This window comes from Bufo bufo, chromosome 4, assembly GCF_905171765.1.
Source record: "Bufo bufo chromosome 4, aBufBuf1.1, whole genome shotgun sequence".
Classification (NCBI taxonomy): Eukaryota; Metazoa; Chordata; class Amphibia; order Anura; family Bufonidae; genus Bufo; species Bufo bufo.
Genome location: NC_053392.1, coordinates 134,488,391 through 134,629,086, shown reverse-complemented (window position 1 = coordinate 134,629,086; position 140,696 = coordinate 134,488,391). Strand labels below are relative to the sequence as shown.

General features: G+C 44.0%; 1 protein-coding gene across 2 annotated transcripts; it reads right to left on the bottom strand.

Annotated features, from left to right (window-relative positions):
- Positions 1-38,976: 38,976 nt before the first annotated feature.
- Positions 38,977-139,922, bottom strand: LOC120997714 (coagulation factor VII-like). 2 transcript variants are annotated; one of them, XM_040427952.1, is made up of 9 exons: positions 139,825-139,876; positions 131,444-131,598; positions 117,880-118,034; positions 57,169-57,193; positions 56,441-56,554; positions 50,345-50,479; positions 46,983-47,380; positions 44,668-44,785; positions 38,977-40,794 (listed from the first exon to the last, which is right to left on the bottom strand). In XM_040427952.1, exons 2-9 carry the CDS (start codon positions 131,496-131,498, stop codon positions 40,217-40,219), a joined length of 1,578 nt encoding a protein of 525 aa, XP_040283886.1. In that variant the 5' UTR covers positions 131,499-131,598; positions 139,825-139,876; the 3' UTR covers positions 38,977-40,216. The 2 variants fall into 2 exon arrangements, with proteins under 2 accessions (XP_040283886.1, XP_040283885.1); XM_040427951.1 differs by having other exon boundaries at positions 38,978-40,794; positions 131,444-131,513; positions 139,825-139,922.
- Positions 139,923-140,696: the final 774 nt, after the last annotated feature.

The window sequence follows — 140,696 nt, the reverse complement described above, 5'->3', positions numbered from 1 at the left end:
CAGTACACTGCTGTATATACTATATACCTGTACACACTGCATATATTATACCCTGTACCTCACATATCAGAACACTAGGGAATATACTATATACCTGTACACACTGCATCTATTATACCTCTTTTGTGTGCCAGGGCTGTTTTGTAATCCCAATCCGGCCCTGATGGCATAAATTATAAAACCCAGCAGCAAGAATAGTTCATGGAACAAAAGGAGGGGCTATAAAAGGGGAATGGGGGCCCAATTTAGATTCCTGCTATGGAGCCCAGTGATTTTTATGTACGCCCCTGCTGACTGATTACAAGTTTGAAGACACCTGTGATGCCAATTACAGGACACGCCTTAGTTTAACATGTCCCTATGGTCAAATTATTTTCAATTGTTTCTAGGGGTGCCATCATTTTGTCCAGGCCAGATTCATTAGTTTTTTTTATTATTATTCAGTTGAATCGCAATCTAAAAGTAATGTCTGATTTTCAGTACATTTTTATTTATTACTTTTGTTAGTTTCAAGTTATTTCAGTGACCATTGTGGGTTTTTCTTTTTTTAATAGAAGGGTACAGACAATTGTGTCCTTGTATATCCACTGACTTTAATGTCTGTATTCACACATCAGTAGTTTTCCACAATCTGCAGCGACACCACAGAAACATGTAATAAATTTTGACAGGCACTGCCTCACTTGGACTTATGTGGATACATTATATATATATATTTTTTTTATAAATTCTTTATTTTCAGAATTTTTAATAGTGATACTAACAAAATGTATACTGGAGACAATGAATGAAATCTATGCAAAAGGGGTGTTACAAGTTTTCTAGGCATGACAATATTAGGTGCTACACATCGCTAACACAGTCATTCATAGAGTAGAAACCAGTCAAGATGTGGGAGGTTCCCAACCATCTGATGCATTTAAATAGGCAATTTTAGTTTCCCTATTCCACATGTCTGACTAGTATATGAATCATATGTTGCCTATACGGAGTGGAAGACATAGACAGTAATATAAAAAGAAGAAAGCATGAGAAGAGAAATTGAGCAAGGGAAAGGAGGGAGAGACAAGGGAAAGAAAGAGAGGGGGGGGGGTAGTGGTGGGGGTGTATACACCAGTTCCTAAGGCTAGTGGGTCTGTCAACAGCCTGAGAAACCTTATGATTGTTTGCTCTGATATTTATGTGATGATTTTCATCTCTGGACGTATTCTCGGTTCCACCTTAGTTCAAGGCACCTCGCTCACCCTCATTCAGTGCTCTCCAAGGTTGCCAGGTTTTTAATATTATATATATTTTTTAAAGCATATACATATAATACCAAAAAATAAAAATAATAAATTAGGAATAAAATAAAAAGTGATTCTATACGCTGACAGTTATTTCCCTGTATATATAGCTATGTATCCTAGCATATCAATGTATAGAGGAATGTTCAGATGGATGTGTCTTTTATATTGGAAACCACATAGTCAGCCAATAGAATGTGCAAAAAAGATATATAATATACGCTCCACCTAAAACCGGACCATAATTGCAATCATATATATCATGAATATCACTTTCTCGTATATTGGAGATCTCTGTATTTGTGTAATTGCTGTAGCTTGATGGTAAAATCCAAATAGAGATCTCTCAAAATAAGGGGAAGTGTATAAATTAATGTTCACAATCGCTCCAAACTCATATGACCTAATTCAGGATTCCACAGTACGTAGGTAAGTATTCCCTTTAAGCTTGGAATGGTATTTATGTTAAAAATTTGAATAAAAGCATGCATGCACAGTGCACTTGGATATTTAACTGGGTTTTGACGTCATATATAGAAAAAAAGAAGGCATCCACACATAAAATACATATTTTCAACATGCCATCTAAAAGTAAAAAGAGAATAGTGAAAATATATATACACTGCTCAAAAAAATAAAGGGAACACTTAAACAACACAATGTAACTCCAAGTCAATCACACTTCTGTGAAATCAAACTGTCCGCTTAGGAAGCAACACTGAGTGACAATCAATTTCACATGCTGTTGTGCAAATGGGATAGACAACAGGTGGAAATTATAGGCAATTAGCAAGACACCCCCAATAAAGGAGTGGTTCTGCAGGTGGTGACTACAGACCACTTCTCAGTTCCTATGCTTCCTGGCTGATGTTTTGGTCACTTTTGAATGCTGGTGGTGCTTTCACTCTAGTGGTAGCATGAGACGGAGTCTACAACCCACACAAGTGGCTCAGGTAGTGCAGCTTATCCAGCATGGCACATCAATGCGAGCTGTGGAAAGAAGGTTTGCTGTGTCTGTCAGCGTAGTGTCCAGAGCATGGAGGCGCTACCAGGAGACAGGCCAGTACATCAGGAGACGTGGAGGAGGCCGTAGGAGGGCAACAACCCAGCAGCAGGACCGCTACCTCCGCCTTTGTGCAAGGAGAAACAGGAGGAGCACTGCCAGAGCCCTGCAAAATGACCTCCAGCAGGCCACAAATGTGCATGTGTCTGCTCAAACAGACTCCATGAGGGTGATATGAGGGCCCGTTGTCCACAGGTGGGGGTTGTGCTTACAGCCCAAAACCGTGCAGGGCGTTTGGCATTTGCCAGAGAACACCAAGATTGGCAAATTCGCCACTGGCGCCCTGTGCTCTTCACAGATGAAAGCAGGTTCACACTGAGCACATGTGACAGACGTGACAGAGTCTGGAGACGCCGTGGAGAACGTTCTTCTGCCTGCAACATCCTCCAGCATGATCGGTTTGGCATTGGGTCAGTAATGGTGTGGGGTGGCATTTCTTTGGAGGACCGCACAGCCGTCCATGTGCTCGCCAGAGGTAGCCTGGCTGCCATTAGGTACTGAGATGAGATCCTCAGACCCCTTGTGAGACCATATGCTGGTGCGGTTGGCCCTGGGTTCCTCCTAATGCAAGACAATGCTAGACCTCATGTGGCTGGAGTGTGTCAGCAGTTCCTGCAAGACGAAGGCGTTGATGCTATGGACTGACCCGCCCCCGTTCCCCAGACCTGAATCCAATTGAGCACATCTGGGACATCATGTCTCGCTCTATCCACCAACGTTGCACCACAGACTGTCCAGGAGTTGGCAGATGCTTTAGTCCAGGTCTGGGAGGAGATCCTTTAGGAGACCATCCGCCACCTCATCAGGAGCATGCTCAGGCGTTGTAGGGAGGTCATACAGGCACGTGGAGGCCACACACACAACTGAGCCTCATTTTGACTTGTTTTAAGGACATTACATCAAAGTTGGATCAGCCTGTAGTGTGTTTTTCCACTTTAATTTTGAGTGTGACTCCAAATCCAGACCTCCATGGGTTGAAAAATTTGATTTCCATATTTTAATTTTTGTGTGATTTTGTTGTCAGCACATTCAACTATGTAAAGAACAAAGTATTTCAGAAGAATATTTAATTAACTCAGATCTAGGGGAACACAAAAATAACACATCCTAGATCTGAGTTAATTAAATATTCTTCTGAAATACTTTGTTCTTTACATAGTTGAATGTGCTGACAACAAAATCACACAAAAATTAAAATATGGAAATCAAATTTTTCAACCCATGGAGGTCTGGATTTGGAGTCACACTCAAAATTAAAGTGGAAAAACACACTACAGGCTGATCCAACTTTGATGTAATGTCCTTAAAAAAAGTCAAAATGAGTCTCAGTAGTGTGTGTGGCCTCCACGTGCCTGTATGACCTCCCTACAACTCCTGTGCATGCTCCTGATGAGGTGGCGGACGGTCTCCTGAGGGATCTCCTCCCAGACCTGGACTAAAGCATCTGCCAACTCCTGGACAGTCTCCGATGCAACGTGACGTTGGTGGATAGAGCGAGACATGATGTCCCAGATGTGCTCAATTGGATTCAGGTCTGGGGAACGAGCGGGCCAGTCCATAGCATCAATGCCTTCGTCTTGCAGGAACTGCTGACACATTCCAGCCACATGAGGTCTAGCATTGTTTTGCATTAGGAGGAACCCAGGGCCAACCGCACCAGCATATGTTCTCACAAGGGGTCTGAGGATCTCATCTCGGTACCTAATGGCAGTCAGGCTACCTCTGGCGAGCACATGGAGGGCTGTGCGGCCCTCCAAAGAAATGCCACCCCACACCATTACTGACCCAATGCCAAACCGGTCATCCTGGAGGATGTTGCAGGCAGCAGAACGTTCTCCACAGCGTCTCCAGACTCTGTCACGTCTGTCACATGTGCTCAGTGTGAACCTGCTTTCATCTGTGAAGAGCACAGGGCGCCAGTGGCGAATTTGCCAATCTTGGTGTTCTCTGGCAAATGCCAAACGTCCTGCACGGTGTTGGGCTGTAAGCACAACCCCCACCTGTGGACGTCGGGCCCTCATATCACCCTCATGGAGTCTGTTTCTGACCGTTTGAGCAGACACATGCACATTTGTGGCCTGCTGGAGGTCATTTTGCAGGGCTCTGGCAGTGCTCCTCCTGTTCCTCCTTGCACAAAGGCGGAGGTAGTGGTCCTGCTGCTGGGTTGTTGCCCTCCTATGGCCTCCTCCACGTCTCCTGATGTACTGGCCTGTCTCCTGGTAGCGCCTCCAAGCTCTGGACACTACCCTGACAGACACAGCAAACCTTCTTGCCACAGCTCGCATTGATGTGCCATCCTGGATAAGCTGCACTACCTGAGCCACTTGTGTGGGTTGTAGACTCCGTCTCATGCTACCACTAGAGTGAAAGCACCGCCAGCATTCAAAAGTGACCAAAACATCAGCCAGGAAGCATAGGAACTGAGAAGTGGTCTGTGATCACCACCTGCAGAACCACTCCTTTATTGGGGGTGTCTTGCTAATTGCCTATAATTTCCACCTGTTGTCTATCCCTTTTGCACAACAGCATGTGAAATTGATTGTCACTCAGTGTTGCTTCCTAAGTGGACAGTTTGATTTCACAGAAGTGTGATTGACTTGGAGTTACATTGTGTTGTTTAAGTGTTCCCTTTATTTTTTTGAGCAGTGTATATATGGAAGCTAGAAGTAGATGGATACTATAATAGTAATCTAAGGCCTCATGCACACGACCGTTGTTGTGTTCCGTTCCGCAAAATGGGGTTCCGTTGTTCCGTGATCCGTTTCCGTTTTTGTTTCCGTGTGTCTTCCTTTATTTTTAGAGGATCACCAGACATGAAGGAAAGTAAAAAAAAAGTCTAAGTCAAGTTTGCCATGCAAATGATAGGAAAAAAATGGACGCAGACGACAATCTTGTGTGCCTCCGCGTTTTTTCAGTCCCATTGACTTGAATGGGTCCGCGAACCGTTTTCCGTGAAAAAAATAGGACAGGTTATATTTTTTTGATGGACTGGAACCACGGGTCACGGACGCGGATGGCAAATGGTGCATTAGCCGAGTTTTCAACGGACCCATTGAAAGTCAATGGGTCCGCAGAAAATCACGAAAAACGGAACAACGGACACGGAATAAAACAACGGTCGTGTGAATGAGGCCTAATACAGAGTAAGATACAGCATGGATTCGAGCCATATATAGGCCTCCAATCATGATGCTTAATAAAATGCAAAAAAAAGCATCAAAACTGCATATGCAAATATTAATTTTTATGAATATTTTTATATTCTTGATATTATGTATTTTACAACTTGAATTGCATGATTGTTTTAGTATGAGCATCGGTTGTTCACGTTTTCTATATGAATTAGACATGGAGTAGGAGAGGTTCCCTGGCATGCTCAACCTGCGGCCCTCCAGCTGTTGCAAAACTACAACTCCCAGCATGCCTGAACAGCCTACAGCTATCAGCCTACAGCAGGGCATTGTGGGAGTTGTAATTTTACAACAGCTGGAGGGCCGCAGGTTGAGAATGCCTGCAAGACATAGAGGTATGATAACTGCAAGATCCTAATTCCATTCTGGGATCCACCTTGGATTTTAGGTGTATCCCAAACACACTATTTAAGGGATCATACAACATGGAGGCCCTTACCACTGAGGAAGGAACGAGTTATGGTTCCGAAACGCTTTTGGTAGAGCTGGGGACCTCCAGATTGTGATCTATACTTCGATCGGACTCTAATAATGAATATATGAGAGCGTTCTATAAGGATGGATTTGATCCACGCCGGACGGTACCTGCGATGGCTATTTGACTGACAACACCTATACAGAGCCCAGATTACGTGGGACATCAAGTCTGCAGAGCAGCTACATTGCTATTACTTGCCGCACACGTGGGACGCCGAGCCTTGCGGCCGTAGCACATAGATGGCAGACCGAATCCTAGAGCGGCGGCGCTTTCAATGAGATGGAGTAGCGGAGGTAAGTCATACCAGTGCCGGAGGCCACGTGGGACGCCACGCCGAGGCACAATACCCCGCTTCCTACATTGAGCCTCCAGAACTGTAAGTAGCAGCCTGCAATTACCTATAGTTAACGGAATGATTATATTGTCAGAGCAAAAGAGGACAAATTAACAGTTATTTGGAACTGGAGCTTTTTTCTATATATACGACATCAAAACCCAGGTAAATATCCAAGTGGACTGTGCATGCATGCTTTTATTCAAATTTTTAACATAAATACCATTCCAAACTTAAAGGGAATACTTACCTACGTACTGTGGAATCCTGAATTAGGTCATATGAGTTTGGAGCGATTGTGAACATTAATTTATACACTTCACCTATGTTGAGAGATCTCCATTTGGATTTTACCATCAAGCTACAGCGATTACACAAATAGAGAGATCTCCAACATATGAGGAAGTGATATTCATGATATATATGATTGCAATTATGGTCCGGTTTTAGGTGGAGCGTATATTATATTATATATCTTTTTTGCACATTCTATTGGCCGACTATGTGGTTTCCAATATAAAACGCACATCCATCTGAACATTCCCCTATTCATTGATATGCTAGGATACATAGCTATTTATACAGGGAAATAACTCTTTTTGTCAGCGTATAGAATCACTTTTTATTTTATTCCTAATTTATTATTTTTATTTTTTGATATTATATGTATATGCTTTAATAAAAATTACTTTTATCAACATAAGTCCAAGTGAGGGAGTGCCTGTCAAAATTTATTACATATTCTCTTTTTCGGACAGCGTGGGTCTTTTTGTTCAGTGCACTCTATCTCTTACGATTAATAGGAGAACCGCCTTTTACACTATTTATCCAGATATTATTCACCACAGAAACATGCCCTATTTTTGTCCGTGATTATGGAACCTTAATGCACCCCCGAGAATATAGTGAGAGAGGGCTTGCGGTGCGGGATGTGTGACACGGCCGGCTTTGCTCCTCCTGTGCTGCGGCAGCGCCGGGTTTTCTGGCTGTCAGCGCGCGCCCCTCCTCCCGCTAGTGGGCCTCTTCCTCCCGCCCCCACCACTTCCTCCTCCTTCTGCGGCCGGGTTAGTTGTAAACAGGCTTCCCACATGATCGGCCCTCTCCCTGCCATTGGCGGCTGCACTCAGCCGGACTCATACGCCCACCAGGCGCAGGCGGAAAATAAACACGCGCTACGTGTGTGCTCCAAGCAGCCGCTCACGTCCCCTGCCGCATGTAGCAGAGCTGAGGGTTCTGCATGGGCAGAAGAGGTTCTGCAGCAGCCGCTCACTGAGTGTGCTGCTGCAGAACTTCAGCCAGGACAAGATGTTCTGCAGCAGCTCCCTGTGCAGACTGGTTGCTTGCATTAAACTTGCAAATAACATCTGCCAGTGTGATGGACAGCTCAGCCTGACAAGATGTTCTTCAGAAGCATTATCAGTGCACTCCAAAGCTTCAGCTGCTGCAGAACCTCAACCAGGCAAGATGTTCTGCAGCAGCACAGACTGGAAGTGCCCCTCCTGAGACCATGCTCTGGATCCACCACTGATTCGTGTTTGGTGTTTTTTCATGGACCATTAGTAGGGGATGCTCTGGATATTAATTTTCAGCCTTTCAGTGTCTGTGGAATATGGGTGTCAACATGGACATGTAAAAGAGGCCTGTGTTGACAGTAGCCTAATTGCTATTGGTAGCAGTGATTGACGTTTCTGTATGCCCCATAGAAAATTAATGTAGAAAGTCCATTCTTTTTCATCATATATAGGAAGTATTGATGCCTGCATGACTGACATATACAGTCAGGTCCATAAATATTAGGACATCGACACAATTGTAAATTTTTGGGCTCTATACACCACCTCAATGGATTTGAAATGAAACGAACAAGATGTGCTTTAACTGCAGACTGTCAGCTTTAATTTGAGGGTATTTACATCCAAATCAGGTGAACGGTGTAGGAATTACAACAGTTTGCATCTGTGCCTCCCACTTGTTAAGGAACCAAAAGTAATGGGACATAATAATAATCATAAATCAAACTTTTACTTTTTAATACTTAGTTGCAAATCCTTTGCAGTCAATTACAGCCTGAAGTCTGGAACACATAGACATCACCAGACGCTGGGTTTCATCCCTGGTGATGCTCTGCCAGGCCTCTACTGCAACTGTCTTCAGTTCCTGCTTGTTCTTGGGGCATTTTCCCTGCAGTTTTGTCTTCAGCAAGTGAAATGCATGCTCAATCGGATTCAGGTCAGATGATTGACTTGGCCATTGCATAACATTCCACTTCTTTCCCTTAAAAACTCTTTGGTTGCTTTTGCAGTATGCTTTGGGTCATTGTCCATCTGCACTGTGAAGCGCCGTCCAATGAGTTCTGAAGCATTTGGCTGAATATGAGCAGATAATATTGCCCGAAACACTTCAGAATTCATCCTGCTGCTTTTGTCAGCAGTCACATCATCAATAAATACAAGAAAACCAGTTCCATTAGCAGCCATACATGCCCACGCCATGACACTACCACCACCATGCTTCACTGATGAGGTGGTATGCTTAGGATCATGAGCAGTTCCTTTCCTTCCCCACACTCTTCTCTTCCCATCACTCTGGTACAAGTTGATCTTGGTCTCATCGGTCCATAGGATGTTGTTCCAGAAATGTGAAGGCTTTTTTAGATGTCGTTTGGCAAACTCTAATCTGGCCTTCCTGTTTTTGAGGCTCACCAATGGTTTACATCTTGTGGTGAACCCTCTGTATTCACTCTGGTGAAGTCTTCTCTTGATTGTTGACTTTGACACACATACACCTACCTCCTGGAGAGTGTTCTTGATCTGGCCAACTGTTGTGAAGGGTGTTTTCTTCACCAGGGAAAGAATTCTTCGGTCATCCACCACAGCGGTTTTCCGTGGTCTTCCAAGTCTTTTGGTGTTGCTGAGCTCACCAGTGCGTTCCTTCTTTTTAAGAATGTCCCAAACAGTTGTTTTGGCCACGCCTAATGTTTTTGCTATCTCTCTGATGGGTTTGTTTTGTTTTTCAGCCTAATGATGGCTTGCTTCACTGATAGTGACAGCTCTTTGGATCTCATCTTGAGAGTTCACAGCAACAGATTCCAAATGCAAATAGCACACTTGTAAAGAACTCTGGACCTTTTATCTGCTCATTGTAATTGGGATAATGAGGGAATAACACACACCTGGCCTTGGAACAGCTGAGAAGCCACTTGTTCCATTACTTTTGGCCCCTTAACAAGTGGGAGGCACATATGCAAACCGTTGTAATTCCTACACCGTTCACCTGATTTGGATGTAAATACCCTCAAATTAAAGCTGACAGTCTGCAGTTAAAGCACATCTTGTTTGTTTCATTTCAAATCCATTGTGGTGGTGTATAGAGCCAAACATTTTACAATTGTGTCAGTGTCCCAATATTTATGGACCTGACTGTAGGTCCCCTATAGTCTCAAGGCACAATAAAACTGTTGGCATGCAAGGACTCTAGTGTGATATTTGGTGATAGATGCAACAATAAAAAGAGCAGGTAAGAGACTGACAAGTGGAATTTCTTAATGAAATATGAGACAAACTTAGTCTTGGCCACAGCTTATTTTTATTAGTCCTCCTGCACACGAACCTATGCGCCCCGTGGCCGTGCTGCGGCCCGGAGTCCCCTGCCGCTAGTGTGAAACTAGCCTTACATAGTAAAAACCACCCATAAATTACCCCATTTTAGAAATCACACCCCTTAAATTACTCAAAACTGGTTATACAAACTGTTAACCCTTTAGGTGTTCCACAAGAATTAGGCTACTTTCACATTAACGTTTTTTGCGGATCCGTCATGGATCTGCAAAAACGCTTCCGTTACCATAATACAACCACATGCATCCATCATGAACGGATCCGGTTTATTATGTCTTCTATAGCCATGACGGATCTGTCATGAACACCATTGAAAGTCAATGGGGGGCGGATACGATTTCTATGGTGTCAGAGAAAACAGATCAGTCCCCATTGACTTACATAGCGTGCCAGGATAGATCCGTCTTGCCCAGCACCACATGGCGGACAGAAAAATGCTGCAGGCAGCGTTTTGGTGTCCACCTCCAGAGCGGAATGGAGACGGAACGGAGGCAAACTGATGTCAATGTAGTTGTGTGAGAGCTTGTATTTTGCAGGACGGGCTGTATTTTTTACTGGTCCAATTTTGGGGTCTATTTGACTTTTTAAGCTCTTTTTATTCCATTTTTTTGGGAGGTGAAGTTGGCAAAAATTGCATTTGTGTCTTTTACATTTTTATGGGGTTCTCCATGTGGTATATTTGAAATGATAATGTTATTCTGTGGGTTGATACAGTTAGGGCAACACCAAATTTGTATTGTTTTTTTTAAATGTTGTACCACTTTTATATCAGAAAATCTATTTTTTTTTTTGCATCACCAAAATCTAAGACCCATAACTTTTTTATTTTTCTGTCCAAAAAGTTGTATTAGGGCTTGTTTTTTAAGGGATGGGCTGTAGTTTTTATTGGTATAAAAAACTATTGTTTTTTTTATTTTTTTTTGTACAGCGTTCACCACGTGGGATTAGTACCATGATCATTTTATAGATCAGGTCATTACGGACACGGAAATACCATTTATGTGTAGTTTGTCATTTTTTTTTTCATTTTTTTATCTCTCATAAAAGAGCGGATATGGTAAAGGTCAATTTTATTTTTAATTTACATTTTCTATTTATTTATTTTTTTATACTGATTTTTTACTTTTCTTTTTTTCTTTTTGCACTCTTTTTTTTATCAAGTCCCACTTGGATCTATACTTTGCAATGCTCTTGCATTGCAAAGTATAAGACTATCAGTTTTACACTGATAGATGGCAACACTGGACGCCTTTGCAAGGTGTACGGTTGCCATGGCAACCATCGGGCCGCTGCTATTGGAACGCAGCAGCCCGATGGTTAACAGAGGGAGCCCCCTCCCTCTGTTAACTTCTTGGATGCCGTTGATTGCTGCATCTAAGTGGTTACAGCAGAGTGTTAGCATACAGCTGACACTCACTGCTTATGGCGGCGGATCAGGAACAGAGCCGCCACCATCACATACAGCAGGGGGACCTCACAAGGGGGCACAGGTGAGGGATAGGGACACCGATGGTGGCAGGGGAAATCATGGGGGCAGACTACATGGATGGGGGCAGGCGGACACAGATGCCGACAGGGAGAGCGCATGGCCTGCAAAGTTAACGGTTAAAGGCAGGGCACACAGGGGGGGGCTTTCAGGCACAGATGGGGCCCACAGATCGGGGACACGGAGCACATACTTCCTGATTTCAGGCGCTCATCTGCAGGGTGCAGGTCAGAGCCTGAAACCGGCACTTTTACACTGCCGCAATCCGATTGGTTAGTCTGCACAGACTAACCAATCGGATCGATCGCCGGCAAGGGACCACTCTAATTGGTCTCTTGCCGGCATTACCGGACTATACACTGTCCCTGACAGCGGCAGTGCAGGGGCAGAAGCTTTAATCCAAGCGCTTTGCAGTGCTTGGATTAAAGAGCTGCCATAACGTTTATATACCTGCTATCTGCATGGGGCATGTGCAGATAGGACGTATATAGCCGTATGGCAATTGGGAAGGGGTTAAGGGAGTTTTTTACCGATGACCTGTAGGTCATCAGTATTTGATCAGTGGGGGTTCAACACCCAGGACGTCGCCTTGTGGCCTAGGCAAAGCTGGAGCGAGAGCTGCTACCTTCTCAAATAACTGATCAGTGGGGGTCCCAGGTGTCAGACCCCCACCAATCAGATACTGATTAGCTATCCAGAGGATAGGTCATCAGTAATAAAAACTGTTTGAAAAATCCTTCAAACTGGGACCAAAACTAAACCTGTATTCCATTTTCTTTAGTTTTATCTAGAGGAAACATATCAAAAACATAAAAAAATGCAAATGTCCTTTTTTTCCACTTTTAAGATTTACCACACCATTTTATAGCAAAGTGTATGCTTCGAGTCATTTGTGTAGTGATGCTAAATATATGTACTTTGCCCAGCGTACAAACAAAGGAAGCTTCCTGCATTCAGGTCGAAGTACTAAATACAGTGTTCACTTTGAGCTGCGTGTTTAGCTTTTTTTCTGATGGGGAGCTGCTCCCTTCAGCTCCCTGCCCTTTTAGGGGAGTTAGGCTGAAACTATGTTCACCTGATCTTTTTAATGGTTGTGCAGTGCAATCTGCCAGTAAAGAAAGGACTAGATTTATGCCCATCAGTTAAGATGTAGATGTAGCTTTGCAGAAGGAAGGGGTTAAGTATGACAGATACTATGAGGGGTATATATTGTAAGTGAAAAATGGAGAAATTGCCAAGAGCAATTGTGCTCTTCTGTCTCTCTGCTCACTCTCTCCTTGATCCATTACAGGCTTGTTTCCGGACCCTACATTCTGCAGAAACTGCCCTCACCAAAGTGACAAATGACCTTCTGACAGCAAAATGTAATGGTGACTACTCTCTGCTCATTCCCCTTGACCTCTATGCAGCTTTTGACACTGTAAACCACCATCTCCTACTCCAATCTATAGGCCCAAAGGACACTGCCCTATCCTTTTTTTATTCATATGTCTCTAACTGTTCTTTCAGAGTATCATTCGCTGGCTCCACTTCTCCTCTTTCTTACTGTTAGGGTTCCTCAGGGGTTCAGTCCTTAGTCTTCTCCTCTTCTTTCTCTAAACAGACCCAATTTGACAGACCATCAGCATATTTGGTTTCCAGTACCATCTCTATGCTGATGATACACAACTATACACTTCATCTCCTGACATCACCCCTGCTGTATTACAGACCAGTGACTGTCTGTCCGCTGTCTCTGACATCATGTCCTCTCTCTATCTGAAACAGAATCTTTCAAAAACGGAACTCCTTGTGTTCTCTTCATCTACTAACCTACCTAAACCTGATACCTCCCTCTCAGTGTGTGGCACTACCATAATGCCTAGGCAGCACACCCGCTGCCTTGGTATTATTTTTCACACAGATTTTTCCTTCACCCCCTAAATTCAATCTCTCGCCTACTTATGTCGCCCGCACCTCTAAAATATCTATAGAACCTGCCCCTTGCCCATTCCTGCCTTAATTACTGTAACTTACTATTAATCCCCCCCCCCCCCCCCTCACCAGACTTTACCCTCTCCAATCTATCCTTAATGCAGTAGTCAGGGTCATCTATCTAACCACTACTCTGATACCTCCACTCTGTGCTAATCATTGCACTGGTTGCCCATACAGTATAGAATACAATTTAAACTGCTCAATCTCTCCCACAAAGCTCTCCACGGTGCTGCATTCCCCTACATCTCTTCCCTCATCTCTATCTACCACCCTACCCGTGATCTATGCTCTGAACAGTGGAGGATTACAATAGGGACGTTCGGGTCGGCAGCCCCGGGCCCAGCACTGCTGGGGGGCCCAACGCTGAACCGAACGCCCACATGCTGCGGCGGGGCACGGGAGCGCATAGCTTCCTGTCCTGTCGCCGATCACCGCCATAGGCTTCAGGCCTTGAAGGCCTGAGGCCTATGCGGTAGTGAAATCCCGGCGCAGGCGTGCGTGATGACGTCATCGCGCGCCTGTGCCGGGACGCAGCACTGTGACGCGCCTGACTCATCCGGCCTTCCTCTGCGAGCAAGCGCCTGGCCCTGGACATAGGTGAGTATTTATCTTTTCATTTTTTGTTAATTTTTTTTATCTTTTATTTCATGTGCCTACTTTGGGGGGACGACGACACACAGGAGGACATTTTAGGGAAGATAAATCGAGTACATGGGGGGGGGGCTGTATGGGGCCAAATTATTATGGGAGGGAATACTATGTGGGGGCAAATTACTAGATGGGGCAGTGTGGGGGCAAATTGCTATGTGGGGGCAAATTATTATGGGAGGGAATACTATGTGGGGAGAAATTACTATGTGGGGGCAAATTATTATGAGAGGGACTACTATGTGGGGGCAAATTACTAGTTGGGGCAGTGTGGGGGCAAATTGCTATGTGGGGGCAAATTACTAGATGGGGCAGTGTGGGGGCAAATTGCTGTGTGGGGGCAAATTATTATGGGAGGGACTACTATGTGGGGGCAAATTACTATGTGGGGGCAAATTATTATGAGAGGGACTACTATGTGGGGGCAAATTACTATGTGGGGGCAAATTATTATGAGAGGGACTACTATGTGGGGGCAAATTACTAGATGGGGCAGTGTGGGGGCAAATTGCTATGTGGGGGCAGTATGGGGGCAAATTATTATGAGAGGGACTACTATGTGGGGGCAAATTACTAGATGGGGCAAATTGCTATGCGGGGGCAGTGTGGGTGCAAATTGCTATGTGGGGGCAAATTATTATGGGAGGGACTACTATGTGAGGGGGGCAAATTTCTATATGGGGGCAGTGTGGGGGAAACTATTGTGTGGGGGTAATTGCTATGTGGGGACAGTGTGGGGTAATTTCTATGTGGGGACAGTGTGGGGTAATTTCTGTGGGGACAGTGTGGGGTAATTTCTATGTGGGGACAGTGTGGGGTAATTGCTATGTGGGGACAAATTACTATATGGGGCAGTGTGGGGGCAAATTACTATGTGGGGCAGTGTGGGGAAAACTATTGTGTGGGGGCAGTGTGGGGAAATTGCTATGTGGGAACAGTGTAGGGAAATTACTATGTGGGGGCAGTGTGGTGGAAATTACTATGTGGGGGCAGTGTGGTGGAAATTACTATGTGGGGGCAGTGTGGGGAAATTACTGTGTGGGGGCAAACTACTATATGGGGGCAGTTTGGGGGAAATTACTGTGTGGAGGCAAATTACTATGGGGGGATTACTATGTGGGGGCAGTGTGGGGGAAATCACTACATGGGGGTGTTGCTATTGGGGAGGCACTGTAGGGGCAATTCTATTATTTCTGGGGACACTATACAGGGATTATTACCTGGAGCACAATAGAGGGTGTTATTATTACTGGGGGTCTCTAGGGGACATTATAGCTGCTGTGGACACTATAGGAACATTTGGGGTAATTTATCAAACTGGTGTAACGCAGAACTGGCTTAGTTGCCCATAGCAGCCAATCAGATTCCACCTTTCATATTTGACAGCTCTTTTGGAAATCCAGTTCTACTTTACACCAGTTTGATAAATTACCCCAATTATGTCTATTAGGGTCACTATTTTTTCAGCAGTATAGTTCCTGGGGCATTGGGGAGCACAACGGGCACAGTATTGGGGGTGGCAGGATGACACTGTGGGGACACCAGGATGAGGAGGTTGATGGAAAAATTGAGAAATCTAACGTGTCTGTGTTACAAACTGTAGAGACGAGATGCGGCTGAAAGAATTTGCCATGGTGGTCTTGGTCAAATGGAGGAGAAGAGGAAAGAGAAGGTCTACATGACAGGAGATGTCACTGGATGTAAAAGGTATGTGGTGCTGTATTTTCCTCCATGTCTTTTTTATTACAATTATATGTACACTGCTCAAAAAAATAAAGGGAACACAAAAATAACACATCCTAGATCTGAGTTAATTAAATATTCTTCTGAAATACTTTGTTCTTTACATAGTTGAATGTGCTGACAACAAAATCACACAAAAATTAAAAAATGGAAATCAAATTTTTCAACCCATGGAGGTCTGGATTTGGAGTCACACTCAAAATTAAATCGGAAAAATACACTACAGGCTGATCCAACTTTGATGTAATGTCCTTAAAACAAGTCAAAATGAGGCTCAGTAGTGTGTGTGGCCTCCACGTGCCTGTATGACCTCCCTACCACACCTGTGCATGCTCCTGATGAGGTGGCGGACGGTCTCCTGAGGGATCTCCTCCCAGACCTGGACTAAAGCATCTGCCAACTCCTGGACAGTCTGTGGTGCAACGTGACGTTGGTGGATAGAGCGAGACATGATGTCCCAGATGTGCTCAATTGGATTCAGGTCTGGGGAACGGGCGGGCCAGTCCATAGCATCAATACCTTCGTCTTGCAGGAACGGCTGACACACTCCAGCCACATGAGGTCTAGCATTGTCTTGCATTAGGAGGAACCCAGGGCCAACCGCACCAGCATATGGTCTCACAAGGGGTCTGAGGATCTCATCTCGGTACCTAATGGCAGTCAGGCTACCTCTGGCGAGCACATGGAGGGCTGTGCGGCCCTCCAAAGAAATGCCACCCCACACCATTACTGACCCAATGCCAAACCGGTCATGCTGGAGGATGTTGCAGGCAGCAGAACGTTCTCCACGGCGTCTCCAGACTCTGTCACGTCTGTCACATATGCTCAGTGTGAACCTGCTTTCATCTGTGAAGAGCACAGGGCGCCCGTGGCGAATTTGCCAATCTTGGTGTTCTCTGGCAAATGCCAAACGTCCTGCACGGTGTTGGGCTGTAAGCACAACCCCCACCTGTGGATGTCGGGCCCTCATATCACCCTCATTGAGTCTGGTTCTGACCGTTTGAGCAGACACATGCACATTTGGTCATTTTGCAGGGCTCTGGCAGTGCTCCTCCTGTTCCTCCTTGCACAAAGGTGGAGGTAGCGGTCCTGCTGCTGGGTGGTTGCCCTCCTACGGCCTCCTCCACGTCTCCTGATGTACTGGCCTGTCTCCTGGTAGCGCCTCCATGCTCTGGACACTACGCTGACAGACACAGCAAACCTTCTTGCCACAGCTCGCATTGATGTGCCATCCTGGATAAGCTGCACTACCTGAGCCACTTGTGTGGGTTGTAGACTCCGTCTCATGCTACCACTAGAGTGAAAGCACCGCCAGCATTCAAAAGTGACCAAAACATCAGCCAGGAAGCATAGGAACTGAGAAGTGATCTGTGGTCACCACCTGCAGAACCACTCCTTTATTGGGGGTGCCTTGCTAATTGCCTAAATTTTCCACCTGTTGTCTATCCAATTTGCACAACAGCATGTGAAATTGATTGTCACTCAGTGTTGCTTCCTTAGTGGACAGTTTGATTTCACAGAAGTGTGATTGACTTGGAGTTACATTGTGTTGTTTAAGTGTTCCCTTTATTTTTTTGAGCAGTGTATTTTAAATTTGGCGACCAAATTTTTCAGTTTAGGACCCAATTTGGGGTATTTTTTTTTAGTCTGAAGATGTCATATGGCTTAAGAAGAGACTGTGGCGCCCATGAAGCATCGCAGCCTCTTCATACAAAAAAAAAAAACTAAACTAAAATGGAGGGGGGGGGGGGCCCAAGTTGGGTAGACAGCCCCGGGCCTATCATGCACTTAATCCGCCCCTGGCTCTGAAAACAACTTACGACTGACATCCACCCTAATTGAACATCTTACTCCGGGGTTCAAGACTTTTCCCGAGCTGCACCAATTCTCTGGAATGCCCTACCCCAAGAAATTTGGTTAAATCCCAATATACACGGTTTTAGGCTCTCCCTAAACCACATCTTTTTAAGGTGTCCTATCACATCCCCTGATCTAACTCCTCTCCATATACAGGTTCTTCTCAAAAAATTAGCATATTGTGATAAAGTTCATTATTTTCTGTAATGTACTGATAAACATTAGACTTTCATATATTTTAGATTCATTACACACAACTGAAGTAGTTCAAGCCTTTTCTTGTTTTAATATTGATGATTTTGGCATACAGCTCATGAAAACCCCAAATTCCTATCTAAAAAAATTAGCATATCATGAAAAGGTTCTCTAAACGAGCTATTAACCTAATCATCTGAATCAACTAATTAACTCTAAACACCTGCAAAAGATTCCTGAGGCTTTTAAAAACTCCCAGCCTGGTTCATTACTCAAAACCGCAATCATGGGTAAGACTGTCCAGAAGGCCATCATTGACACCCTCAAGCAAGAGGGTAACATAGTAACATAGTACATAAGGCCGAAAAAAGACATTTGTCCATCCAGTTCGGCCTGTCATCCTACAAGTTGATCCAGAGGAAGGCAAAAAAACCCTGTGAGGTAGAAGCCAATTTTCCTCACTTTAGGGGAATAAAAAATTCCTTCCCGACTCCAATCAGGCAATCAGAATAACTCCCTGGATCAACGACCCCTCTCTAGTAGCTATAGCCTGTAATATTATTACACTCCAGAAATACATCCAGGCCCCTCTTGAATTCCTTTATTGTACTCACCATCACCACCTCCTCAGGCAGAGAGTTCCATAGTCTCACTGCTCTTACCGTAAAGAACCCTTTTCTATGTTTGTGTACAAACCTTCTTTCCTCCAAACGCAGAGGATGTCCCCTCGTCACAGTCACAGTCCTGGGGATAAATAGATGATGGGATAGATCTCTGTACTGCCCCCTGATATATTTATACATAGTAATTAGATCTCCCCTCAGTCGTCTTTTTTCTAACGTGAATAACCCTAATTTTGATAATCTTTCAGGATACTGTAGTTGCCCCATTCCAGTTATTACTTTAGTTGCCCTCCTCTGGACCCTCTCCAGCTCTGCTATGTCTGCCTTGTTTACAGGAGCCCAGAACTGTACACAGTACTCCATGTGTGGTCTGACCAGTGATTTGTAAAGTAGTAGGAATATGTTCTCATCACGGGCATCTATGCCCCTTTTGATGCAACCCATTATCTTATTGGCCTTGGCAGCCGCTGCCTGACACTGTTTTTTGCAGCTTAGTTTGCTGTTTATTAAAATTCCTAGATCCTTTTCCATGTCAGTGTTACCGAGTGTTTTACCATTTAGTATGTACGGGTGACTTGCATTATTCCTTCCCATGTGCATAACTTTACATTTCTCAGTGTTAAACCTCATCTGCCACTTATCTGCCCAAGCCTCCAATCTATCCAGATCCCTCTGTAGTAGTATACTGTCCTCTTCAGTGTTAATTACTTTACACAGTTTAGTGTCATCTGCGAAAATTGATATTTTACTATGCAAGCCTTCTACAAGATCATTAATAAATATATTGAAGAGAATAGGGCCCAATACTGACCCCTGAGGTACTCCACTAGTGACAGTGACCCAATCTGAGTATGTACCGTTAATAACCACCCTCTGTTTTCTATCATTGAGCCAGTTACTTACCCACTTACAGACGTTTTCTCCGAGTCCGAGCATTCTCATTTTATATACTAACCTTTTATGAGGTACAGTGTCAAATGCTTTGGAGAAGTCCAGATACACGACATCCATTGATTCGCCGCTGTCAAGTCTAGTACTTACCTCCTCATAGAAACTGATTAAATTAGTTTGACATGACCGATCCCTCACGAAGCCATGCTGATATGGCGTTATTTGCTTATTTCCCATAAGATGCTCTAACATAGCATCTCTCAGAAAACCTTCAAACAGTTTACCCACAACAGATGTTAAACTTACCGGCCTATAGTTTCCAGGCTCTGTTTTTGGACCCTTTTTGAATATTGGCACCACATTTGCCATGCGCCAATCCTGTGGGACATTCCCTGTCAGTACAGAGTCCGCAAATATCAGAAATAAGGGTCTGGCTATGACATTACTTAATTCCCTTAGGATACGGGGGTGTATGCCATCCGGTCCTGGCGATTTGTCTATTTTGATTTTTTTAAGTCGCTGTTGTACTTCTTCCTGGGTCAGACAGGACACTTTTAATGGCGAATTTATTTCAGCATTCAGCATTTCATCTGACAGTTTATTTTCCTCAGTGAATACATTGGAGAAAAAAATATTTAACAGCTTTGCTTTCTCCTCGTCGCTCTCTGCGACTCCCCCCTCATTACTCTTTAAAGGGCCGACACCTTCAGATTTATACTTTTTAACATTTATATAATTGAAGAACATTTTAGGGTTAGTTTTACTCTGTTTGGCAATTAATCTCTCGGTCTCTAGTTTGGCCGCTTTTATTTGTTTTTTACATGTTCTGTTTTTTTCCTTATAGTTTTTCAGTGCTTCCGTGCTACCCTCCTGTTTTAGGGTTTTATATGCTTTCTTTTTGTCATTTATTGCTTTCTTTACAGTTCTGTTTATCCACATTGGTTTCTTTTTGTTCCTTAACCTTTTATTCCCATACGGTATGTACCTCTCACAATGAGATTTTAGGATGTTTTTAAAGATATCCCATTTTTTGGCTGTATTTTTATTTTTGAGGACTTTGTCCCAGTTAGTTAGGCCTATGGCCTCTCTTAGTTGGCTAAATTTAGCTTTTTTGAAGTTTGGTATTTTTGTTTCTCCCTGTAGAAACGCTCTTTTGAATGATAATTGGAAGGTTATTACTTTATGGTCACTATTTCCCAGGTGTCCCCCAACCTGCACGTCTGTTGTTCTGTCAGGTCTATTGGTTAATATTAAGTCCAGTATGGCCGTCCCTCTAGTCGGGTCCTGAACCAGTTGGGAGAGATAATGGTCTTTGGTTATTGCCAAGAAAGACACAGAAAGAAATTTCTGAACGAATAGGCTGTTCCCAGAGTGCTGTATCAAGGCACCTCAGTGGGAAGTCTGTGGGAAGGAATAAGTGTGGCAGAAAACGCTGCACAACGAGAAGAGGTGACCGGACCCTGAGGAAGATTGTGGAGAAGGACCGATTCCAGACCTTGGGGGACCTGCGGAAGCAGTGGACTGAGTCTGGAGTAGAAACATCCAGAGCCACCGTGTACAGGCGTGTGCAGGAAATGGGCTACAGGTGCCGCATTCCCCAGGTCAAGCCACTTTTGAACCAGAAACAGCGGCAGAAGCGCCTGACCTGGGCTACAGAGAAGCAGCACTGGACTGTTGCTCAGTGGTCCAAAGTACTTTTTTCGGATGAAAGCTAATTTTGCATGTCATTCGGAAATCAAGGTGCCAGAGTCTGGAGGAAGACTGGGGAGAGGGAAATGCCAAAATGCCTGAAGTCCAGTACCCACAGTCGGTGATGGTCCACTGTGTTTTATCAAGGGCAGGGTCAATGCAGCTAGCTATCAGGAGATTTTGGAGCACTTCATGCTTCCATCTGCTGAAAAGCTTTATGGAGATGAAGATTTCATTTTTCAGCACGACCTGGCACCTGCTCACAGTGCCAAAACCACTGGTAAATGGTTTACTGACCATAGTATTACTGTGCTCAATTGGCTAGCCAACTCTCCTGACCTGAACCCCATAGAGAATCTGTGGGATATTGGGAAGAGAAAGTTGAGAGACGCAAGACCCAACACTCTGGATGAGCTTAAGGCCGCTATCGATGCATCCTGGGCCTCCATAACACCTCAGCAGTGCCACAGTCTGATTGCCTCCATGCCACGCCGCATTGAAGCAGTCATTTCTGCAAAAGGATTCCCGACCAAGTATTGAGTGCATAACTGAACTTAATTATTTGAAGGTTGACTTTTTTTGTATTAAAAACACTTTTCTTTTATTGGTCGGATGAAATATGATAATTTTTTTAAATAGGAATTTTGGGTTTTCATGAGCTGTATGCCCAAATCATCAATATTAAAACAAGAGAAGGCTTGAACTACTTCAGTTGTGTGTAATGAATCTAAAATATATGAAAGTCTAATGTTTATCAGTACATTACAGAAAATAATGAACTTTATCACAATATGCAATTTTTTTTTGAAGAACCTGTATAGCCCATTTATCAACATCTTTTCTGAACCTGATACTCCACCAAACTCTCCACCGCAACCATGCACCCAGAAGCACTACAGATATCGGATGGTGACTGGCTCATGCAGCTTTATATCTACCCTATTTTCCCAAGATGGCTGGACCATTGTACAAAACAAGCACTTTTACATTTTGTGTCATCCCTATCTCCTCATAGATTGTAAGCTCTTGTTAGAAGGGCTCTCATTCCTTTTGTTCTAATTATTGACTTGTCTGTTGCTATGCTATTTATGGCTGTTTGTACATGAACCCCTGAATTGTAAAGTGCTGCAGAATATGTTGGCGCTATATAAATAAAGATTATAATTATAAGATTATTATTCATTTATATTTTGAAAAGATCTGATCCCCTTTTATGTGATATAGTAGGATTATTTTACCCGCGGAGGAGTATTGCACCCAATTTAGAAGGTGGTGTGTACCCTCAGGTTGGAATGAACCAGCCCTAAATAGTCAGTTCAGGTCAGGTCAGTCTGATAACCTGAAAAATCAGCTTCCAGAGACTCTAGAGGAGATGATGACCCTAGCTGTCCGACTCGACCGACGGGTTAGAGAGAGACGACAGGAACGACAGTTCTCTTCTCAGGTAGTGGTCCAGCCTGAGGTCTGTCCTAGGAACGGATCTGAGGTCTCTTCTGAAGAACCGCCGCATATGTGGAGTTTGTTTTTACTGCAGAGATCCTGACCATTGGATTAACCAGTGTCCTAAGAAGATTTTCTCCGTCAAATCGTCCAAGGCAAGGCAACCTAAAGACCAGGTACACCCTGATATTACAAAAAGTAAGCTTTTAGTACCTATAACGATATCCTTGGGTGTTAATAAGTGGTCGGGTAAGGCCTTTATTGACTCTGGCTCGGCGGCCAGCTTTATTGATAATGAATATGCCATAAGACTGGGTATTCCAATTGTTGTTCTACCTATGCCTATTCACATCATGGCTATCGACGCCACTCCCCTGGTGGGTGGTACGGGGAGGTCGTGCACCTCAGAAATTTCCTTAACTGTGGGGGAGGGTCATTCTGAGAAATGCTCCCTGTTAGTCCTGGAGAACTTACCGGTCGAGGTGGTACTGGGGATGCCTTGTCTCCAATTACACAAGCTCACTATAGATTGGACCAGAGGGGAGTTGGTTAGATGGGGACCTAAGTGCGACTCGTGAATCTGTGGTACAGGTTGGGGTCTCAGTAGAATACGGTACATTACCCGCAGTCATTAAGGAATATTCAGATGTTTTCTCATCATCGACCCCGGAGGCTCCACCACCCCATAGACCTTATGATTGCGCCATAGAATTACTAGAGGGTGCCAGGTTTCCTAAGGGGCGTATTTATATTCTTTCTAAGCCCGAACGCAAGGCCATAGAGGATTATATTAGAGAAAGTCTCATTAGACCCTCTGTCTCTCCGATGGGGGCAGGGTTTTTCTTTGTTAACCACCTCAGCCCCTATAGCTTAAACACCCTTAATGACCAGGCCACTTTTTACACTTCTGACCTACACTACTTTCACCGTTTATTGCTCGGTCATGCAACTTACCACCCAAATGAATTTTACCTCCTTTTCTTCTCACTAATAGAGCTTTCATTTGGTGGTATTTCATTGCTGCTGACATTTTTTCTTTTTTTGTTATTAATCGAAATTTAACGATTTTTTTGCCAAAAAATGACATTTTTCACTTTCAGGTGTAAAATTTAGCAAAAAAAACGACATCCATATATAAATTTTTCTCTAAATTTATTGTTCTACATGTCTTTGATAAAAAAAAATGTTTGGGTAAAAAAAAAATGGTTTGGGTAAAAGTTATAGCGTTTACAAACTATGGTACAAAAATGTGAATTTCCGCTTTTTGAAGCAGCTCTGACTTTCTGAGCACCTGTCATGTTTCCTGAGGTTCTACAATGCCCAGACAGTACAAACACCCCACAAATGACCCCATTTCGGAAAGTAGACACCCTAAGGTATTCGCTGATGGGCATAGTGAGTTCATAGAACTTTTTATTTTTTGTCCCAAGTTAGTGGAAAATGATGATTTTTTTTTTTTTCTTACAAAGTCTCATATTCCACTAACTTGTGACAAAAAATAAAAACTTCTATGAACTCACTATGCCCATCAGCGAATACCTTGGGGTGTCTTCTTTCCAAAATGGGGTCACCTGTGTGGTAGTTATACTGCCCTGGCATTCTAGGGGCCCAAATGTGTGGTAAGTAGTTTGAAATCAAAATCTGTAAAAAAATGGCCGGTGAAATCCGAAAGGTGCTCTTTGGAATATGGGCCCCTTTGCCCACCTAGGCTGCAAAAAAGTGTCACACATCTGGTATCTCCGTACTCAGGAGAAGTTGGGCAATGTGTTTTGGGGTGTCATTTTACATATACCCATGCTGGGTGAGATAAATATCTTGGTCAAATGCCAACTTTGTATAAAAAAAATGGGAAAAGTTGTCTTTTGCCAAGATATTTCTCTCACCCAGCATGGGTATATGTAAAATGACACCCCAAAACACATTGCCCAACTTCTCCTGAGTACGGATATACCAGATGTGTGACACTTTTTTGCAGCCTAGGTGGGCAAAGGGGCCCACATTCCAAAGAGCACCTTTCGGATTTCACCGGTCATTTTTTACACATTTTGATTTCAAACTTCTTACCACACATTTGGGCCCCTAGAATGCCAGGGCAGTATAACTACCCCACAAGTGACCCCATTTTGGAAAGAAGACACCCCAAGGTATTCCGTGAGGGGCATGGCGAGTTCCTAGAATTTTTTATTTTTTGTCACAAGGTAGCGGAATATGAGACTTTGTAAGGAAAAAATAAATTAAAAAAAAATCATCATTTTCCGCTAACTTGTGACAAAAAATATAAAATTCTAGGAACTCGCCATGCCCCTCACAGAATACCTTGGGGTGTCTTCTTTCCAAAATGGGGTCACTTGTGGGGTAGTTATACTGCCCTGGCATTCTAGGGGCCCTAATGTGTGGTAAGTAGGTAAATGACCTGTGAAATCCGAAAGGTGCTCTTTGGAATGTGGGCCCCTTTGCCCACCTAGGCTGCAAAAAAGTGTCACACATGTGGTATCGCCGTATTCAGGAGAAGTTGGGCAATGTGTTTTGGGGTGTCTTTTTACATATACTCATGCTGGGTGAGAGAAATATCTCGGCAAAAGACAACTTTTCCCATTTTTTTATACAAAGTTGGCATTTGACTAAGATATTTATCTCACCCAGCATGGGTATATGTAAAATGACACCCCAAAACACATTGCCCAACTTCCCCTGAGTACGGAGATACCAGATGTGTGACACTTTTTTGCAGCCTAGATGCGCAAAGGGGCCCACATTCCTTTTATGAGGGCATTTTTAGACATTTGGATCCCAGACTTCTTCTCACGCTTTAGGGGCCCTAGAATGCCAGGGCAGTATAAATACCCCACATGTGACCCCATTTTGGAAAGAAGACACCCCAAGGTATTCAATGAGGGGCATGGCGAGTTCATAGAATTTTTTTTTTTTGGGCAGAAGTTAGCGGAAATTGATTTATTTATTTTTTCTCACAAAGTCTCCCTTTCCGCTAACTTGGGACAAAAATTTCAATCTTTCATGGACTTAATATGCCCCTCACGGAATACCTTGGGGTGTCTTCTTTCCGAAATGGGGTCACATGTGGGGTATTTATACTGCCATGGCATTCTAGGGGCCCTAAAGCGTGAGAAGAAGTCTGGAATATAAATGTCTAAAAGATTTTACGCATTTGGATTCCGTGAGGGGTATGGTGAGTTCATGTGAGATTTTATTTTTTGACACAAGTTAGTGGAATATGAGACTTTGTAAGAAAAAAAAATAATAATTCCGCTAACTTGGGCCAAAAAAAATGTCTGAATGGAGCCTTACAGGGGGGTGATCAATGACAGGGGGGTGATCAATGACAGGGGGGTGATCAGGGAGTCTATATGGGGTGATCACCTCCGTCATTGATCACTCCCCTGTAAGGCTCCATTCAGACGTCCGTATGTGTTTTGCGGATCCGATCCATCTATCAGTGGATCCGTAAAAATCATACAGACGTCTGAATGGAGCCTTACAGGGGGGTGATCAATGACAGGGGGGTGATCAGGGAGTCTATATGGGGTGATCAGTGGTTCATAAGGGGTTAATAAGTGACAGGGGGGGTGTAGTGTAGTGTAGTGGTGTTTGGTGCTACTTTACTGAGCTACCTGTGTCCTCTGGTGGTCGATCCAAACAAAAGGGACCACCAGAGGACCAGGTAGCAGGTATATTAGACGCTGTTATCATAACAGCGTCTAATATACCTGTTAGGGGTTAAAAAAATCACATCTCCAGCCTGCCAGCGAACGATCGCCGCTGGCAGGCTGGAGATCCACTTGCTTACCTTCCGATCCTGTGAGCGCGCGAGCCTGTGTGCGCGCGTTCACAGGAAATCTCGCGTCTCGCGAGATGACGCACGGATGCGTCCAGGAGGAATGAATCAACCACTTTCCGGACGCATCCGTGCGTTAGGCGGTCGGGAGGTGGTTAAGAAGAAGAATGGTGGTCTTAGACCTTGTATCGATTACCGGAAGTTAAATAAAATTACAATCCGGAATAGATATGCTCTCATATTGATTCCTGACTTGTTTAACCAGGTACTAGGGGCGGTCTGGTTTTCTAAATTTGACCTGAAAGGGGCATATAACTTAATCCGAATTAAAGAGGGAGACGAATGGAAGACAGTGTTCAATACTCCAGCTGGACACTTTGAATATCTAGTTATGCCTTTTGGACTCAGCAATGCCCCAGCTGTGTTTCAAAACTTCATGAATTATATTCTCAGGGAGTTCTTGGGTAAATTTGTTATTGTCTACCTTGACGAAATTTTGATATTTTCCCCTGATTTCGAATCTCATGTGTCTCATGTTAGACAAGTGTTGGAGGTTTTGAGGGAAAATCAGTTATCCACTAAGCAAGAGAAGTGTGTCTTTGGGGTGCAGGAGATACTATTTCTAGGTCACGTTCTGACTCCTCATGCCTTCAAAATGCATCCTAGTAAGGTGCTAGCAATTAAGAAATGGGTAAGACCATCATCCTTAAAGGCCTTACAACGTTTCCTTGGGTTTGCCAATTACTACCGTAAATTCGTAAAGAATTTTTCGGTAATTGCTAAACCATTGACCGACCTCACTAAGGCTGGGTTCACACTTGAGCGTTTTACAGCGCGTTCAAACGCGCTGTAAAACGCTCAACACATGAAAACCAATGCTTCCCTATGGCCCTGGTTCTCACTTGAGCGTTTTACAGCGCGTTTGAATGCGCTGAAAAACGCCCTACGCTCAAACAAGTTCTTGAGCTTCTTTGGGGCGTTTTGACGCGCGTTTGTGGCCATAGGACACTGCAGTCAATCACACAAACGCGCGTCAAACGCGCGTTTACTATTGCAAAAAACGCGCGTTAAACGCGCATATCAAATGCGCTCAAGTGTGAACCCAGCCTAAAGAAGGCATTCAGTAGCGCTCCCATTCTAATCCAGCCAGATCAGGAGAAACCTTTTATTGTGGAGGTGGATGCGTCCGAGGACGGGGCAGGGGCGGTCCTCTCACAAGGTCCCGCTAGTTTTACTAACCTGAGGCCTTGTGCCTTCTTTTCCAGAAATTTTCCCCCACCGAGAGAAACTATGACATAGGGAATCGTGAATTACTGGCCATTAAATGGGCGTTTGAGGAGTGGAGGCATTTTCTGGAGGGGGCAAAACATTGTGTCACTGTTGTCACTGATCATAAGAACCTAACGTTTCTTGAGTCTGCTAAGAGGTTAAATCCCCGTCAGGCCAGATGAGCATTGTTTTTTACTCGTTTCGATTTCTCCATCACTTTCAAGCCAGGAAGTAGAAACGTGAAGGCTGACGCATTGTCTCGGAGCTTCCGTGCATTTCAACCTACAGATGCACCACCTGAATCTATTCTACTAGCTAATATCTTCGTAGAAGCCTTGACCCAGAATATCATGGCTCTCATTAAGGCGGAGCAACATCTGGCTCCAGCATCCACCCCAACAGATAAGTTGTTTGTTCCCGTACAGTTTTGTTTCCAACTGCTGGGTGAGTGTCATGATTCTGCCTTTTGTGGACATCCTGGTATTGAGGGCACTAAAGAGCTGCTTGGTAGATCATATTGGTGGCCCACTCTGTCTAGGGATGTCAAGTCCTATGTGTCGGCCTGCGAGGTTTGTGCTAGGTCTAAGACCCCTAGGACTCGCCCTGCTGGTAACCTACGACCCCTACTCATTCCCAGTAGACCCTGGTCCCATATCTCAATGGACTTTATCACTGACCTGCCACCTGCGGAGGGTAAGACTGTGGTTTGGGTAGTGGTCGATAGGTTTAGCAAATTGGTTCATTTTATTCGCTTGTCTAAACTCCCGAATGCTAAAACCCTGGCGTCTATATTTGTTTAACAGATTGTTTGTTTACATGGTATTCCGAAGAATATTGTATCTGACAGGGGTGTGCAGTTTGTGTCTAAGTTTTGGAGGGCTTTCTGACAGAAATGCCAGATTTCTTTGTCTTTTTCGTCCGCCTACCACCCTGAGAGTAATGGGCAGACTGAACGCCTCAATCAGTCTTTGGAACAATTCCTTAGGTCATATGTTGCTGATGACCAGCAATTATGGGTTAAATACCTTCCGTTGGCCGAATTTGCTCTAAATAACCGTGTTAATTCTTCTGCTGGTTTCTCCCCTTTTGTAACTATGGTTTCCACCTTCGTTTTCATTCTGGGCCATCCATCTCCTCCTCTAACCCCGAGGCGGATAAGGTTTTCTCGGAACTGTGCACAGTTTGGGCTCGGGTTCAATCGAACCTAGAAAAGGCTCAAAATACTCCGAAAATCAAGGCCAATAGGAGACGTTCTAAGGGGATGAACTTTCAAGTTGGGCATAAGGTGTGGTTGTCCTCCAAGAATCTTTCGCTCAAGGTAGCTTCTAGAAAATTTGCTCCTCGTTTTATAGGACCGTACAAGATTACGGAAGTAATTAACCCGGTATCGTTTAGGTTGGAACTGCCCGAGTCCTTCCACATTCATGATGTCTTTCACAAATCTCTACTTAAAAAATATATTGAACCTGTTGTACCGCCGCAAGTCGCACCTCCGCCGCTTATTGTTAATGATTCTGTGGAATATGTGGTGTCTAAGATTGTGGATGTCAGGAAAGTGCGTAATACTTTACAGTACCTGGTGCACTGGAAGGGCTATGGACCAGAGGAGAGATCTTGGGTACCTGCTAGAGGGGTTCATGCCCGTAGACTTGTTAGAAAATTTCATTTAGAACATCCTGAGAAGCTGTCGCCTGAAGTCTTGGGTCCGGTGGCCCCGCATAAGAGGAGGGGTACTGTCACGGGACGCCGACGAGGCGCTCGCTCTCCTCTGTGCAGGAGCGAGGACGCATGCAGCGTCCTCGTCTCCTAGGTGATGGGGGGCGGGACGGACACAGCCGCGCACGTCTCCTCAGCGCGGCCGGCGTCCTCGGTTCCCCCGGCAACCTGGGTAGTCTGAGCACCGAGCTGGGCACTCAGTGCTCAGCTGTATTTAGAGGGACGGGTCATGTGATGCTGGCCACGTCACATGACCCCTGATAATCAGTATTTAATAGGCAGCCTGCTGGCCACAGGTTGCCTGTTATTTAGGTTCTTTGGCGATTCTAATTACCTGGCATACGTACCTGCTGCTGTTTTCCCTGGCGATCCTCTGCCTGCTCCTTGTGTACTGCGCTGCTCTCCTGGTATTCCGACCCTTGGCTTCCACCTGACTATTCTCTGCGGACTCCTGTGGTACTTTACGACTCCTGGAATTTATGACCCCGGCTTCTCCTGACTATTCTCTGCTTACTCCATTTGTACTTCGTTGCTCTCTTGGTTTAGACTAGGTCCATTCACGTTTGTCTGGTCTGTCCTCCCTGCACTTATTCCAAGTTAGGGATTGCCGTCCAGTTGTTCCCTGTCATTAGGACTTGCGAGGCAAGTAGGCAGGGCCAGGGGTGAGGGTGGAGCACAGTGGTCACTTCCCACCCCCCTGTCTGTGTGTGTACGCGACTGTTACAGGACGTCATGTATCTGGATAAAGGAATTTCTCTGTTTGAATTTTCCCGCGCTGGAGTATTCTAATTGTGTCCAGATGTATCCTATGAGGGTATATAAATCACACTTAGCTAAACCACATGTCACATTCTTATTGACTTATTTATATTTTTAGGTTGTACCAGTGAAACCCAGGTTTTTCACTAATAACTAGAATCTTCTGCCATTTTGGGTTGGCAGAGAGGTAGATGAAGACTCAAATACTACCATGAATCATGTTTCCTCGTTCTTTTACCCCTAGACTAAATTTTAAGATCTGTAACATCGCAGATAACATGGTTAGATCCATTGTTTAGGGATCATACAATTCTGTCATGATAGTTTTTGGGGGCTCGTCCGGGATTCCAATAGATATCTTGAGGGACGATTTCAAAGGAATGATGATATTGAGCAACTTGGAATGGATGAAATCCATAGTAAATGAGATATTTATTCTTACTATGCTTTTCTACTTGCTTAATATCATTTCCCCAGGTACTGTATTTCTGTGACTCTTTGGAACCAAATTATACCCTTGTCTGTGATGCTGTGTGCCAGTGTGTATGTGTGTCAGTGGCTGTATGTGTAATGGTTACATGCTGTAATACTGTATATGTGTTTCTATGCCTATATGTGTAATGGTTAGATGTGATTACATGCTGTGACGGTCTCAGGTAGAATATCTGTCCTCTGTGTGATTCAATCCATAGTTAGGTAATAACTTAGTGGTCACTGTATAGTATGGTAATGTATGCTGAGAAATCTTCCTGTGAGGAGGAGATCCAGGAATTTGGTCATATATGAAATAAGTGATTGTACTAACTGATTGCATAGTTTTTTTTTTAAGTAACAGGATTACTGTGCAATGTTTATGGTGTAACTGGCCTTTTGGTGAATTCTGCATTGATAAATAATACAGTGTGTACACGAGGAATAACTTTCTGGGCATTTTATAACATCTTCATAGAGTTACATTGATATGTGTAATGTGATCCTCCTATGGAGCTTCTGTTGGATAAGTAATTAGGAGAGGAGTTTAAAGAAGGACATTCCTAGCTGGTGGGACTGCAGGATTTATGCAAAGCTATGAGTGACCATTTAAATGTATTCCAGGAAAAATCTATGTCAGTTCAGGAGTGTACTAAGGAATATGTGACCACAGCAGTGCAGTGTGTGTGAAAAGGAACTTTATATGTGGATTAGGACGTTTTTGAAGTAAAATTAAGGTCAGCATATGCTATGCTAGGGATGTAAGATGGATGCAGATGTAGGTGAAAGCAAACTAATCCATAAACAGCATGTTATCACTCTTGAATGGATTAAAGGTATGTTGATTGGCATAATGGTATAAGACCTGGCTACAGGATCCCCAGATTGATTGTGAGGGAGAATGTCTGTGAGGTCAGAAAAAGGAGGTAGGAGCTCTTGAGTGTAGGTGGGCATGGTCATGGAAGCTAGAGAGGCTTCTGTAGTCTGAGACTACATTGGGAGTCTGATCAACTCTGATTGTGATGGGGTATGACCGCTGCAGAGATAGTGACAAAGGGATGCTAGGGAATGGGCTGTAGAGGGTCTAGAGAAATTGACAAGGAAGGAAAAGGAAGGCTGAGGGATATGTGGCGCTGATGGTTGTAGAATTGTTAACAGATGGAAATTGGAAAGTGAAAAGAGGGAAGAGAGCAAATCTTCAGGGCTTTGTTCTCTAGCAGGGTATGAAAATTAGACGGATGAAAGTAAGTGATATGGGTCAAGGTATGTGATAACAAGGAGTGGGTTAAGGGGTTGTCCGGGCTTTTGGGGGTGCCAGGTGTTGGTGCCAGGTGTTGGACCCCCGCCGATCTGATATTGATGACCTATCCTGAGGATAGGTCATCAATAGTAAAAGCCCAGACAACCCCTTTAACCCAGTATAATGTGACATTTATGGTTTCGATTTAATGATACTAATTAAGATGTTTATTCTCTTTCCTAGGAGATGGAGATGCTGTAAGATTTACCATTGCTTTATTGTGCACTGTGAATGAAGAATGTATGGAATGAAGGGTGTGGTGTATGGTACCTTTGTGTAGTTGAGAATTTAAAGAGTACTCTTCTAATAACTATACATTGCAATCGGATATCCTAAAAAAATTGGGTAATATAAAATGTACATGATAAAAAAAATTTTTAGCTCATTGTTGAATGTAATATTGGGCAAATAATTTTCTTTCATTTTTGAAAACAATTGTTTTGTGGGTTTTACTTTGTGTACGTTTTACAGCTAACAGCTGTATCTAATGGACGTCAGGAATGCCTGGAGGCTTCTTTGCTTTTGCTTCTTGCTTACTTTTACTTCCTCCCAAATGTTTAATTGGTTGATGACTGTTTAATTTGTAGGAATGATTAAGAAGACCCCGACAGAACGTCTGGATAAAAAATTGGTTTGGAGCTCCAATACATATTTTTTGGTGTCAAATTGGGCCCTTTGGCTGTTTTATGTTTGTATTGTGTTATGTTACATGTTGTATGTTATATATGGTTAGGACCAATGCACTGTTAACCAGCAGTAGAGAGCTGATTTAGGAAACCAGGCTACATTTTGCCAGACTCCAGGGGGTGTGGATAATTCATATAAAGGGGAGGAGAAAGGGTAGTAAGGGTAATACCTCCTCTCTACTGATATATTATCCTATAGACAGGAAGCAGCCTTCTTATTAACTCCCAAAGAACAAGATATTCAAACAACCAAGCCTTGAGATTTTTTCAGTATAGCAAAAGTCCTTCTTAACATTTAATGACCTCACATGTAGTGTGTGAAACACTTGAACAGACTCACTGTAACCATGTGTTTAATGTAAGTATCTCTCCAACTAGGAAACTTCCCTGCTCATTCTTTCCAGTTTAATTGTTAGATGTTTTACTGTGCTGAACTCTACTATAAGGCCTAGTTCACACAAACGTGTGATCCGTGGCCGTATTTCAGGCCGCAATACACAGCCACAGTTCCGTGTGCATTCCACATCACGGATGCGGACCCATTCACTTAAATGGGTCCGCAAATCCGGAATTGCGGAACGGCCGCACGGAACGGGACCCCTCGGAAGCACTACGGAGTGCTTCAGTGGGGTTGCGTACCGTACTTGTCCTATCTTTTTGCGGAACGGGCGGATCGCGGACCCCTTAAAGTGAATGGGTCCGTGATCCGATGCGGCTGACCTACGGCCGGCGATCGTGCACGGGTCACACACGTTCGTGTGAACTCGGCCTAAGAAGCAGCATTTTGAGGGAAAAACAATCTAGTAGGAGGATGAGTTACTAGAGTATTTGCATCAACACAACTTTAGGCTACATGCACACGACCATGTGCCCCCCGTGGCCTTATTGCGGCGCGCATACAGCGGGTCCGCAATACACGGGCACCGGCCGTGTGCATTCCGCATCAATGATTGCGGACCTGATCACTTGAATCACTTGAACGCTGAGCATCTCAGAGGTGATCGATGCCCTGATGCTACCCAAGGAGGTAAAGGAGGTTAAAGTACAAGTTCACACTATGCTGTTGCCTGAAGTCTGCTGTAAGAAGAGGTCTATGTGATGCAGGCCAGTAGACTTCCATTCCTTTCCAGTGAAACAGTTGAAGAAGAAAAGGAGTAGTGATGAGTTAGAATGGACTCTGGAGGGTTGGTAAGAAACTCTGCCTTCTGAGGAAACTCTATCCATTTACAGCATGGGAAAATCAAGAGAGAGAATGTGTGATTTGGTTCAGTGGTGGGTGGCTCCTGTGTTCAACAATGCTGCCACAAGGTTAGGTCAAGGCTGAATGATATGTGCCTGTAATAATGATAGAAGAACTATGGGAGTTCCAGGAAGGCATATGCCCAAGTCATCTCACCCATTTCAGAGACTGCGGATTGGCTACATTCGGTTACCAAAGGTGGGACAGTATGAATATGTCCTTGTCTTTGTTGATCTCTTTTCAGGATATTCAGAGACCTAGCCTGTAGCAAAAGCAGTAGCAAAGGCTACAGCTAAGGCTGCTTTCACACTTGCGTTTTGGGAGGATCCGTCATGGATCTGCAAAAATGGATCTGTTACAATAATACAACCACATGCATCCGTCATGAACGGATCCGTTTGTATTATCTGTAACATAGCCAAGACGGATCCGTCATGAACTCCATTGAAAGTCAATAGGAGACGGATCCGTTTTCTATTGTGCCAGATTGTGTCAGAGAAAATGGATCCGTCCCCATTGACTTACATTGTGTGCCAGGACAGATCCGTTTGGCTCAGTTTCGTCAAGCGTTTTGCTGTCCTCCCACAGAGAGGAATGGAGACTGATCGGAGGCAAACTGATGCATTCTGAGCGGATCCTTTTTCAATCAGAATGCATTAGGGCAAAACTGATCTGTTTTGGACCGATTGTGAGAGCCCATGACGGATCTCACAAACGGAAAGCCAAAACGCGAGTGTAAAAGTAGCCTAAGACGATATTGGCTGTGGTGTTGTATAGATATGGGGTTCCAAAGATGGTGAAGGGTAATAAGGAAAGTGATTTATAGTGGAGAGATATCAAAAGATCAAGGTAAAGAGGGAGAAGGGCCTTAAAACAGAATGTTTCCTAATAGTTTTGTATTCATTATGGACCACGTCTAGAAGAACGTCTCCCTGTCAACCTATAAGTGATTTTTCGGATAAGCTTCTAGGACAGGGCTATATTATCTCCAACAGGCCCAGATACTTCATTTGGATCTTAACACATTTTGTTATGGTCTGTGGCTTCTGATCCATAAGGATCAGAGACACCAAAGTGAGGTACAAGGAAGCAGGCTATACTCATAGACAGGAGACAGGCTGTACTTGTAGTCAGAAGATAGATTGTGGTTGAGGACAGAGTTTGTGGAGATCTGTAATACAGTCTAAAAGTTGGTATAAGGCAGGGAAACTAAATTATAGTTCTTTCAGAGAGGAGCAGTGTGACATCTGTACGGGAGTTCTACGAAAAACAACTAATTGCTATACATAACCAAGTGTATGATTCTTTTCCAGATCTGGATTCAGTGGCTTTACGATTCTAATATCCAGATCTGGTGATTGAGCATGTCAGACTTAGGCCTCCTGCACACGAACGTGTGCGCCCCGTGGCCGGGGCTGCGGCCCGCAAAATGCGGGCTGCAATGCACGAATACCGACCGTGGGGCAGCCGCAGCGGATCGCGGACCCATTCACTTTAATGGGTCCGCGATCCGGCCATTCCGCAAAAAAATAGGACATGTTCTATCTTTTTGAGGAACGGAAGTACGGGACGAAACCCCACGGAAGCACTCCGTAGTGCTTCCGTAGGGTTCCGTTCCGTGCTTCTGTTCCGCATCTCCGGATTTGCGGACCCATTGAATGAATGGGTCCGCATCCGTGATGCGGAATGCACACGGAACGGTTCCCGTGTATTGCGGATCCACAAATGCGGTCCACAATATGGCAGCGGGACACCTACGGCCTCTTTCACACGAGCGTAACGGATTGGCTCCGGATTAGTTCAGTGAAACTCGCACCATTTTGCAAGCAAGTTCAGTCAGTTTTGTCTGCGATTGCGTTCAGTTATTCAGTTTTTTCTGCGCGGGTGCAATGTGTTTTGATGCGTTTTTTCACGCGCGTGATAAAAAACTGAAGGTTTACAAACAACATCATCTAGCAACCATCAGTGAAAAACGCATCGCATCCACACTTGCTTGCGGATGCAATGCGTTTTTCACTGAAGCCCCATTCACTTCTATGGGGCCAGGGCTGTGTGAAAAACGCAGAATATAGAACATGCTGCGTTTTTCACACAACGCAGAACTGATGCATGAAAAAAAAACGCTCATGTACACAGACCCATTGAAATGAATAGGTCAGGATTAAGTGCGGGTGCTATGCGTTCACGTCACGCATTGCACCCGCGCGGAAAACTCGCTCATGTGAAAGGGGCCTAAGGAAATGTCTGGATCCCAGATTTGACGGTGACTTCCAAGTGCATCTAACCACTTCAAAATTAGTGAAGCTTTTGAAGGAGAACTCACCTGGAGACATACTATTATGAATACATCTGTAACTAAAGGGAAACACCATGAGAGTCTTCAGTTTCTGCATTGTGCTGCTTATTGAACTTATAAGGTTTAAAGGACAATTGGGACAATACATTTATCATATAACGACCAGGGCCAGTGCAATGATTTTTTGTCAACACAAGCGAAGCTACATTTTGGCGCCCCCACCAGAACTTGGTGGGGGTGATGTAACATGGAGGGGGGTAAATGTGACATGGAGATGGTGATGTGACATGGGGTGGGATGAGAAATGTGACATTGAAGGGGTGAAATGTGACATTGAGGGGGTGAAATGTGACATGGAGGGGGAGAAATGTGACATGGAGGGGGTGAAATGTGACATGGAGGGGGTGAAATGTGACATGGAGGGGGAGAAATGTGACATTGAGGGGGTGAAATGTGACATGGAGGGGGAGAATAGTGATATGAAGGGAGATATGTCACATTTCTCCCCCTCCAAGTCACATTTCACCCCCTCAATGTCACATTTCTCCCCCTCCATGTCACATTTCACCCCCTCATGGTCACATTTCTTCCCCTCCATGTCACATTTCACCCCCTCAAGGTCACATTTCTCTCCCTCCATGGCACATTTCCCCCCTCCCGTGTCACCCCCCCCCCCTCTATAAATATATATATAAAAAACATTATGGTCACCTGGCCCTGGTCCCGTCTGCAGCAGCTCCCCTTCTCCTCTGTGTGGTCCTGGTATCTTCTGTCTGGGCTCCCGACAAGTTTGAGGACCTTTCCCACTCAGTCAATCAGTGGCCGCAGCTGTGTCACGTGTCAGGCCAGTGATTGGCTCAGCGGGAAATCACTGGCCTGACACGTGACACAGCTGCGCCACTGATTGGCTGAGTGGAAAAGGTCCTCAAACTTGTCGGGAGTCCAGACAGAAGATACCAGGACCACACAGAGGAGAACAGCCGCAGGCCGGCGGCGCGCAAGTGATTTATAAAAAAAAAAAAAAAAGTTTCATGATTGGCTCTGCGTCCTAAGGTAGCCGCTTGGTCTGCCTTATTATAGCGCCGGGCCTGATAACGACTGTACACATGATGAATTTGATTGTTTGATATGTACAACTTGTTCAAATGTTTCCAATTTTATGTTTTATATTACTGAGGAGGAGCTAATGACACTATATTGCTGGCATTTAATACTGTACAATGTCAATAAGTGGGTAAATACCAGTTTCTGTGCCAATAGTAATAGTAGGTGGGTCAAGGCTTTTCTGGTAAGTGGTAGGGATCTGAAGAAGGTGAATCTTATGATGGCAGATTATAGAGATGAGAGACCTGGGTAATGAATTCAAATATGTGTGGAGGAATCTCAGACCCCAGAGAAGATGTGAACTGTTATAGTGGTATCACAGGCACATGGGAAATTGATGATTAGTGTATTTGTACCTGATCAGGGATATGTGTGCCAAGTTCTGCTGTCTGCTGTCATTACATAGTCATCTGACCTGATGCAATTAAAACATGACTTGGGATAGATAACTCCAAAGATGATCAGGAGGTTAACAGTAGAGTTGAGCAATCCCCAATTACCAGAGTTATTGAGACTAGAAGGCTTTTCCCCATGGGAGGAGAGGGGCATATTATTTCTGGGCCAAATTCAATCTCAAGGACTGTTCAAATCTTTTACTCAGCTTCAGGAAGAATTTGGCCTACCCAAGACGGCATTTTTTCAATTTCTCCAATTGAGGCATGCTTGTCATACACAATTTCCGAAGGGGATGGTGGTTGCCCCCCCCTCCTGTGGTGAAACAGCTACTGGAGGGCAGGTCCACAAAAGGTCTGATATCACAACTATATAAATTTATACTTGATGCCAATGCCTCCTCAACTCCCTTGGTGGTAAAAGGAAAATGGGAAGAGGATGTAGGAACATTATCTCAAGAACAATGGACTGACGTTCTGGCTTTAACAACTAGTCTTACTTACATTGAATGAATCCCAGAGGTTGTCCCAGCTATATCTAATACACAGAGTGTTTAGAACCCCAAAATTTATATTCAAAATAGGCGCACGACCAGACTCCACGTGCCCTCGCTGTGGAGAAACAGAAGCAACATTGCTTCATATGGTTTGGAACTGCCAAAAATTGAAGAGATTTTGGGAAGATATATACGTGAAATCATAACCGTTACGACCCAGATACGATTGCCTAATGATCCAAGGGTCTGTGTATTGGGTATTCTAGAATCTTCAGAAATAGACGATAAACTGTCATTGTGCATTCATAGAATGCTGTTCCAGGCGAGGGTTTTACTGGCTAAATACTGGATAAGAAGTAATCCGCCCAACAAACAGGAGTATATCAATAGGCTGAATACAGTTTTACGCCTTGAAAGGGGAGTCTATAACAAGAGAAAATGTCCCAACAAATTCCTGTCGATATGGAGGGGCTGGGTGGAGAATGGGAGTTTGGTTTCTGCGGCTCTATCAGGAGATTGTATACGAGGGCAGTTTTCCCTATTGGGCCAGATATCTTAGCACATGCTGTTAAATGGGGGACGTCGTTAGATCACTCTAATCTCTGCTCTCATTAAAATGGTTTTCCTGAGACGTAATTAATAGAGAAATAAAAGTACTACAACTGTCTCTCTGGATCAAGTAAAGGGGGGGGAGGGGTTGGTTAAATGTTAAAAGTTTTACAATAATCTAACATTAATTCTGCAATGTCCTGTATCCTTATAATAACATGTATCTGTCTTTCTATTCTGTACTATGATGCTTTCATGTTACTATGGCGACAGCCTCATTATGCTGGAAAGACCATAATGTATGGACTGACAAGATATTTGTTGATGTATACATTTTTATTTTGTTAATACCTGTATGGAAAATCAATAAAAAACTATTTTGATTAAAAAGCAGTAGAGTTGAGCGAAGCCATGAAAAATTTGATTTGGCTGCTTCACCGAATTTCACAAAGAAATTAGATTCATGTCGAATTACTTAGTCACAAAGTGCATTCCTTTGTATGTAGCGGGCACAATGACGGGGATCAGTGATTGCGCTGTCCCCCATCATTGAACCCCTCAGATGCCACGCTCATCACTGATCATGGCATCTGAGATTAAAATGACAGCCTTTCAGGGGCTAATCCAGTTAAAAAAATACTTTATCCATTTAATCAGGGAGAGGCAGTGGCAGCCATCTTAATTGAAGACACCGCGGGAAATCTCGCGCAGTGATTTGATGTTTTATAGATGGGAACCTCTTCATATAGGTAATACCGGGAAGTCATTATGACTTGGATCCAGGGGGTGCCTTTTCTAGTGAATGGTTCTGCCATGCCCTTCAGAAGGGCAAATGTAGCTGGAAGAGGTGAACCTTGAGATCCAAGATTTGGAATTATGGTAAAGTTTATAAAAATTATATAGTAGGATTATTTTTAACATAATTAAATCTAGGATATACCTAGGATGCAATAGTTGGTATTAAAGCTAGATGTATCTGGACAAAGGAATTTCTCTGTTTAGATTTTCCTGCACTGGAGTATCCTAATTGTGTCCAGATGTATACTATGAGGGTATATACATCACACTTTGCTAAACCACATGCCACATTCATATTGGCTTATTTGTATTTTTAGGTTGTATGGGTTACATCCAGGTTTTTCACTAATAAATAGTCTTCTGCCGTGTGGAGTGGGCAGAGAGGTAGAGTAAGCCTCAAATACCACCATGAATCATGTCTCTTCATTCTTTTACCCCTAGACTAAATTTTAAGATTTGCAGCATTGCATACAACATGGTTAGATCCCATGTTTAGGGATCATCCAAAAATTCTACCATGACATGTGTAAATCCAGCCTTTCAAATTTATCTACATAAATATTTCTCTCAATGCCCACTGGGCTATGAATTATGGCTTATCACTGTGGTAGCTGATTCTTTAGTCTATACTCAAAATTATGCAAGCCTTTCACACATGCTGCCGTGAATGTCATATATTGGGGTTGTAGATATCCAAAATATACGCTGTTACAGCCATGATTGTGGCACTGACAAGTCTTCCTTGACATTCCGTCAGATGCAGTCTCTCTGTCAGGTCCAACCTTTTACTCTGGATTGATGTTGTAGAAAAAAAAGTATCAGTCAATCTTATAATGTTTTAACAACTGGCTCGTCCATTCCTTCTGTTTCTATAATGGTGTCCTTTATCCATGAGATATAATTATATACTCTTGTGTACACACCATATTTTCCCTCTTGGGCACATCCTTCTCCCCAGCTCACCACACCTATCAGGTACCAGGTATTGCGGTATAGCACAGCAAATGGACCTCCGCTGTCACCTTTACAAGAGTCCTTTGTCTCAATATCGTATCCAGCGCAGAACATGTTCCCTGTTAGCACCATATCGGTAGAAGCCATGCAGGTGTCTTGACTGACAATAGGTAATCGAACCTTTAGTAGAAAGCGACTGGCACGCCCTTTAAATCGCGTCGCTCCCCAACCACTAACTTGCCCTATTTCACCCTCTTGAGTTAGTAGTCGTCCAAGTCCAGGGCTAGGCAAGCAAATTGGTCGTATGTATTCACTGAAGATAGCTGGGCTACGCAAATACAAAAGAGCAATGTCATGGTCATAATATTCCCCCAAATAGTAGGGATAGGAGAAAACTTTAAATACAGCAATCTTCTGCTCATCCTGATCCCGCAGGTATTTGTCATAATCCCCTAGAAAATAAATGGGTACATAAAAAAGCATCACATATCTGTATTTTAGAGTCCAGATTAAAAGCATCACTTTACATGGTTTATGACTCCCACAGCTGAAAGATCACTACAGAGGTGGGTGCTAAACACCCATGGGTAAGTACATCCACAGAACATGTCCAATGCTGTCTAATCTATCTAACCCTGCCATCAGGCTGTTTAAGCAATAGAGGGATTTTCTTTTTAAATATGTTAATCTGTCTATCTTATCTCCAAATCGGTTGAAAAGCTTCATGCCATACTGCATTAAAAGAAGATGACCACATCCTATTTCATTGCAGCAGCATGTCTCACTTTTCTGGAGGTGAATGTAATGTTCATGTGATTTACTTTCAATGACTCCATCTCCCTCCATTCTTGGTCTAAACTTCAGTATAGACTTGTTGCAAAGTCTGTCACCTCTTTATTGCCTTATGAAGCTAATGGACAGTGCTTACTTTCTGAGAACAAAGGATCTGGCATTTTAAAATCAAACATTCCAGATTCTGGTTGGCCCTAATGCCAGGCTGCTCACATAAAACAACAGCTGAAGTTGGATCTCTCTACAATTATCTCATATATATGGCCTGCTTGAAGGAGCCAGCACTATAATAAGCAATTGGACTTTGGATCACTGAAGAACTCCAATATCAAAATATAGGAGCCAGAATCACTTTCACTGAAAATATTTTCCATGAAAGCAATTGGACTTTGATATCAAATAAAATCTTCCAGCAAGACAAAGTTTCTTTAAAGGGGTTCTCTGGGAATTAGGGTCGATTCACATGTCTGCAACTGTTTTGCGGTCCACAAATTGCGGATCTGCAAAACACGGACACCGGCCATGTGCGTTCCATACCATGTGGCTGGCACTTTGATAGAAATGCCTTTTCTTGTCGTGGCTGCGGACAAGAATAGGACATGTTCTATTTTTTTGTGGGGCCACTGAACGGAAGTGCGGATGCGGAGAGCACACGGTGTGCTGTCAGCATCATTTGCGGCCCTATTGAAAATGAATGGGTCCACACCCGTTCAGCAAAATTTTGCGGACGTGTGAATGGAGCCTTAAGAAAACTTAAATATTACTTTATTTTAAATATATTCCCAAATACGTTTCATTAGTTATAATGGCTCATTTTGTCTAGGGAGCAATCATCAGGAGAAATAAAATGGCCGCCGTCCTATTAGTACACACAAAAGCTGTCCTAATCACACAGCAGGACAAGTTACTTCACCTCACTGAGGTAAAGCGATGCCTCATCCTCCTATCTGCTCTTCTTGTCAGGGATTATGATCCTGAATACAGATGATAAGATCTTCAGCTGAATCTCTGTAGGAATAGAGTGCATGAGGAGGACGGACAGGGCAGACTGTGGTAATGGAGACTGCTCATCAGCCACATCACAAACTCCTCTCTGTACTTTATGTCTCCTCATGAATTCCATTTCTACAGAGAATTATCTGAAGATCATATTAAACTGTATTCAGGATCATAATTCCTGGCCAGCAGAGAGGATGATAAGGCTGCATTCACACGTCCGTGGTGTGTTGCGGACCCGCAAATTGCGGGTCCGCAACACACCAGCCCGGCACCCCCATAGAAATGCCTATTCTTGTCCGCAAGCTGCGGACAAGAATAGGACATGCTCTATCTTTTTGCGGAGCTGCGGACCCAAAATCGGGGCCGCGCTCCGCAATTGCGGCTGCAGACAGCACACTGTGTGCTGTCCGCATCCATTCCGTCCCCATAGAGAATGAATGGGTCCGCACCCATTCCGCAAAATTGCGGAAAGGATGCGGACCCATTTTGCGGACGTGTGAATGGAGCCTATGGCAGCTCTTTAGCTCGGTTCTGTGTGATTAGGACAGGTTTTGTGTGGACTAATAGGACGGCAGCCTTAACATTTCTCCTAATGATTGCTCCCTAGACAAAATGACCCATTATAGCTAATGAAATGTATTTGAGGATATATTTATAATAAAATAATATTTTAGTATTTTAATTTTCTTAAGTCCCAGAGAACCCCTTTAAAGGGGTATTCTGGGACTTAGTTATTGATGACCTATCTCCACGATATCAGATCGGTGGGGGTCTGTCACCCCCATGATCAGTTGTTTTAGGCAGTAAGCTGGAGCTGAGCTTCTCTGCAGTACCCTGGGGCTGGAAACTATACAGTAGATGGATGCTTCAGTCCACTGTAAAATTTCTGGTGGCTGTCTGAAACAGTTGACTGTTGGGATGCCATGGAGGAGCGGACTTGCCATAGACTATACAGGGAAATTTCTGCCGTCCGCCATCAGCTAGGGATATTATCATCTGAGGCTCTCAGCATTAATGCATCAGGTACTTATGCACTTGACCAATGATAGTAGGTGTCCTCCTGAATTTAAATGTGTCACGTTCTCAGGATGGTTATACAGTTGAATATTGTGGCGAGGACGGCAGTATTTTGTGCAACACTGTGGTATTTGGTTCTGCTGGGGCAGTATTTGGTGCTGCACTATGGTATTGTAGGCCCCACCTACTTCTATTGTCCCTGTCTATGTATGTGTGTTGGTCCTGCCTAGTTGTGTTGCCCAGTCTTCTGTAAATATGTACACCCCTACAACATGGGGCCAATTTTATTTTTTTCCAATTCCACTTTAAGTTCCCAGTCCATCCCTCCAATCTGATATTGATGACATATCCTAGATAGATAGATTTTGAGGACCTAAGTCCCAGAAAATCGCTTCAAAGGGAACCTGTCACGTTGAACATGGTGCCTGAGCTGCAGGCAGCATGTTATAGAGCAGGAGGAGCTGAGCAGATTGATATATAGTTTAGTGGGAAAATGTCACCTATTAGTAATTGAAAGCCTTCCCTCCATGGCTGTGTATATAGAGATAGCTGTTTTCATGGTGACAGGTTCCTTTTAAGGACAATACATGTCACATCTATAGTATGTAACATTGCTAGTTTTCTAGCTTGCCTGCCTCTCTTCTCACTGTCACTTCTGAAAGATACTTATCCCTTTAATGTGTCTCAGAAATTCGGTATATGTGGTTATACATAGATCACTGCTTCCACCTTACAATGGTGTTATAACAAAATGACTACTACAGTTAAGCTATCGTGGGCAACTTTCTGTTGACTTTGGACTATTTTCCCACACTCTCCTGTGGTGAATGGTATATTCCTGTGCCCATTCTGCTCTTATTACAACCCCCTACATCAACAAGTCTGATAATAGGTATATAATTCTCAAATATTTCTAATCTAAGTGTAAGCCTACACTTAAAGGGAACATGTCACCTTAAAAATGCAGTGCAGTCTGCAGGCAGCATAGAAACATAGAATGTGTCGGCAGATAAGAACCATTTGGCCCATCTAGTCTGCCCAAGCATGTTATAGAGCAGGAGGAGCTGAGTAAATTAATATATAGTTTTATGGGAAAAGATTCAGTAAAACGTGTACTTTATTCATTTAAATCCCTGCTCATTCTGGACAAGGAGGCGGTCCTATCAGTGATTGACAGCTATCTCTGTATACACAGTCATTGCGAGAAGGCTGTCAATAACTGACAGGACCACCTCCTTGACAACAAAGCTTAGAATGAGCAGAAATTTAAATGAATGAAATCTAATTTATACTGAATCTTTTCCCATAAAACTATATATCAATCTGCTCAGCTCCTCCTGCTCTATAACCTGCTGCCTTCAGCTCAGGCACCATGTTCAACATGACAGGTTCCCTTTAAGAGCACACAACATAGTTATTGAGAGGACTCTCTATAATGATATGTAGCCATTTTTAAGAACTACCTGACTAGCAGTTTCTTCAGATATGCTACACAGTATATCATGAAGACAACTTACCAATAGTGACATGATGTGGGTCAATGTCTTCAAAGCAGTGGGCGGCAGACAGTACCCATCGTTGGCTAATCAGGCTCCCGCTGCAGAAGTCTATCCCTCGAGCAGTGCGAATCATAACCTTAAAGGGGCAACATGAAGGTAGACAGATATAAATACAAGTCCGCAATCTAGAAACACTTCACAACTCACCTATTATATACAGTATTTGCCCCCTGATGCTCTAACACCAGAGTAAAACCACTAACTATGTAAGGGTGTGGAAATGGATGTTACCCCTCCCACCCAGTTCATAAATACTGGACAAAAAGATTTTTATATAAAGGTCTGATAAAAATGTCTGCATTATTTTGTTTCCATTTATTGCATTTCAAGAATAACACAAAGCCCTGTAGGGAGCGACCTGCACATTTTGAGAGTGAGGAGGTGCTGAAGTGAGAGAACTTGTATGTATTCACAACTCACTGAAGGAGTTGTCCCCAAAAAAAACATTCTAAATTTTTTAAAACAGCACATGGATTTATTTTTTCTTATTTTTTAGGATGGTTTTGAATGTGATAATGTGATTTAGATGCAGTAAGGGGAACATTTACTATGCTATATACCGTACTTCACTTTTGTGGTGTAAAATAAAGTCACAAAATTTGTTCCATGTTGTTTTCGCAGCAAGATTTATGACTTTTTCCCCTTCATCTTTATTCATGTTAATAAAAAAATATTGCCCCAAATAGACCATAAGTTTGCAAAAATAAACAAATATCACACACAAAAGGAGAAAGAAAAATGTAATGCAAAATCAATGCTCCTAGTGGACAATGTAGTAACAGGATCTCATAGGGTAGGTAGTACTTGAATAGACTTTCCCTATCAATGACCCTATTCTTATATATGCCCTGCCTACTATGGAATGGCCACGCCGATAGGTCGCAGCTCCCACTACGTGACCACATACGTCACATCCTAGATCTTTAAATATACGCGGCACTAAGTGGCGTCAGAGGACGCCAGGACACCAGCGCCATCCTAGCAACATCGTTGGCGCGCTGCTGCTGCCTCTCATTAGTCATCCGCTCCCTTGCCCTCCTAGGAAATTCTATATAGGTGGGTAGCATTTACATTGGGAGATTAATATTGTATCTATACTGATGTTTAATTAATGTATTTTCCTTCTTGGAGGTTTAGTTTGTATTTTTCATTGTTGCAGGAGCCTCTCATATAAGGCTATGCCAATATGTGACACCCAGCTGGCGAGGCATCGTATGATTACCGCCCCTGGACACGCAAGTAGAGATCACATATGTAAATAGGAGGGGTTTGTGGTCCTATCAAGTGATGACTGTTAATACGTCTTTTTTCAACTCTAGACTTATAATATGCCCATGAGCTGATTTAGCATTTGTAGTGATTGGGAATATTTTCCACAATCTTTGTTTAGTGTCCCCTGAAGAGCCCCACAAAGGATCAGGCGAAACGCGTTGGGACAGGGAAGTGGTGATTCCACACATTGCATTATTTGAATATCATTATTATTGTGGTACTATATTCATTATTGTGGATTGCATCTTAGTCATATGGGAGTTGATACATAATCTTAACTCACTATGTGTGTTATTGTTTATTTTTTTTGGTACGTTTCTGTTGAACGGTAAAGTTTAGGCTAGCCATCAGTAGTTTGTCCTACACTCCCCGGTCAGGGCTTTCCTAGGGTCCCCAGGAGGTTCCTGATACGGGATCGCCCCTATGGGGATGGCCATTCCATTGTAGGCAGGGCATATAGAAGAATAGGGTCATTAATAGGGAAAGACTATTCAAGTACTACCTACCCTATGAGATCCTGTTACTACATTGTCCACTAGGAGCATTGATTTTGCATTACATTTTTTCTTTCTCCTTTTGTGTGTGATATTTGTTTATTTTTGCTAACTTATGGTCTATTTGGGGCAATTTTATTTGATTAACATGAATAAAGGCAAACTTTTAAGTTGTAGGATGGTTTTCTGTGAATATATTTGACTTGAAGACCATCACGAGATATACTACCCTCCGACGGGTTATAGTCGGTACTGTGAATTTTTCCCCAATTCATGCAACTTTTTAGCAGGTGATGAGAGCAGGGAGGGTATGGCATAGCAGGCCCAGGCCAGCACAGCAGGAATCAAGACTGGAAAAGTTATTGGCGATCTTTCTTGATAAATGTCCCCCTAAATGTTTTGTTATTTTCAGTCTATATTATATTTGTGTGTTTCTTACCAAACCATAAGCAATGTTTCAGTATTTTCTAAAATATTGTTAATAAATGAATCACTATGTCCACATACCTGCCAGGGGCATTGTCCCTGCTCACAGCGCATCCCGCCAACAATCCGATTATTTTCTGACTGGCCTTCACCGTACAGAATTCTCCCAATGAAGTCATCATACCAAGTCGTTCCATTCCCATCCTCACCTCCTGTAGTAATGTTCTTACTGTCTATTCCAGTAACATTATGAGAAGTGTCATTCTGTACATATCTGTCAGAGGTTTGCAACCACTCCGACACACCTCTCTGTTGCATCTCTATATTATCATTTAGACTGCTTGCAGGGGTTATGGCAGCTGTAGAATTGGAAAAGGAATTCTCATTTTCATGAAAATCCAAATTGGAACGACCAATGACTTCCTGCTGACCTAGCATTGAACGTGGTGAACTGGTTGTGAGTCCACACGGGAAACGAGCTGGAGGTGAAAAGGAAACATGGATTATTGCTAATAGATTTGTGGTATTACTAACTGAATTACAAGGCACCTTAAGGACTGTTTCACATGAGCGTGTGCAGTGTGGAAATCACATGTGTGAGCGTGATTCTCCATTCTGGACTCTGCTTTTTTTTCTCTGGAGCGCACAGCAATATACTGATGTATAATGCTATATGCCTATGCATGAACTTATTACTACACAATCATAGTGACATTGTGCTTCCACAAACCAGCAATAAAATGTGCTCCTGTGCTTATGCACATAATGGAGAGGACTCAAAGAGGACTGGTTTTCTGGGAGCACAGCGTCAAAAAGAAAGTGAGAGTGAGAGACAAAAATGACATAACCTGACTCAGTATCACTTATGCTACACATCGCTTACTCTAGTTTGCCAGGTGTTTTTGTTCCTTTAAGGGTATGGCCAACACAGTCTGGTTTCTGCAGCAGTTTTGGAAGACAAAAATAGAAATAGATCATAAAGGGAAAGAAAGTATACAGAACAGATACAACTTTTTCTCTTTTTTTTAATTCACTCCTGATTTTGTCTTCCAAAACTTCATCATGAAAGCTAACCTTGTGGTTGTAACCTTAGGCTATGTTCACAGTACCACTGTGAATCCGGTAGGCTGATCCAACGGGCTGTTCCGGCATAAATGCAGCTGTCAGTTGGACAAAAATCCACCGCATGCAGTGGTATTTGTCCGTTCAAAACCAGCATTAAAGGGGTTCTCCGGGAATTGAGAAAATGAAAATACTTAAATATTACTTGATTATAAATATATTCCCAAATATCTTTCATTAGTTATAATGGCTTGTTTTGTCTAGGGAGTAGTCATCAGGGGAAATAAAATGGCCGCCTAATAGTACACACAAAACCTGTCCTAATCACACAGGAGGACAAATTACTTCACAACACTTAGGTAAAGAGCTGCATCCTCCTCCTCTCTGCTCTACTTGACAGGGATTAGGATCCTGACTACAGATGACACAATGAATCTCTGTAGGAATGGAGTTCATGAGGAGACATGAAATACAGAGAGGTGCTGAGGATGAGGCTAATGATCAGCAGCTCTTGTATGCAGTCTCCATTACCACAGTCTGTCCTCTCTGTACTTAATGTCTCTTCATGAACTCTATTCCCACAGAGATTCAGCTGAAGATCATATTAAATTGTATGCAGGATCATAATCCCTGACAAGTAGGAGAGGTGGATGAGGCAGCTCATTACCTCATTGTTGTGAAGTAACTTGTCCTGCTGTGTGATTAGGACAGGTTTTGTGTGTACTAATAGGACGACTGCCATTTTATTTCTCCTAATGATTGCTCCCTAGACAAAATGAGCCATTAAAACTAATGAAGGGTATTTGGGAATATATTTATAATAAAGTAATATTTAAGTATTTTCATTGTTTTTAATTACCGAAGAACCCCTTTATTACCAGAAAGGCGACTGGATCACAATCGCATCCCCTTATAGTCAATGGGAATCCAGCAGTACATGGTTGTATCTGGCAATGCCGGATATGGTGAGCTCCGGTAGCCTGATCCTCAGCAGAATCAGGCTACCAGAATTCAAATGTAAGTGTGAATGGGGCCTAACCATTTGCAGATGAAATCTAAGTTTACTTAAAGTGGCCACAGATTTCTCAAAAACATCACTGGATCCATAATATGGGGATTACATTGAAAATAAGCGCAATGAACGCATCTGCCTGTTCAAAGTCCGACTGTCATGACATATACTAGGGGGGTCATTTATTAAGACTGGCATTTTAGAGGCAGGTCCTAATAACCCCTATATGTGGCGGTGGATCTGCCAAAGTTCTGAAGAGGCGCAGGCCTCTACATTAATTCGGCGCATCCTGCGCCAGTCTAAATGTAAGACAGCTTCCTAGCTTGCTTACATTTAGACTATTTTTTAAGCCTAATACACACCCACTTTTTTTAAGACCTGGCGCCGACAATTTCACCTGAAATATGCCTAATATAGGCGTATTTCAATATAATAAAAGACCCCCTAGATGTTCTAGTGCACTCACTGAACAGATTCACAAACTGGTCATTCTTGGTAAGGTGCTTTGAAGCCACATGATCCCTTTCAGTCAATTAGCCAATGAGCGTCATATTACAACCTAAGGGTCCACTGACACGTCCGCGGATCCGCAAAACACGGACAGCAGCAATGTGCGTTCCGCATTTTGCGGACCGCACATTGCTGGCACTAATAGAATATGTCTATTCTTGTCTGCAATTGCGGACAAGAATAGGACATGTTCTATTTTTTTGGGGAACGGAATTGCGGACCCGGAAGGCAGGTCCGCAATTCCGTGTCCGGGCAGCACATCGTGCTGCCCCATACAAATGAATGGGTACGCAATTCCGTTCCGCAAAATGCAGAACGAAATTGCGGACGTGTGAATGGACCCTAAGGCCTCTTGCACACGACCGTATGCCCTCCGAGATATAAGGACCATGAGCGGGCCATATGTCCCAGAGTGGCATTGATCGTGCGCACAGGAGCACACAGCATCTTAGATTACAATGATGTTGTGCACGTCGGGCCACCTGCGGAACTATTGTCCCGCACTCATATGATCATATGAGGCAGGACAATAGCCCCGCGGGCGGCCCGACGTCCACAGCATCATTGTAATCTATGATTCTGTGTCCTCCCATGTGCACGATCAATGCCACTCCGGGACATATGGCCCGCTCACGGACCGTATGTCTCGGTGGGCATACGGTCATGTGCAAGGGCCCTAACTTTGAGTTGACTGTTTCTGTCAGTAGGTCATGCAGTAGAAGTATTATGTTAAAATGACAATGTGCAGTCACAATTTAGTCATGTATGTTTAGTGCGCTTCAAAAAGGAAAAAAAAAGGTGATGGTGGATTAAGCGGTAGTCATTCTTGTACCCAAGTAAAAGAAAAGATGCAGCTTACCAAATTTGGCACATTTCTTCCCATCTTCCTCTAGGGTATACCCTTGTGCACAGGAGCAGGTTACACTAAGTGCCCGCGCTGTGTCTGTGCAGTACTGCCAGCATCCTCCATTGTTATACCAGCACTCATACCGCACTACAGTGAAAGCAATTTTTTAGTTATTCATATTTCATCAATACATTTTGTTGTATTCAGATCACATTTTAAGCATACAGTTGAGATAAACTCCCCCTTCCTTATATTAAAAATTATACTGTCATACAACTATTCATATGGATGCGGTAATATACACTCACCTAAAGAATTATTAGGAACACCTGTTCTATTTCTCATTAATGCAATTATCTAGTCAACCAATCACATGGCAGTTGCTTCAATGCATTTAGGGGGGTGGTCCTGGTCAAGACAATCTCCTGAACTCCAAACTGAATGTCAGAATGGGAAAGAAAGGTGATTTAAGCAATTCTGAGCGTGGCATGGTTGTTGGTGCCAGATGGGCCGGTCTGAGTATTTCACAATCTGCTCAGTTACTGGGATTTTCACGCACAACCATTTCTAGGGTTTACAAAGAATGGTGAGAAAAGGGAAAAACATCCAGTATGCGGCAGTCTTGTGGGCGAAAATGCCTTGTGGATGCTAGAGGTCAGAGGAGAATGGGCCGACTGATTCAAGCTGATAGAAGAGCAACGTTGACTGAAATAACCACTCGTCAGTGCTTGAAGTGGGCCGGAACGCGGCGGTACTCAGTACCGCCACTTCCAAAAATTGCCCTGGAGAGTACCAGCACCTCTCCGTGCGCCCAGTACGTGGGTTTCCGGTACCGGAGCGCAGCGGAGAGCTGGCAGTATCTCCTCCCTAATGTCGTTGGCTGGGCAGCTAGTGGAGGGGGGCGGGTCGTTGCAGAGTACGGCTCAGGCTGGCGCAGGCAGGGAGTTGACCTCACGTTAGGTGACGTCAACTCCTTCCCGCGCGCCTGTGACTGAGGAGCGATCAGTGCGGCGACCAGTGACTGGTCCTCCTTGGAGTCAGGAGTCGGACGGTGCAGCAAAGAACATCGACTTTGCTTTGGAATCCAACTTCTGAAGAGTACTGGTGAGTGACAGGCACCCCCCCTCCCCCCACACACATTAGTTCCTCTCTGTACCAGTACCCCCCCCCCCCCCCTGGCAGGGGGGTACTGGTACAGGGGGGAATTAATGGGTGGGATGAGGGGGGGGGGGGGGGGTCTGATGTGCAGGGGGGTACTGGTACAGAGAGGAACGAATGTGCGGTGGTGGGGGGGGGGGGGTACTGGTACATAGAGGAACTAATATATATGTGTCTGATGGGTGGGTCTGATGTGTAGGGGGCCCCTGCACATCAGACCCCCCCATCACACACATATATATTAGTTCCTCTATGTACCAGGACCCCCCCCCCCACCACCGCACATTCGTTCCTCTCTGTACCAGTACACCCCTGCACATCAGACCCCCTCCCCCTCATCACACACATTAGTTCCTCTCTTTACCAGTACCCCCCCCCCCCACCACCACCACACATTAGTGCCTCTCTGTACCAGTACCCCTCTGCACATCAGACCCCCCATCACACACATATATATTAGTTCCTCTATGTACCAGTACCCCCCCCCCCCCACCACCGCACATTCGTTCCTCTCTGAACCAGTACCCCCCTGCACATCAGACCCCCCCCTCATCACACACACACACACATTAATTCCTCTCTGTACCAGTACCCCCCTGGCAGGGGGGTACTGGTACAGAGAGGAATTAATGTGTGTGTGTGTGATGAGTGGGGGGGGGGTCTGATGTGCAGGGGGGTACTGGTACAGAGAGGAACGAATGTGCGGTGGTGGGGGGGGGTACTGTACTGGTACATAGAGGAACTAATATATATGTGTGTGATGGGGGGGTCTGATGTGCAGGGGGGGGGAGCACCGGCGCCTAATAGAGTACCGGCACCTCTTTTGGCCCACTTAAAGCACTGCCACTCGTTACAACCGAGGTATGCAGCAAAGCATTTGTGAAGCCACAACACGCACAACCTTGAGGCGTATGGGCTACAACAGCAGAAGACCCCACCGGGTACCACTCATCTCCACTACAAATAGGAAAAAGAGGCTACAATTTGCACGAGCTCACCAAAATTGAACTGTTGAAGACTGGAAAAATGTTGCCTGGTCTGATGAGTCTCGATTTCTGTTGAGACATTCAAATGGAAGAGTCCGAATTTGGCGTAAACAGAATGAGAACATGTATCCATCCTCTGATGGCTACTTCCAGCAGGATAATGCACCATGTCACAAAGCTCGAATCATTTCAAATTGGTTTCTTGAACATGACAATGAGTTCACTGTACTAAAATGGCCCCCACAGTCACCAGATCTCAACCCAATAGAGCATCTTTGGGATGTGGTGGAACGGGAGCTTCGTGCCCTGGATGTGCATCCCTCAAATCTCCATCAACTGCAAGATGCTATCCTATCAATATGGGCCAACATTTCTAAAGAATGCTATCAGCACCTTGTTGAATCAATGCCACGTAGAATTAAGGCAGTTCTGAAGGCAAAAGGGGGTCCAACACCGTATTAAGTATGGTGTTCCTAATAATTCTTTAGGTGAGTGTATTTTGAAAAAATATGGTCTCCCTGGATATCGTACTGTGCTGTTCCAGATTTGCACTATTATGTTCAGCTGTGATGAGTGTTAAAATCATACAAAGTCACTTAGGAATATATCGACTCTGACTATATCGCGGCCTGTATATTTAACTAGATATTAGATCAGCTGTACTGATCTTTATTGTTTGTTATATCCTGTTTCTATCTTTTGTGTATATCCCCCCTGCATGGGGTGTATTGACAGTATGTTGCCGACATTCATTGCTTTAAAATCCAATAAATATCTTATGAAACTAAAAATGATACCGTCAGACAACACTTGTATGACATACAGCTGCCAACAGTATGTCTAAAGTACATCTTTAGGAATAGGTTTGGCCCATAGAAAGCAATAGCTACATTAATTATTTTCTAACCAAGTATAATCTGCCAATATGGCCTATAAATGTGGTGTTGATAGACCATCAGCATGAAAAAAAAATGTTTATTTTCCATTATACAGGTAATTTTTTAAGGAAAAACTGAAGAATAACAATCAAGAGCTTCTTTCAACCATCAGTGAAAAACGCATTGCATCCGGATGTCTTCCGTTTTTCACATAAGCCCCATATGCAAATTAACCTGAGATGAATCCTGTCCCTGAGATGAGTCCTGTACCTGAGATGAGTCCTGTCCCTGAGATGAGTCAGGGACAGGACTCATCTCAGGTTAATTTGCATATGTATCAAATCCTTTTTTTAACACAATAAAAGCACACAGAGCTATGGGGACTGGGTATTGCGGATGTGCTAGCAGCCATCTAGCAACCCATGTCCTCAGCTCTATACCCAAAATCCTGGTGACAGGTTCCCTTTAAGAGAATATAGGAGATGCTTGCAACAAGTTGAATTAGGCTACTTTCACATCTGCGCTTTTCCTTTTCGGTATTAAGATCTGTCATAGGATCTCAATACCAGAGGAAAACGTTTCAATTTTGTCCCCATGGGACTGGGAACAAAACGGAACGTAATGCTCCAGAAAGCATTTCCTTCCATTTGGTTGCGTTCCAATGCCGGACAGAAAAACGCTGCAAGAAGCATTTTTGAATGCGTCATCGGATGAGGAGCAAGACAGATCCAGCATGAGACACAATGTAAGGGTCCATCACGTCCATTGTTTCTTTCTTGATCTGTTCCGTTTTTTGCGGAACAGATCTGGACCCATTCATTTTCAATGGGTCCTGAAAAAAAAAATCAGACATTGAGCTGTCCGTTTTTTTTCAGGACCCATTGAAAATGAATGGGTCCAGATCTGGTCCAGATCTGTTCCGCAAAAAACGGAACAGATCAGGAAAGAAACAACGGACGTGTGAATGGACCCTAAGTCAGTGCAGGATCTGTTTTCTCGGACACAAAAGAAAATGGATCCAGCGCCCATTAACTTACAATGGTTTTAGTACCGGATCCATCATGGCTATTTTAGAGATAATACAACCGGATCTGTTCCTAGCGAATGCAACCGGGTGTATTGTCCTAACGGAAGCGTTTTTGCTGATACATGATGGATCCAGCAAAAACGCAGATGTGAAAGTAGCCTTACGTTGTGTGTACTGTATGTATCATTTATCCTCACCCCTTCCAAATCTTTCAGAAAGTGAATGGAAATCAATAGCCATGCACAAAAACTAGTGGGGTACACGGGAAGTATTGGAATGGAAACAGCACGGTTATGGTGAGGTGAGCGGGGTGTTTTTTTTATAATTATTCTCAGCCTTTTTTTATTTTTTATTCATTACTTTATTTTAAATTACTGGCCAGCCCCTTTAATCCTTAGGATGACAGATGCTTTTTCGTTTTTGCATTTTCTTTTTTTCCCCCCTATCTTCCTTGAGCCATAACTTTTTTATTTTTCCATTCACATAGCTGTATAAGGGCTTATTTTTTGAGGAACAAGTTGCACTTTTTAATGCCACCATTTAATATGGCATACAATGTAGTAGGGAGCGGGTATTGTTCCCACAGTGTTCCCTTTGTGGCAAAACTGACCTGTGCCCTTCATTCTCTGGGTCAGTCCAATTACAACGATACCACACATTTATAGTTTTTTTATGTCTAAATAGTGTAAAAATAAATTGAAACTTTGAAAACAATTTTTTTTTTTTTTACATCACCATATTCTGACCCCCATAACTTTTTTATAGTTATATCTACTGAGCTATGTGTGGGCTCATTTTTGAGGGACAATCTTTAGTTTTGATTGATACCATTTTGGAGTATGTGTGTGACTTTTTGATCACATTTTATAAAGTTTTTTGGGTAAGAGAAGCGATGAAAAAGTGGCAAATTGGCCATTTTGACTCTTTTTCCGTTACGCCATTCGCCGTATTGGAAAAATATTTTTATATTTTAATAGTACAGGCATTTTTGGACGCAGTGATACTCATGATATTTATATTTTTTGTTATTTATGTATTTATTTTTTTATTTTATGGAAAGTGAGTGATTTATATATTTGTTTATATATTTTTTATGTTTTTATTTTTTTTTTAATGATTTTGAAGCTCGTATTTGAGCCTACAAAATCCATATTTTTTTTAAATTCTGAACAATCATGGGTATTTTAGTGCCATACTTTGTACAGAAATGCTCATTTCATATTTTGGCCTGCCACCTGCTGCCCATAATACGAATTGCAGATTTAATACCTTGGGTCTCTTCAGAGAGACCCAGCATATTGAATTCAATTACCGGCATCATTGGCCACAGAGGATGCTGGTTAGAAGCGCTTCCGGGTTTTTCACCCTTTAGATGCCGTGATTAGTGTTGAGCGAACTTGTGTTTTAAGTTCGGCGTCTAAAGTTCGAGTTCAGGTTATCGAAGTATCCCGTTATGGATTCTAAATTCCGTTATGGTCCATGGTAGCGGAATCCATAACGGGATACTTCGATAACCAGAACCCGAACTTAAAACACAAGTTCGCTCAACACTAGCCGTGATCACGGCATCTAAAGGCTTTAATGACCGTGATCTGCAATATTGCATTTGCAGGTCATGGTCATTAGCTGCAGGTTTGAAACAGCAGAGACCCACCGGCCATGATGCCTGCTGCACACCATGTTGCACATCGCTCCAGAGCCGTCCAGGTATGGAGTTGGTAGCAAACGGGTTTAAAAGGACCTGTCACCACTCCTGACATGTTTGCTCTTGTAAATAATTGTATTGCACATTAAATGACAATTCTGGAGAACCTTTTCTTATCATTCTATGTTATGCCATTCCTCTATTATTCCCACTGGACATTTATGGATAAAGTTATAACTGGGTGTTACTAGTTAGGGGTGTGTCTTTGCAGTGACAGACTGTGCAGGGACACACCCCTTTGAAAAGGAAAATGGTATGGCAAGTAGGCTCCTCTTTCAACTAAGTGCAATACCCTTTATTATTTAGGGGTAGTGTTTCTATCAATGCTACACAACCTGTGACTGATTTGCTCACCATTTTCACAGTGCCTTCCAGAATAGCGTGGTGGACATAGGCATGTGTAAGTATAGTGATACTGCTGGCAGATTCCCCCATTATGGCATGGATTCTCTTTACATGGACTGAGGTCTACAAAGAGATAGTCAATAACAGTAAATAGTACACATTGGTTCTGATATAAACTTATTCACATTAATGGGCTATGGTATGTAGACTCCATCACACTTAAAGAGGCACCTTGATAAAATCTGTATTTTCCAGGAGCTGTAGCACACAAGAAAAGGTAAGGTTTTATAAAAAGCTGACATATGCACTTCATTTGACTTTAGTTTTGATTTTACAGTAATTACATTAAAAAGAGAAACCGTCACAAGAGAAACTGCTCAGAATTAGGGCAGCTGAGATGGGGTACAACCACAGTAATTTAGCAAGATGTAATTTAAATTGACCATTTGGGCTCTGTAAACTAAATGTAAACTCAGATCAGAACCATAGGGTCTCATGTGCATTATCACCTATAATCATGACGTATTATTCTACTGCTGTCTCTTGTAGGATCCAGAATAATAAAAATATCAGGCCGAATGTGACGGTGCAGTTACACAGCAATGGATTCCCTGATAGGCATAGAAAAAGACAAGCTCTCCAGAATCCTGCTCACCGGTCAATGTGATCTGGCCAAAGCATCATGGGACCTGTAGTTAGCAGAGCTACTGGCTGAGTAATGATATTATTTTACTCACCTTTATAGTGAAACCAAAACTCTGTCTACAAAAGAATAGGGAAGAAAAAATGTCAGTATAACAACCATTACACTTTGTAGCACATTCTGAATAAACAAAATCATCAGCAAGACAAATTATTTCTTAGGGCTCATGCACACAAACGTATTTTGTTTCCGCAAGCAATTTGCATTTTTTGTGGGTCAGATGTGGACCCATTCACTCTAATGGATGCTGTCCGCATCCGTATGTTAGTTCTGTGGACCAGTAAAAAAATAGAACATGTCCTATTTTTGTCAGTTTTACAGACAAGGATAGGACTGTTCTATAGAGTACAGGACATTCTGCAAAATGCAGAATGCACAGGGCTGGTATCCGTGTTTGGCGGATCCGCAATTTGCATCCGGTTTCCGATAGAAACCCAGCATTTTACTGGATGAATCACAGCACGTTGCACTATTTAATATTTATCTCTTTTTTTTTTTTATCCACTACTAATGTTTTGTGCGTATTTGCCTCCAAATTATAGTCTACTGGAGTGCATAAAAAATGCAGGAAGAAAGGAATAGGTATGTAAATCCGGATTAATTACTGAATCGATACTGATGACAATACAGATGGGATATCATTTGAAATCCATGCAAATTCCGGACCCGGAATACAGACGAATTTTAAAGAGGCCAAACACAGACTTCTGTGCATGTAATCAATTCCCCCATACTTGCTCTTTGAATGTCATACGTAGGGCTATTTTTTCTAGAAAAGGAGTGAGAAGATGAGGACTTGCCCCTATAATCACCATCATTTTTGGATGCATTTTATTTAAAAAAAATACTGGAAAAAATTTAGTTTTACTTAAAAAAAAAAAAAAAAAAGCAGCAAAACTCAAAATATAATTAAACCTTCGGTGTCAAATCACACCCTTTGTTAACCCCTTAAGGACTCGGCCCTATTTCACCTTACGGACTTTTTTGCAAATACCAAATTCACAATTTTTTTTTAAAAAAATTGCAAATTTCCAAGTTTCAATTTCTCTACTTCTATAATACATAGTAATACCTCCAAAAATTATTACTTTACATTCCCCATATGTCTACTTCATGTTTGGATCCTTTTGGGAATGATATTTTATTTTTTGGGGATGTTACAAGGCTTAGAAGCAAATTTTTCAGAAATTTTTAAAAACCCAATTTTTAGGGACCAGTTCAGGTCTGAAGTCACTTTGCGAGGCTTACGTAATAGAAACCACCCAAAAATGACCCCATTCTATAAACTACACCCCTCAAGGTATTCAAAACTGATTTTACAAACGTTGTTAACCCTTTAGGTGTTCCACAAGAATTAATGGAAAATAGAGATACAATTTCATAATTTCACTTTTTTGGCAGATTTTCCATTTTAATATTTTTTTTTCCAGTTACAACAGCCAAACAAAACTCAATATTTATGGCCCTGATTCTGTAGTTTACAGAAACACCCCATATGTGGTCGTAAACTACTGTACGGGCACACGGAAGGGCACAGAAGGAAAGGAATGCCATACGGTTTTTGGAAGGCAGATTTTGCTGGACTGGTTTTTTTGACATCATGTCCCATTTGAAGCCCCCCTGATGCACCCCTAGAGTAGAGACTCCAAAAAAGTGACCCCATCTAAAAAAACTACACCCCTCAAGGTATTCAAAACAGATTTTACAAACGTTGTTAACCCTTTAGGTGTTCCACAAGAATTAATGAAAAATAGAGATACAATTTCAAAATTTCACTTTTTGGGCAGATTTTCCATTTTAATAATTTTTTTCCAGTTACAAGACAAGGGTTAACAGCCCAAACCCAAATCATATTTATGGCCCTGATTCTGTAGTTTACAGAAACACCCCATATGTGGTCGTAAACTACTGTACGGGGCACACTGCAGGGCGCAGAAGGAAAGGAATGGCCATACGGTTTTTGGAAGGCAGATTTTGCTGGACTGTTTTTTTTTGACACCAGGTCACATTTGAAGACCCTCTGATGCAACCCTAGAGTATAAAGAGACTACTCCATAAAAGTGACCCCATCTAAGAGAACTACACCCCTCAAGGTATTCAAACGATCTTACAAACGCCGTTAGCCCTTTAGGGAGTTCCACAAGAGTTATTGGCAAATGGAGATGAAATGTCAGAATTTCAATTTTTCTGGGCAAATTTTCCATTTAATTCCATTTTTCCCAGTAACAGCAAGGCTTAACAGCCAAACAAAACTCAATATTTATGGCCCTGATTCTGTAGTTTACAGAAACACCCCATATGTGTTCGTAAACAGCAGTACGGGCACACGTCAGGGCGCAGAAGAAAGGAATGCCATACGGTTTTTGGAAGGCAGATTTTGCTGGACTGTTTTTTTTGACACCATGTCCCCATTTGAACCCCCCTGATGTCACCCCTAGAGTAGAAACTACTCCCAAAAAAGTGGCCCCATTTAGAAACTACGGGATAGGGTGGCCAGTATTGTTTGGTACTAGTTAGGTTACATATGATTTTGGTTGCTCTATATCAGTGTAGGCAACCTCCGGCACTCCAGGTGTTTGTAACACTACCAAACTCCCAGCATGCATACTTCTCTGCTCTTCTCAGAACTCTCATAGAAATGATGGAGCATGCTGGGTTTGGTAGTTTCACAAGCAGCTGGAGTGCCGAAGGTTGCTGATCCCTGCTCTATATTACACTTTTTCGTGAGGCAAGGATAACAAGAAATAGCTGTTTTGCACCGTTTTTATTTTTTGTTATTTACAACAGTTCATCTGACAGGTTAGATCATGTGATTATTTTTATAGACCAGGTTGTCACGGATGCGGCGATACCTAATATGTATAATTTTTTTTATTATTTATGTAAGTTTTACACAATGATTTTCATTTTTGAAGAAACAAAAAATCATGTTTTAGTGTTTCCATAGTCTGAGAGCCATAATTTTTTCCGTTTTGGGCGATTACCTTGGGTAGGGGTATTATTTTTGTGGGATGAGATGACGTCTTATTGGCACTATTTTGGGGGTGCGTGTGACTTTTTGATCGCTTGCTACATCACTTTTTGTGATGTAAGGTGACAAAAAATGGTTTATTTAGCACAGTTTTTATTTTAAATTTTTTACGGTGTTTATCTGAGGGGTTAGGTCATGTGAAATTTTTATAGAGCCGGTCGATACGAACACGGCGATACCAAATATGTATACTTTTTTTTATTTATGTAAGTGTTACACAATAACAGCTTTTTAAAACAAAAAAAAATTATGTTTTAGTGTCTCCATATTCCTGAGCCATAGATTTTTTATTTTTTAGGCGATTGTCTCAGGTAGGGGCTCATTTTTTGCGGGATGAGGTGACGGTTAGATTGGTACTATATTGGTGGGCAAACGCCTTTTTGATCGCTTGCTGTTGTACTTTTTGTGATGTAAGGTGACAAAAAAATTGTTTATTTAGCACAGTTTTTTATTTTTTATTTGTTACGGTGTTCATCTGAGGGGTTAGGTCATGTGATATGTTTATAGAGCCGGTCGATACGGACGCGGCGATACCTAATATGTATATTCCCCCCCCCCTATTTGTTACCAATTTTTTTTTACTTTATTTGGGGAAAATAACGTTTTTGTTTATTTTTACTTGAAATTTTTAATTTTTTGGAGGGGAAACTTAATTTTTTCAACTTTTTTTTTTCACTTTATTTTTGTCCCACTTTGGGACATGAACTTTTGGGGGTCTAATCCTTTACAATGCATTCCAATACTTCTGTATTGGAATGCATTGGCTGTACGAGTAATACCTGGTGTGGATTACTCATACAGCGTCCGTCCTGTGGAGATCCAGCCCCCTGGATCTCACAGGCTCTTCACCGGAAGGCAGCGCGATGCCTCAGGAAGGCATCGCGCTGCCTTCTATGCCATCGGGTTCCCCCCCACAGGCCCCATGGGGACCCGTTGGCACCGCTCGATCACCGCTGGCCGCACCAGGTAAAAGCCCGCATACCACAGGTCTGATATTGACCTGTGGTTTGTGGCGATCGCCGACACGGGCGGGTCACGGGACCCCCCTGCGCATTTAGCCGTGGTGCCTGCTCAATGATTTGAGCAGGCACCGTGTTCCGATCATCGCCCGCCGGGCTGCGGTGATCGGAACTATAGATAACGTACCGGTACGTCATGGGTCCTTAAGGACTCGTGAACCATGCCATACCGGTACGTCATGGGTCTCTAAGGGGTTAAAGGGCATCTGTCAGTAGATTTGTGCCTATGAAACTGGCTGACCTGTTACAAGTGCTCTTGGCAGCTGAAGACATCTGTGTTGGTCCCATGTTCATATGTGCCTGCATTGCTGAGAAAAATGATATTTTAATATATACAAATAAGCCTCTAGGAGCAATTGGGGACGTTGCCATTGCTCCTAGAGGCTCTGCTCTCTCTGCAACTGCTGCTCCTTCTGTACTTTGATTGCCAGGGCCCGGCAGTGTTAAAGTCTTCTTCACACCTGGCCCTGACTTCTCTTAAAGTCAAAGTGCAGAGGGTGCAGCAATTGCAGAGAGAGAGCAGAGCCTCTAGATGTAAATGCAATGCCCCCGTTGCTCCTAGAGGTTCATTTGCATATATTAAAACATAATTTTTCTCACCAATATGAACATGGGAACACAGATGACTTCAGCTGCCAAGAGCACATGTAACAGGTCAGCCAGTTTCATAGGTACAAATCTGCTGATAGATGCCCTTAAAGCCACGACACAAAAAGACCCCCCCTTTATACCCATGTAAACTTGACCAGTATTTTCTGTTGGGAAAGGTGGTAACCATAGTTCCAATCATGCATTTCCAGACAGTTTTCCTGCCCCTATATTCCACTGGATGCTGAAGAATATGGAAAAAGTTTTTTAGTTTTTTTAACCCCTTCCCGACATCCACCATACATCTGCAGTGGATGTCGGGGTTTTAAATATGTGCCATAACCACCAGGTGCCTGCTGTCTCATACAGCAGACACCTACGGCTAATGACCGCAATCGGTGGCAATGCCAACCGTGGACATTTACCCCCTCAAATGCCATGGTCAAATGTGACCACGGCGTCTGAGAGGGCTAAAACCCAGAAGTGTGTGCTTCCGGGTAATGAACGCCTCCCCTGGGTGGAGATCGGAGAAGACGTTCATACGCAGTAATGAGCCTGAGCCTGTAAAAGGCTTGCAGGTTCATTACTTGTATATTACAGTTCAGGCCAGCAGGTGGCAGCACTAAACTGTAATACAGTGATTTCTGTATAGAATAATGGAGTAAGTTCCATTATTCTATACAAATTGCAATCTAATGATTGCAAGTTGGGGTTCAATTGGGGGCCTGACAAAAAGGAAAAAAAAAAGGGAAAAAAAGTTTTGAAAAATATAAAAATTCATCACCACCCTTTACCCAGAATAAACAATTAAAAAAATAACATCATTGGCATTGCTGTGTCTAAAAATGTCCATACTACTAAAAATAATAAAAACATCCTATACAGTGAATGATGTAACGGGAAAAAATGTAAAATGGCCGACTTGCCATTTTTTCATCACTTTGCTTTAAAAAATGTTTTATTAAAAGTGATCAAAAAGTCATACACACCTCAAAATGGTATTAGCATAAATTACAGATCGTCTTGCAAAAACTGAGCCCTCACACATCTCCATGGACATAACTAAAAAGTTATGGGGGGCAGAATAAGTAGATGACAAGAAAAAAAATTATATTTTCCAAAGTTTTTATTAATTTTTTTCAGTATTAAAACACAAGAAAAACTATACATATGTGGTATTGCCATAATCATACTGACCTGGAGAATTAAGAGCACAAGTCAGTTTTATTGCACAGTGAAAGCCGTAAAAAACAAACAAAAAAATAAAATAAAATACGTAAAACTGTGGCAGAAATTTTTGGGGAATTTCACCCCATTTAAAATTTTATTTCCGCCTCCAACTACATTGTATTCGATATTAAATGGTGGCATTAGAAAGTACACCCTTATATGGCTATGTGAATGGAAAAATTAAAAAGTTCTGGCCCTGGGACGGCAGGGAGCGAATAACGAAAACACTAAGGGTACATTCTTACGTCCGTAGAATGGGTCAGCATCTGTTCCGCAAATTGCAGAACGGGTGCGGATCCATTCATTCTCTATGGGGCAGGACTGGATGCAGACAGCACACAGTGTGCTGTCCGCATCCGCATTTCTGGAGCGCGCCCCCGATCTTCCGGTCCGCGGCTCTGGATTTTTTTTTAACATGTCCTATTCTTGTCCGCAATTGCGGACAAGAATAGGCAGTTCTATATGGGTGCCGGCCGGGTGTATTGCGGATCTGCAATACATTACGGATGTGTGAATGGACCCTTAAAACAGAAAATCGCTGCGTCAGGAAAGGTTTAAAAATGCTGCAAAACTTAAACTATGATCAAACCATTTGTGTCAAATAACACCATGTGTTAAGCCACACCACAAAAAAACACACACACCCTTTATGTCTTCATGCTTTTGTGCATCTTATCATGACCCCTCATTGCTGAGCCTCTCACATTAGTTCCCAGTTACAGCCGCCTATAACTTCAAGGGAAATCAGTATGCTTGACCTGCAAGTAAATGCAGAGTAGGCAGCAAGCCAAGAGCATTACATTTTTGGCCAGAAAGTGATTATGTGGGGAAACTACATAAAAGCATTTAAAGTAGAAGCATTACTTTGGTTTACAGTTCTATACATTTTCTTTTAACATGTTATCTAATACAAATATATACAAATATTCACATACCAACTTGGAAAACAACTTTCTTATGTATGGACAAACAAAAGATGTAAAACAACATGGTATCTATTTTGCTTATATTATATTACTTTTGTATCGATTCCTTTATATGATGTATGTTCATATTATTTTAGAAAATTAAAAAATTTAGTAAAAAGATTATTATCAAAAGCATTTTAACTGTCAGCTTAAAGGGGTTCTCTGGGAATTTGATACTGATAACCTCTCCTTAGGATAGGTCATCAATTTCAGATTGGCTTGTGTCCAACTCCTGGTACCCCTGCAGATCAGCTGTTTCAGGAAGATGTGGTGCTCAGCGGAGCTCTGGCGAGCGCTGCAGCCTCCTCGCAGTAAATTGTATAGCAGCTCAGTCCAAGTGACTGATGTACGGTGACGCCACTGGTCTAGAAAGAGGCCAAAGAGCTTACTAGAGTGCTGCAGCATCTTCTAACAACTGATACGGCGGGAGTCCCGAGAGATGGACCCCCAACGATCTTGTTTCCTGCGGCCATGTAGGGTATTTAGACACAGACAACAAACTTTATTCAGACACAAACAATATAATAAAGGTTATAAACTATCATATCTATATAGGCTACAGGTGGCAGTAAACATGTTAACATGTATAACTCCTAACAGATCTGATATTGATGGCCTATCATGAGGATATGTCATCAATATCAAAATTACGGATAACCCCTAAATATGTTGTTCTATATGTAATGGCAGCATTCACCTTCCATGACAGTAACTGACAGGCTGCGATATATGCAATGTCAGTTAGGCCCCATTCACACGTCCGCAATTTTGTTCTGCATTTTGCGGAACGGAATTGCGGACCCATTCATTTCTATGGGGCCGCACGATGTGCGACCCGGCTCCGGAAATGCGGACCCGCACTTCCGGTTCCGCATTTCCGTTCCCGAAAAAGAACATGTCTTATTCTTGTCCACAATTGCGGACAAGAATAGGCATATTCTATTAGTGCCGGCAATGTGCGGTCCTCAAAATGAGGAACGCACATTGCCGGTGTCCGTGTTGTGCGGATCCACGGATCCGTAAAACATGTTACGGACGTGTGAATGGGGCCTTACCATGAGGATAGTGAGCGTTCTGCTCATGATTACAACTGGACCCAAACTATTGGGGTCATTTATCAAACTGGTTTAAAGTAGAACTGGCTTAGTTGCCCATAGGAATCAATCAGATTCCACCTTTCATTTTCCAAAGGAGCTGTCAAAAATGAAAGGTGGAAACTAAGCCAGTTCTACTTTACACTAGCTTGATAAATGACCCCCATATGAGTCCAGTGTATTCTTTAAGCGTTGCTAGTACTAAAACATTTTACCTGTAATAGAGCTGTAATAAGCTGTCCTTACATATTGCAGGATATCAGGCCCCATGCACACAACGGTATAATCCATCCATGTGCTATCTGAATTTTCCGTGGATGGCACACTGACTGACCCATTTATTTCTATCGGGCCATGCTAATAGCTGTGTTTTTTGCATATCTATGTGGCCATTCCGCAAATTATAGAACATGTCATACATATTCTTGTCTGTATTGTGAACGAGAATAACACTTTCTATCGATGGGAGTGAGAAAAATGCGCTTTAAGCTGACACTTCCGCTTTAATTACTATATATTGGGGATTTTTGCCTTGCACCGCATACTTTTAATAATAGACAAGTTTTTTGTACTGTAATACCCCTTTAACACATTAAAGCACTGAGGTATGTCATGGCTGCCATCTGTCACGCTCAGCTGTTTCTGATATCGGAGCAGCTTGGTAACAGGGCAGGGGATCAATCACAGCAGTCCCTCATCAGATCTAACTGCAGACTGACCAATTAGTGACGTTATAGGCTTAGGTTAGGCACAGGAGAGGCAGTTCGGTTAGTGTTAGGTACCTATCTGCAGAAGCCACCTTGACGTTGGTAGATGGGCCCGACACACACATTTGATCACTTTTCATGTTTAGTAAGTATAGTACCTTTGTAATCCAAAATAATCCCTAATCCCTAGTTTTTTTTGTTTGCATGTACTGTATAACAATGTGCTGCCATACGTATTTTGTTTGCTGTCCAATTACAGTGTGATGACAGCCGTTGCCGGAGATCAGATGTCCTAATTGTCCACTGTGCCCATCACCAGCACCAGTATGTGGAAAAAAGAGCCCTACTCAGTATCTCTGTTGCCCTGTTTAACCCCTCTGCTGCACAGTACCTCCAACCACTGTTTCCTTGCGCCTAGTTTATTTCTCTGTGGCAGATTCTGATCATCTTGGAAGATTAGACTGCCACTGTATAGTATTTCACAGGCCAAGCTCCAGTAAAAGGATAATGTAACCCCATCACCACTGACTGTGTCCCTTCTGATAGACAGATAGACAAACGGACTGAAAGACAGATATAGATAGATAGATAGATAGATAGATAGATAGATAGATAGATAGATAGATAGATAGATAGATAGATAGAATCCTCTGAGACCATAATGGGCCCCAGAGGTCCATGACAATAAATAAAAATAAAAAAAACATTTGGAGCTGCCTTTGGAGCCAATAACTTGCCACTATGGTCTATTTCTTTGAAAGAAAATCTATTAGACTTCATTGGTAATATGGGGGGTTGGGCCCTGGTTATAATTTCCTCTGGTGGGCCCAAGGTACTCCAGTCCAACACAAGATACATGGAGAGATGAGATAGATATAATCAGGGGTGCACCACCAATGAGGCAAGGTGAGGCAATTGCCTCAGGCAGCACCAGGTAGGGGCAAGAGGGGGGCAGCAGAAGGGCTATGGATAATGAGCGTTTCCATTGTAGAAACACTCATCTCTACATATTCAACTGCATCGCTGTAATCAGAACAGCAATACAGTTGAATGCCACGATGGGGCACAGGAGCGATGTCTCCCTGGCCCACTTGAAGGAGAAAATGAAAAATATATAGTATAATGTCGCCTGATTATGCCAAACACTACTTTCCCAAATCTTATGTGTGTGTACATAAGGTGGCGGTAGAACTCACTTGGGTGAGTAGCTATAGATTAGACAGGATGAAGAAAGTACTGGTAATGGTAAGCAGGTGTTGGCTAAGAAGAACATAAAGCAAGCATGCATTGTCCATGCATGAATGTATCCAATGGGGTATTAGAGAGAGTTTAACCTATCCAATGAGGATAAGACATGTTTGTATGGTTTAGGATGGTTAGGTATAAGATGAGTGTAGGCCTCTCCCCCTTTGAGCATTTTCCCTTGTGCGATTAAGGCTCCATTCACACGTCCGTTATAACACTCCGTTTCCGTTCCGTTTTAAATCGGAACGTTTTTTCGGATCCATTAATTTCAATTGCCTCAGCAAAAATGCGGACACCAATCATAGTGCTGTCCGAATCACTGAATCCGTTCCGTTTTCCTATTTTCGAGTATGAGGATCCTGAAAAAAAAATGAAGCTTGTCCTACTTTCTGTCCGTTTTTCTGGTCCGTTGTCCATTCAAGTCAATGGATCCGCATAAAAACGGATGACATGCACAAAACCATCCAAATGTCATCAGTTTTTTAACTGATCAGTTGACAGGAAACTAAAAAATAAATTAAGTCCAGCCCTCAGTGCCTGTGGTGAGAGAAGTTCAGGTCATCTTCTGCTCTCCTGCAAAATGGCATATGAAGTGGACCGATTGATCACTATGATCCAGGAACGGCCCTCTCTATGGGATACCAGACAAGAGGCCTACCAAAATTGGTCGCTAAAGGACCGGTGTTGGGAGGAAATTGCCCATGAACTTTTGCCATCCTCCTGGGACTCAGGCAACTTAGCCAAGAGGGAAAAAATAAGTGAGTAAATATATTATAATATGTGTAATTTTACTTTTCCATCTGTCCTAGAGCAGTATACTGTACGTGCTTGTCATTTTTTTGTGCTAATTAGAAAATTGCAGCTTGCAGACATGTGGTTCACTGCATTTATCAGAGATTTCTTACACAGCTCCTACTACACCAAAAGCACAATAAAATGGCACCTGTTCTAGAAAATGTCCTCTGTTTTCACCACTTTTTTTTTTTTGGTACCCTAGCAACATCTATTCCTCCTCCTCTTTTTTTCCTTTGAAAAAAAACAAAAACGGAAACACGGAACGGATTTGGAAGCACTTTAGCAAAAAAACGGAAGGTTGTACTGAAAAACGGATCCGCAAAAAAAAGGAACGTTTATCTGGAAAGGTAAAAATACTGACGTGTGAATGGAGCCTAAAGCTGTTAATGCTCCCGGCTAGCCGCAATAAACCTTATTCTTCCTGAAGACTGCGTTTTCTGAGTTGTTTTCCACAACACACTGTTCCCTCTAATTGTCTTTAGTCCTAGTTCCTGTAGCCTATCAGAGGTCAGTGTCATCATTATCGCTCCGCCTGAGCCGGGCTGCATAGAGCTCAGGGCACAGACTAAAAGAGGTCTGTGTATTGCACTTCATCGCTGACAGCAGAATGGAGGTACCGTAAGTATTTGAGTTTATTTAATTTTTTTGGCAGCATGCTGTTGGGCCACAATGGATTGGGGTCATTATTTTAGAGATATTGCAGCTTTAAAAAGGAGCATTTTTGTACTGGAACACGTTATAAGAGGGTCACTATGGGGACATACGTTCTACTGGGGGCACTAAAAGGGGGTCATTTTTTGTAGTGACACGCGTTATAAGGGAGCATTTTTTGTACTGGCACATAAAGGGGCATTTTTTGTAAATAAATATAAAATAAGGGACATTATTACTAGTGGGTGCACTGTTACCGCCTGGCAGAGAATTATCACTATTGGTGGGACTTTTGGGAGGACTGTTACATTGGGAGGCACCCTGGCACAGTATCAGCTAAGCACAATTATTTTTAAAGGACATTATAAGTTTCAGGGACACTATTTGCAGGGCACAGTTATTCTTTAGGGCACTTTGTGCCATTAATTATTGAAGGTGAACTATCTGTGTGGTAATAGTATTTTCAGGGGCATTTTCTGTAGTATAGTACTGTGAAGCACAGTGGGCACAGCATGAGGGGTGCCAGGATGGGGTGTTGAGAAGGTAGGGAGGAGGATGGAAAGTAGGAAACAAAGATGTCTGACAAACTCTGCAGAAACAAGAGATTACTGAAAGAAATCATCATGGCGGTCTGGCCTAAATGGAGAAGATATAGAAAGAGAACATCTACATCAGAGTACACATCACTGGATGTAAACATTATGTGGCGCTGTATTACCCTGTATGTTTTGTAGCGCTGTAGGTAATGTTTTCCAAGTATGCCTTTAACCGCCTCCAGACCGCCTAATGCAGGATTGCGTTCCGGCGGCGGTCGATTTATTCCTCCTTCACGCTTCGTCGCGTCATCTCGATAGATGCGAGATTACGCGCATAGCCGACCCGCGCATGTGCAGTGCGGGCCGGCAAAAGTTAAAGGAGGAGTTCGTCACCAGCCTGCCAGCCAATGATCATCGCTGGCAGGTTGGTGATTTTCAAAATATCGAATCACAAGCCATTTAACACATTATATTTATAAATATAATGTGTTAAATGGCTTCTGTGCTCTCTGCTGGTTCCTTTTCATCGGTTGGTTCCAGCAGAGAGCACACATCACTGTAAGTACACAAAACACAACACATTTAGCCCCAGATCACCCCCCCCATCCCCCCAATTAACCCCTTGATCACCCCTGTCAATCACTCGTGAAAGGGAAAAAAAGTGATCAGTGTTTTTCACCAGTATTGACTGTTAGGTTTTAGGTTAGTTTAGGCCCCTTTGGTAGGTAGTTAGCGTCGGTTAGCGCCCAGCCCACCGCACCGCCACCCGCAGTCACTGATTCGCTGATTAGCGTATCGCTAATCCGCATTGGTACTTTTATAGTATCTGTAAGTGATCAGAACTGATCACAGTCAGATCTATAATAGTATTAGTGTCACCTTAGTTCGCCCTCCCACCCAAAACGCAGTGTTTGCCCGATCAGGCCTGATCGGTCGCCCACACATGCGTTCACCCCACCCGCCCCGCCGCAGTGACAAAAATTTTTTATTTTTTTTTATCACTGCACAATCACTTCACAAGCGCTGCAGCGATAAAAAAAAATCAGTTTTGATATTTTTTATCAATCGCAGCGGCTTCCTGTACTTTGCTAACCTCCATTTGTAAGACAGGCTTGGCTTTTTTTCTTGGGTAGTCTCAGGGAATATCCCCTAAATTAGTTGACAAATGGCAAGCAAGGGGTATTCTTCTGAAGAGGCTACAGGATTCTGACCCAGTCGGAATGAGGAATGGTGAACCCTAATCTGATGAATCAGCAGGTCAGAACACGAACCTGAGTTGTTTGCGTGGCAGTCTGACCCAAAGGTTCGGACGATGAGGTTGAGGTCCCTGATACCAACAGGCGTACCCGGCCCGTGTTGCTAGACCACAGGTTGCGCAGGATCCGCTTCTAGAGGCAGCAGAGTGGGCTGGTGCTGTTGGATTACGTGGTGAGGCATACACCAGCAGCGCAGCATCCTGGACTAGTACCAGCACTGCCGTAGAACATGGTGAAGTGGCGAGCACCAGAAGGGCAGTTGAAGCTGGTACGGTGGCACGTGCATTAATTCCCCTGTCGCAGCCACCGCACAGACAGGCCCGTAGAGCCCCTAGAGTCCCTGAGGTGCTGGCAAACCCTGATTGGCAGTCCCCAACTTCAGCCGCACCTGTAGTTCCCCCTTTCACCACCCAGTCTGGAGTTCGGGTTGAGACGGCTCAGATCGGATCGGCACTGGGTTTTTTGAGCTGTTCTTGACTGTGGAGCTCTTGGACTTAGTCGTGGCAGAAACAAATTGGTATGCCACTCAATTTATAGCCGCCACCCGGGAAGCTTTTATGCCCAGTCTTTCCGGTGGAAACCCGTCCAAGTTTCCGAATTTAAACTTTTCTGGGCCTTCTCCTCAACATGGGCCTGACAAAAAAGCATGAATTGCGGTCATATTGGTCCACGAACCTAATTCATCACCATGCCCATGTCTCTGCTGCCATGTCCCAGGACACGATTTGAGACCATCCTGCGTTTCCTGCACTTTAGTGACAACAGCACCTCTCGTCCCAGAGGCCACCCAGCTTTTGACCGGCTCCCACAAAATTCGGCCCTCATAGACCACCTTAACACCAAATTTGCAGATTTGTATAACCCCTGAGCAAAACATCTGCATAGACGAGTCCCTGATACATTTTACCGGGCGCCTTGGCTTCAAACAATACATCCCAAGCAAGCGCCCCCGGTATGGGGTCAAATTGTATAAGCTCTGTGAAAGGGCCACAGGCTATACCCACAAATTTCGAGTCTATGAGGGAAAAGATCAGACCCTGGAGCCGGTCGGTTGCCCTGACTACCTGGGGAGCAGTGGGAAGACAGTCTGGGACTTGGTGTCACCCTTATTTGGCAAGGGGTACCATCTTTATGTGGACAATTTCTACACAAGTGTGCCCCTCTTCAGGCATTTGTTTCTAGAACAGATTGGCTGCTGTGGCACCGCGCGACCTAGTCGCCAGGGCTTCCCCCAACGGCTCGTTACCACCCGTCTTGCAAGGGGGGAGAGGGCTGCCTTGTGTAACGAAGAACTGCTCGCGGTGAAATGGAGAGACAAGCGTGACGTTTACATGCTCTCCTCCATTCACGCAGACACGACAATCCAAATAGAACGAGCAACCAGTGTCATTGAAAAGCCCCTCTCGGTCCACGACTATAATTTGCTCATGGGAGGGGTGGACTTCAATGACCAGATGTTGGGCTCCTTATTTAGTGTCCCGCCACACCAGACGCTGGTATAAGAATGTGTCTGTATATTTAATTCAATTGGCTATGTACAATAGTTTTGTTCTCTACAGTAAGGCTGGGAGAACAGGATCCTTCCTCAAATTTCAGGAATAGATCATCGAGAACCTCCTGTATCCAGGAGGTTCCGTGGCCCCATCCACCAGTGTAGTGAGCCGTCTACACGAGCGACATTTCCCCAATGTCGTTGCTGGTACCTCAACCCAAGCGCCACCCCGAAAAAGATGTTGTGTCTGTAGCAGGAGTGGAATAAGCCGTGACACCCGCTATTTCTGTCCTGACTGCCCTGACCCACCCTGCCCTATGCTTAGGGGAGTGTTTCGGAAGTACCACACACAGGTACACTGTTAGTATAGGGATTGCGTGACACAGGACAGGCACACAGGGGTCTTAGGGCCCTTTCACTCACAGCTGCTGCAAACCTCTCCTTTCACCTGGGACAAAGTGCATAATGTACTTCGCCACATCTCTGGGCGATTTGTGCTTTGCACATTGTCCCATGGGGAAGGAGAGGTTTGTCCTATAAAGGTAAAAAACAAAAAACAAAAAAAAAATCACCGGTAAGCAAAAAAGTTAATGTTCTGTTCCAAAAGTTCAATAAAGTTTATAAAAGTTAATGTTCTGTTCAAATGTTATATAAAGTTAATGTTAATAAATTAATTGCGTTGCGGCCTGTTTTTTTTTACCTTCTAGGTGGACCAACCGATGAACCAGCTGCAGCACTGATGTGCATTCTGACAGAAGCATTGCGCTGCTGTCAGATTGCACAAAAGTCTGTGTATGCGGCGCTGCAAGACGAGATTTCTCCTCTGCAGTAAAAAAGATACGTTTGCCAAGGCTTATGAGCTGAGGGGCGGTGTTCATATGCTTTGGCAAACACTTTGTATATAAAAAAAAATATCCCGGCAATGGTTTATTCATCCACATCGATTGATGTGAATGGAAAAATCGGGTTTGCCAGGGCATACGAGCTGAGTGGGTTTGGATGCTGGGCGGAGCTCCTATGTCCTGGCAGACGCCTTTTTTTTTGGCAGAGATTTTTTCATCCATATTGATTGATGCGAATGAAGAAATCTGTGCCGTTCATTTTTTCTTTCAGCCCAGAGGCTGAACGGAAAAAAAAATCTCATTACCCGTATGCTCAATATAAGGGGAATAGCAGAAACTCCTAATGCCAGGGCAGTACAAACACCCCACAAATGACCCCATTTTGGAAAGAAGACACCCCAAGTATTTGCTGAGGGGCATATTGATCCATGAAAGATTGAACTTTTTGTCCCAAGTTAGCGGAAAGGGAGACTTTGTGAGAAAAAAAAATAAAAAATCTATTTCCGCTAACTTGTGCCAAAAAAAAAATCTTCTATGAACTCGCCATGCCCTCACGGAATACCTTGGGGTGTCTTCTTTCCAAAATGGGGTCACATGTGGGGTATTTATACTGCCCTGGCATTTTAGGGGCCCTAAAGCGTGAGAAGAAGTCTGGAATCCGAATGTCAAAAAATGCCCTCCTAAAAGATACTCATTGGAATTTGGGCCCCTTTGCACACCTAGGCTGCAAAAAAGTGTCACACATGTGGTATTGCCGTACTCAGGAGAAGTTGGGCAATGTGTTTTGGGGTGTCTTTTTACATATACCCATGCTGGGTGAGAGAAATATCTCTCTAAAAGGATAACTTTGTATAAAAAAATGGGAAAGTTGACTTTTACAGAGATATTTCTCCTCACCCAGCATGGGTATATGTAAAAATACACCCCAAAACACATTGCCCTACTTCTTCTGAGTACGACGATACCACATGTGTGACACTTTTTTGCAGCCTAGGTGCGAAAAGGGGCCAAAATTCTAAAGAGCACCTTTAGGATTTCACAGGGCATTTTTTACGCATTTGGATTCCAAACTACTTCTCACGCTTTAGGTCCCCTAAAATGCCAGGGCAGTATAAATACCCCACAAGTGACCCCATTTTGGAAAGAAGACACCCAAAGGTATTTCGTGAGGCATGGCGTAGTTCATGTAAAATTAAATTTTTTGTCACAAAATAGTGGAATATGAGACTTTGTAAGAAAAAAAAAAACCCGAAAAAAAATCATTTTCCGCTAACGTGTGCAAAAAAAATAAAAATTCTAGGAACTCGCCATGCCCCTCACGGAATACCTTGGGTGTCTTCTTTACAAAATGGGGTCACTTGTGGGGTATTTATACTGCCCTGGCATTTTAGGGGACCTAAAGCGTGAGAAGTAATTTGGAATCCAAATGCGTAAAAAATGCCCTGTGAAATCCAAAAGGTGCTCTTTAGAATTTGGGCCCCTTTGCGCACCTAGGCTGCAAAAAAGTGTCACACATGTGGTATCGCCGTACTCAGGAGAAGTTGGGCAATGTGCTTTGGGGTGTCTTTTTACATATACCCATGCTGGGTGAGAGAAATATCTCTCTAAAATGACAATTTTGTATAAAAAAATGGGAAAAGTTGACTTTTACAGAGATATTTCTCTCACCCAGCATGGATATATGTAAAAATACACCCCAAAACACATTACCCTACTTCTTCTGAGTACGGCGATACCACATGTGTGACACTTTTTTGCAGCCTAGGTGCACAAAGAGGCCCAAATTCTAAAGAGTATCTTTACGATTTCACAGGGCCTTTTTTACGCATTTGGATTCCAGACTTCTTCTCACGCTTTAGGGCCCCTAAAATGCAAGGGCAGTATAAATACCCCACAAGTTACCCCATTTTGGAAAGAAGACACCCCAAGGTATTCCGTGAGGGGTATGGTGAGTTCATGTAAAATTATATTTTTTGTCACAAGTTAGTGGAATATGAGACTTTGTAAGAAAAAAAATAAAAAAATTAAAATAAATCATTTTCCGCTAACTTGTGACAAAAAAAAAAAACTTCCATAAACTCACTATGCCCATCAGCGAATACCTTAGGGTGTCTACTTTCCGAAATGGGGTCATTTGTGGGGTGTTTCTAATGTCTGGGCATTGTAGAACCTCAGGAAACATGACAGGTGCTCAGAAAGTCAGAGCTGCTTAAAAATGCGGAAATTCACATTTTTGTACCAGAGTTTGTAAACGCTATAACTTTTGCGCAAACCAATAAATATACAATTATTGCATTTTTTTTATCAAAGACATGTAGAACAATAAATTTAGAGAAAAATGTATATAGAAATGTAGTTTTATTCGAAAAATTTTACAACTGAAAGTGAAAAATGTCATTTTTTTGCAAAGATTTCGGTCAATTTCGATTAATAACAAAAAAAGTAAAAATGTCAGCAGCAATGAAATACCACCAAATGAAAGCTCTATTAGTGAGAAGAAAAGGAGGTAAAATTCATTTGGGTGGTAAGTTATATGACCGCGCAATAAACCGTGAAAGTAGTGTAGTGCAGAATTGAAAAAAGTGGTCTGGTCATTAAAGGGTTTCTATCACTTCGTATGACATAATTAGCTGTCAGACACTAGCGATCCGCTAGTGTCTGCTCTGGCCAACCATGCTAATATAACAGCTTTTGGGGCAGCCGTTTTGCTAAAAAAAATAACTTTTATAAATATGCTAATGAGCCTCTAGGTGCTATGTGGGCGTCATTAGCACCTAGAGGCTCCGTCTACCTTCATACACAGCCACCGCCCAGCGCGTCCCTCCAGCCCGCCCATCTCCTGCTGAATGCGATCCTCCGTGTGACGCAGCGGACGAATTCTCGCGCATGCGCCGTGTGCGGCTGTATTCGGCGCATGCGCAGTGAATGTCTGACCGCTTCCCTGCTCAGACATCTCCACTGCGCCTGCGCCGATGACGTCATAGTGCTCCAAGGAACAGGCGCAGTGGAGATGTCTGAGCAGGGAAGTGGTCAGACATTCACTGCGCATGCGCCGAATACAGCCGCGCACGGCGCATGCGCGAGAATTCGTCCGCTGCGTCACACGGAGGATCGCATTCAGCAGGAGATGGGCGGGCTGGAGGGACGCGCTGGGGGGTGGCTGTGTATGAAGGTAGACGGAGCCTCTAGGTGCTAATGACGCCCACATAGCATCTAGAGGCTCATTAGCATATTTATAAAAGTTATTTTTTTAGCAAAACGGCTGCCCCAAAAGCTGTTATATTAGGATGGTTGGCCAGAGCAGACACTAGCGGATCGCTAGTGTCTGACAGCTAATTATGTCATACGAAGTGATAGAAACCCTTTAACCACCTCAGCCCCTATAGCTTAAACACCCTTAAAGACCAGGCCACTTTTTACACTTCTGACCTACCCTACTTTCACCGTTTATTGCTCGGTCATGCAACTTACCACCCAAATGAATTTTACCTCCTTTTCTTCTCACTAATAGAGCTTTCATTTGGTGGTATTTCATTGCTGCTGACATTTTTACTTTTTTTGTTATTAATCGAAATTTAACGATTTTTTTGCAAAAAAATGACATTTTTCACTTTCAGTTGTAAAATTTTGCAAAAAAAAACGAGATCCATATATAAATTTTGCTCTAAATTTATTGTTATACATGTCTTTGATAAAAAAAAAATGGTTTGGGTAAAAAAAAAAATGGTTTGGGTAAAAGTTATAGCGTTTACAAACTATGGTACAAAAATGTGAATTTCCGCTTTTTGAAGCAGCTCTGACTTTCTGAGCACCTGTCATGTTTCCTGAGGTTCTACAATGGCCAGACAGTACAAACACCCAACAAATGACCCCATTTTGGAAAGTAGACACCCTAAGGTATTCGCTGATGGGCATAGTGAGTTCATAGAACTTTTTATTTTTTGTCACAAGTTAGCGGAAAATGATGATTTTTATATATTTATTTTTTTTCTTACAAAGTCTCATATTCCACTAACTTGTGACAAAAAATAAAGAGTTCTATGAATTCACTATGCCCATCAGCGAATACCTTTGGGTGTCTTCTTTCCAAAATGGGGTCACTTGTGGGGTAGTTATACTGCCCTGGCATTCTAGGGGCCCAAATGTGTGGTAAGGAGTTTGAAATCAAATTCTGTAAAAATGGCCGGTGAAATCCGAAAGGTGCTCTTTGGAATGTGGGCCCCTTTGCCCACCTAGGCTGCAAAAAAGTGTCACACATGTGGTATCTCCGTATTCAGGAGAAGTTGGGGAATGTGTTTTGGGGTGTCATTTTACATATACCCATGCTGGGTGAGATAAATATCTTGGTCAAATGCCAACTTTGTATAAAAAAATTGGAAAAGTTGTCTTTTGCCAAGATATTTCTCTCACCCAGCATGGGTATATGTAAAATGACACCCCAAAACACATTCCCCAACTTCTCCTGAATACAGAGATACCACATGTGTGACACTTTTTTGCAGCCTAGGTGGGCAAAGGGGCCCACATTCCAAAGAGCACCTTTCGGATTTCACTGGCCATTTTTTACAGAATTTGATTTCAAACTCCTTACCACACATTTGGGCCCCTAGAATGCCAGGGCAGTATAACTACCCCACAAGTGACCCCATTTTGGAAAGAAGACACCCCAAGGTATTCGCTGATGGGCATAGTGAGTTCATGGAAGTTTTTTATTTTTTGTCACAAGTTAGTGGAATATGAGACTTTGTAAGAAAAAAAAATAGAAAAAATCATCATTTTCCACTAACTTGTGACAAAAAATAAAAACTTCTATGAACTCACTATGCCCATCAGCGAATACCTTGGGGTGTCTTCTTTCCAAAATGGGGTCACTTGTGGGGTAGTTATACTGCCCTGGCATTCTAGGGGCCCAAATGTGTGGCAAGTAGGTAAATGACCTGTGAAATCCGAAAGGTGCTCTTTGGAATGTGGGCCCCTTTGCCCACCTAGGCTGCAAAAAAGTGTCACATGTGGTATCTCCGTATTCAGGAGAAGTTGGGGAATGTGTTTTGGGGTGTCATTTTACATATACCCATGCTGGGTGAGAGAAATATCTTGGCAAAAGACAACTTTTCCCATTTTTTTTATACAAAGTTGGCATTTGACCAAGATATTTATCTCACCCAGCATGGGTATATGTAAAATGACACCCCAAAACACATTCCCCAACTTCTCCTGAATACGGAGATACCACATGTGTGACACTTTTTTGCAGCCTAGGTGGGCAAAGGTGCCCAAATTCCTTTTAGGAGGTCATTTTTAGACATTTGGATACCAGACTTCTTCTCACGCTTTGGGGCCCCTAAAATGCCAGGGCAGTATAAATACCCCACATGTGACCCCATTTTGGAAAGAAGACACCCCAAGGTATTCAATGAGGGGCATGGCGAGTTCATAGAAAAAAAAAAATTTTGGCACAAGTTAGCGGAAATTGATTTTTTTTTTCACAAAGTCTCCCTTTCCGCTAACTTGGGACAAAAATTTCAATCTTTCATGGACTCAATATGCCCCTCAGCGAATACCTTGGGGTGTCTTCTTTCCAAAATGGTGTTATTTGTGGGGTGTTTGTACTGCCCTGGCATTTGAGGGTCTCCGCAATCATTACATGTATGCCCAGCATTAGGAGTTTCTGCTATTCTCCTTATATTGAGCATACGGGTAATGAGATTTTTTTTTTCCGTTCAGCCTCTGGGCTGAAAGAAAAAAATGAACGGCACAGATTTCTTCATTCGCATCGATCAATGTGGATGAAAAAATCTCTGCCAAAAAATGAAAAAGGAGGGGAAAGGCGTTTGCCAGGACATAGGAGCTCCGCCCAACATCCATACCCACTTAGCTCGTATGCCCTGGCAAACCAGATTTCTCCATTCACATCAATCGATGTGGATGAATAAATCATTGCCGGGATTTTTTTTTTTATATATACAAAGTGTTTGCCAAAGTATATGAACACCGCCACCTCCTCAGCTCATATGCCTCGGCAAACGTATCTTTTACTGCAGAGGAGAAATCTCGTCTTGCAGCGCCGCATACACCGACTTGCGTGTAATCTGACAGCAGCGCAATGCTTCTGTCAGAATGCACATCAGTGCTGCAGCTAGTCGATCGGTTGGTCCACCTGGAAGGTAAAAAAAACAAAACAAAAAAGAAAAAAACAGGCCGCAAAGCAATACATTTATTAACTTTTGAACAGAACATATAAACTTTTTTAAACTTTTTTAACTGAACGTTAACTTTTTTACTTACCGGTAATTTTTTTTTTGTTTAGTTTTTTTTACCTTTATAGAACAAACCTCTCCTTCCCCATGGGACAATGTGCAAAGCGCAAATCGCCCAAAGATGTGGTGAAGTACGTTATGCACTTTATCCCAGGTGAAAGGAGAGGTTTGCAGCAGCTGTGAGTAAAAGGGCCCTAATAGCCCTGTGTGCCTGTCCTGTGAGATGCAATCCCTATGCTAGGTGTACCTGTGTGTGGTACTTCCGGAAACACTCTCCTAAGCATAGGGCAGGGTGGTCAGGACAGTCAGGACAGAAATAGCGGGTGTCACGCTTTATTCCACTCCTGCTACAGACACAACATTTTTTTCGGGGGTGGCGATTGGGTTGAGGTACCAGGAACGACACTAGGGAAATGTCGCTCATGTAGACGGCTAACTACACTGGTGGTTGGGGCCACGGAACCTCCTGGATACAGGAGGTTCTCGATGATCTCTTCCTGGAATTTGAGGAAGGATCGTGTTCTCCCAGCCTTACTGTAGAGAACAAAACTATTATACAGAGCCAATTGAATTAAATATACAGACACCTTATACCAGCGTCTGGTGCGTCGGGAAACTAAATAGGGAGCCAACATCTGGTCATTGAAGTCCACCCCTCCCATGAGCGCATTATAGTCGTGGACTGAGAGGGGCTTTTCAATGACAAGGGTTGCCCTTTCAATTTGGATTGTCGTGTCTGCGTGAATGGAGGAGAGCATGTAAACGTCACGCTTGTCTCTCCATTTCACCGCGAGCAGTTCTTCGTTACACAAGGCAGCCCTCTCCCCCCTTGCAAGACTGGTGGTAACGAGCCGTTGGGGGAAGCCCACGCGACTAGTTCGCACGGTGCCACAGGCGCAAATCTGTTCTAGAAACAAATGCCTAAAGAGGGCCACACTTGTGTAAAAATTGTCCACATAAAGATGGTACCCCTTGCCGAATAAGGGTGACACCAAGTCCCAGACTGTCTTCCCACTGCTCCCCAGGTAGTCAGGGCAACCGACCGGCTCCAGGGTCTGATCTTTTCCCTCATAGATCCGAAATTTGTGGGTATAGCCTGTGGCCCTTTCACAGAGCTTATACAATTTGACCCCATACCGGGCACGGTTGCTTGGGATGTATTGTTTGAAGCTAAGGCGCCCGGTAAAATGTATTAGGGACTCGTCTACGCAGATGTTTTGCTCAGGGGTATACAAATCTGCAAATTTCTGGTTGAAATGGTCTATGAGGGGCCGAATTTTGTGGAGCCGGTCAAAAGCTGGGTGGCCTCTGGGACAGGAGGTGGTGTTGTCGCTAAAATGCAGGAAACGCAGGATGGTCTCAAATCGTGTCCTGGACATAGCAGCAGAGAACATGGGCATGTGATGAATTGGGTTCGTGGACCAATATGACTGCAATTCATGCTTTTTAGTTAGACCCATGTTGAGGAGAAGGCCCAGAAAAATTTGAAGTTCGGAAACTTGGACTGGTTTCCACCGGAAAGGCTGGGCATAATAGCTTCCCGGGTTTGCGGTTATAAATTGTGTGGCATACCGATTTGTTTCTGCCACGACTAAGTCCAAGAGCTCCGCAGTCAAGAACAACTCAAAAAATCCCAGGGCCGAACCGATCTGAGCCGTCTCAACCCGAACTCCAGACTGGGCGGTGAAAGGGGGAACTACTGGTGCGGCTGAAGTTGGTGACTGCCAATCAGGGTTTGCGAGCACCTCAGGGACTCTAGGGGCTCTACGGGCCTGTCTGTGCGGTGGCTGCGACGGGGTAACTACTGCACGTGCCACCGTACCAGCTTCAACTGCCCTTCTGGTGCTCGCTACTTCACCATGTTGTACGGCAGTGCTGGTACTAGGTCCAGGAAGGGCTGCGCTGCTGGTGTATGCCTCACCACGTGATCCGGCAGCGACAGCCCCACTCTGCTGCTCTTGAAGCGGATCCTGTGCAACCTGTGGTCTAGCAACACGGGGCCGGGTATGCCTGGTTCTATCAGGGACCTCCAACTCCTCGTCCGAACTTTGGGTCAGAGAGCCACTGCTTTCTACAGGTTCATATTCTGACCCGCTAGATTCATCAGATGAGGGTTCCCACTCCTCATCCGACTGGGTCAGAATCCTGTAGGCCTCTTCAGAAGAATACCCCCTGTTTGACATTTGGGCAACTAAATTTAGGGGTATTCCCTGAGACTACCCAAGAAAAAAAGCAAGCCTGTCCTACAAAGGGGAGGCTAGCGAAGTACCGGAGGCCGCTGCGGTTGATAAAAAATATCAAGGACTTCCGGTTCCGGCGCGCACATGGAGAGACGTGAGTGAGAGGTTCTCCGTTCGACCGGCCCGAAAATCTAGTGAACCGCCGCATCTCGGGACCGAAAGGTACCCACAGACCTCCCTTGTACTGTAGGGAGCTCCTATGGAAAAATTCGTTGTCAGAGGCGGCTCTCAGAAGGAACCGCGAACACCACTCCCGCCAGGTGACGGCCTGAAAGCCAGAGGCAAAATGGCGCCGGCGGCTGAGAAGCGGTACAGGTTTACCCGCTCATCCTCGCAGTCCACCCAGAAAAGTGCGGAGGCATCGGGTTCAGAGGAAGAAGAAGGAGAGTGCTGTCTAACCTCGGCTGATGAATTAACAGCCTCATGTAAATCTATGGCCATAGAAGTGGCTAAACTACTAGCACCTGACATTAAAGCCTCCCTGGAAGCCACGGTCTCGTCGGCCCTGCAGCAAATACAGTCCGAGGTGGCGCAACATACCTCTCAGATTGCTGAGGTTGAACAAAGAGTGGCATTAGTGGAAGAAGACCTGGAGAAGGCCCAGAATAGTGTCAGAGACCTTCTGCGTGATAACCAGTACCTGAAGGAGAAGTTAGACGACCTAGAGAACCGATCCAGGAGGAGTAACTTACGGATCATCGGCCTTCCAGAATCGATTCCTCCGAACCAACTGGTAGATATTTGTGAGGTAGAGATCCCACAAGCACTGGGACTGCGTGGCACTTGTACAGTGGAGAGGGCGCACCGCTTGGGGCCACCATTACCAGCAGGTGCGCGTTCCAATAACATGAGGCCTAGAGCTGCTATAGCCAAATACTTGAATTATGCCGCCAAAGAAGCTATATTAGCGAAGTTTTGACGCAATGTGAGGCCCTTAACGATTCGGGGCAACAAGATCCTCCTATTCAGTGATTACTCAGCAGACGTGGCTAAGCGCAGGAGGGAATTCTCGCAAGTATGCTCTGCTCTTGCTCGTAACAAGGTCAAGTTCGCCTTACTTTACCCTGCAACCCTGAGGATTTTTCATCAAGATGGGACGGTTGACACGTTCCTCTCGCCTGGAGAAGCATTGGGGATGCTGGATTCGGATCCCTTATTTTCTGATTTTTTGTATCCATCCTCCCAGCGATCAACTTCCTCGGCCAGAGGGAGAGGAGCCTCCCAGAAGTCGGGGAGATTGGGGCCCAGTTCTACAGAGCCAGAACATCTGGAAGCGAATCCAGGTTGAATATGGACAGCACCGAGTATCGTCAAAGCATGATTAGGTCGTCCTGGAGAGTCACGTGAGATAGCATTGGACTTTTGGTTAATTTTTGTTAATGTGTTAAAACTCATTGATTATGCCGAATACTATGGGCCGGGGAACGGTGTATAATAAGAGATAGTTAATGATGTTTGAAGTAGGTAGTGACAACTACTACACCGTTAGATGTGCGAAAAAAGTGAAGTCGACAATTGCGTTATCTATGTTGTGGGGTTGGGTGGGGGGTTATGGGTGGGGGGGGAGGGGTGGGGGTGAACACTAATTTGAATGTGGTTAGGGTGCAGCTGTCTTGGTACCAACATGTGATATTCTGTTTTGACCTGTTCTTGGTGGCTTCTCCTGCAGAGAACGTTTATATAGTAAAATTATTGTGCGTGTAGTCACGTGGAACGTTAAGGGCTTACGATCCCCCACTAAACGTATGGCGGTGTTGCGCCATCTCAAAAACCTCAAAGTAGATGTGGCATTCCTGCAGGAGACCCATTTAGAAGAGGCTGATTTTTTTTAGGATGCGTAGATTATGGGTGGGACAGGTAGTAGGCTCACCCTCAGTGGGCAAAAAGGCGGGCACTATGGTCTTGTTTCACAAGCGCTTGCAATACGAGATTCACTCCATGTCCACTGACAATCAGGGGAGATGGATGCGAATAAGCTTGGATTCCCCAGTGGGTCAGGTTGTTCTACAGAATGTCTATGCCCCCAACATCTCTCAGACTGACTTTTACAAGTCGTTGGAGAAAGACATTTTGGGAGAAGACTCACAGATGTTACTGGTGGCGGGAGATTTTAATAGGGTGCATAACGAACAGGAAGATAGGAAACGAGGGGCTTTTGAAAATGTTACTCCGCAGAATCGGGCCCAGACGTTGCTCCCTCTGATACAAAATACAGGCCTTTGTGATACCTGGCGATACCATCATCCAGTGGATCGCGAGTACACTCATTTTTCCCATGCCCGGGGGTCATGGTCCCGGATTGATTATCTCCTGACATCTCAGACGATGCTGTCTAAAGTCAAGCTAGTAGAAATTTCGGACTTGTTAATCTCGGACCATGCCCCAGTGGTTATGGAATTAGTGGATACAGTCCCCAGGGGACAAGATTTTACGTGGAAAATGCCGCAGCACTTATCCAAAGATAAGGAATTTCTAGATAAGCTAAAAGGGTGGTGGTGGGAATACTCCCAGGATAATGCGGAACAGGCGTCGAATCAGAATTTATTCTGGGACGCGGCCAAGGCAGTTCTTAGGGGTCGAATAATGTCATATTCGATAGGAAAGAAGAGGGAAGCGAGAAAAAAGTTTGAGGAAGCTACCCAAAAGGTGCGGGAGACGTACACTCAGTTTTTGCAAAACCCCTCAGCCCCCAATAAAGTTTTATGGGTCACGGCCAAGCATAGTTTTGATTACTGTCAGGAAAGAAAGGAAAAGTGGTTTGGAGACTACCAAAAAGCTAAGTTTTTTCGTGTAGGCAACAAAGCGGGTCGGCTATTAGCTAATCTAACACGCCCATTTGTTAAACAAACGGCCTTGCATCCCCTGAAGGATAGTTCGGGAAAACTGTGCTCTCAACCGAAGAACATAGTGGAGATATTAGGAGATTATTTCCAAACATTATATTCAGGGGATCCCCCCCGCTCCCAGGAGGCAAGGGATCTTTTAGACAGGGTGGATTTGCCGCGTCTTTCTACTGAGGCGGTGGAAACGCTATGTTGAGACGTTAATGGTGAAGAGTTAGGGATAACAATTAAATCGTTATCAAATTGTAAAGCCCCGGGTCCTGATGGATTCCCGGCGGAATTTTACAAGTCCATGATCCCAGAACTTTCCCCGACGTTGACTAGATTGTTTAATAATATCATGGCCGGGGGTAATTTACCTGACTTGGGCAGAATGGCCTATATTAAAATTCTCCCGAATTGACTCAGCCCAGCGCATATAGACCGATCTCCCTGATCAATCAGGATATTAAAATTCTGGCAAAACTTTTGGCTAATAGGCTAGCCATTTGCATACCGAATCTAATTGGTTCACATCAAGTAAGGTTCATGAAAGGTAGATCGGCAGTAACTAATGTACGTAAAGTCCTAACCGTTCTAAGCAGATATAGAGACCCCAAAAGCGAGCCTTCTCCAGCGTTATTGGCAGTAGACGCCGAGAAGGCATTCGATAATGTCAACTGGCAATGGTTGGATATGGTTCTGGATAGGGTTAACATTACGGGACGCTTCCGGAATTTCTTGAAAGCGCTCTATAATAACCCCCAGGCACGAGTGAATGTACCGGGCTTTCTGTCCAAACCAATTTTGCTGGAGAAAGGAACGAGACAGGGTTGTCCCTTGTCCCCGTTACTTTTCAATCTAGCAATGGAGCCCTTGGCGAGATGGCTAATTAAATCGGACACCTTTGAGGGTATTAAGATAGGGGTCAAGGTACTGAAAGTTAGTTGCTTTGCAGACGACATCCTATTATACTTTGGTTCCCCGGAACTTCATTTAGAGAGGACTCTAGAGGCTTTAAATCTTTATGGTAGGGCCACGGGTTATAGGGTCAACGTGGAAAAAAGCCAGTTACTGTTCCTAGATCAGCGGTCTCCTGCAGCTAAACATCTACAGAATAGGGTGGAGGTTCGGAGGGATTATCTGACTTATTTGGGCATTAAGATAGGTCGCACCCCTGCGTCAATATATACTCTGAATTATCCCCCTCTCTTCCTTAAAATAGAGAATGAATTAGAAAAATGGCGGGACCTACCCTTGTCGGTGTGTGGGAGGGCACACTTAATCAAAATGGTAAGCTTCCCAAAGCTTCTTTATCCGTTTCAGACTATTCCATTATTGTTAAAACACATGGATGTAGCTAGGATGCAAAGAGCGTTCAATTGTTTCCTCTGGAAAACCAAGAGACCCCGCATTGCTTATGCTAAATTAACGATGCTGAAGGATGAAGGGGGGTTACAATTGCCGAATATTCGCCACTATAATTTGGCAGCGCTTTTCAGACATGTGCGTGATTGGGTGTGGGGTACGGGCTATTATTCGGCGATCATATTTGAAAGGGAGTTAGCTGATGGAGAAAACCTGGAGGCCCTATTACATACTAGGATAAAAGACATACCGGTGTCAATAAGACAGTGTATTCTATTGAAGGACACCATAATGGCGTGGAAGGCGATTAGGAAAATTTATGGTCTCCCTTATTACCTGTCACCCAGATTACCATTATGGTCGCTGCCGGCGTTTCCCCAAGGTAGGGAGAATAGTATGTTCCAGACGTGGAGGGAAAAAAATATATTGAGACTCAAAGACCTACTACAAACTTCTGGTCTCCACTGGCTAGATTGGGACCAGGTCAAAGCACAATTTGATTTTCAAGATGCTCACTTTCTTCCCTATCAGCAAATTAAAAGTTATTGTAATGCTCAGGCAAATTCCGTTGGTGATTCTGATAGGTTAGCATGGTTTGCGGCCTTGCTAGGCAATGATGGCTCTCACATGCCCCTGTCTGAGTTACAACGTAGACTCCATAGCATTCAGACAATAGGCTTGGTAAAAGGGGCCTACAAACCCTGGGAGAGAGAGTTATCTGACCCAAATATAACAAAAAAGATGAGGGAAGGCATGGAATTGGTCAGAAGAGCGACATATAATGAACATTGGAGAGAGACACAATTAAGACTCATGCATAGAGCGACGTATGCCTTTAATTTATCCTATCATGATGCCCCTGCCCATTATCTACGGGAATGTCCTAAGTGTAGCCTCCCGAAAGCAGGTTTATTACATGCCATATGGGAATGCTCTAAGGTGCAACCGTTATGGAAGCAGGCCATAGAATCTATAGATGACATTTGGGGAGATACGGTGGGTACCACACCACAGCAATGCATATTCCATTATATACCTAAAAATCAGGAGGAGGAAATAGGATCGTTGGTTGCTAAGCCATGTATACATCTTCTAATGTCGGTAAAGAAGTCTCTCCTACGACACTGGCTAGAGAAGGAAGTACCAGTGTGGGAGGAGGTCATACGGATGATGAAAAATGTTCTGTACTTGGAAAGACTGGAGGTAGAACAGGATAAGGAACGCTTGGTGGAGAAGCTTATTAAAAAATGGAGGAGGTTTATAGAGAAACAACTTTCAGATATTGAAATTCAGGAACTCATAGCCCCTTTCAAGCTTACTGGGTGGTATTTAGAGGCTCAGCTGGCAGATAGGTTAGGGAGATTGGCCTGTTAATTTGGCTCTTAATTGAGCGAATCACTCAGGGTGGACAGCGAGGCACTGTACCGAAGCCACTTCAAGTCCGAAAGTCTTAGATTGGTGTTCAGGGGTGGGGGGAGAGGGGGGGGATAGGGTTATGGGGTGGGGGGAGAGGTGGGGGGGATAGGGTTATGGGTTGAGGGAAGGGAGGGAAGTTGGGGCATAAAAAGGTAAAATGTGAATTAAGTAATCATATTTTCAAAACTGTATGCACAAATATGCTTTGATGCAATTTTTCTGTATTGTATTGTTTTGATATCCTCTACTGTACAAGTGATTTCTTAATTCAATAAAGAGATTTGGAAAAATAAAAATAAAAAAATAAAAAAAATATCAAAACTGATTTTTTTATCGCCGCAGTGCGTGTAAAGTGAATGTGCAGTGATCAAAAAAAATTAATTTTTTGTCACTGCGGTGGGGCGGGAGTGGGTGAACGCACGTGTGGGCGACCGATCAGGCTTGATCGGGCAAACACTGCGTTTTGGGTGGAGGGCGAGCTAAGGTGACACTAATACAATTATAGATCTGACCGTGATCAGTTTTGATCACTTACAGATACTATAAAAGTACAAATGCTGATTAGTGATACGCTAATCAGCGAATAAGGGACTGCGGTGCGGTGGGCTGGGCGCTAACTGATCCCTAAACTACCTAACCAAGGGGCCTAAACTAATCCTAAAACCTAACAGCCAATACTAGTGGGAAAAAAAAGTGACGGTTTACACTGATCACTTTTTGTCTTTCACTAAGTGATTGACAGGGGGCGATCAAGGGGTTAATTTGGATGATGGGGGTGATGGAAGGTGATCTGGGGCTAAGGACAGTGTTTGGTGTGTACTCACAGTTCAGTCTGCTCCTCTGCTGGATCCAACCGACGAAAAGGACCAGCAGAGGAGCAGAGAAGCCATATAACAGATCATATTTACTAATATGATCTGTTATATGGCTTGTGATTAGATTTTTAAAAAATCAGCAACCTGCCAGCGACGATCATTGGCTGGCAGGTTGCTGATGCAATTCTCCTCAAAGTTTTGCCGGCCCGCGATGCGCATGCGCGGGCCGGCTGTGACCGAAATCTCGCGTCTCGCGAGAGGACGCGCCGGCGCGTCCAGGCGGAATGAATCAACCACCTCCAGGACGCGTCTCTGCGTTCGGCGGTCCGGAGGTGGTTAAGGGGGTTTAAACTAGGGGAGCTGAGGTGGTTAAGAGTAAGATAGATAAAAAAAAATACAAAAAAGTATATACACTCACCTAAAGAATTATTAGGAACACCATACTAATATGGTGTTGGACCCCCTTTTGCCTTCAGAACTGCCTTAATTCTACATGGCATTGATTCAACAAGGTGCTGATAGCATTCTTTAGAAATGTTGGCCCATATTGATAGGATAGCATCTTGCAGTTGATGGAGATTTGAGGGATGCACATCCAGGGCACGAAGCTCCCGTTCCACCACATCCCAAAGATGCTCTATTGGGTTGAGATCTGGTGACTGTGGGGGCCATTTTAGTACAGTGAACTCATTGTCATGTTCAAGAAACCAATTTGAAATGATTCAAGCTTTGTGACATGGTGCATTATCCTGCTGGAAGTAGCCATCAGAGGATGGATACATGTTCTCATTCTGTTTACGCCAAATTCGGACTCTACAATTTGAATGTCTCAACAGAAATCGAGACTCATCAGACCGGGCAACATTTTTCCAGTCTTCAACAGTCCAATTTTGGTGAGCTCGTGCAAATTGTAGCCTCTTTTTCCTATTTGTAGTGGAGATGAGTGGTACCCGGTGGGGTCTTCTGCTGTTGTAGCCCATCCGCCTCAAGGTTGTGCGTGTTGTGGTTTCACAAATGCTTTGCTGCATACCTCGGTTGTAACGAGTGGTTATTTCAGTCAACGTTGCTCTTCTATCAGCTTGAATCAGTCGGCCCATTCTCCTCTGACCTCTAGCATCCACAAGGCATTTTTTCCCACAGGACTGCCGCATACTGGATGTTTTTCCCTTTTCACACCATTCTTTGTAAACCCTAGAAATGGTTGTGCGTGAAAATCCCAGTAACTGAGCAGATTGTGAAATACTCAGACCGGCCCGTCTGGCACCAACAACCATGCCACACTCAAAATTGCTTAAATCACCTTACTTTCCCATTCTGACATTCAGTTTGGAGTTCAGGAGATTGTCTTGACCAGGACCACCCCCGTAAATGCATTGAAGCAACTGCCATGTGATTGGTTGACTAGATAATTGCATTAATGAGAAATAGAACAGGTGTTCCTAATAATTCTTTAGGTGAGTGTATATACTAGCTGAAGGACCCGGCTTCACACGGGTATATTTAATGTATTTAATTTAATGTTCATGTGTGTCGTTAAAAGATATCTGCAGTATCCACTATAACAGTGACATCTACAGCACCCCGCCCCCTTAACAGTGACCTCCACAGCCCCCCTTAACACTGACCCGTTTCCATAAAATGAAAAATCCACAGCAGCCCACCCGCTTAACTTTGACCTTCACAGCAGCCTGCCCCTTTAACAATGAGTCCCACAGCACCCCACCCCCTTGACAGTGACCTCCACAGGGGCCCGCCGCCTTAACAGTGACTTCTACAGCACCCACTCCTTAACACTGACCATAGGTTACAGTCCCCTTAACTGACCTCCACCATTCCCGGCCCCCTTAACAGAGACCTCCACAGCGACTGCCCCTTTAACAGTGACTACTGCCACAGTACCCTGCTCCCTTAACAGTGACCTCCACTGTACCCCACTCCCTTAACAGTGACCTCCACAATCCTCTCCTCCCTTAACAGTGACTGCCCCTTTAACAGTGACCTCCACAGCACCCTCCCCTTTAACAGTGACCTCTACAGTAGCCTCCACTTTATTAGTGACCTCCACAGTACCCCGTCTTCTTACCAGTGATTTCCACAACACCTCGTCGCCTTAACAGTGGCCTCAACAGCAATCTGCCCCTTAACACTGACCTCCATAGCGGACCATTCCCTTAAGGGTCCATTCACACATCCGTGTGTGTTTTGCGGATCCACAAGACGCAGACAGCGACAATGTGCGTTCCGCATTTTGCGGACCACACATTGCCGGCACTAAGAGAATATGCCTATTCTTGTCCGCTATTGCGGACAAGAATAGGACATGTTCTATTTTTTTCAGGATCAGAATTGCGGACCCGGAAGTGCGAAATGTATGGGTCCGCAATTCCGTTCCGCAAAATGCGGAATGGAATTGCGGATGTGTGAATGGAGCCTTACTGTGACCTCTACAGCAGCCTGCCCCTAGGATGACCAGATGTCCGGTTTTAGGTCAAAAAGTCCGGCTTTCAGACTCCCTGTCCTTCGTCCGGCGCAGGGCCTGGATGGACACAGGGATGTCCTTTTGAACAGCTCACTCTCAGACAGCAGCACTGTGCTGTCTGACCGTGATCTGCAGGGAGAAAGTCACCATCCCTCCCACCCCAGCAGCTGACAGAAGTTGATTTTTACCTTCATTTTTTTTCAATCCCTGTCAGCTGTGGAGAGGGAGGGGGTGTAGCCTAACTGGGTTGGGGAGCGTGGCTTAGCAAAACCTGGGGGAGGGGTTGTTAAGTCCGTCTTTTGAGAGTGGCCTGAATAGCCATTAACTGTGACCTCCACAGCACTCCGCTCCTTTAACAGTGTCATCCACAGCGCCCTGCCCCTTTAAAGCTGACCTACAGCAGTGAAGAAAAATGGCTGGGTTGTTATGGAAACCTGGTGTAAAACGGTGTATGTGGACTAAGGACCTGATTGGCTGATAAGGGACATGTGACCATGTGTATGGCCGTTGGAATACGAAGAGAAACACCTGCAGGCTTCTATTGGCTAATGTAGGTCATGTGATGTGCCATATTTGCATTTTTTTGGGAATATCATAGGAACTGTACATGCTAGAGAGCTGAGACTCGGTCTAAAACCTTCCCGGACACCTGATGTACTTGTGTGCCAAATTTCGTGATTCTAAATGCGACGGTGCGGATTCCTTTAGTGGACATACATATACACACACACACACACACACATAGGCCTCATGCACACGACCGGTTTTTTTTTAAGGTCCGCAAAAACGGGGTCCGTAGGTCCGTGATCAGTGTCCGTTTTTTCTTCCGTGGGTCTTCCTTGATTTTTGGAGGATCCACGGACATGAAGAAAAAGTCGTTTTGGTGTCCGCCTGGCCGCGCGGAGCCAAACGGATCCGTCCTGACTTACAGTGCAAGTCAATAGGGACGGATCCGTTTGACGTTGACACAATATGGTGCAATTGCAAACGGATCCGTCCCCCATTGACTTTCAATGTAAAGTCAGGAGTCCCTATTAATATGCCATCGGATCGGAGTTTTCTCCAATCCGATGGTATATTTTAACTTGAAGCGTCGCCATCACCATGGGAATGCCTCTATGTTAGAATATACCATCGGATTTGAGTTAGATCGTCAAAACAGATCCGACAGTATATTCTAACACAGAGGCGTTCCCATAGTGATGGGCACGCTTCAAGTTAGAATATACTAAGAACTGTGTACATGACTGTCCTCTGCTGCCTGGCAGCACCCGATCTCTTACAGGGGGATGTGATCCGCACAATTAACCCCTCAGACCCCCCTCCCCTGTATTTAACTCATTGGTGGCCAGTGCGGCCCCCCTCCCTCCCCTGTATTTAACTCATTGGTGGCCAGTGCGGCCCCCCTCCCTCCCTCCCTCCCCAGTATTATATTCATTGGTGGCCAGTGCGGCCTACCCTCTCTCCCCCCTCCATAATTAAAATCACTTTCCCCCATCATGGGTGGCCAGTGCAGCCTCCCCTCCCCCCCCCCTAATTAAAATCACCCCCCCCCATCATTGGTGGCCAGTGCGGCCTCCCCTCCCCCCCCCCTAATTAAAATCACCTTCCCCCATCATTGGTGGCAGCGGAGAGTTCCGATCGGAGTCCCAGTTTAATCGCTGGGGCTCCGATCGGTTACCATGGCAGCCAAGACGCTATTGCAGTCCTGGTTGCCATGGTTACTTAGCAATAGAAGCATTATACTTACCTGCGATGTCTGTGACCGGCCGGGCGCTCCTCCTACTGGTAAGTGAAAGGTCTGTGCGGTGCATTACTTATAGCACAGACCTGTCAATTACCAGTAGGAGGAGCGCCCGGCCGGTCACAGACATCGCAGGTAAGTTTAATGCTTCTATTGCTAAGTAACCATGGCAGCCAGGACTGCAGTAGTGTCTTGGCTGCCATGGTAACCGATCGAAGCCCCAGCGATTAAACTGGGACTCCGATCGGAACTCTCCGCTGCCACCAATGACGGGGGAAGGTGATTTTAATTGGGGGGGGGGGGGAGAGGGGAGGCCGCATTGGCCACCAATGATGGGGGGGTGATTTTAATTAGGGAGGGGGAGAGGGGAGGCCGCACTGGCCACCAATGATGGGGGAAGGTGATTTTAATTAGGGGGGGGGAGAGGGTAGGCCGCACTGGCCACCAATGAGTTAAATACAGGGGAGGGGGGTCTGCCCCCTATTGCCTGGCAGCACCTGATCTCTTACAGGGGGCTATGATACGCACAATTAACCCCTCAGGGGGGTCTGAGGGGTTAATTGTGCGGATCACAGCCCCCTGTAAGAGATCGGGTGCTGCCAGGCAGCAGGGGGCAGTCATGTACACAGTTCTCAGTATATTCTAACTTGAAGCGCCTCCATTACTATGGGAACGCCTCTGTGTTAGAATATACTGTCGGATATGAGTTTTCACGAAGTGAAAACTCAGCTCTGAAAAAGCTTTTATGCAGACGGATCTGCGATCCGTCTGTGTGAAAGTAGCCTACGGCCACGGATCACAGACGCGGATGCCAATCTTGTGTGCATCCGTGTTTTTTCACTGACCCATTGACTTGAATGGGTCCGTGAACCATTGTCCGTCAAAAAAATAGGACAGGTCATTTTTTTTTGACGGACAGGTAACACGGATCACGGCCGCGGATGAACAACGGTGCATTTTCCGAGTTTTCAACGGACCCATTGAAAGTCAATGGGTTTGCAGAAAATAACGGAAAACGGAACAACGGCCACAGATGCACACAATGGTCGTGTACATGAGGCCATACACTCAGCTTTATATATTAGATGTGTATATATATATAAAAATTAGTTTGTCTGTTCTTTATGCGCGACCAAACGACTGAATCTTCCCCAAATTTAGCACACAGGTACACAGATGTCTGGGAAGGTTTTAGACCAGGTCTCAGCTCTCTAGGACGTACCGTTCCTGAGATATTCCCAAAAAATTAGCTGCATTAGCCAATACAAGCCTGCAAGTCTTTCTCTTCAAATCCCAACTGCCATACACACAGTTTTACTCAGGGTTTCCATAACAACCCAGCCGTTTTTCTTCACTGCTGTAGGTCAGCTTTAGGCTAGGGCTACAGGACGACAATAAGTCACATGAAACATAGGGTACAACTACGCTGCTAGATGCATCCATCTTGGATGGATTTTTTTGCGACTGTCGTGTTGCAGTCGCAGCATGACGCATGTCGCAGTGCGACACCATAGCCTATCATTATAAAAGTTGAGACAAAATGTTGCGCGACACATTTCATTGTGCAGCCCTAGCATTAAAAGGGTAGGGCACTGTGGAGGTCACTGTTAAAGGGGCGGGCACTGTGGAGGTCACTGTTAAAGGGGCGGGCACTGTGGAGGTCACTGTTAAAGAGGTGGGCACTGTGGAGGTCACTGTTAAAGAGGTGGGCACTGTGGAGGTCACTGTTAAAGAGGCGGGCACTTTGGAGGTCACAGTTTAAGGGGCCGGCCCTGTGGATGTCACTGTTAAAGAGGCGGGCGCTGTGGAGGTCACTGTTAAAGGGGTGGGCGCTGTGGAGGTCACTGTTAAAGGGGCGGGCACTGTGGAGGTCACTGTTTAAAGAGGCCGGCACTGCCGATATCACTGTTAAAGGGGCAGGCACTATCGAGGTCACTGTTAAAGAGGCAGGCACTGTGGATGCTACTGTTAAAGGGGCAGGGCACTGTGGAGGTCACTGTTAAGGGGGGCAGGGGCCACTATTAAAGGGGCAACTGCTGTGAGGTCACTGTTAATGCAGCGGGGTACTGTGGAGGTCACTGTTAAGGGGGCAGGGGCCACTATTAAAGGGGCAACTGCTGTGAGGTCACTGTTAAGGCAGCGGGGTACTGTGGAGGTCACTGTTAAGGGGGCGGGCCCCTGAGGAGGTCACTGTCAAGGGAGTAGGGTGCTGTGAAACTCACTATTAAAGGTGTGGGCTGCTGTGAAGGTCAAAGTTAAGGGGATGGGCTGCTGTGGAGGTCCCATTTTAAAGTGGCGGGGCACTGTGGGGGGGGGTCAGTGTTAAGGGGTGGGGAACTGTGGAGTTCACTGTTAAAGGGGCGGGGTAGTGTAGAGGTCACTGTTATGGGGGATACTGTCAATATATTTTAACGACACACAGAAATAAATGAAGTGAAATGAAATAGATAAAATTTACCGGAGTGATGCTGGGTCCTTCTGCTAGTATATATATATATTTATATATATATATATCTTATATTATAAAAATGACTTTCTGTCTGTCACGACGTCTGTCTGTCTGTTCTTTATGCGCGACCAAATGACTTGAGCGATATTCACCAAATTTGGCACACAGGTACATCAGGTGTCTGGGAAGGTTTTAGACTGGGTCTCAGCTCTCTAGGACGTACCGTTCCTGACCTGCATTAGCCAATACAAGCCTGCAACTCTTTCTCTTCATATCCCAACTGCCATACACACGGTCACATGTCCCTTATCAACCAATAGAAGCTCGCAGGCTCTTAGTCTCCACATACACACAGTTTTACTCCAGGTTTCCATAACAACCCAGCCATTTTTCTTCACTGCTGTAGGTCAGCTTTAGGCTAGGGCTACACGACAACATGTGTCGCGCGACAATTTTTATAATGATAGTCTATGGTGTTGCACTGCGACATGTGACATGATGCGACTGCTACACAGCTCAGCAGACAGTTTCACATAATAGACTTAGATACACAGCAGACAGTATCACACACGATAGGATTAGATACACAGCTCAACAGACAGTATCACACATAACAGGATTAGATATACAGCTCAGCAGACAGTATCACACAGGATAGGATATTAGATGCACAGCTCAGCAGATAGTATCACACAATATAAGATTAGATACACAGCTCAGCAGACCGTATCACACAGGATAGGATTAGATACACAGCTCAGCAGACAGTATTACACAACATAATATTAGATACACAGCTCAGCAGACAGTATCACACATGTCGCAGTGCGACACCATAGCCTATCATTATAAAAATTGTTGAGACAAAATGTGGCGCAACACATGTCGTCATTTAGCCCTAGCATTAAAGGGGCAGGGCGCTGTGGAGGTCACTGTTAAAGGGGCGGACACTGTGGAGGTCACTGTTAAGGGGGCAGAGGCCACTATTAAAGGGGCAACTGCTGTTGAGGTCACTGTTAAGGCAGCAGGGTACTGTGGAGGTCACTGTTAAGGGGTGGGCCCCTCAGGAGCTCACTGTCAAGGGGGTGGGGTGCCGTGAAACTCACTATTAAAGGGACGGGCTGCTGTGAAGGTCAAAGTTAAGGGGATGGCTGCTGTGGAGGTCCCATTTTATAGTGTCGGGGCACTGTGGGGGGGGGGGCAGTGTTAAGGGGTGGGGGACTGTGGAGTTTACTGTTAAAGTGGCGGGGTGCTGTAGAGGCCGCTGTTATTGGGGGATACTGTTGATATCTTTTTAACGACACACACAAACATTAAAGGAAATAGATGAAATATACCAATGCGAAGCCGGATCCTTCTGCTAATATCTATACACTCACCTAAAGAATTATTAGGAACACCTGTTCTATTTCTCATTAATGCAATTATCTAGTCAACCAATCACATGGCAGTTGCTTCAATGCATTTAGGGGTGTGGTCCTGGTCAAGACAATCTCCTGAACTCCAAACTGAATGTCAGAATGGGAAAGAAAGGTGATTTAAGCAATTTTGAGTGTGGCATGGTTGTATTTCACAATCTGCTCAGTTACTGGGATTGTCACGCACAACCATTTCTAGGGTTTACAAAGAATGCTGTGAAAAGGGAAAAACATCCAGTATGCGGCAGTCCTGTGGGCAAAAATGCCTTGTGGATGCTAGAGGTCAGAGGAGAATGGGCCGACTGATTCAAGCTGATAGAAGAGCAACGTTGACTGAAATAACCACTCGATACAACCGAGGTATGCAGCAAAGCATTTGTGAAGCCACAACACGCACAACCTTGAGGCGGATGGGCTACAACAGCAGAAGACCCCACCGGGTACCACTCATCTCCACTACAAATAGGAAAACGAGGCTACAATTTGCACAAGCTCACCAAAATTGGACTGTTGAAAACTGGAAAAATGTTGCCTGGTCTGATGAGTCTCGATTTCTGTTGAGACATTCAAATGGTAAAGTCCGAATTTGGTGTAAACAGAATGAGAACATGTATCCATCCTCTGATGGCTACTTCCAGCAGGATAATGCACCATGTCACAAAGCTCGAATAATTTCAAATTGGTTTCTTGAACATGACAATGAGTTCACTGTACTAAAATGCCCCCCACAGTCACCAGATCTCAACCCAATAGATCATCTTTGGGATGTGGTGGAACGGGAGCTTCGTGCCCTGGATGTGCATCCCTCAAATCTCCATCAACTGCAAGATGCTATCCTATCAATATGGGCCAACATTTCTAAAGAATGCTATCAGCACCTTGTTGAATCAATGCCACGTAGAATTAAGGCAGTTCTGAAGGCAAAAGGGGGTCCAACACCATATTAGTATGGTGTTCCTAATAATTCTTTAGATGAGTGTATATACTTTTTTGTATTTTTTTTTAATCTATCTTACTCTTAACCACCTCAGCTCCCCTAGCTTAAACCCCCTTAACCACCTCCGGACCGCCGAACGCAGCGACGCGTCCTGGAGGTGGTTGATTCATTCCGCCTGGACGGCCACGTAGAATTAAGGCAGTTCTGAAGGCAAAAGGGAGTCCAACACCGTATTAGTATGGTGTTCCTAATAATTCTTTAGGTGAGTGTATATATATATATATATATATATATATATATATACAGTACAGACCAAAAGTTTGGACACACCTTCTCATTCAAAGAGTTTTCTTTATTTTCATGACTAAGAAAATTGTAGATTCACACTGAAGGCATCAAAACTATGAATTAACACATGTGGAATTATATACATAACAAACAAGTGTGAAGCAACTGAAAATATGTCATATTCTAGGTTCTTCAAAGTAGCAATCTTTTGCTTTGATTACTGCTTTGCACACTCTTGGCATTCTCTTGATGAGCTTCTAGAGGTACTCCCCTGAAATGGTTTTCACTTCACAGGTGTGCCCTGTCAGGTTTAATAAGTGTGATTTCTTGCGTTATAAATGGGGTTGGGACCATCAGTGGCGTTGAGGAGAAGTCAGGTGGATACACAGCTGATAGTCCTACTGAATAGACTGTTAGAATTTGTATTATGGCAAGAAAAAAGCAACTAAGTAAAGAAAAACGAGTGGGAAAACTTTGAAAGTAAGGGCTATTTGACCATGAAGGAGAGTGATGGGGTGCTGCGCCAGATGACCTGGCCTCCACAGTCACCGGACCTGAACCCAATCGAGATGGTTTGGGGTGAGCTGGACAGCAGAGTGAAGGCAAAAGGGCCAACAAGTGCTAAGCATCTCTGGGAACTCCTTCAAGACGGAAGACCATTTCAGGGGACTACCTCTTAAAGCTCATCAAGAGAATGCCAAGAGTGTGCAAAGCAGTAATCAAAGCAAAAGGTGGCTACTTTGAAGAACCTAGAATATGACATATTTTCAGTTGTTTCACACTTGTTTGTTATGTATATAATTCCACATGTGTTAATTCATAGTTTTGATGCCTTCATAGTCATGAAAATAAAGAAAAATCTTTGAATGAGAAGGTGTGTCCGAACTTTTGGTCTGTACTGTATATATATTTATTTATTTATATATACAGTCCTGATCAAAAGTTTAAGACCACTTGAAAAATGTCCAAAAATCATATTTTACATTGTTGGATCTTAACAAGGTTCCAAGTAGAGCTTCAACTTTTTTGAGCATTCAATTAATTGAAAATAATGATTAAACTGAAACAGGCTGTTTTTTCAGCTGATCCAAATTTTAGGACCACATGGCTTTAAAAGGCCAAATCTGTGCAAAGATGTGGATTGGGTTGTTGAACTGCATAAGCAGGGTCTCTCACAGCGCGCCATCGCTGCTGAGGTGGGACGCAGTAAGACATTTGGAATTTCTTAAATGATCCTGGGGGTTATGGAACAAAAAAGTCAAGTGGAAGACCCAAAGAAATTTCGTCAGCACTGAGCCAGAGGATCCAATTGGCTGTCCGTCAAGACACTGGACGATCCTCGACCCAAATTAAGGCTCTTACTGGTGCTGACTGCAGCCCCATAACCATCAGACGGCATCTGTGACTGAAGGGCTTCAAAAACAAAAAACGTCTTCAAAGACCTCGTCTCCTTGAATGCCATAGAACTGCTCGTTTGGACTTTGCAAGAGAGCACCAAACATGGAACATTTAAAATGTGGAAGAAAGTGTTATTCTCTGACGAGAAAAAATTTAACCTTGATGGTCCTGATGGAGAATAACATCACTCTTTTGGCCCATCCTGTGTGTTCCCCTGATCTAAATCCCAATTGAGAACCTTTGGGGATGGATGGCAAGGGAAGTTTACAAAAATGGACAACAGTTCCAAACAGTAGATGGCCTTCGTGCGGCCGTCTTCACCACTTGGAGAAATGTTCCCACTCACCTCATGGAAACGCTAGCAGCAAGCTAGCACGAATTTTGGAAGTGATAAACAATAACGGCGGAGCTACTCATTACTGAGTTCATGTTTGGAAGTTGGATTTCTGTTTTGGGGGGGGGGGGGTTTGGAGGTGTGGTCCTAAACTTTTGATCAGCTGAAAAACAGCCTGTTTCAGTTCATTCGTTGTTTTCATTAAATTGAATGCTCAAAAAATTTCTTCTTGTTGCATGTTGAAGCTCTACTTGGAACCTTGTTAAGATCCAGCCATGCTAAATATGATTTTTTGCAATTTTTCAAGTGGTCTTAAACTTTTGATCAGGACTGTATGTATGTATATATAAATATATATATATAAATAAATATATAAATAAATATAAACACATACATGCACACGTAATACCAGTTATATTTTTTGTGTTCAGTAGCATTCTTAATTTTTCTTTTATATAGTAATGGGGATAGTTGTCACGGATGGTGTGGCAGAAAACAAGAAGTAACAAATAAAGATCCGACTGACTTGATCCCAAACTAAGGAACAAATGGGTGAGCCCTATAAAAGCCCTACTGCTCAGGCCATGCAAAGATATTTATGATAGAAAATTGCATGTCCACGTATCTAGACTGAGTGACACCTGAAAACCCTATAATAGTGAGGGGACACGACCACCGGCTCCCTGCACTTAATACGGAGGGAGTCAGGGTCACCTAGAATCAAGCCAACAGGAAAACACAAATACAGAAATAGACTTATCTGAGGAACCAGCAGTAGTAGCATCTAGCAGTGAACACAATCCAGGAAGTAGTATAAACCGCAAGGTGAGGCAGTATGGGAGGAGATATAAAGGGAGGCAATCACTGCTAATAGATGACAGCTGGGAGAGGGAGAAGAGATGTCAAAACGAAACCAAAACAAAAGAACATCATGCAGGAGGTACTGAAGAACGTCTGTCAGAACTTCTCAGAGATCTGGCGGTGACAGTACCCCTCCTTCTACGAGTGGACTCCGGACACTGAGAGCCCACCTTCTCAAGATGAGACCTATGGAACGCCCTGATAAGACGAGTGGCCTTAATGTCCGCCACTGGGACCCACATCCTCTCCTTAGGACCATAACCCTCCCAATGAACGAGGTACTGGAGAGAACCACGGATAATACGAGAATCCACAATCCTAGAGACCTGAAATTCAAAATTACCATCAACCACAATCAGAGGAGGAGGCAAAGAGGAGGGTACAGTGGGTTGGACATAAGGTTTTAATAGGGACTTATGAAAAACATTATGGATCTTCCAAGTCTGAGGAAGATCAAGACGGAAGGCAACGGGATTGATGACGGACAAGATTTTGTAAGGCCCAATAAACTTAGGACCCAACTTCCAGGAGGGAACCTTCAATTTGATATTCTTAGTAGACAACCACACCAGATCACCAACATTCAGGTCCGGACCAGACACACGTCTCTTATCCGCCACACGCTTATATCTCTCACTCATGCTCTTTAGATTATCCTGAATCTTTTGCCAAATAGATTACAAAGACTAGGAGAATCTCTCCTCATCAGGTAAACCAGAAGACCCCTCTCCAAAGAATGTCCCAAACTGCGGATGAAACCCATATGCACCAAAAAATGGTGACTTATCAGAGGACTCCTGACAACGGTTTTTTTAAAGCAAACTCGGCAAGGGACAAAAAAGAACACCAATCCTCCTGATTCTCCGCCACAAAACAGCGCAGATATGTCTCCAGATTCTGATTGACGCGCTCTGTCTGGCCATTCGACTGTGGGTGGAAAGCAGAAGAGAATGACAACCGAACCCCCAAGCGAGAACAGAAAGCCTTCCAGAATCTGGAAACAAACTGCGTGCCCCTATCAGAGACTATGTCTGAAGGAATGCCATGCAATTTGACAATGTGATCAATAAATGCTTGCGCCAGCGTTTTAGCATTGGGCAACCCAGGAAAAGGAATGAAATGCGCCATTTTGCTAAAACGGTCCACCACCACCAGAATCACAGTCTTCCCTGAGGAATGAGGCAGGTCCGTAATGAAGTCAATGGACAGATGTGTCCAAGGACGGGAAGGAATGGGTAACGGGAGGAGAGGACCCGATGGCCGTGAATGAGGGACTTTGGCACGAGCGCAGGTCTCGCAGGCTGCCACAAAACCCTCAACAGACTTACGAAGAGCCGGCCACCAGAATCTCCGAGCAATGAGATCCACTGTGGCTCTACCCCCTGGTGCCCAGCAAGGACAGTATCGTGGTGCTCCTTAAAATCCTTGTGTCGTAAAGCGAGAGGCACAAACAACCTCCCAGGAGGACAAAGATCAGGAGCCTCTGCCTGGGCTGCCTGAACCTCTGCCTCCAATTCAGGATAAAGAGCAGAGACAACCACCCCTTCAGCCAAAATGGGACCCGGGTCTTCAAAGTTCCCCCCTCCCGGAAAACAACGTGACAGGGCATCCGCCTTCACATTCTTAACCCCAGGGCGGAACGTGACAACAAAATTAAACCTTGAAAAGAACAAAGACCATCTGGCCTGTCTCGGGTTCAGACGCTTGGCTGACTCAAAGTAGGCCAGATTCTTATGGTCGGTAAACACGGTAATAGGGTGTCTGGCTCCCTCTAGCCAATGGCGCCATTCCTCAAAAGCTAACTTGATGGCCAACAACTCCCTATCTCCCACATGGTAATTTCTCTCTGCGGGGGAGAGTTTCTTCGAGAAAAAGGCACACGGTCGCCATTTGGCAGGAGAGGGACCCTGAGACAAGACCGCACCCACACCCACCTCAGAAGCGTCCACCTCAACAATGAAAGGCAGAGAGACATCAGGTTGTACCAAGATGGGAGCGGAAGCAAAACTCTCTTTGATACTAGAAAAGGCCTTACGTGCATCTACCGACCAGGAGGAAAAATCTACCCCCTTTTTAGTCATATCAGTGAGTGGCTTAACAACAGAGGAATAATTCAAAATGAACTTCCTGTAATAATTGGCAAAACCCAAAAAACGCATCAGCGCCTTCTGATTCTCAGGAAGCTCCCAATCAAGCACAGCGCGGACCTTCTCGGGGTCCATGCGAAAACCAGAAGCGGAGAGAAGAATTTCTGGAACCGCAAACACACATTTTTCCAGTTTAGCGTACAATTAATTCTCCCGCAGAATGAGCAAGACCTGACGTAGCTGGTCCTTATGAGTTTTGAAATCAGGAGAAAAAATCAAAATGTCATCTAGATACACTAGTACAAATTTCCCCATTAAATGATAAAAAATGTTGGAAGACGGCTGGAGCATTCATCAAACCAAAAGGCATAACCAAATTCTCAAAATGGCCCTATTGAAGGCCGTCTTCCATTCGTCCCCTTCTCTGACCCTGACCAGGTTGTATGCCCCTCTTAAATCCAACTTGGAAAAAACTTTAGCCCCCAACAATCTGGTTAAACAGGTCCGGGATCAGAGGAAGCGGATAAGGGTCACGAATTGTGATACTGTTCAGCTCCCTGAAATCCAGACATGGTCTTAAAGAACCATCTTTTTTCTTAACAAAAAAAAACCCAGCGGCAACAGGTGACTTCGAGGGTCGTATGTGTCCCTTTCTCAGGCTCTCAGAGATCTAAGTATGCATAGCGACCCTTTCAGGTTGGGAGAGATTGTATAATTGAGATTTAGGCAGCTTGGCGCCTGGGATGAGATTAATAGGGCAATCGTACTCCCGGTGAGGGGGCAGCTCCTGAACACCACTCTCGGAAAACACATCCGAAAATTCAGAGAGAAAAGATGGTACAGTCGTAGTAGAAACCTCTGAAAGAGACATCGAGAGGCAATTCTCTCTGCAAAAGTCCAACCATTTATTTGCCTTGCTTGCCAATCAATGGTGGGGTTATGTTTAGTGAGCCAGGGTAGCCCCAACACTAGAGGAGTAGGTAATCCGCTTAGGACGAAACATGACACATCCTCAAAACAGGTATGTCCTTTCCCAAAGTGCATACCTGGAAACCATGTGTTATAGCAAATTATCAATGAGATTGACAGCTGCTCCACTATCTACAAAAATCTCACAAACAATGTTCTTGCTCTCTAGCGCCACCTTGGCAGGTAGGACAAAACGGGAACTACAAGCAAACGGAAAACCTTCAATTTCCGCATCAACCTTGCCAATAGTAACAGATGGAACGTTTTTAGAGGATTTTTTTTCTTTTTGTTTCTTTATTACCCTCAAAAAACTCCCTGAATCTCCTAGAGGGACAAACATTTGCCAAATGATTTATACCTCCACAACAGAAACAAACCCTCCTTTGAGAGCTGAATCCTCTATTGTCAGAGGCAAGCAAACCCAGCTGCATGGGCTCCTGGTCAGAGGGGATTGAGAAAGACTGAGGCTCCTGCGCACTGAATGAGACCACCCCATTGTCCTTGGACTGAGTATGACAGGAAAGAGTGATCTCTCCTCTCTCTCTAAGACGCCTGTCAATACGAACAGCCTGAAACATGGCAGACTCCAAGGAGGTAGGTCTCTCATGAAAGGCAAATGCATCTTTCAATCCCTCTGAAAGACCATGGCAAAATTGACTTCGGAGTGCAGCATCATTCCAACCAGTATCAGCTGCCCATCTCCGAAATTCTGAACAGTATATCTCTGCGGACTGTTTACCCTGGCATAAAAAACGCAGTTTAGATTCAGCCAGAGCAATACGATCCGGATCATCATATATCTGACCCAGGGCAACAAAAAATTCATCCACCGATCGGAGGGGCCGTGCCCCCACCGGCAGCGTAAAGGCCCAGGACTGAGCGTTATCCCTGAGCAGCGAGATGATGATCCCCACCCTCTGCTCCTCATCACCAGAGGAATGGGGAAGTAGGCGAAAATGGAGTTTGCAAGCCTCTCTAAAACAAACAAAATTCTCACTACCCCCGGAGAACGTATCCGGAAGCGAGATCTTAGGCTCAGAACAAACTCCATGAACGCAAACAGAACCGATCACCTGAAACTGAGAGACAGTTTTACGGAGATCTGCTACCTCCAGTGATAGACCCTGCACGCGGTCAATCAAGGCTGAAACCGGATCCATGCTTAAGACGGTTTTGGCGGTTTATAATGTCACGGATGGTGTGGCAAAAAAAAAGAAGTAATAAATAAAGATCCGTCTGACTGATCCCAAACTAAGGAACAAATGGGTGAGCCCTATAAAAGCCCTAGAGCTCTCCCTGACTGCTCAGCCCATGCAAAGATCTTTATGATAGAAAATTGCATGTCCACGTACCTAGACTGAGTGACACCTAAAAACCCTATAATAGTGAGGGGACACGACCACCGGCTCCCTGCACTTAATACGGAGGGAGTCAGGGTCACCTAGAATCAAGCCAACAGGAAAACACAAATACAGAAATAGACTTATCAGTGGTCCTCCAGCCACAGCTCTCCCCGCTCCGTTCTCATTGTAGGTGCGGGTCCCAGAGGTGGGACCCGCACCTATCAGACAATAGGGGAATATCCTAGCAATATGCCCCAATTGTCTGTGATGGGAATACCCCTTTAATGCTACTTTGGGAATCCTTGTTAACACAATATGAATACATGAAATTGAATACATCTTTTTTTTTAACTAAAGAGTTGGTTGATTTCAATGCTTGCTCAAATAATCTACGGTACCTGTGGAACAGTTTATTGTAGCTAATCCACAATCACTTTATGCCAGGCTAAACAGATAGCATCTTATTGATGTAGCTGGGGGCTGCTTCTAAACATAGGTATAACCAAAAACACAGGTTAAGATCATACTAAACAACAGGCATATCCCTACGGTATACATATTAGGACATCCTCAGACATCATCCACAACTCCCTCCTCCGTCAGGCAAAACTCCCTCCTCCGTCAGGCAAAACTCCATCAGTCCTCCTTCCTCAGACTAAACTCCCTCCTCTGTCAGACTAAACTCTCTCCTCCGTCAGCCCGAACTCCATCAGTCCTCCTCCCTCAGACCAAACTCCCTCCTCCGTCAGCCAAAACTCCCTCCTCCGTCAGCCAAAACTCCCTCCTCCGTCAGGCAAAACTCCATCAGTCCTTCTCCCTCAGACCAAACTCCCTCCTCCGTCAGCCAAAACTCCCTCCTCCGTCAGCCAAAACTCCCTCCTCCGTCAGCCAAAACTCCCTCCTCCGCCAGCCAAAACTCCCTCCTCCGTCAACCAAAACTCCCTCCTCCGTCAACCAAAACTCCCTCCTCTGTCAACCAAAACTCCCTCCTCTGTCAACCAAAACTCCCTCCTCCGTCAACCAAAACTCCCTCCTCCTTCAGCCGTCAGCCAAAAATCCCTCCTCCCTAACTCAAAACTCCCTCGTCCCTCAGACGTCAGTCCTCAGCACAAACTCCATCAGTCGTCAGGGGTCAGACATCAGGTGTCAGCCCTCAGCCTAAACTCCATCAGCCGTAGTAATAGAATGTAAAATATGTTTACAGCAAGCGCTGGCACCACAGACCATTGTCTTCACACATTTTATATATATATATATATATATATATATATATATATATATATTATGGACACTAATACCAGGCACCAGTACTGGATACAAGTTTCCTTGGTGTATAATGGAGGCACGCCGTGTTCAGCTGCTGACATACACGGGCTTCTCTCCAGCACACGTTACATCAGCAGCCGCTAGAGACTGGTTTGCCTACAAGTGAATGAGATTCCTTTCCTAACAGCAGATGGCTCCATAGTTCAGGGGTTTGAGAGCTAGTCTTGTAAACCAGGGGTTGCAAGTTCAGATCTTGCTGGCACCTTCATAATCTTTTTTTTTTTGGTCTGTTAATATTTGTACTATTGCTTGCTTGTACATGAAACCCCAGTTGCATTGATTTGCATCAGGTGTCAGCTGAGGGCTGACACCTGATGTCTGACCGCTGACGGCTGATGGAGTTTATGCTGTGGGCTGACACCTGATGTCTGACCCCTGACGGCTGATGGAGTTTAGGCTGAGGGCTGATGGAGGAGGTATTTTTTGACTGACGTCTGAGGGACGAGGGAGTTTTGGCTGACGGAGGAGGGAGTTTTGGCTGACGGAGGAGGGAGTTTTGGCTGACGGAGGAGGGAGTTTAGTCTGACGGAGGAGGGAGTTTAGTCTGACGGAGGAGGGAGTTTAGTCTGACGGAGGAGGGAGTTTAGTCTGACGGAGGAGGGAGTTTAGTCTGATGGAGGAGGGAGTTTGGTCTGAGGGAGGAAGACTGATGGGAGTTCGGGCTGACGGAGGAGGGAGATTGGTCTGAGGAAGGAGGACTGATGGAGTTTTGCCTGACGGAGGAGGGAGTTTTGCCTGACGAGGAGGGAGTTGTGGATGATGTCTGAGGATGTCGTAATATGTATGCCGTTATGACATCCTCAGACATCATCCACAACTCCCTCCTCCGTCAGTCAAAACTCCATCCACCGTCAGCCCAAACTCCCTCCTACCTCATACGTCAGCCAAAACTCCCTCATCCCTCAGCCTGAACTCCATCAGCCGTCAGACATCAGGTGTCAGCCCTCAGCCTGAACTCCATCAGCTGTCAGGGGTCAGACATCAGGTCTCACCCCACAGCCTAATCTCCATCAGCCATCAGGGGTCAGACTTCAGGTGTCAACCCTCAGCCTAAACTCCATCAGCCGTCAGGGGTCAGATATCAGGTGTCAGCCCTCAGCTGACACCTGATGCAAATCAATGCAACTGGGGTTTCATGTACAAGCAAGCAATAGTACAAATATTAACAGACAAAAAAAAAAAAAAGATTGTGAAGGTGCCAGCGAGATCTGAACTTGCAACCCCTGATTTACAAGACTAGCTCTCTAACCCCTGAACTATGGAGCCATCTGCTGTTAGGAAAGGAATCTCATTCACTTGTAGGCAAACCAGTCTCTAGTGGCTGCTGATGTAATGTTTGCTGGAGAGAAGCCCGTGTATGTCAGCGGCTGAACACGGCGTGCCTCCATTATACACCAAGGAAACTTGTATCCAGTACTGGTGCCTGGTATTAGTGTCCATAATATATATATATATATATGTGTGGAGACAATGGTCTGTGGTGCCAGCGATTGCTGTAAACATACACTGCTCCAAAAACTAAAAGGGAACACTTAACCACCTCAGCCCCCAGTGCTTAAACACCCTGAAAGACCAGGCCACTTTTTACACTTCTGACCTACACTACTTTCACCGTTTATTGCTCGGTCATGCAACTTACCACCCAAATGAATTTTACCTCCTTTTCTTCTCACTAATAGAGCTTTCATTTGGTGGTATTTCATTGCTGCTGACATTTTTACTTTTTTTGTTATTAATCGAAATTTAACGATTTTTTTGCAAAAAAATGACATTTTTCACTTTCAGTTGTAAAATTTTGCAAAAAAAACGAGATCCATATAGAAATTTTGCTCTAAATTTATAGTTCTACATGTCTTTGATAAAAAAAAAATGTTTGGGTAAAAAAAAAATGGTTTGGGTAAAAGTTATAGCGTTTACAAACTATGGTACAAAAATGTGAATTTCCGCTTTTTGAAGCCGCTCTGACTTTCTGAGCACCTGTCATGTTTCCTGAGGTTCTACAATGCCCAGACAGTACAAACACCCCACAAATGACCCCATTTCTGAAAGTACACACCCTAAGGTATTCGCTGATGGGCATAGTGAGTTCATAGAACTTTTTATTTTTTGTCACAAGTTAGCGGAAAATGATGATTTTTTTTTTTTTTTTTTTTTTTTCTTACAAAGTCTCATATTCCACTAACTTGTGACAAAAAATAAAAAGTTCTATGAACTCACTATGCCCATCAGCGAATACCTTGGGGTCTCTTCTTTCCAAAATGGGGTCACTTGTGGGGTAGTTATACTGCCCTGGCATTCTAGGGGCCCAAATGTGTGGTAAGGAGTTTGAAATCAAATTCAGTAAAAAATGACCTGTGAAATCCGAAAGGTGCTCTTTGGAATATGGGCCCCTTTGCCCACCTAGGCTGCAAAAAAGTGTCACACATCTGGTATCTCCGTACTCAGGAGAAGGTGGGGAATGTGTTTTGGGGTGTCATTTTATATATACCCATGCTGGGTGAGAGAAATATCTTGGCAAAAGACAACTTTTCCCATTTTTTTATACAAAGTTGTCATTTGACCAAGATATTTATCTCACCCAGCATGGGTATATGTAAAAAGACACCCCAAAACACATTCCTCAACTTCTCCTGAGTACGGGGATACCAGATGTGTGACGCTTTTTTGCAGCCTAGGTGGGCAAAGGGGCCCATATTCCAAAGAGCACCTTTCGGATTTCACTCCTCATTTTTTCCTGAATTTGATTTCAAACTCCTTACCACACATTTGGGCCCCTAGAATACCAGGGCAGTATAACTACCCCACAAGTGACCCCATTTTGGAAAGAAGACACCCCAAGGTATTCCGTGAGGGGCATGGCGAGTTCCTCGAATTTTTTATTTTTTGTCACAAGTTAGTGGAAAATGATGATTTTTTTTTTTTTTTTTTTTTTTCATACAAAGTCTCATATTCCACAAACTTGTGACAAAAAATAAAAACTTCCATGAACTCACTATGCCCATCAGCGAATACCTTGGGGTCTCTTCTTTCCAAAATGGGGTCACTTGTGGGGTAGTTATACTGCCCTGGCATTCTAGGGGCCCAAATGTGTGGTAAGTAGGTAAATGACCTGTGAAATCCGAAAGGTGCTCTTTGGAATGTGGGCCCCTTTGCCCACCTAGGCTGCAAAAAAGTGTCACACATCTGGTATCTCCGTACTCAGGAGAAGTTGAGGAATGTGTTTTGGGGTGTCTTTTTACATATACCCATGCTGGGTGAGATAAATATCTTGGTCAAATGCCAACTTTGTATAAAAAAATGGGAAAAGTTGTCTTTTGCCAAGATATTTCTCTCACCCAGCATGGGTATATGTAAAATGACACCCCAAAACACATTCCCCAACTTCTCCCGATTACGGAGATACCAGATGTGTGACACTTTTTTGCAGCCTAGGTGGGCAAAGGGGCCCATATTCAAAAGAGCACCTTTCGGATTTCAAAGGTCATTTTTTACAGAATTTGATTTCAAACTCCTTACCACACATTTGGGCCCCTAGAATGCCAGGGCAGTATAACTACCCCACAAGTGACCCCATTTTGGAAAGAAGAGACCCCAAGGTATTCGCTGATGGGCATAGTGAGTTCATGGAACTTTTTATTTTTTGTCACAAGTTAGTGGAATATGAGACTTTGTATGAAAAAAAAAAAAAAAAAAAAAATAAGCATTTTCCACTAACTTGTGACAAAAAATAAAAAATTCTAGGAACTCGCCATGCCCCTCACGGAATACCTTGGGGTGTCTTCTTTCCAAAATGGGGTCACTTGTGGGGTAGTTATACTGCCCTGGCATTTTCCAGGGGCCCTAATGTGTGGTAAGTAGGTAAATGACCTGTGAAATCCTAAAGGTGCTCTTTGGAATATGGGCCCCTTTGCCCACCTAGGCTGCAAAAAAGTGTCACACATGTGGTATCTCCGTATTCAGGAGACGTTGGGGAATGTGTTTTGGGGTGTCATTTTACATATACCCATGCTGGGTGAGAGAAATATCTTGGCAAAAGACAACTTTTCCCATTTTTTTATACAAAGTTGGCATTTGACCAAGATATTTCTCTCACCCAGCATGGGTATATGTAAAATGACACCCCAAAACACATTCCCCAACTTCTCCTGAGTACGGCGATACCAGATGTGTGACACTTTTTTGCAGCCTAGATGCGCAAAGGGGCCCACATTCCTTTTAGGAGGGCATTTTTAGACATTTGGATACCAGACTTCTTCTCACGCTTTGGGGCCCCTAGAATGCCAGGGCAGTATAAATACCCCACATGTGACCCCATTTTGGAAAGAAGACACCCCAAGGTATTCAATGAGGGGCATGGCGAGTTCATAGAAATTTTTTTTTTTTTGGCACAAGTTAGCGGAAATTGATATTTTTTATTTTTTTCTCACAAAGTCTCCCGTTCCGCTAACTTGGGACAAAAATTTCAATCTTTCATGGACTCAATATGCCCCTCACGGAATACCTGGGGGTGTCTTCTTTCCGAAATGGGGTCACATGTGGGGTATTTATACTGCCCTGGCATTCTAGGGGCCCTAAAGCGTGAGAAGAAGTCTGGAATATAAATGTCTAAAAAATTTTACGCATTTGGATTCCGTGAGGGGTATGGGGAGTTCATGTGAGATTTTATTTTTTGACACAAGTTAGTGGAATATGAGACTTTGTAAGAAAAAAAAAAAAAATTCCGCTAACTTGGGCCAAAAAAATATCTGAATGGAGCCTTACAGAGGGGTGATCAATGACAGGGGGGTTGATCAATGACAGGGGGGTTGATCAATGACAGGGGGGTGATCAGGGAGTCTATATGGGGTGATCACCACAGTCATTGATCATGCCCCTGTAAGGCTTCATTCAGACGTCCGGATGCGTTTTGCGGATCCGATCCATCTATCAGTGCATCCGTAAAAATCATGCGGACGTCTGAATGGAGCTTTACAGGGGGGTAATCAATGACAGGGGTGTAATCAATGACAGGGGGGTGATCAGGGAGTCTATATGGGGTGATCACCACAGTCATTGATCACGCCCCTGTAAGGCTTCATTCAGACGTCCGGATGCGTTTTGCGGATCCGATCCATCTATCAGTGCATCCGTAAAAATCATGCGGACGTCTGAATGGAGCTTTACAGGGGGGTAACCAATGACAGGGGGGTGATCAGGGAGTCTATATGGGGTGATCACCACAGTCATTGATCATGCCCCTGTAAGGCTTCATTCAGACGTCCGGATGCGTTTTGCGGATCCGATCCATCTATCAGTGCATCCGTAAAAATCATGCGGACGTCTGAATGGAGCTTTACAGGGGGGTAATCAATGACAGGGGTGTAATCAATGACAGGGGGGTGATCAGGGAGTCTATATGGGGTGATCACCACAGTCATTGATCACGCCCCTGTAAGGCTTCATTCAGACGTCCGGATGCGTTTTGCGGATCCATCTATCAGTGCATCCGTAAAAATCATGCGGACGTCTGAATGGAGCTTTACAGGGGGGTAACCAATGACAGGGGGGTGATCAGGGAGTCTATATGGGGTGATCACCACAGTCATTGATCACGCCCCTGTAAGGCTTCATTCAGACGACCGGATGCGTTTTGCGGATCCGATCCATGTATCAGTGCATCCGTAAAAATCATGCGGACATCTGAATGGAGCTTTACAGGGGGGTGATCAGGGAGTCTATATGGGGTGATCACCACAGTCATTGATCATGCCCCTGTAAGGCTTCATTCAGACGTCCGGATGCGTTTTGCGGATCCGATCCATCTATCAGTGGATCCGTAAAAATCATGCGGACGTCTGAATGGAGCTTTACAGGGGGGTAATCAATGACAGGGGGGTAATCAATGACAGGGGGGTGATCAGGGAGTCTATATGGGGTGATCACCACAGTCATTGATCACGCCCCTGTAAGGCTTCATTCAGACGTCCGGATGCGTTTTGCGGATCCGATCCATCTATCAGTGGATCCGTAAAAATCATGCGGACGTCTGAATGGAGCTTTACAGGGGGTTGATCAATGACAGGGGGGTAATCAATGACAGGGGGGTGATCAGGGAGTTTATATGGGGTGATCAGGGGTGATTAGGGGTGATCAGGGGCTAATAAGGGGTTAATAAGTGACGGGGGGGGGGTGTAGTGTAGTGTAGTGGTGCTTGGTGCTACTTTACTGAGCTACCTGTGTCCTCTGGTGGTCGATCCAAACAAAGGGGACCACCAGAGGACCAGGTAGCAGGTATATTAGACGCTGTTATCAAAACAGCGTCTAATATACCTGTTAGGGGTTAAAAAAAACACATCTCCAGCCTGCCAGCGAACGATCGCCGCTGGCAGGCTGGAGATCAACTCTCTTACCTTCCGTTCCGGAGAGCGCGCGCGCCTGTGTGCGCGCGTTCACAGGAAGTCTCGCGAGATGACGCGTATATGCGTGACTGTGCGCAGGGCTGCCACCTCCGGAACGCGATCCTGCGTTAGGCGGTCCGGAGGTGGTTAAACAACACAATGTAACTCCAAGTCAATCACACTTCTGTGAAATCAAACTGTCCACTTAGGAAGCAACACTGAGTGACAATCAATTTCACATGCTGTTGTGCAAATGGGATAGACAACAGGTGGAAATTATAGGCAATTAGCAAGACACCCCCAATAAAGGAGTGGTTCTGCAGGTGGTGATCACAGACCACTTCTCAGTTCCTATGCTTCCTGGCTGATGTTTTGGTCACTTTTGAATGCTGGCGGTGCTTTCACTCTAGTGGTAGCATGAGACGGAGTCTACAACCCACACAAGTGGCTCAGGTAGTGCAGCTTATCCAGGATGGCACATCAATGCGAGCTGTGGCAAGAAGGTTTGCTGTGTCTGTCATCGTAGTGTCCAGAGCATGGAGGCGCTACCAGGAGACAGGCCAGTACATCAGGAGACGTGGAGGAGGCCGTAGGAGGGCAACAACCCAGCAGCAGGACCGCTACCTCCGCCTTTGTGCAAGGAGGAACAGGAGGAGCACTGCCAGAGCCCTGCAAAATGACCTCCAGCAGGCCACAAATGTGCATGTGTCTGCTCAAACGGTCAGAAACAGACTCCATGAGGGTCCGACGTCCACAGGTAGGGGTTGTGCTTACAGCCCAACACCGTGCAGGACGTTTGGCATTTGCCACAGAACACCAAGATTGGCAAATTCGCCACTGGCGCCCTGTGCTCTTCACAGATGAAAGCAGGTTCTAACTGAGCACATGTGACAGACGTGAAAAAGTCTGGAGACACTGTGGAGAACGTTCTGCTGCCTGCAACATCCTCCAGCATGACCGGTTTGGCATTGGGTCAGTAATGGTGTGGGGTGGCATTTCTTTGGAGGGCCGCACAGCCCTCCATGTGCTCGCCAGAGGTAGCCTGACTGCCATTAGGTACCGAGATGAGATCCTCAGACTCCTTGTGAGACCATATGCTGGTGCGGTTGGCCCTGGGTTCCTACTAATGCAAGACAATGCTAGACCTCATGTGGCTGGAGTGTGTCAGCAGTTCCTGCCAGACAAAGGCATTGATGCTATGGACTGGCCCGCCCGTTCCCCAGACCTGAATCCAATTGAGCACATCTGGGACATCATGTCTCGCTCTATCCACCAACGTCACGTTGCACCACAGACTGTCCAGGAGTTGGCAGATGCTTTAGTCCAGGTCTGGGAGGAGATCCCTCAGGAGACCGTCCGCCACCTCATCAGGAGCATGCACAGGCGTTGTAGGGAGGTCATACAGGCACGTGGAGGCCACACACACTACTGAGCCTCATTTTGACTTGTTTTAAGGACATTACATCAAAGTTGGATCAGCCTGTAGTGTGTTTTTCCACTATAATTTTGAGTGTGACTCCAAATCCAGACCTCCATGGGTTGAAAAATTTGATTTCCATTTTTTTTATTTTTGTGTGATTTTGTTGTCAGCACATTCAACTATGTAAAGAACAAAGTATTTCAGAAGAATATTTAATTAACTCAGATCTAGGATGTGGTATTTTTGTGTTCCCTTTATTTTTTTGAGCAGTGTATTTTACATTCTATTACTACGGCTGATGGAGTTTAGGCTGAGGGCTGACACCTGATGTCTGACCCCTGACGGCTGATGGAGTTTGTGCTGAGGGCTGATGGAGGAGGTATTTTTTGACTGACGTCTGAGGGACGAGGGAGTTTTGAGTTAGGGAGGAGGGATTTTTGGCTGACGTCTGAAGGGGGAGTTTTGGTTGACGGAGGAGGGAGTTTTGGCTGATGGAGGAGGGAGTTTAGCCTGAAGGAGGAGGGAGTTTGGTCTGAGGGAGAAGTACTGATGGAGTTTTGCCTGATGGAGGAGGGAGTTTTGGCTGACGTTTGAGGTAGGAGGGAGTTTTGGCTGACGGAAGAGGGAGTTTGGTCTGAGGAAGGAGGACTGATGGAGTTTTGCCTGACGGAGGAGGGAGTTTTTCCTGACGGAGGAGGGAGTTGTGGATGATGTCTGAGGATGTCCTAATATGTATGCCGTATAATGGCATACATATTAGGACATCCTCAGACATCATCCACAACTCCCTCCTCCGTCAGGCAAAACTCCCTCCTCCATCAGGCAAAACTCCATCAGTCCTCATTCCTCAGACCAAACTCCCTCCACCATCAGCCCGAACTCCATCAGTCCTTCTCCGTCAGCCAAAACTCCCTCCTCCGTCAGCCAAAACTCCCTCCTCCGTCAGCCAAAACTCCCTCCTCCGTCAGCCAAAACTCCCTCCTCCATCAGCCAAAACTCCCTCCTCCGTCAGCCAAAACTCCCTCCTCCGTCAGCCAAAACTCCCTCCTCCGTCAGCCAAAACTCCCTCCACCGTCAGCCAAAACTCCCTCCTACTTCAGACATCAGCCAAAACTCCCTCCTCCGTCAGGCAAAACTCCATCAGTCCTCCTCCCTCAGACCAAACTCCCTCCTCCGTCAGGCTAAACTCCCTCCTCCATCAGCCAAAACTCCCTCCTCCGTCAACCAAAACTCCCTCCTCCGTCAACCAAAACTCCCTCCTTCGTCAACCAAAACTCCCTCCTCCGTCAACCAAAACTCCCTCCTCCGTCAACCAAAACTCCCTCCTCCTTCAGACGTCAGCCAAAAATCCCTCCTCCCTAACTCAAAACTCCATCGTCCCTCAGACGTCAGTCAAAAAATACCTCCTCCATCAGTAGCACAAACTCCATCAGCCGTCAGGGGTCAGACATCAGGTGTCAGCCCTCAGCCTAAACTCCATCAGCCATCAGGTGTCAGCCCTCAGCCTAAACTCCATCAGCTGTCAGGGGTCAGACATCAGGTGTCAGCCCTCAGCCTAAACTCCATCAGCCGTCTGGGGTCAGTCATCAGGTGTCAGCCCACAGCCCAAACTCCATCAGCCGTCAGGGGTCAGACATCAGGTGTCTACAACACTATCTCATGAGGAATCACTATCTTCTTTAAAAGCAGAGAAATTCAAATTTAGAAAATTGCAAATTTTTCCAATGTCTATCCAAGGCGGATCCTGTCTTGTTTCGCATGGACAGAGTGCACAGAGCGCTGGTGAGACTAAGAAACTCAGATCTCCCGTGGGATGTTACACTCAGGTTGCACTAATCTGTGGCAAGGGATCAAATACAGGGAGCTGTCAGAAATTTCTCCACCTTGAAGTCTAAACAATGGGTTAATCAGGTCTTCAGTATACAGACTAGGCCAGGACAAAATACTTCTAAGAGCTCATGCACACATCTGTTGATGATTGAAGATCTGCAAAACATGTGTAACACCTCAGAGTTGTGTTACTACACGCCTCTACCCCGCTACTATCTTCTAAGAGCTTTATACTGTCATCTGATGTGATTTTGCTTATGTCTTTCACAAATTTGCATCTAAAACCATGTTAAAAACAATTGTTCATGTAATTTTCCTGGTTACCAGTAGGTGGCAGCAACTCTTTGGCAAGGTACTAGTTACAGTTTAGTGTATCTGAGCTGGAATGGTTTATTCCAGCTTAGCTCCCCCTCTGTGGAGAGAGCGGGCTGTTCCCACATCCTGCAGCATGGGTGGAGAAGGAAGTTAGAGTCAGTGTAGCCCACCCCCTGCTAGGGGTAGGGTGTGTGTGAGGAGTCCCCCTGCATAGCGAAGACAGCAAGGACCGAGTCTCGGCTTAGACTTGGTCATATACCCAGTCTGAGCACCCTCAGCTCAGCTGGATGAAGAGAAGCAGAAACTACAAACAACCTCCAGAGTTCCAGGAAGAAAGCATCCCCTGAGAATCCATCTGTCAGTTAAGTCCAGAGACCTAGGAAAAGCCATTCCTCCTCAGCTAGTCTGTCCCCATACAGCAGAAGTTAAAGAAAAGTGAAGAAGATTAATTCCTGTCACAATTACAGCGCTACTAAGCAGACGACTTATCCTGCAAGCTCCAAATTTAGAGCAGAGGTATTCATTCCTGCCAATCATTGGCGAAACCTGCTGGGACCAGAGACCAAAGCTGTATACTGCTTGGATGAAAGTTACCTCAAGTAAAGAAACGTTTGAACTTCATCTAAAGGTCTGGACATCAATTATTCTGCCAAGTTCCTCTATTACTCCTACTATCACTATACTCAAATTTATTGCAAGTGAGCCAGGACCCAGGAGTCCAGTCATACCCAGGTAGGAGACACCATGACCCAACTACCACCAAACTATAGAGACATTATTGGCCATTACACCACTCTGGCATTCCTAGTCTGGGACGTGCATTATAACACCTTGGAAGGGGCATGGGGTAGTACCCTGCGCATGCTGCAATTGGCGTCACGACAAATACAGAACTTTTACAGCACGTATCTTGGCCATTGCACATGGATACCGGCCGTGTGCATTCCACTATTTGCAGAACGGCCAGTCCCTAATAGAACAGTCCTATCCTTGTAGAACATATTCTATTTTTTGTGAAATGGCCATGCAGACACGGAATGCACACATCCGTCATTTCCGTATTTTTTTTTGCAGCCCCATTGAAGTGAATGGTTCCGCAAATGGGCAAAGAAAATGGAACAGACACAGAACAAAAAAAAATTTGTGTGCATGAGCCCTAAAGCCTCATGCAGACGTCCGTTGAACACAGTCCGTGAGATACCAGACTGGCATTGCAGGAGCGTACGGCGAAACGCTCCAGGCCCCCATGGCTTGTTCGCTCTCTGTTACACAGAACTAATCCCCCACATTGTACTTTATTGTAATCATTTGTTTCAAGTAAAACCTACCCTTTCCGAATACTTATCTGCTATGATCACAGTAATCCCTAAGCAAAAGAGGAATCAACTGGTGCCCACTAATGGCCCCTTTACACTGCCTGATCATTGGGAAGATGATCGCTAACAAGCGTTTATAGGCTCTCGCTCGCGTTAGCTATGTGTAAGGGTAACACCGTTTACCTGATGAACAAGCGAAACGCTTGTTCATCGTGTAATAAGATCATTTGTGCGGATACCTTAATCATCATTTGCAGTTAGCAGATCGTGCTGTCTAAACAGCCTCTGCTGCTGGCAAACAATGATTCTATATGGGGATGAGTGACAGCATTAGCAATCATTCCTTCCATACTGTGGAGGAGATCATTGTATGTAAATGCCAGGAAGCAACACTTCTTTCCTAACATTTGTCTGCTCAATTGAGTAGTGTAAAGTGGCCTTTATTATAGGCCAATTTCTCTTCTTAAGGGTCCATTCACACATCCGTGTGTGTTTTGCGGATCCACGTATCCGCGTATCCGCAAAACACGGACACTGGCAATATGTCTTCCGCATTTTGCGGACCGCACATCGCCGGCACTATAATAGATTATGCCTAATCTTGTCGGCAATTGCGGACAAGAATAGGACATGTTCTATTTTTTTCGGGAACGGAAATGCGAAGTGCGGGTCCGCATTTCCGGATCCGGGCAGCACATCATGCGGCCCCATAGAAATGAATGGGTCCGCAATTCCGTTGAGCAAAATGCGGAACAGAATTGCGGATGTGTGAATGGACCCTTATCTGGATAATAACCTTTTCTCCTCCATCCTGGCTTGCAGATTAAATAGGATCCTGGGAAGAGGCCATCGGCAACATTGGTAACATTTTGAACGTCTTTCAAATTGCAAATATATCATCCACCCCACTGACCTTCTTGACCTTAGATATACAGAAGGTGTTTGATACTATGTCATGGGAATACCTATTCCAAGTCCTTTCTAAAGTGGGTTTCAGGGGACCCTTCCTTTCAGGCTGTCCAAACACTTTTTCTCTAACCTAGAATATTATCCAACATTACCTTTGACCAATTTTCCACCTATCCACATCCAACATGACACGCACCAGAGATGTCCTTTGTCACCAGCTGTATTTGCTCTAGCGATTGAGCCTCTGGCAATTAAAATCCACAGTGATCCTGACATCTTATATTTAGGTTTTATTACTCTTATTTTTTTACAGATTGTTTCTATCAGGTCTTGAACCCAGGATCTACTATATGGGAGGCAGATGCAGTACCAGTTACACCACAGTCTTAACTGTACTCAATGCAAGGATGTTCTCTGACTAAAAATCTGAGTAGTATTCTGCCCATGCCTAAAAATAGCTCATTACCGATTTCTAATTACATTATGTTTAATTACCCATTCACACACAAATGCACATTCAGAATTCTACTGGTTACCAAACAGCAATGTATTCAAGATCCTGAGACTGCTTACCGTCTTTTCTGGAGACTTGAAGATTTCTCTTGCCTCCTCTTGTGAACACGTCTCCTCATAGCATTCTCGCTCTAGATTTCCAGGAAGTATTTCTTCCAGAAAATGATTAGCTCTTTTCCGTAGCACATGATGAGCTCTCTCTCTTCCAATAAAAACTAAAGAAAGCAATGCAAGAATTCATTTTGACATGCTTCTGATGATGGAAATTTATGTAGAAATCAGCAAAGTGACCAGATATTTGTGTCCTCAGGCATACTCAAAGTTGAAGATTTCCAGACCATAAAGGCATTAAATAATGTGATTGAATTAATGCAATCTAGCCACTGGGCGTATGAACACATTGGACAGTTTCTTTGCCCCAAACAAAAACCATTCAGTCCTGTTTTGAGAACATGAAATTTAATATTTCAAAGAATTCTGAGCTGTATTGTATTATTGTTGGTAAGGATGATTTTCCCCCCAAACCGTGACCATGGCCAGGATATCCTTATTACCGAGGTAATGAGAATATAATTTAACATACACTATAATTAAAGTGATGTTAGATAACATGTGCATAAACAGGCAGATCTTTTACAAAATGGTATAGGTTTCTTTGGGTCACATATATAAAGAAATATTCTCTCATACAAACAATGTTTCTAGGGAGGAATAAGGGTATGTTCACACATCTAAAAGCTGCTTTGTATTTCTGGAGCAGAAAGCTAAGGCTGACACTCAGATTTTAGCTGTAGTTTGACTTTGGATTTGCTTCTATAAGTGCACATCTATATGAGGATCAGACCTATGGTCATTCAATAGGGGATAATCTGGTTGCAGAAACCTAATTTGCCACACAAGTTTGGCTGAAAAAAAACAACACAAGATGATCAGACATACTGAGGAGGGAATGGAGTAGCAGTAAAAGTGCCCAGGCTGCACTGCTTAGCTAAGAGTGGGACTTAGTAGTGCAGCAGGGCTCCCAGACATAACTTTGCTTGAGGCCCCACAAATCCTCCCCTGCATATCCAATATGTTGACCCTTAGATTAGCTCCATGAATATGGTGTTGATGGACTATGTCACAACTTTCATATGCCTCACTCTGAAAACAGAAACATAGGGTGGTACAGTAAAAGCCCTATGGCCCTCTATAGTAGCTCTATTACAACTATATATGTGCAAAACAATTACATAATATACAGTCAGGTCCATAAATATTGGGACATCGACACAATTCTAACATTTTTGGCCCTATACACCACAATGGATTTGAAATGAAACAAACAAGATGTGCTTTAACTGAAGACTGTCAGCTTTAATTTGAGGGTATTTACATCCAAATCAGGTGAACTGTGTAAGAATTACAACATTTTGTATATGTGCCTCCCACTTGTTAAGGAAGCAAAAGTAATGGGACAATTGGCTTATCAGCTGTTCCATGGCCAGGTGTGTGTTATTCCCTTATTATCCCAATTACAATGAGCAGATAAAAGGTCCAGAGTTCATTTCAAGGTGTGCTATTTGCATTTGGAATCTGTTGCTGTCAACTCTCAAGATGAGATCCAAAAAGCTGTCACCATCAGTGAAGCAAGCCATCATTAGGCTGAAAAAACAAAACAAACCCATCAGATAGATAGCAAAAAATATCTTGGGAACATTCTTAAAAAGAAGGAACTTAGCAACACCCAAAGACCCGGAAGGCCACGGAAAACAACTGTGGTGGATGACCGAAGAATTCTTTCCCTGGTGAAGAAAACACCCTTCACAACAGTTGGCCAGATTAAGAACACTCTCCAGGAGGTAGGTGCATGTGTGTCAAAGTCAACAATCAAGAGAAGACTTCACCAGAGTGAATACAGAGGTTTTACCACAAGATGTAAACCATTGGTGAGCCTCAAAAACAGAAAGGCCAGATTAGAGTTTGCCAAACGACATCTAAAAAAGCCTTCACAGTTCTGGAACAACATCCTATGGACAGATGAGACCAAGATCAACTTGTACCAGAGTGATGGGAAGAGAAGAGTATGGAGAAGGAAAGGAACTGCTCATGATCCTAAGCATACCACCTCATCAGTGAAGCATGGTGGTGGTAGTATCATGGCGTGGGCATGTATGGCTGCCAATGGAACTGGTTCTCTTGTATTTATTAATGATATGACTGCTGACAAAAACAGCAGGATGAATTCTGAAGTGTTTCGGGCAATATTATCTGCTCATATTTAGCCAAATGCTTCAGAACTTATTGGACGGCGCTTCACAGTGCAGATGGACAATGACCCAAAGAATACTGCAAAAGCAACCAAAGAGTTTTTTAAGGGAAAGAAGTGGAATGTTATGCAATGGCCAAGTCAATCACCTGACCTGAATCTGATTGAGCATGCATTTCACTTGCTGAAGACAAAACTGAAGGGAAAATGCCCCAAGAACAAGCAGGAACTGAAGACAGTTGCAGTAGAGGCATGGCAGAGCATCACCAGGGATGAAACCTGGTGATGTCTATGCGTTCCAGACTTCAGGCTGTAATTGACTGCAAAGGATTTGCAACCAAGTATTAAAAAGTGAAAGTTTGATTTATGATTATTATTCTGTCCCATTACTTTTGGTCCCTTAACAAGTGGGAGGCATATATGCAAACTGTTGTAATTCCTACACTGTTCACCTGATTTGGATGTAATGTACCCTCAAATTAAAGCTTACAGTCTTCAGTTAAAGCACATCTTTTTTGTTTCATTTCAAATCCATTTTGGTGGTGTATAGATTCAAAAATGTTAGAATTGTGTCGATGTCCCAATATTTATGGACCTGACTGTAGAGATGTGCATGAGCCCTAAAGATAATTTTGCGCACTTCATTTTTGGTAAGAGCAGGTGTGACTTCTGTCCATCCATTCAGGGCCGTCTTTAACACGGGGCAAAAGGGGCAGCTGCCCCGGGCCCAGTTGCTCCTGGGGGGCCCAAGGCAGCTGCCTCTTGAGCCCTGCTGGCCAGTGGTGTAGCATGGGGGGGGCGTTGCCCCGGGCGCAAAATTCCAGGGGGCGCTAGCAGGGCCGCACCGCCAAGTAGGCAAAGTGAGGCGATGGCCCCAGGCGGCGCGGCCCTGGTGACAAGTGGGGGGCGGCGGCAGGGCACAGGGAGATGAAGTCATCTGTATCGCCGTCCTCAGGACAGCGATACAAATAGATTTGCTGCGGCAGGGCAGGGGAGGGAGAGGCATCTCCCTTCCCCGTTCCTCTGATAGGCTGCAGGCCTAGTGCCTGCAGCCTATCAGAAGCCGGTGCAGGAGGCACAATGACATCATCACACCGCCTGAGCCATACAGTGTGGGACACAGGCCAAAAGAGGCCTGCATCGCATCGCTGCCAGCCTGATGGAGTTAAGTATACAGTAAGGCTGGGTTCATATGGGAGTTGCGGGAAAAGATGCGGGTGCGTTGCGGAAACATGTGCGATTTTCCCCCGAGAGTGCAAAGCGTTTTTATGCGTTTTGCACGCGCGTGAGAAAAATCGGCATGTTTGGTACCCAGACCCAAACCTGGACTTCTTCACAGAAGTTCGGGTTTGGGTTCAGTATTCTGTAAATTTTATTATTTTCCCTTATAACATGGTTATAAGGGAAAATTATAGCATTCTTTAATACAGAATGCTTAGTAGAAGGTCGATTGAGCTCATCACATGGTCCATCACCATGGTGATGGATCATGTGATGTATCATGTGATGAGCACAGTGATGTCACCACAGGTCCTTTGACAGGACCTAAGAAAGAACAGGAGACCGGCAGCTACACAATCAAATGGAGGAGGTGAGTTACTAAGCATTCTGTATTAAAGAATGCTATTATTTTCCCTTATAACCATGTTATAAGGGAAAATAATACTGTGAATAGACTTTCATCCTAGCAACCATGTGTGAAAATCGCGCCGCATCCGCACTTGCTTGCGGATGCTTGCGATTTTCACTCAGCCCCATTCACTTCTTTGGGGCCTGCGTTGCGTGAAAAACGTACAATATAGAGCATGCTGCGATTTTCACGTAACGCACAAGTGATGGGTGAAAATCATTGTTCATGTGCACAGCCCCATAGAAATGAATGGGTCCGGATTCAGTGCTGGTGCAATGCGTTCACCTCACGCATTTCACCCGCGCGGAAAACTCTCCCGTGTGAAAGGGGCCTAAGTGTTTATTTTTTTATATGGTACTACTTACAGGCACATAATTGGGTGGCATCAATGGGGACATTTGGTACTGGTACATGATTGGGAGGCATCTATGGGGGCTCCGGTTACTGGCACATGATTGGGGGGCATCTATGGGGGCACTTGTTACTGGCACATGATTGAGGGTATCTATGGGGGCACTTGTTATTGGCACATGATTGGGGGGCATCTATGGAGGTACTTGTTACTGGCACATTATTGAGGGGCATCTATGGGGGCACTTGTTACTGGCACATCTTTGGGGGGCATCTATGGGGGCACTTGTTACTGGCACATGATTGGGGGGCATCTATGGGGGCACTTGTTACTGGCACATTATTGGGGGGCACTGTGGGGGCATCTATGGGGGCTCTACTTACTGGCACATTATTGGTGGCACTTTTTACTGGCACATTATTGGGTGGCACTATGGGGACATCTACTGAGACCACAAAGAAGGGTTATTTTATATGGGGGAAGGGGCGAGAGGAACACTATGGGGGCTTCTACTGAGGTCACAAAGAAGGGGTATTTTATATGGGGGGCTCTGTATAAGGGCATTTTATACTGGGGCACATTATGGTGGGTACTATGGGGAAGGGGAGAGAGGAGTACTATGGGCTCATCTATGGGGACACTAAGAAGGGGTATTTTATACTTGCAAATTATGGGGGACACAGGGCATCTACTGTGATACTATATATGGGGCATTTTTACTGGTACATTATGGAGGGAACTAGTAATAAGGGGGAGAGGAGCACTATGGAGACATCTACTGGGGACACTATATAGGGGTATTTTATACTGGCACATTATGGGGGCACTATGGGGACATTAGCTCAACTGAGGGCATTAAAAGGGGGTCTTTTTTGCACTGGCACATTATAAGGATAATTATTACTACTGGGGGCATTATGATGGGCTTTATTACTACTAGTGGTCTATGGGGAACATGATTACTAGTATGGGCACTATGGGAGCATTATTACTTCTGGGGCACAGTGGGGACATGATGGGGGCACTGTAGGATCACTATTACTACCATGTGTGCTCTAGCAGAGAATTATTCCTATTGGTGGGACTTGTGGGGGCACCTTGGCGCAGTAACAGCTTACCACAATTATTTTGGGGGGACGTTATGTTTAGACTGGTAGTGCCAGGGGCACCATTTGCTGGGCGCAGTTATTTTAGGGCACTATGTGCCAATAATTATTGAAGGGCACTATCTGCATGGTACTACTACACTGCCTGTCCAAAAAAAAGTTGCCACCAAAAAAAAGCCTTTAGCTTTGATTATGGCAAGCATTCGCTGTGCATTGTTTCGATAAGCTTCTGCAATGTCACAAGATTTATTTCCATCCAGTGTTGCATTCATTTTTCACCAAGATATTGCATTGATGATGGTAGAGTCTGACTGCTGCGCAAAGCCTTCGCCAGCACATCCCAAAGATTCTCAATGGGGTTAAGGTCTGGACTATGTGGTGGCTAATCCATGTGTGAAAATGATGTCTCATGCTCCCTGAACCACTCTTTCACAATTTGAGCCCGATGAATCCTGGCATTGTAATCTTGGAATATGCCCGTGCCATCAGGGAAGAAAAAATCCATTGATGGAATAACCTGGTCATTCAGTATGTTCAAGTAGTCAGCTGACCTCATTCTTGGAGCACAGATACTGTTGCTGAACCTAGACCTGACCAACTGCAGCAACCCCAGATCATAGCACTGCGCCACAGGCTTGTACAGTAGGCACTAGGCATGATGGGTGCATCACTTCATCTGGCTCTCTTCTTACCCTGATGCGCCCATCACTCTGGAACAGGGTCAATCTGGACTCATCAGACCACTTGGCTTTCTTCCATTGCTCCAGAGTCCAATCTTTATGCTCCTTAGCAAAGTGAAGCCTTTTTTTCTGGTTTGCCTCACTAAATAGTGGTTTTCTTACGGCTACACAGCTGTTCAGTCCCAATCCCTTGAGTTCCCTTCGTGTGTAAATGGTCTTACTTTCACTATTAAACATAGCACCGAGTTCTACTGTTGTTTTTCTTCGATTTGATTTCACCAAACATTTAAGTGATCGCCGATCATGATCATTCTGGATTTTTTCCCCGCCACATTTCTTCCTTGAATATGATGGGTCCCCACTATCCTTCCAGCTTTTAATAATGCGTTGGACAGTTCTTAACCCAATTTTAGTAGTTTCTGCAATCTCCTTAGATGTTTTCTCTGCTTGATGCATGCCAATGATTTGACCCTTCTCAAACAGACTAACATCTTTTCCACGACCACGAGATGTGTCTTTCGACATGGTTGTTTAATAAATGAGAAGCAACTCATTGCACCAGTTAGGGTTAAATAACTTATTGCCAGCTGAAAGATAATCGCCCATGCAGTAATTATCCAATAGGAGGCTCATAACTATTTGCTTAAATCCAGGTGGTAACTTTTTTTTTTGGACAGGCAGTGTATTATCTGTTTCTGCAATATAGTATTGGGGAGCACAGCGGCACAGTATTGGGGGTGGTAGGATGATTTGTCCAGAAGATGGGAGGAGGATGGAAAAGTAGTAAACTAAGATTTTGTTTGTCAAACTGCAGAGACGAGAAATGGCTGAAAAATGAAAGAGACGTCATTGGATGTAAGAGGTATGTGGCGCTGTATTACCCTGTATGTAGGGGTGGATGGAGGGGTTAGTAGTACAGTACTAAATGCACATTGTAAAAAGTAATCTGCAAAATACTATATATTTGTGTCACCAGAACCACAACAGCTAAACGTAGTAGTTCTGGTGTCTATAGCATGTCTCTGCAAGCTTTTTAATGTAAACACTGGCTTTTCAGAAAAAAAAGGCAGTATTTACATTACTGCTAAGGAACACCTCTAGTGGCCACTCATCATTATTAAAGTTTGCTACTCTACGAGGTGTGTGGATTTTTTTTGTTTGTGTGTGTTGTGGTGGAGGGCGTGATTGCATGCTAGAGTGTGGGAAGGCGGGATCCAGGGGGGCCCAAGTAAATTCTTGCTCAGGGTCCAATCAATATTAAAGACGGCCCTGCATCCATTAGGAAGGAATATTCCCATTCACACTTCATAACTTGGCCATACAAGTAATCTCGATACCCATCATGTCCTCCACTGGAGGACTGTCAGGAGGTTATCATACACATAAGACTGGTGGTTTCCAATGACATTCATCTAATGTGTATGATCAGGGCAGGGTGAAATTTGCTAATGGAATTCAATTTCCAAAGGGGCGGCACCGAAATTAAACTTTGTGCCAGGTGAGGAAAAACTAGCTACAACTCTCAGCATTGCTGCTCTGGTCAGTTAGTAAGCCACTAGATCTCCCCATATAAATGTGCATAAAACATAAAATTAGTACCTGACCACAAGAACCATACACAGAGTATATGAAATAAAATGTGGTAGAACCACTCAAACGTTGAGGGAAATATTGAATCAGCATCGCTCCAATATAAAATGGAAACTAAGTCCATGATGGTGACCCCACCCACCTACGACTAACACCAATAGAATGGGTACCGCAATCTTACCAGCGCCACTGTAGAAAGCAAATGTACTGGATCATCCGATTTAACTCTTTAACATTGCTAGGTCTGAATGAATCCCTAGAATATATGAGTTACTAAGGATAGGACTAGTAAGGATATTGGAACAAGGACATGTACAGTCATTAGAATACATAGGTTATATTATATATACAGTACAGACCAAAAGTTTGGACACACCTTCTCATTCAAAGAGTTTTCTTTATTTTCATGACTATGAGGGCATCAAAACTATGAATTAACACATGTGGAATTATATACATAACAAACAAGTGTGAAACAACTGAAAATGTCATATTCTAGGTTCTTCAAAGTAGCCACCTTTTGCTTTGATTACTGCTTTGCACACTCTTGGCATTCTCTTGATGAGCTTCAAGAGGTAGTCCCCTGAAATGGTCTTCCAAAATGTCTTGAAGGAGTTCCCAGAAATGCTTAGCACTTGTTGGCCCTTTTGCCTTCACTCTGCGGTCCAGCTCACCCCAAACCATCTCGATTGGGTTCAGGTCCGGTGACTGTGGAGGCCGGGTCATCTGGTGCAGCACCCCATCACTCTCCTTCATGGTCAAATAGCCCTTACTTTCAAAGTTTTCCCAATTTTTCGGCTGACTGACTGACCTTCATTTCTTAAAGTAATGATGGCCACTCGTTTTTCTTTACTTAGCTGCTTTTTTCTTGCCATAATACAAATTCTAACAGTCTATTCAGTAGGACTATCAGCTGTGTATCCACCTGACTTCTCCTCAACGCAACTGATGGTCCCAACCCCATTTATAAGGCAAGAAATACCACTTATTAAACCTGACAGGGCACACCTGTGAAGTGAAAACCATTTCAGGGGACTACCTCTTGAAGCTCATCAAGAGAATGCCAAGAGTGTGCAAAGCAGTAATCAAAGCAAAAGGTGGCTACTTTGAAGAACCTAGAATATGACATATTTTCAGATGTTTCACACTTGTTTGTTATGTATATAATTCCACATGTGTTAATTCATAGTTTTGATGCCTTCGGTGTGAATCTACAATTTTCATAGTCATGAAAATAAAGAAAACTCTTTGAATGAGAAGGTGTGTCCAAACTTTTGGTCTGTACTGTATATATCTCTTATATATATAAAAATGAGTTTCTGTCTGTTTGTCTGTCTGTTCTTTATGCACGACCAAACGACTGGACCGATCTTCACCAAATTTGGCACACAGGTACATCAGGTGTCCGGGAAGGTTTTTGACTCAGCTCTCTAGGACGTACCGTTCCTGAGATATTCCCCAAAAATTACCTGCATTAGCCAATACAAGCCCCCAACTGCCATGCACATGGTCACATGTCCCTTATAAGCCAATAGAAGCTTGTAGGCTCTTAGTCTACACATACACACAGTTTTACTCCAGGTTTCCATAACAACCCAGCCATTTTTATTCACTGCTGTAAGTCAGCTTTAGGCTAGAGCTACACGACGACATGAACAGCTCAGCAGACAGTATCACACAATAGACTTAGATACACAGCAGACAAAATCACACATGATAGGATTAGATACACAGCTCAACAGACAGTATCACACAGGATAGGATTAGATACACAGCTCAGCAGACAGTATCACACAGGATAGGATTAGATACACAGCTCTGCAGACAGTATCACACAGGATAGGATTAGATACACAGCTCAGCAGACAGTATCACACAACATAATATTAGATACACAGCTCAACAGACAGTATCACACAGGATAGGATTAGATACACAGCTCAGCAGACAGTATCACACAGGATAGGATTAGATACACAGCTCAGAAGACAGTATCACACAGGATAGGATTAGATACACAGCTCAGTAGACAGTATCACACATCTTCATATCCCAACTGTCATACACACGGTCACATGACCCTTATCAGTCAATAGAAGCTCCACATACACACAGTTTTACTCCAGGTTTCCATAACAACCCAGCCATTTTTCTTCACTGCTGTAGGTCAGCTTTAGGATAGGGCTACACAACGACAATAAGTCGCACGACACATAGAGCACAACTACACTGCTACATGCATCCATCTTGGATGGATTTTTTGCGACTGTTGTGTCGCAGTCGCAGCATGATGCATGTCACAGTGCTGTAGAAAAAATAGAAGGCCACAGCAGCATGTCCAGCAATTCTTCTTTATTGGTCGATAACTTCACAGCATAGCATAAAAACAATGGCAACGTTTCGGCTAAAAGTAGCCTTTGTCAACTAGCATATGTTACAACTAAAAGAACCAGCATATAAATCTAAAATACTGGTACCTCCCACAATCATGGTAATCCAATCGACAGCAATATGACACACCTATATAACATCAAATCACAATGCTACTAAACCACACTAGTCAGCTGATTCAAATCAATGTCTGTTGATATAACATGTTCACCTGTATTGTTTTTATGCTATGCTGTGAAGTTATCGACCAATAAAGAAGAATTGCTGGACATGCTGCTGTGGCCTTCTATTTTTTCTACATTCCTGTGGATCGCATTGGATCTGTGATCTCTTGCCCAGCTGCTGCATGATCTCCATCATTGCTCTACACAAGCCGCATGTTGTGCTGCTCCTGACCCTTTTTTCTTCCTGCATGTCACAGTGCGACACCATAGCCTATCATTATAAAAATTATTGAGACAAAATGTCGTGCGACACATGTTGTCGTGTAGCCCTAGCATTAAAGGGGCAGGGCACTGTGGAGGTCACTGTTAAAGAGGCCGGAACTGTAGAGGTCACTGTTAAAGGAGCAGGCATTGTGGAGGTCACTGTTAAAAAGGCGGGCTCTGTGGAGGTCACTGTTAAAGGGGTGGGCACTGTGGAGGTCCTTGTTAAAGGGACAGGCGCTGTGGAGGTCACTGTTAAAGAGGCGGGCACTGTGGAGGTCATTGTTAAAGGGGCGGGCACTGTGGATGTTGCTGTTAAAGGGGCAGGGCACTGTGTAGGTTACAGTTAAAGTGGCGGACACTGTGGAGGTCACTGTTAAAGGGCAGGGACCACTATTAAAGGGGCAACTGCTGTGGAGGTCACAGTTACGTTATCAGGGTACTGTGAGGTTACTGTTAAGGCAGCTGGGTACTGTGGGGGTCACTGTTAAGGGGGCGGGCCCGTGAGGAGGTGACTGTCAAAGGAGTAGGGTGCTGTGAAACTCACTGCTAAAAGGGATGGGCTGCTATGAAGGTCAAAGTTAAGGGAATGGGCTGCTGTGGAGGTCCTATTTTAAAGTGGCGGGGCACTGTGGGGGCGTCACTGTTAAGGGGTAGGGCACTGTGGAGTTCACTGTTAAAGCGGCTGGGTGCTGTAGAGGTCACTGTTATGGGGAATATCTTTTAACGACACACACAAACATTAAATGAAATTGATGAAATATACCCGTGCGAAGCCGGGTCCTTCTGCTAGTATATATACACTGCTCAAAAAAATAAAGGGAACACTTAAACAACACAATGTAACTCCAAGTCAATCACACTTCTGTGAAATCAAACTGTCCACTTAGGAAGCAACACTGAGTTACAATCAATTTCACATGCTGTTGTGCAAATGGGATATGGAACAGGTGGAAATTATAGGAAATTAGCAAGACACCCCCAATAAAGGAGTGGTTCTGTAGGTGGTGACCACAGACCGCTTCTCAGTTCCTATGCTTCCTGGCTGATGTTTTGGTCACTTTTGAATGCTGGCGGTGCTTTCACTCTAGTGGTAGCATGAGACGGAGTCTACAACCCACACAAGTGGCTCAGGTAGTGCAGCTTATCCAGGATGGCACATCAATGCGAGCTGTGGCAAGAAGGTTTGCTGTGTCTGTCAGCGTAGTGTCCAGAGCATGGAGGCGCTACCAGGAGACAGGCCAGTACATCAGGAGACATGGAGGAGGCCGTAGGAGGGCAACAACCCAACAGCAGGACCGCTACCTCCGCCTTTGTGCAAGGAGGAACAAGAGGAGCACTGCCAGAGTCCTGCAAAATGACCTCCAGCAGGCCACAAATGTGCATGTGTCTGCTCAAACGGTCAGAAACAGACTCCATGAGGGCCCGACGTCCACAGGTGGGGGTTGTGCTTACAGCCCAACACCGTGCAGGACGTTTGGCATTTGCCAGAGAACACCAAGATTGGCAAATTCGCCACTGGCGCCCTGTGCTCTTCACAGATGAAAGCAGGTTCAAACTGAGCACATGTGACAGACGTGACAGAGTCTGGAGACGCCGTGGAGAACGTTCTGCTGCCTGCAACATCCTCCAGCATGTCCGGTTTGGCATTGGGTCAGTAATGGTGTGGGGTGGCATTTCTTTGGAGGGCCGCACAGCCCTCCATGTGCTCGCCAGAGGTAGCCTGACTGCCATTAGGTACCGAGATGAGATCCTCAGACCCCTTGTGAGACCAAAAGCTGGTGCGGTTGGCCCTGGGTTCCTCCTAATGCAAGACAATGCTAGACCTCATGTGGCTGGAATGTGTCAGCAGTTCCTGCAAGACGAAGGCATTGATGCTGTGGACTGGCCTGCCCGTTCCCCAGACCTGAATCCAATTGAGCACATCTGGGACATCATGTCTCGCTCTATCCACCAACGTCACGTTGCACCACAGACTGTCCAGGAGTTGGCAGATGCTTTAGTCCAGGTCTGGGAGGAGATCCCTCAGGAGACCGTCCGCCACCTCATCAGGAGCATGCACAGGCGTTGTAGGGAGGTCATACAGGCACGTGGAGGCCACACACACTACTGAGCCTCATTTTGTCTTGTTTTAAGGACATTACATCAAAGTTGGATCAGCCTGTAGTGTGTTTTTCCACTTTAATTTTGAGTGTGACTCCAAATCCAGACCTCCATGGGTTGAAAAATTTTATTTCCATTTTTTTATTTTTGTGTGATTTTGTTGTCAGCACATTTAACTATGTAAAGAACAAAGTATTTCAGAAGAATATTTAATTAATTCAGATCTAGGATGTGTTATTTTTGTGTTCCCTTTATTTTTTTTGAGCAGTGTGTATATATATATATATATATATATACTTACTTATATATATCCAACCAGAAAATTGCAGCAATTGATCTACTTCATATCCCACTATATATAGGTAAGTGTAGCCCATTTTTGTTATATTTGTTTTATGCTCCTAACGAAGAGGCTCTTGGAACTCCCTGAAACACGTCGACCTATTTAATAATGAGTACTGGATGAGAAGAGAGCCCTGTTACATTCCTTGGGGATACCATCTGTACTAAATATCTACAAGTGACCTTGGCGGGGGAGAAGTAGACCTGAAAGTGTCTGGAGTACCACGTATATTTTATTTCATATAACCTGTGTATGGTACTTGTTATCAGGTATCACATACTACTTTTACGTTTTATGCACTTCATATGAGTAGATCTGGCGCCACACCATACGTTTTTGTTTTATAGCCCTTTACTTTGGTTCCACTCCTATGTTATTGGGGAGTGATGTCTTCGGTGAGAGCTGCCTCTTCTTCCTTCTTCTATTTACCTTGATTGATGGGACTAAGGAGAATTTACTATCTTTCCGCTTAATATACATTATAAAATATTATGCTTGTGTGCCACTCTTTTGGCGCCCCTTTCTGTTACACTCAAGGGACCATCTGTTAACTCTTTTTTTATATATATTTTTGCTGGCATTTAGTAAGCCAGAGGGAATAAAGAAGGGGTCCATGTGGTAAAAAAAAATTCCCTGTAGTTCCAGGTGGTGGACAGATACAAAGGTTTTAAAACATACAAAGCTGTAGTGTATGCTATAAAGGTATATGTATATACTGAAAATCATATATTTATGTAATATTTCAATTTACTGTACCTGATTGATAGGAGGAGGTAGATAGCAGCAAGAAGAACAGAAAATTTCTCATCATGTTGACGTGTCTAGACTGTGGAAAGCAATACACCACATCAGTACTGCACCCACTGCTTTTTTTTCCAATGAACAATCTTATGTCTTTTTGATTTTGCAGTCTATAAAAAAAACATACTGCATTTAATAAATGTTATTTACATATTAAAGGGTCAGTGGAGTAGTAAGAAGGGTTTAAAGGGATTGGGCACCTTTTTTTTATTTTTTTTTGGCAAATTCCCCAATTGGGCGACCTGTGAAGGGAAGCATAATCTTACCTGCTTCCCTGCGCTGGCTCCCTGCATCTTCTCTCCCCGGCCTTGGCTGCTTCGCTGTCCTCTAAGAAAGTAAAATTCCGGCGGTTTCTTAGCAGAGCCGGATGCACGCACGCTGCTGAGCTCCGCTGCTGGCCTAAACAATCTAGGCTAATATTAGCTACAAGAACCCCGTCAAACATGGGCAAAACCACAAAAGAGCGGTCCAGAGACACCCAGGGACCTGGTAAAGTAGCTTTGGCTCAGGGAGAAATCAAGAGATTTATGCGCAAGACTCCTGCAACTATGCCACACCAAACCAGAAAGATGGCACCGGCGAAACAACATGCCTCGGCTGCACTCGCAGACGATGGCACCGACGCAGAAGCTGACAGTGAGCAGGAGGATCTACGAAGCGGCGAGGATCAGGTTATATCTAAATCCTACTTTAAAACCCTGCTGACTAGCTCTCTTAAACCTGTGCTCCACGAGCTCAAGTACATTAAACAAGACCTGCGCCTCATTAATGCCAGAGTTGAAGCGCTCGAGACCTCACAGGCCGCAGGAGTAGAATTTAACACTGCTGTTACCCGAAACCTAGACAGCTGCCAAGCACATGTGAATTACCTTTTCTCTTTAATGGAGGATCAAAACAACTGGTGGCGCCGCAATAACGTAAGGTTTAAAGGTGTGCCTGAGTCGATCTCCCCAGAAGCACTCGCGCCAGCCCTCCCCCCCCCCCCATTTCACTACTCTCTTGGGGCAAGATGCTGGAGATTTGATCATGAACCGAGCATACAGGGCTCTGAGACCCCTCCGCCCTAAATCTCATGAAGCACCTCGTGACGTCATATGCAGGATGGTCAGCTACCGTGCCAAGGAGCAGATCTTAGCCGTTTGCAAGAATGACCCCCTCTCTGGAACTTGAAAGGTCAGCTATTTCCATCTACCAGGACTTGTCTCCTATGACCCTGCGAAAAAGAAACCACCTGTGCCCCTTACTAGATGTATTGAGAAGCAGGAAGATCACCTACAGATGGCTTTATCCATTTGGGTTTTTAATCAACACACCCAACAGAAAGATTGTTATCAGAGCTAATGCTGACCTACAAACAGATCTATGATTTTCTAGGCATAGAGGCACTGGACATCCCTGATTGGAACGTGGCACAAGACTTCACTCCTCTGCCAACCTTGCCTCAGATTGTCCCTTGGACCCCAGTTACTTCATCTAGATGCCTACAAGGGAAGAATACTCCAAGGAAGCTGACTCCAAGAAGATTGAACCAGCCCGGTGTCGACTGATCCGAAGTGATTGGACCTCTACGCACACCATACTAGTAACATTTTACTCATTTTTAGGTTCTAAAGGCTGTTATCTAAAAAGGCCTAGATTGTGGCCTATGGCCGAGTTGAAGAAAAGTTCCGCTCCCTCTAAAGTGATCCTCAGAGATCACAACGTTGTTCCTCCCTGATGATGTGTTCTTTTTCAGAATTTAGTTATCGCTGTTCTGATATGTTAACCATGGTTTTGCAATTTGCTCTCTGTAGGTCACCTAGGGACCTTCTGATTTCTTTTTCCTACCCCCTCTTTCCTTCTCATCCCTCCCCCACTCCTGTCCCTGCAGGAATACCACCTCACCAGTCAGGCCTCAACACCTCATTGGCAAAGATGCCCCCCACTGAAAATGTACTCCTGTTATCTGGGTGAAACTGGTATTTGATGCACTGCTCTTCCTTTTCAGAGATTATGGCTGAAACTATTATATGTTCATATAACGTCAGGGGACTGAACACACCAGCAAAAAGGAGCCAGATCTATAGACACTTTCGCAAGCATAAGGTATGAATAGCTCTATTACAAGAAACACACTTCCGAGCCAAACATATTCGAGGCTCTCACACTTGCAATATGATAAATGGCACCATAGTACCTCACCTAGCTCAGCATCACGTGGAGTTAGTATAGCACTCCATAAAAATGTTCCTTTTGAGGTGCGTTCAGAATGTATTGACCCAGATGGGAGATATCTGTTTCTCAAGGGTGTTATTGGATCCCAAACTTATACCATTGGAAACATTTACGCCCCTAATGTACACCAGGATGATTGGATGTCAACAAGTCTAACGCTGTTCAGAGATTTTGCAAAAGGATGTATAGTTTTGGGAGGTGATTTAAATGCTACACTCCAATCACAAATAGACACCTCAACACACAAATCCTCACTGTCAGTTACTGCTATTATTAAAATCACGACAACTCTGACAGAGACCTCCTTGGCTGATGTTTGGAGATCCTTTCACCCGCTAGAAAGAGATTACACCTTTTACTCCAACTTTACACAATTCATATTACCGCATTGACTCTTTGTCCCACAACACCACCTTCATCTCTGCAAAACCTCTAATATCGGCAATATATTATTATCTGACCATGCCCCAGTCTTTGTTCACTATAGTTTGCAGGAACTACCCAAAGCCATGTCTAAATTGGCATCTGAACACTACCCTTCTGAGTAACATGACCTATGTGAAACCGATAGGCAAACATATTGAAGATTATTTTCATTTAAATGACACATCTGATTTATCGCAGGTAACACTCTAGGAAGCTCATGAATCAGTATTAAGAGGCCATCTTATAGCACTAGGTTCACACGCCAACAAACAGATAACAGAAGGTTCTGGACCTACAACACCATATTCAGGAACTAGAAAAGTCTCATAAACCGCTTCCCTCTACAGAAGGTCTGGAATTATTAATTAAAGCACAAACAGATCTCAAGAACCTATTAAATGCCTTGACTGCTAAGCTATTTTTATCCACACAATTTAAATACTATGCACCTGGGGATAAAGCCTCAAAGCTTTTACTGTCACAAATAAAAAAAAAAGGAAAGCAAAATCTTTCATTCCTCTACTGAAATCGCCTGACGCCAAGCCCATACACACTACTAAACACATAACACAACAATTCTGCTCTTATAGTGAGCTATATAATCTGAGACCATCCGCTGCACACATAGATCAGGATAATAGAAGCGTACAAATAGATGAGGTCCACACTGTACCTCCCAACCATGGATGGAAATGCAAAATCAACATTAAATAAACCCTTCACTTATGATGAGCTGGAAAAAGCCTTAATGGAATCCCCGGGGCCGAACAGACTACCCATCCCATATTACAAAACTTTTAAGTCCCTTCTCCTATCTCACCTGCTGAACGTCTGCAATAGTACACTGACAGGGAACCCACTTACCCCCCAAATGCTTAATGCGTACATCACTGTCATTCCTAAAGAAAAAAAAAAGACCCTACACAATGCAATCTATAGGCCAATATTCTTACTGAACAATGACCTGAAGCTCTTTGCCAATATCTTAGCGAACAGATTGAAACCCCTCTTACCAAAACTTATTTCCCCTGAACAAGTAAGGTTTACCCCAGGCAGGGAAGGCAAAATGAGCACTGTGAGCTTACTGCACTTTCACATTCAATATGCCAAGTTGAACTCAATCCCATTCGCCCTTCTCAGCGCAGAAGGTATTTGATAGGGTGAGTTGGCTATTTATGACCAGAACTCTTTTGTAATTTGGGATTTTCTTATACTTCATGTCGGCTATCAAGTCTATGTACAGCTCCCCAAGTGCACAAATATAGGTCAATAATCCACGATTTAATATAGGAAATGGTATACGACAGGGATGCCCAATATCCCCCCTCCTCTTCATCCTGACATTGGAAACTGTACTGCAGGCCTTCCGTCAAGACCCTAGAATACAAGGAGTCCAAATGGGACCATACACTCACCAACTTTCTGCCTTTGCAGATGATGTATTAATGTTTATATCCAACCCAGTCTTAAGCCCTCCCTGCAGTTATATCTATTTTTGACCAATTTGGACAGCTATTACATTTCAAAATCAATCCAACAAAATCCCAGATTTTAAACATCTCCCTCACAGCTCAAACTTGTGTGCACTTACAACGCACTACTCGTTTTAAATGGGCATCTAGTTCGATTGATTTCTTAGGAGTTAATATCACACCAAATATCCACTTATTATACAAAGCTAACTTCATGGACCTACCAAAACAGATTAGTGCCTTACTTGAGAGTTGGGATATACCCTATGTCTCATGGTTTGGCCGAAGTGCCTTAATTAAAACAGTAGTGCTGCCTAAAGTATTTTATTACTTGAAGACCCTACCAATTAAACTACCCACTCAGTTTTTCACAAAGTTGCGCACTATACACTCCTCCCTTTTTGTGGAGTAAATGGAGGCCTTGACTACAGTAGCTCATAAACACCCAACACAACACACAAAAAATGGGGGTTTTGGACTAGCAGATTTTAAGGCCTATTACAGGGCCATACAGGGTACTCGATATCTTGACTGGCTCCGTGGATCAGAAAACAGGCTAGATGTACAGGCAGAGGAAGCAATGAGCATCCTACCACACATACTGAACTGAACTGCCGTCTGATACATGAGATGACCAAACATACTCTGACACTCTGGCACAAAGAAGGTCTTAAACAAACTCTAATGAGTCACAAGTTAACATTCACACAAATCTCACAGACACTATACCAGATGCACCCCCCTCTTTCAGAGACACATTACCCAAAAGGGACAAACTCCCTCCATATGCCCCTACTGGATCTTTGTGATACAGACACACTTCCAATAATGGACCACCTGAAACAGATACCCAAAATAAAAGACTTGTCCTCTTTCCACAAGGCACATCTTGTAGCATATGTCAAATTCCACTCTGGAAACCTTCCAATTCCACCCCGCCTAACCTCCTTTGAGAAAATGGCCCTTCAGAAGGTTGAACCTAAGAAAAAGATATCCTCTTTATACATGCAATTGTTACCTTACCACTCTCCTGCAGATTGTTGGTTTCTCATTAAATGGGAAATAGATCTTCAAGGGTAGTTCACAGAAACAGAAGTAAAGTTTCTGATTCAGCCTCCCACAAAATATTTAGATGTGTTAAACTCCAGGAAAACTATTATAAGATCCTCACGAGGTGGCACTATACGCCAGTCAAGCTGACAAATATCTTCCCTGAAGTAGACCCCAACTGCTGGAAATGTGGGAAGGAAAGGGGAACATATCTACATATATGGTGGGAATGTTCTATAATCAAAGGTTTTTGGGCTGAGATCTGCGCAATACTGCCGCAAATTGTTAGGACACAGGTACCAGTATCTCTGAAGATATGCCTATTGAATCTACTTGAGGAATGCAATTTTACATGTTCTGTTAAAAAACTACTGCACCCACTAATAGCAGCAGATAGAGTCATAGTAGCTAGCTATTAGAAACAACCGGAATCGCCTCCGATCTACCACTGGAAAACAAAAGGAGACCAGATTTATAGATTCCAGCAACTAGCTCATTGGAAATCCCATATCCCACAAAATTTTACTGATGTATGGGACCCCTGGGCAAGATTTCGGGGATGCTCACTAACACTAGCTAGTGGAAGTAATGAGTCATAACTTCAGTGGTAGCCTCTTTCTCATATCTCCCCGATATTGGAGCTTTTGAATCTGCTCGCTCCAAACACCCCAAACCCACCTCCCCCTACCCTCCTCTTCAACCTTTGTCTTTCCCTACCCCCTCCTAATCTTTCTTCACTGTTCAACTTCTTTTCCTTATGTCTCTTTCTTTTCTAATGAGATATCAGGTATTACATAATTGTATTTATAAAAGAAAAAAGAAAGTAAAATTCAGTTTTGACATCTGCAACCAATTGCTGGATGCAGTGGTAACCTGTTCCCCTTGCCTCATGCCAAATGGTCACATGACGCAAGGTCACCACTGTGGCCAGCGATTGGCTGCATTAGAGTCAAAATGGAAACTTACATCCCCAGAATGCAGCAAAGCAGCTGAGGCCAGGTAGAGAAGGAGCAGGGAGCCAGCTTCTGGAAGCAGGTAAGTATGCTTGTATTCACAGGTCCCACCCCCCCACCCCCTCCCAAAGGTACACAACCCCTTTTAGAAGTTAAAGATGAATCGGGGATATTAAATAAGACAACAGTCATGTTATAAATTCCCACTGGGTTCTTAAAGGGAATGTTTCATCAGAAAATGACTTATTGTTTAAATCAAATTTTTAAGTTTTATATATTTTTTTGAATTTTTGGTGACCTTTTTTTAAATTAATTTTCGATTTCTCTATCGATATTTTAAAACTTGATATATTCATGCAATTTTTGCACTGGCCACTAGGCCTAATAATAAGTCATGACTTCCTGTTCTGCAGAGGTAACATTTAGATAGCTATCTCATTATCATCACAGGCATACAATGACATATCATATCTGCATAGATAACACAGCATCCATCATTCACAATAGGCAATATCAAAGCTTATGTACTCCCTCCACACCTCTGCACAGGTCGCAGAGCATGCCTAGAAAATGCTGTCATAGAAATCAGTGTCAGCTCCTGTCCATTGTGCCTATCACCCAGAGTCTGCTCTCACAGAACAGGAAGTCTAGTGGCCAGTGTAAACTGCATGACACCTTCTTAATTCTGCGACAAGAGAATAGTCCCATCCTTGCTCTTTTTTTTATAATATACTTATTCTCTGAAATTATGACCACCTTGAGGATTAAGAAAAATGGACAAAACTTTCACCACTAACGTAAACTGTACAAACCCATGCTCTGTAATTTGCTTCAGCATCCCCATGCAAACCAATCAGATTAGGTTCTCATAGGAATTAATATTAACTTTATATTAGACTGTAATCATCTGGTGTAATATTTTATCTCAATAACATATTACATCTTTTTCATACTAGGACCCCAATATTGCTAGTGGAAAGCCAAATAATTAACCTGCATACACATACTCATATGACTAACACACAATCCAACTACTGGTGCAGTGCAAGAATTGTGACATAGGTACAAACAAAGTGATAAAGGCTTATCAATCCCTTCACCCTGGAATGCATTTTGGGCCTAAGGGATTAAGCAATTTTTTTAAATTTAATTTTTTTTTAAATCGTCACATGCCAAGAGCTATAACTTTTTACATTTTCCGTTGATGTGGCTGTGGAGGGTTTGGTTTTTGCAGTAGTTTTTAATGGCACAATTTTGGTGTACACAAAATCATTGATGAACTTTTATTAGCTCTTTCTGTGGTGGAATAGAAAATGGAAAAAAACAGCAATACCACCATTGCCTTTTTATGTTGTAAATTATGTGACAGTCACTTTGTGGCATAAATAACAATAATTTTACTTTCTGGTCAGTATGATGACAGTAATACCAAATACATATAGTTGTTTTTTACTACTTTTTTTTACTACTTTTGTACAATAAAAATACTTGTTTTGTATCGCCATATTTCAAAACCTATAACTTTTTTATTTCCTACAGCCCCCATTCCCCCGCTGTCAGCACTCTAAGCTGACAATATATTTCAGTGAATCTTTAAAACATGACAGCAGGGAATGGTGGGGGGGGGGGGGGGGGGGGGTTAATAGAAAAGTGAAACAACTGATCGGCGGGGGGTTGAGGATAGGCCATCAATAGTAAAATCCTGGACAACCTTTCTAAAGTAATATTTATTGGTAGTATTTATTCTTCTTGTCATTATCTATTGATGATTCGTAGACCAGTTCAAGAAGGTAAAACAGGTGAAAAATAGCACAAACACAAATGAATACTAAATTGTTTCAGTCATACATTTATTTAAAAATCACTTAAATTATCATTTTAAGTGAGATTATTGTGCAATGTTGTCATGGTATATATTACACCATGCAAAAAGTTAATTGTGAAATGTTTACCACTTCTGTTTTTAAGGTAGACACTCTTTTGTTTGGTTGACATAAAACATATTACATGGGCCCAAAATGATTCAAGAAACCAGTGAAATGCCTCTGATATTACAATGTAATATATCTCAACCCAGCTCAATGAAATGGCCTACAAAATAAAGATCACATTGCCTTCAGTATTTCACTAAACAATCAGCAAAGTGTTGGTCTTTTTGTAGTCCTTTCTAGGGTTATGACAATAATATGTATCTCTATATTTGCTCTATGGTGGTACATACCTTGGTGGGAGTGTAAAAACACTATGGATGGTCTTGAGGTAGGCTCCGTGGCGTCTGTATATCAGATATAACTTTGAGGTCCATAGAGATCATGTAGTTAATCATCATCCCAAACAAATATTGGCAGGGAGCACATCAAACAAACAGCATAATAGCTTTCTGCAATTTGTCAGTAAGGGGGAGGAAGTTGTGAAGCCAGAAATGTGATAAATATCAGTAACTGGTGGTAAAATTAATGGAACTTTACAATATCTAAATGATATACTGTACTGTACTGTAGTGTCATTGTACTGGTCCATGTCAATAAATTAGAATATCATTGAAAAGTTAATATATTTCAGTAATTTAACTTAAAAAGTGGAACTGACATTGTATAGATTCATTACACACATAGTGATTCATTTCAAGCATTTATTTCTTTAATGTTGATTATCATGGCTTATAGCTAATGAAAATCCAAAAGTAAGGATCTCAGAAAATTATATTATATAAGACTAATTACAACAAGTTATGGAAGAAATTTTCATTGTGGTTACAAGAAAAAGAATTACAAATATCTGTCAATTCTATTCTGCAATTCTTGCAAGAAGGACACCAAAAGGCATTAACACCTAATACTTTGAGGGCCCACATGACTGCAATGAATGCTTTGACAGATGGCCTATATGCAGGAGATGCATTGATAGCAAGATTTTTTAAAGCCCTAAAAAAGTTGAGACCATCCGTTAGACCACCTGTACCCATCTGGGATTGGTCATTGGTCCTGAACAGACTTACGATCTCTCCCTTCGAACCTATATCTGATATAGATCTCAGTTGATTGTCCTACAAGATAATTTTTCTCATTGCTATCACATGTGCTAAGAGACTAG

Coding starts and splice junctions, on each gene's coding strand:
- LOC120997714 (XM_040427951.1), bottom strand. CDS start 131,498: ATGATGAGAAATTTTCTGTTCTTCTTGCTGCTATCTACCTCCTCCTAT. Junction 50,480..56,440: donor TGGAAGGCACTGTGAAAATG/GTGAGCAAATCA, acceptor CTTTCACTGTAG/TGCGGTATGAGTGCTGGTAT. Junction 40,795..44,667: donor CCCACATCATGTCACTATTG/GTAAGTTGTCTT, acceptor TTTATTTTCTAG/GGGATTATGACAAATACCTG.